At 44.5% G+C, this 110,483-nt stretch overlaps 9 protein-coding genes across 16 annotated transcripts; 5 read left to right on the plus strand and 4 right to left on the minus strand.

Moving 5' to 3' along the window:
- Positions 1–470: 470 nt before the first annotated feature.
- Positions 471–6,744, minus strand: nob1 (NIN1 (RPN12) binding protein 1 homolog). Of its 2 annotated transcripts, XM_087839053.1 has the most exons (10): positions 6,670–6,744; positions 6,035–6,167; positions 5,825–5,958; positions 5,614–5,685; positions 5,393–5,533; positions 4,093–4,233; positions 3,244–3,483; positions 3,024–3,121; positions 1,151–1,295; positions 471–1,051 (listed from the first exon to the last, which is right to left on the minus strand). In XM_087839053.1, the coding sequence occupies exons 1-10, from the start codon at positions 6,736–6,738 to the stop codon at positions 782–784; spliced, it is 1,443 nt and encodes a 480-aa protein (XP_087695179.1). In that variant the 5' UTR covers positions 6,739–6,744; the 3' UTR covers positions 471–781. The 2 variants fall into 2 exon arrangements, with proteins under 2 accessions (XP_087695179.1, XP_087695234.1); XM_087839108.1 differs by lacking the exon at positions 4,093–4,233.
- Positions 6,745–7,171: 427 nt separating this feature from the next.
- wdr59 (WD repeat domain 59) lies at positions 7,172–25,276 on the plus strand. Of its 2 annotated transcripts, XM_087839255.1 has the most exons (27): positions 7,172–7,246; positions 7,933–7,982; positions 10,312–10,447; positions 10,561–10,646; positions 10,724–10,804; positions 11,044–11,081; positions 13,625–13,713; positions 13,806–13,922; positions 14,262–14,339; positions 14,950–15,106; positions 15,202–15,281; positions 15,361–15,490; positions 15,676–15,797; positions 15,957–16,121; positions 16,280–16,375; positions 16,919–17,023; positions 17,201–17,322; positions 17,864–18,017; positions 19,577–19,630; positions 21,820–21,953; positions 22,389–22,470; positions 22,806–22,918; positions 23,084–23,234; positions 23,548–23,629; positions 23,722–23,842; positions 23,923–24,065; positions 24,419–25,276. In XM_087839255.1, exons 1-27 carry the CDS (start codon positions 7,193–7,195, stop codon positions 24,652–24,654), a joined length of 2,976 nt encoding a protein of 991 aa, XP_087695381.1. In that variant the 5' UTR covers positions 7,172–7,192; the 3' UTR covers positions 24,655–25,276. The 2 variants fall into 2 exon arrangements, with proteins under 2 accessions (XP_087695381.1, XP_087695331.1); XM_087839205.1 differs by lacking the exon at positions 19,577–19,630 and having other exon boundaries at positions 24,419–25,274.
- Positions 25,277–25,722: 446 nt separating this feature from the next.
- LOC102787898 (WD repeat-containing protein 88-like) lies at positions 25,723–33,755 on the minus strand. 5 transcript variants are annotated; one of them, XM_087839325.1, is made up of 11 exons: positions 33,281–33,755; positions 32,038–32,148; positions 30,941–31,029; positions 29,491–29,602; positions 29,235–29,373; positions 29,025–29,154; positions 28,657–28,844; positions 28,097–28,179; positions 27,936–28,004; positions 26,385–26,480; positions 25,723–26,281 (listed from the first exon to the last, which is right to left on the minus strand). In XM_087839325.1, the coding sequence occupies exons 1-11, from the start codon at positions 33,368–33,370 to the stop codon at positions 26,156–26,158; spliced, it is 1,233 nt and encodes a 410-aa protein (XP_087695451.1). In that variant the 5' UTR covers positions 33,371–33,755; the 3' UTR covers positions 25,723–26,155. The 5 variants fall into 5 exon arrangements, 4 of the variants coding, with proteins under 4 accessions (XP_087695451.1, XP_087695479.1, XP_087695560.1 ...); XM_087839353.1 differs by having other exon boundaries at positions 25,726–26,281; positions 29,539–29,602; XR_015718668.1 differs by lacking the exon at positions 25,723–26,281 and adding an exon at positions 26,576–26,994 and having other exon boundaries at positions 26,459–26,480.
- Positions 33,756–35,896: 2,141 nt separating this feature from the next.
- LOC148106244 (uncharacterized) lies at positions 35,897–43,062 on the plus strand. Its single transcript, XM_087839522.1, has 3 exons — positions 35,897–36,076; positions 36,677–38,443; positions 41,912–43,062. Exons 1-3 carry the CDS (start codon positions 35,983–35,985, stop codon positions 42,631–42,633), a joined length of 2,583 nt encoding a protein of 860 aa, XP_087695648.1. The 5' UTR covers positions 35,897–35,982; the 3' UTR covers positions 42,634–43,062.
- Positions 43,063–58,217: 15,155 nt separating this feature from the next.
- On the minus strand, positions 58,218–66,981 carry LOC148106245 (uncharacterized). Its single transcript, XM_087843178.1, has 14 exons — positions 66,825–66,981; positions 65,573–65,683; positions 64,461–64,549; positions 63,041–63,104; positions 62,737–62,875; positions 62,527–62,656; positions 62,159–62,346; positions 61,596–61,678; positions 61,435–61,503; positions 60,418–60,673; positions 60,241–60,318; positions 59,842–59,957; positions 59,644–59,759; positions 58,218–58,897 (listed from the first exon to the last, which is right to left on the minus strand). The coding sequence occupies exons 1-14, from the start codon at positions 66,912–66,914 to the stop codon at positions 58,864–58,866; spliced, it is 1,563 nt and encodes a 520-aa protein (XP_087699304.1). The 5' UTR covers positions 66,915–66,981; the 3' UTR covers positions 58,218–58,863.
- Positions 66,982–69,448: 2,467 nt separating this feature from the next.
- On the plus strand, positions 69,449–75,308 carry LOC148106246 (uncharacterized). Its single transcript, XM_087843774.1, has 3 exons — positions 69,449–69,630; positions 70,231–71,934; positions 74,458–75,308. The coding sequence occupies exons 1-3, from the start codon at positions 69,537–69,539 to the stop codon at positions 75,240–75,242; spliced, it is 2,583 nt and encodes an 860-aa protein (XP_087699900.1). The 5' UTR covers positions 69,449–69,536; the 3' UTR covers positions 75,243–75,308.
- Positions 75,309–80,445: 5,137 nt separating this feature from the next.
- On the plus strand, positions 80,446–82,983 carry LOC148106247 (CUB and zona pellucida-like domain-containing protein 1). Its single transcript, XM_087843180.1, has 5 exons — positions 80,446–80,459; positions 81,049–81,320; positions 81,598–81,697; positions 82,575–82,761; positions 82,847–82,983. Exons 2-5 carry the CDS (start codon positions 81,103–81,105, stop codon positions 82,981–82,983), a joined length of 642 nt encoding a protein of 213 aa, XP_087699306.1. The 5' UTR covers positions 80,446–80,459; positions 81,049–81,102.
- Positions 82,984–85,091: 2,108 nt separating this feature from the next.
- Positions 85,092–90,471, minus strand: LOC118453649 (protein tipD-like). 2 transcript variants are annotated; one of them, XM_087839529.1, is made up of 9 exons: positions 89,997–90,471; positions 88,754–88,864; positions 87,655–87,743; positions 86,887–86,950; positions 86,599–86,737; positions 86,389–86,518; positions 86,018–86,205; positions 85,460–85,542; positions 85,092–85,367 (listed from the first exon to the last, which is right to left on the minus strand). In XM_087839529.1, exons 1-9 carry the CDS (start codon positions 90,084–90,086, stop codon positions 85,170–85,172), a joined length of 1,092 nt encoding a protein of 363 aa, XP_087695655.1. In that variant the 5' UTR covers positions 90,087–90,471; the 3' UTR covers positions 85,092–85,169. The 2 variants fall into 2 exon arrangements, with proteins under 2 accessions (XP_087695655.1, XP_087695652.1); XM_087839526.1 differs by having other exon boundaries at positions 86,839–86,950.
- Positions 90,472–92,613: 2,142 nt separating this feature from the next.
- On the plus strand, positions 92,614–99,779 carry LOC148106248 (uncharacterized). The gene is made up of 3 exons (XM_087839532.1): positions 92,614–92,793; positions 93,394–95,160; positions 98,629–99,779. The coding sequence occupies exons 1-3, from the start codon at positions 92,700–92,702 to the stop codon at positions 99,348–99,350; spliced, it is 2,583 nt and encodes an 860-aa protein (XP_087695658.1). The 5' UTR covers positions 92,614–92,699; the 3' UTR covers positions 99,351–99,779.
- Positions 99,780–110,483: the final 10,704 nt, after the last annotated feature.

Raw genomic sequence — 110,483 nt, forward strand, 5'->3', positions numbered from 1 at the left:
CAGGACAGTTAGAAATGTTTCTCATGATGATGTTTTTATCGTAAAGATGTAAAATACTGAAGATCAGCCATAAACACTGAGCTGGAAACTCTAACGTAGACTTGCTGTGAAAGGTTTCACTGCTCTCTAAAATAAATAAATATTTTAATAAGAATATTACGTCTGGTAAAATTTGAAGGAAGAAGGATTTACACCTCAGTCGTTGTTTAAACCCTGAACCTGATGTGCACCTGCACGCTGCCGTTTGCTGTTACAGATGTTCAGCCACCTCTGCCATCCTTTATCTAACCGACTGGAGGAGAAACCTCTCCTGCAGTGAGTGTTTAGAGCTTTATTTTTTCCTTCTTCACTCACAGAAATCCTGATATGTAGCAGAATCTCTGTATCACGTCGCCGCCCTGCAGGCCGAGCGCGCTCCTGCCTCTGTGGTGGAGGTAATGAGCAGAAACAGACACTGATGTGAAATTTCACACACTTAATGTATTTATTATTCTGGCTCGTTCCATAAGGGATGCTGTGTAATCTGTAATAATCTGGAGCTGGTACTGTTAGAGTCACTCGTGTGTCGCCGAGCGTCATCGACTTCCTCTGGCTGTCACGCTCGTCTCTTCTGCTGTGAACATCATGTTTAGAGCTGTAGTTAATCCTTATGTCTTGGATGTCTGACTGTCCATGAACGCACCAGAAGACCTGGTGAGTTAATCTGTCGCGCAAGCTGATGGATGATTTGGGAAATGACGGTCCGGTCCTTTAATTTAAACACGATGCATGCTCGCCGTCTTTACTTCTTCTTGATGAACTTCCTGCGGGTGGCGTTGGGGTTGGCCCGCCTCCTGCCGCCGCCACACTGGCTGTCTCTGATCTGCAGGTTGGCGGCTCGGCTGTAGATGTCGTTCTCGCAGAACGGCGACGCTCCAGCCACGTAGTCCGGGTTGAAGACGTCGGTCTTCTGGCGAGCCTTCCGGGAGAGCCTCTGCTGGGGGAAGCGCTGGTCCTCCACCAGGTGGGGGTTGGTGGAGTGTTTCCCCCCCTGAGGCAGAGGCAGCGTGTGCTGAAACACAAGACGGCAGCGATCAGGTTTAGGACGTTTAGACAGAACTGAAGCGGTCTGAAAAAACGATTTTAGAAGTGATCAAACGCCGCGTCTCACCCGGAGCCCTCTGGGGTTCAACACTTTGGGGTTTTTGGAGAAATGCATCTGCATGCTGCCGTCCTCGTTCACCGTCACCGCCAGCTTCTTCAGGGTTCTGTTCCCGCAGTGAGGACAGAAAGCTCTGTTCATGTCGCTCGTCGTCCTGGAAACAAAACGTTTAACAGGTCAACGCTCCTGCACGGGCGACCCCCCACTTTATTCTCCTTACAGCCTCTAAGAACAGGACAGGTCACTAACATCCTGAAAACTAAAGAACACATCTGTCCGTCTGAGGAACATCTGTCCTCTCGCGTTAAGTTTGTTCCAACCCTGCGCTCCACGCTCCGTCGTTCTGATCCACTTTAACATCTGTGCTTTTTCTTAAAGCAGGCGTGGGCCAACTCCAGGCCTCGAGGGCCGGAGTCCTGCAGGTTTAGATGTGTCCTTGATCCAACACAGCTGATTTAAACTTCTAAATGACTCCTCAACATGTCTTATTGGCTGTATCCCAATTCAGGGTCTGCAGCCTTAAAGGCCGCATTTTAAGGCCGATTACGTCACAGCGACGCGACGAAGGCTGTCCCAATTCAAAGGCTGCTCGAAATGCGGCCCTCAAATGCGTCCTTCATTTCCCTGAATTTTAAGGACGTGGCGGTGTAGACTTCGTGGCCCAACATATCCCAGAATGCATAGCGCGGCGGTGGGTGTGGATAATTTTGCCAAAAAAAAAAACAAAAACCGGCGGATGAGGGGCGCCTGAAGAGTAAACTTTAAGTAAGTACTGAATATTATGTCACTTATTTATGTGCAAATGTTTAATAACGAAGAACATTAAAACATTCCTGTTGGCCACATGTCGGCAAAGTCATGTGACATTAGTGACGTTTGTACTAACTTGGTTTTAAAGCCTTTACTTTAAAATATACGCCGTTCAATAGCTGAGCTTAATCAGAGAATGATCAAAGCTCATGTAGAAACAAACAAATGAACAAAAGATTTTCTCCTTCATTTCTGTCAAACAAAGCTGTATGAAACGTTTCCAGCTGTTAGTATCATGGTTGCTAGGCAACCTGGGCAGCGCAACGGAGGCTAGACCGTCCCATTTCACAAGCCTCGCACTTCCGGCCTTAGCGGTCTTTAAGTACGCGGCCCTTGAGGATCGTTGAGGCTGCAGACCCTGAATTGGGACACAGCCGCAGTTCTCCAGAGGCCTGGTAATGAACTAATCATTAGATTCAGGTGTGTTGACCCAGGGTGAGATCTAAAACCTGCAGGACGCCGGCCCTCCCACCCCTGGTGTAGAGCCACTTTAATGGATTATATTCAGATTTTTAAATGTTTTATTTTGACCTTATTTACATCTGTATCTCTGGAGCACCTTTATTATATTGTTATATAATTTTTTAACCTTTTTTTCATATTTATTTTCTTGCCAATCTGTGTAAGCATCATTCTTATTGTTTTATTTTTATTTTAACTTACTCAAGCAGCAATTTAATACATTTATTTATTTATTTTATTCCTTTCATTGACTTTGTCCATTTTATTTATTTATGTATTAATTTATTTTTATTGTACTTTTTCTTTTAATAAAGTCAAATAATCAAATAAACTCAAGCAGTTCTGGGAATTTTTATTCAAGCAGCAATTTAATACATTTATTTATTTATTTTATTCCTTTCATTGACTTTGTCCATTTTATTTACGTATTAATTTATTTTTATTCTTTTAATAAAGCAGTCCTGACATGTTCACTTGTTCAGCACCTTTATTCTATTCTTGATATAAATTTAAATGTTTTAAACGTCGTATTTTGTATTTTTCACTGGAGCGTATTCGAGCTGCCTCCCGTTCAGCCTGAAGAGGTTTTGTTAAATTTGTCCGGACTCACTTGAAGCAGGCGTGACATCTCAGGATGTAGTTCCTCGCCTGTTTGATCAGCATCCCGTTCACAGAGAGAACGTGAAGTCCGATCTGAATGAGAACGTTCTGGGACACAGACAGCGAGAGCTTTTTGAAGTTCGGCGTAAAGCAGGAGGATATTGATTCACGCAGCGGTTTACAGAAACCGTCCACACAACTACAGCGAACGCACCGTCTGCATCCGTTACCTGCATGGCGAAGTCGGTGGTGAGACAGCCGACTTTGATGTCAGCTGGAGCCGTCCAATCAGCGGAGTCCATTTTCACCTCTTTGATGTTACCGGGAGTGATCCATCCTCCTCCGTCATCATTGTCTTCCTCGTCATCTTCATCATCAGGCTCGTTCTCTTTGTCCTCGTCGTCCGATTGGCCCGCCGACGCCCTTTGCTCCGCCCTCTTCTCTGTCTGTGGTGATTCGTTGCCCTCTTTCTGTAAACAAACATCATCATCATCATCATCACTGCAGTCTGACAGGTGACAGAAGTTATGACTCAATGAGATGTAAAATTCCTCCTTTGTCTCCTTGCTTCCTCTCACATGCATCCTTTCCTACGGGGAGAGACCCTGATGTTGAGGAGGAAACCCTGTTTATCCCGCGCCATCAACCTCAGGAACGTTTTCCACACGATTCACTATTTACACATTACAAGAATAAGACCTCAGATCACACTTGAACTACTTTTTCTCTTGAAATGTGCTGCAGGATGCAGGAGGTGGAGGTGGAGGTGGAGGTGGTGGGCATGCACATGTTCAGAGGCTGCAACACAAAACCACAGAAATAAAAGGGTAATGCACTGATGCACTAGAGTCTGACTGGCGTGTGAAACCATGCAAACACAAAGACGCCTGCAGCCCTCAAAGTCTCACGGAGGCTCCTTCAAATATGAACGAGGTCTCCTGCAAACTGCAGCCGGTGACACGAGCTGGTCACAGTCTGAACCGAGGCTCAGAGTAACACAAAGGATTATTCTGAACTGTGAATCATGCAAAGCTGCTCTACGACTCCCAGCATGAAAACATTCTTCCCTTTCAACTCACCAGTAAACCCAGCAGCTCATCGCTGAAGGTCAGGAGCGGATCCCTCCAGAACAGAAAGCTGCTGAACTGGTCTCCGTCCGAAGTCGTCCGTGTGTCCGCTTGTTTCTGCCCGCCGCTCGATTTTAAACCCTCCGCTGGACCCTGACGGAGCAGCAGCGATAACAGACACGCTGTGTTTACGTGCACAACCTGGAGACACAATCTCTTTTCCAACAACACGGCAACCAACTCCATTCATCCACCCATGCCTCCATCCATCCTTAGTGGCCGGGGAAAAACAGATGTTCTTCTCTCCAGACATGTTCTCGGGAATTTCCACCCAGCTGCGAGCTTTAACCTCTCCAGTGTGTCCCGTGAAACAGTTAACCTGCAGCGGTGCAGGAGGTTTTCTGGTCGGATCCCCAAAGCACCCCAGCTGGCTCCCTCCAGTGTGAAGGACTGACAACCACTGCACGGATGTTCCAAACCAGTTCCACGTTTTCACAGGAAAAAAACCCAGTAAAGACACAGCACCACAAAACCTCTGTGCTCGGAGGTGGAACCACGCCACTGGCTGTGGGAGGGGCCAGACATTCACACATGCAGCTCATAGAGTCCGTCCTCCACGATTTTATTCTGTGGATGTTACTTTAAACTCTGCTTTGCAATCTTTGGTCTTACAGCAGAATAATGGAGCTGGTTTCAGAGAGATCGTGTTTGTAACAAAGGCAGCTCGGCTCAGTTTCTGAAGATTCTCGCCTGTTTTCTATGATCGCTTTAAGACGCGTTCACAGAGGAAAGGTTCTGTGCAAACACAGACGTCTGAGTCAGCGGAGGGATTTAAAACGAGGAAGTCGTTACAGCGAGAGTCGGTGAGACTGTGAGGTCCAGGCGCTCCTCGTCCTCTCAGACCGTCACTTATCGTGTTTTTAACGTTTGTCGCATCAAAAATACAAAAGAAATGACCACGAGCTCCGAAACAACATCAGAACAAAGATCAAAATTGTGTATTTTAAAAACTAAGCACAGACGAAGGTCAGCAGAAGGGACATCGTCCGATTTCCCCAAATTTTAACTGACAGCGTAAAGAAAGATTTACAAGAAAGGAAATAACTTTTTTAAACACTTTGAAAGGAGTCTCTTATTTCTGTCTGTGACCTTCAGATTCTCCTAAATCTCTCACATTTGGTTTCCTGATTAAAATAATTTCACATTATGAGGAAAAGATGCAAAAATTAAACGACAGAAACTTCTTATTTTAAAGCTACCGTCTCAAAACAATCTACGATCGAACCAAAGAGAGCCGTGTTTCTTTCCTCACCAGTAAACCCAGCAGCTCGTCGTCGACGGCCGGCAGCGGCTCCCTCCAGAACTGGAAGCTGTTGAACTCGTCGCCGTCGGTCTCGTTCGGCGTCGTCTTTTCCGTCTCCGTCTGTTGGACGTTCGTGCTGTCCGCAGGTTTCTGAAGACGCAAACGCAAAGTGAGAAAACGTTCCTGACGGCACGCCGGCCCGACGGCTGACGCGAGCGTCCGACTCTCACCTTGGAAGGAAAGTGGAACCCGGCGACGTTCATCGGAGTCTCGGGGTGGCGCTGCGTACTCTGAATGTTCACCTGGATCAGAAAAGAACCAGAAGAGTCTGAGTGTGGAGTTAAACTTCTACATGTCTGCTGTACAGCGTCAAGAATAGAATAAAATAGAAGACATTAGGAATAAACAGCAAACAGGAGAGCGAGTCTGTGCTGCAGGCACCTTAACCTCCGGCTCCTCCCTCAGGTGCTGCGAGCCGACGTTCTCCAGCTCCAGCTGGTAGGTCAGAGCCAGGACTTTGATGTCGGTGGCTGAGAGACTCGGATAGTCCCCGGTCTTCTTGGAGAACTCTGTCACTGAAAACAGACACCAGGATGTTAAATCACCCCTTTAGGAGGTTTGGAGAGGGCTGGGATCCAGACGCCCGCTCACCGTGTCTGATGTGCTCTGGATGAGGTTCCTTAAAGTGGAGCTGGTACGGCAGGAAGGCCAGGCTCCTCCTGGTGGGCTTGTCTCGGATCTCTTCCACCACATCTTTCAGGGTGTAGATATTCCTGCCGATTTCCTACCAAATCAAACCAACAGAGTGAGATAACATCGGGAAGCTTCAGCCTCATCTTTATCGTGGCAGCAGCCAGAATTCATTTTTTTAAGCTGAAATCTTCATTAAAGTTTCAGTGAATATTTATTTTACTAAACAAGGTTTTTTCTCCTTTAACAGTCTGAGAACAGAGACCAGATCCGGACCAAAAACCTGCGTTTAAACCTGAACTACATCCGGTGATGCTTTGATCCAGATCTCCTTTCTCTGGACGACATTAAAGATCCGGGACCAAATTAACACATTTAACTCAGTTTTATGGTCCTGGATCATTTGTTGTCCCTGTGAAAGCAGAAGAAGATCCGCTTTCTCGGTTTGTTGTCGGGGACCGGTTGGCCTCCGGCTCCACGCTGAGTCCTCTCCCCCCGGCTCGCCTCGCTGACACCCCCCGGTCTCTGAAGCCCCTCTCCCGGGTCACCCACACCCTCACAACCCGGTCCACCTGTATCAAGAGGGACAGACTCACCTGGAGAGGAGCTTTCCTTAAAAACGCTCCTGCATCTGCGACAACATGCTCTACCAGGGTGGTCGCCATCTTGGTTTGAAGACCAGCAGCGGGAGCGACCAATCAGAAGAGAGGGGAAACACTCGTGACACGTAGAAGCCGAAAACACGTCATTGATGTGGGAAAGTTGAACTTAACCATCAAGTTGTTTTTAAAAAATTGAAACGTTTGTTTTCTTATTTAATTCGTGTATTATTTTTAATCGCTATATTAATGTAACTCATATTTTATATACAGTAATTATTTACTTTATGTCCTTTAACAGTCCAATCAGACTTCAAGATATTTAAAAAACAATAGTACATGTTTACTAAGAGACACAAACATCAAAGGTATAAAATTAGAAAGCAAATAAAGGAAAACATCGTAATAAAATGTTACATTTTTATGATTAACAGAACAGATCGCGTCTGTTCCCACTGTCCTGAACGTCACGTCACTTTAGCGTCACGTGGTGTTTGTTGACGGTAGGAGAGGGAGAAAGATGGCGGCCCGCTGGAGCAGTGAGAATGTTGTGGTGGAGTTTAGAGACGCCCAGGTGAGTTTTTCTTTTTAAGAGTTTTATTTATTTTTATATTTATATTTTTAATTTCGTGTTTGTACGAAGCGCCTGCGTGCGCAGGTCAGGGAGCGTTTAAAGTCTCGTAAAAGAGAAAACTGCTCAGTCCAAGTTGAATCATCCGGACTTCTTCTTAGTGTTTGTTGTAGATCGATCCAGTTGAATGTTTTTAATCGATTAATTGATGGAGTTGTGTATGTGGCACCAAAAATAAACTCGGCAAAAAAGAATAGAAATATATATTTATTTATAATCCAACAAACAAACAGTAACTCCAGATTAATGAACGTGGATCAATTAGAATGAAAATTAAGTTAATCACAGCCTGAGTGATTAATCAGCCAATCAGGAAGTTAATCAGTAATCCAGGTGATTGAATAGTTGTTCTGGTCACTTTTAAAAGCGCAGACTCCTCACAGTTTTGATCATTTTTGAATATCTGTGTATGTAATAGTAAAATAAACAGAAACAAGTTGATAATAAATGATCATATCGGGTAATTTAATATCACCGGAAAGCTTCAAAGCTTCGTTGTGTCAGCAGCAAAGGTTACTTCGTCTTTAATCTCACATTTAATTCAGGGAAAAGCACATCTGATCTGAATGCTCTAACGGCGTTAGCTAAAATAAAAAACTGTCACTGCTGCTTTTGTCTCGTGTTTTCAGGCCACCGCCATGTCCGTGGACTGCCTGGGCTCCCACGCTGTGCTGTCCGGGTAAGTCTGGGTCACCTGAACGCGCCACAGTCCTTTTTCTCAAACAACAAATAATGAAATGTGTTTAATGTCACATCAGAGGCTCGTAATTACTCATTAGTCAGTTAATTATTCAGTTTCAGAGCAGCTCTGTCCGCTGAGCTACAATAAATGTTTGAGAGAAGGAACATAAGTGTAGTAATGATACATTAATAATAAGTTAGTATCAGAATGACGGATACTTAAAATTATTAAAAAGTTAATAAAGTGAAAAAAGTGAAAATGATCTATATTTATATAAAAAAATCAACTTCATTATGATTTATGACATGAAAACATTTGAAATTTGCAGCTATGACATTTTTATGTCATTATTTAGAGTTTTAAGAAAGTCCAACTTTGGTTAAGAAAAGTCAAATATTAATTAAAAAAATATTAATAAGAAGTTAACACTGAGACAAAGTCAGCTGTAATAAAATGTTAAATGATCTAAGATTAAGAGATACAATAATACACATACATCATATGTGCAGGTACACGGGTACGGCACATGTGAGTGAAATTCTTGTGTGTGAGCTTCACGAGCAACAGAGGTGTGCAAAAAAAATACAATAACATAAGAACAAGCAAAATATAAGAATGGCTAAATCTCAGAGTAATATGAATAAATATGTGTACAATATAAGAGTGTATGCACATTACTGAATGTGTATACTAAATATGTATATCTATGTGTGTGTGTATATATATATATATACATATTTAAAAAATTAAATAGAATAAACAATAAAATAAAATATACAGAGGTTGGTAGTTGGATATTGTGCAAAACAAGTGGCATTTATATACAGTATGTAGTAGGGGTGGGGGAAAAATGGATACTGTGTAGTATGGTGATACTTTGTTTGCTAATAATGTATCGATACAGGGACAGCAGAAATCGATATTTTGTTACAAAAAAGGTTTTTGTGCTCTGACTTCAGAGCATGTTGATCCTTTTTCTGAGCAAGAATCCTGACATTCCTTCACTGTCCAAATGTGTTTAACTTGTTTTTGGCAGCAATAAATATGACAGTTTACTTATTTTAATTTAAGACATGTTTTATTTTAATTACGTTTAAAACTTTTTTATTTAATGTAAAATTATATTTTGTTTTAATTTACTTTCAAATTCTTCAGTTGCTGAAGGGGCTGCATAGTTTTCATAAACTGCATAGTTCAGAATAGCTATAATTGTACCAGATGGTTGATTCAGTTAAGTTGGACTAGACTGTAATACAAACCGTTCAGTTTGTCAACAATCAAACTGAAATGAGAGAAAGACTGAGTGTGAGACTTTGATATTAGAGAAAATGAATATTGATAAAGTTTACCTTTATGTACAGAATCTGAATATCGCAAAATATTTTAAAAAATTGCAATAATATCATATCGTGCGTTAAGTATTGTGATAATATCGTATCGTGGGATGTATGGTGATTCCCACCTCTAGTATGTAGTGCATAATGTTGAAGTTCCAGTAGTGAAGCTGAGGTGTCTATGAAGTGTTCAGCAGTCTGATGACCTGGTGGAAAAAGCTTCTCTCAGTCTGCTGGTTCAGGACCGGATGCTGCAGAACCTCCTTCCTGATGGAAGTAGTCTGAACAGTTTATGGCTGGGGGGACTGGGGTCCTTGATGATCCTCCCCGCTTTCCTCAGGCACCGCTTCCTGTAGATGTCCTGGAGGGAGGGAAGCTCACCTCCAATTATCCGTTCAGAGCACTGCACTACTCTCTGGAGAGCTTTGCGGTTGTAAGCGGTGCTGTTGCAATAGCAGGTGGTGATGCATCCAGTGAGGATGCTCTCAATGGCACAGCGATAGACGGTCCTGAGGATGCGGGGCTCATGCCAAATCTTTTCAGTCTCCTGAGAAAGAAGAGGCACTGCTGCGCCTTCTTCACTGTTTTGTTTGTGTGTACTGACCACGTAAGATCCTCAGCCAGATGTACACCAAGGAAGCGGAAGCTGCTCACTCTCTCCGCAGCAGCGCCGTTGATGGTGATGGGGGCGTGTACTTCTCTGCACCTCCGGAAGTCCACCATCAACTCCTTTGTCTTTGTGACGTTGAGGGTGAGATGGTTGTCTCGACACCAGAGAGTCAGGGCGCTGACCTCCTCCCTGTAGGCCGTCTCACTGTAGTGTCGTCCGCAAACTTCACAATGATGTTGGAGTTGTTAGTGGCTTCATTTGTGTTGTTCTCCAATGCTTCATTTCTCCTGCAGCATATTTTTTTTAAAAAAAACAAAAAAATCTTTATTGTGATTGAAGATTTTAAACGATTTTACCGTCTGTCGTCGTAATCGTGCCGCAGGCGTCGCTTCCTGTACCTGGTGAACCTGGAGTTGCCGTCTGAACCGTCGCGGAAAATCGGGCGACAGAGTAAGTGGGACGTGGGGACGGTCCAGTGGAACCCGCACAGATCAGACGCCCACGTCTTCGCCGCCTCTGTGAGTGAGACCTCCAGAATAATTCGTCATAAAATCATCGCAACAGAAATAACGTCGTGTAGGTAAAGAAAGTGGAGGCTTTGTGTGTTTCTGTGTGTGCGTGTTGTCCTCAGAGCAACCAGCGGGTGGATCTGTACTCGTGGAGGGACGGCTGCGGCGAAACGCACACCTCCCTGCAGGGGCACACCCGGGTCATCAGGTAACAGCAGATCAAATCAAACGCACCCATCAGCGGGTAAACGCGGTGCGGCCTCACTGATGTGTTCGTGTCCGCAGCGATCTGGACTGGTCCTGGTTTGAACCCGAGTTCCTGGTCACCAGCTCTGTGGACACCTACATCTACATCTGGGACACCAGGTCAGAGCAAAGGAAGAGCTTCCAGCATCATGTTTATTATTTATTATATATATAAAATTATCTTTATCCTGATTCGTGGCCTGGACTACGAAGCTGGTTTAACAAACCCAGGATATCTCTGTTATCTGGCTTCTCTCAGCCTGACATCATCAGTTAGACTAGGAGGTCACAGGAAGTGGTGATCGTCTGAAAAACCCCGACGATGCTTCTGAGTGATTTTTGATTCTTTGACCCCACAGAGACACTCGGAAACCCACGCTGGCGCTGTCCGCGGTCGGTGAGTATTTAAAGGGCCGGACTGTTTCCTCCGTCAGTGTCCACATGACCTCACACAGCTGACACGTTCAGTTTGAGTTTAACTGACCTCCTCACAGTGAGTCAGAGTTAGGCTGGTTTGTGTGCTATAAGGGGACGCGTCCACGAAAGCCTGATGTCCTGATGGAGTCGAGCTTAGGATTAAACTAGAGGGCAGAGCAGAGAGCGCGAACTTTACGATGTAAACACCAAACAAGCTTTTTGTTTGCTCATTAATTCATTCATGTATGTTTTTCTCTTTACCGTCCTCACTGCCTCGCCAACACTTTCAGTTTTGCAGCGTAACGTCTCAGCTTTCATGTCAACTTCTAAGGGGATCCTTGAAAAGTCTCCATTTAGATTTAGGCAAATGTGTGCAAGCTGGTGATGCACATTACTTCTTAATTTATATATCAGTTCCTAATAACTGCTAAAATTTAGAGCCAGCGGGTCCAGGAAGTCACAGCCAACAGTTTTACATGAAATGAAACCAGAAATGATTTCAAACAGTAACAACGTCTGAAGTATTTTAGAGGTTTTACATTGTAATGATCAGTGTTGGTCAAGGTACTTGAAAAAAGTAATTAGTAACTAATTACTGATTACTTCCCCCAAAAAGTAATCCCGTTACTTTACTGATTACTTATTTTCAAAAGTAATTAATTACTTAGTTACTTTTTAAAAACACGATTTACAACCTGAACAGGTGATAAAGTGATAGATCTTTCAGCCCAATTCTACTTTTTCTGCATAATCATCATACAAAATGTAATCAAATGGAAAAGTCTCTTTTTAAAATTTGTTTTATTAGTTTTAATCTTTTAACTTTATGCATCAAGCAAAAATTTAATTATCTGCAACATTCTCTGACTGGAAGAAATTTGTTTAATATTTAAACCTATTTTCTGCACATTCCAGCACATAATATAAAATATTTTGTGTGTTTACACTCAGTCTTTCAAATAGATGCAAGTAAAACACAGCAGAAAATAAATAAAGTCAAAGACTAGCGGTCCTGTTGCTCTATTTTCACCTGTAAAGCAGGAGTGGGGTAGGCGGAGGGTTACCCTGGTGCAGGTGTGCAGCGGTCAGTGGAAGAATCCGCGAGTTTCTCTGTGAGTTTCCCATTACGTCGTAGCTACTCGGTGCTTGCTCGGAAGTTTAGGGTTTTTTTCGCTGTAAAAAGAAGTTTTCTTCCCACGCACAACGGACACTAATGTTTTTGTCACTTTTTATGGAATCAAACTCAAAGTAAGGTCAGTACTTCCACGCTTTAAACGCTGCACGCTCATACTCTCTCTGCACTCGATATATGATCCATTGTTGATCTGCACACAGCTGTTGTCACGAACGTCACACTCGCTTACGTCACTGTCATGAGACATTCTCGCAAAAAAATCACGGTTTTAGTAACGCAGTAGCGCAGCGTTCCTACGGGAAAGTAACAGTAATCTAATTACCATTTTTGCAATAGTAATCCCTTACTTTACTCGTAACGCGTTACTGCCCATCTCTGGTAATGACCAGTGTTGGTCAAGGTACTTGAAAAAAGTAATTAGTAACTAATTACTGATGACTTCTCCAAAAAAGTAATCTTATTACTTTACTGATTACTTATTTTCAAAAGTAATTAGTTACTCAGTTACTTTTTAAAAACATGACACACAACCTGAATATGTAATAAAGTGATAGACCTTTCAGTTTCTATATATTCCAGCGCAGAAAATAAAATAATGTTTTGTGTTTACACTTCAAATAGATGCAAGTAAAACACAGCAGAAAGAAGTAAAATCAAACATTCAGGACTTTTAATTCAGTACAGGACAGGACAAATCTATTGTCACCTGTTTAGCAGGAGTGGGGCGGGTGGAGGTTTGCCCTGGTGCAGGTGTGCCGTAGCGGTCGTGTCAGTGGGAGGATCCGGAGGTTTCTCTGTGGATTTCACATTCCCGTGGCAGCGTGCTCGCTGCTCGCTCAGAAGTTTTGGGATTTTCTTCGCTGTAGAAAGTTTTCCTCCCACGCAGAGTGAACAGCAGACGCTGATGTTTTTGTCACTTTTTCTGGAATCAAACTCAAAGTAATGTGAGTACTTCCACGCTTTAAACGCTGCACAGTCGCACTCTCCCTGCACTCCATATTACCCATTGTTGATCTGCACACGTCTGTTACCACGAACGTCGCATGCTCGGACGTCATCGTCATGGGACGCTCGCAAACAAAGTCACGGTTTAGTAGTGCAGCGTGCTTACAAGAAAGTAACAGTAATCTAATTACTTTTTTGCAATCCGGCCTTTCATTGGTTATTACTGTCATGTGCTGATGCAGCTGTGAGCAGAGGCTGAGAGTTTAATCCAATCAGAAATCACATTTTTACTACGTTTGGTTTGTTTTGTTTCTCTTTCTTTTTTTGTCTTTTGGATAAACGACAGCAAACCTGAGACGTCCAGATGGCTGAGTGTCTTTGAATGCACCATAACTGCTCTTAAGTGTTAACTCTAATTATAAACGAGTTCTCCCTCCTGCCAGCTGGGGCGTCTCAGGTGAAGTGGAACAAGAAGAACCAGAATCTGCTGGCGTCCAGTCACGACGGTGACGTTCGGATCTGGGACAAAAGGGTGAGCGCTCCCGTCCCGACTCACTGGCTTCAGGCTGACGTGTGCACGCGAACGCACTCGGTTGTCTCACGGTGCGTGTTTCCTCTGAGCAGAAGCCGAACACGGCGGCAGAATACGTGGCCGCTCACCTGTCCAAGATCCACGGCCTCGACTGGCATCCGGACAGCGAGTTCATCTTCGCCACGTCCAGCCAGGACAACTCAGTGAGGGTGAGAGCAGAGAAAACCCAGAGGCCACAAATAAGCACGCGAAACACTCGAGAAACAGCAGATTCACATCCTGTCGCACGCTGGAAAAACAGAATTCAAAGCTGCGTCTGTTAGTGTGACCTCTACTCTACCTGAGCACTCAAAGCTCTCAGAGTCTTGTGTTACTGAACAAAACCAGCTGATTCGCCTAAAACCAAAACAGAGGGATGAAAAAACACCACAGAAAGACCCAAATCACCACAAAGAGACACAAAAGCACCGCAGACATGTTTAAATAATTCTTTAAATGCACATGAGCAGAAAAACATCTGAAATATAAACTTTTCGTCTTTTGTGCAGTTTTGGGATTACCGGCAGCCCAGGAAGTACCTGAACATCTTGTCGTGTCAGGTGCCGGTGTGGAAGGCCAGGTACACGGTGAGTGTCGCACTCAGACCTTAGTAACACAGATCAACAGCAGGGATGGGCCTCGTGTTTGTGCTTCTGTGGTGGGATAAAAAGGATGAAGCTTCAGAGTCTGACAGGTGAAGCAAACATGGAAGTGCCTTAACCCTGCATTCATGTTAATGGTCAGCAGGGGGCGCCACTCTGGTTCCAAAAATACTGCAGGCTGTGTAGAAGTGAGGGGAAAAACCCTCAGATCCTTTGATCTGTGTCCACTTTTATGATGACTTCATGGCCTCCATCAGGGCCTCCACCCTGCTGCAGGGTGCTGCTTGTGTTGAAATGCTTATATTTCCTGGTTCGCCTGGGTTTACAGTTTCTGCTGCCTTAGCATCAGATCACAACAAATTGGGGGGCACGGCGCCTTCGCCTGCTGAGGACACATCACTCAGATCCAAGCGAACCTTTAGCAGCCTGCTAACAAGCGCAGCGCCTCAGTAACTGCCCCGAGCGGGTTGTAACCGTGGTCAAATCTGGATTTGCTGGTTTGCTGTGCATCCTTCAGTCACATGCAGACTCGCTGGATTTGCGCTCGGTTATAAAACGGAGGAAAAAGCAGCTCAGTGTGTTTTTGCCTCGTCAGCCGTTCTCCAACGGTCTGGTCACGGTGATGGTTCCTCAGCTGAGGAGGGAGAACAGCCTTTTACTGTGGAGCACGCTTGACCTCAACAGCCCCGTCCACGCCTTCGTGGGACACGACGACGTGGTGCTGGAGTTCCAGTGGCGGCCGCAGAAAGAAGGTGAAACTCGCCGCAGAGATGTGGAAAAGCAGAGCGGAGGTTTGTGGCTGTTTTCTCTCCTCCTCAGTGACGCCGTGTCGGTGTTTCCCCTGCAGGCTCCAAGGACTACCAGCTGGTCACCTGGTCCAGAGATCAGACCCTGAGGATATGGAGGGTGGATCCTCAGCTGCAGAAGGTCAGCACGCGGCGTCACGGGGACGAGCTCACACAGAGACTTGATTGGCTGATATCTGTGCTGTTTTTTTGTTGTGTAGCTGTGTGTCAGTGACATGCAGGAGGACCTGATGGACGCGATGTCCCTCACCGCGGAGTCGGAGAAGCCTCTGTCGTCTCAGGAGTCGGAGGGCCAGCAGAGCGGGGGCCTCGCCTCGGAGAGCCTGCAGGGTGAGACGACGACTTCACACGTTTCACTGACGGCTAACACAGACGTCTCAATGTGAAACTATATGAAAGCACGCAAAACGAAGTGTTCCAGGAACGCGCGAGGCTGCAGCAGAGGATATTAGACAACTCTGACTGTAAGCAGATGTAACAGTCTGACCTCTGACCTTTCTGTATGCATCTCTCAGATCAGGACGGCTCTCTGTCGGCTGGAGGTCTTCAGGACTCGGCGGCAGGTTCGGGTCTCGCTCAGACGCTGCAGCAGGAGTTCTCTCTGGTCAACCTGCAGATTAGAAACGTCAACGTGGAGGTGAGCTGGCGCCCGATGATAGAAACGTTTCAAAGGAGGGCGAGCAGTCCTCCTGAGTTTGGATTTAACGTATAAATGTGGTGACCTTAAACACAGCGCTGAGCTCACTGATGGACGACCATTGAACTCAGACCGATTGGTGATGTTTGTTTTGTGTAGATGGACGCGTTGAACCACAGCTGCGTGGTGTCGGCTCATTTCGGGAGCCATCAGGTTCACCTGGTGGTGAAGTTTCCGGCTCAGTATCCAAACAACGCCGCGCCCACCTTCCAGTTTGTCTCCCCGACGACCATCCCCTCTTCCATGAAGACCAAGATCCAGAAGGTACCCGAACGCATCACGCTGTCAGTAAACCGGACCTGTGTATGCTGGAGGCTGCATGCAGCTCGCGCTCTGATTTCTTCTGTATTTTTTAAATCAAACTGACTGTTCTGAAGCTGTAGTTCAGTGAGGTCGGTGTTTGAGGCGTCACCTGTGCTCAGATCCTCAGAGACACGTCTCTGCAGAAGGTGAAGAGGAACCAGAACTGCCTGGAGCCGTGCGTCCGACAGCTCGTGTCCTGCTTGGAGTCTGATATGGTGAGAATAACGTCACGTGTCTGTGTCTAAAACTGCGCCCTGAAGTCCTCCACCAGCCACCTGTCTCGCTCTCGCAGGTGTAGGCTCTGTTTTGTGGGGAAACTTTGTTTGCTGTATTCTGGTGAGGGTGGTGTGGTGGTCCGGGGTCTTCCTGTGTGGAGTTTGCATGCTCTCCCTGCGTGTGCGTGGGTTCTCTCCGGTACTCCGGCTTCCTCCCACAGTCCAAAGACTTGCAGTTAGTGGGGTTGGTTCATTGGTGAATTGATTGTAGGCGTGACTGTGATGTGAATGGTTGTCTGTCTCTGTGTTAGCCCTGCGTCAGGCTGGCGACCTGTCCGGGTTGTACCCGCCTCTCGCCCTACGGTAGCTGGGATATGTTCCAGCTGCCCCCCGTGACCCTGAGAAGGATAAGAGATGTTCTGTTGAATTTCATGTGCAAATTATTTTTGTTTTTGTTTATTTTTTACATAAGTTTATGTTGGTATAGGAAAACAAAACAACAAAATTTCAGCCAATCACTGCTCTGTCTGTTTCCTGTGTCAGACACAGGAGGACAGTCCGGCCTCCGGCCCCTTCGTCCTGTCCAACCCCGTCACTCCGTCCCTGCAGGCGTTTCCTCGAGTCACCAACACCTACGGCTCCTACCAGGTAACACCTGCACCAGGTAACACCTGCACCAGGTAGGACCTCATCTGTGCAGGATAGTTTTCTTCTGTCCTCTCCATGTGACAGCTGAAGGGTTTGAACTCTTCTGATAAATCCTTGAGGGGGGCGTTTCTGCCTGACGCTCTCAAAGTGTCACAGGAGATTTCTGCTTCCTTCCAGGACGCCAACATCCCGTTCCCTCGGACATCCGGAGCTCGCTTTTGTGGCACCGGCTGTCTCGTTTACTTCACCCGACCGATAACCATGCACCGCTCTGCCCCGCCCACAGAGCCCACTCCCAGGTAAGATACCACACCTCTTTTTTTAACGATTATGTCAACGTTTCTTTAATTTTTAACAAACAAACATCAGATTTGTAGGAAACAAATGACGCAAAGTTATCTTGAAAATTCTTTGTGCAAAGTGGCGTCAGATCTCCTCCTGTGTCAGCGCCTGTTTTCATGGCGTTCAGGTTTTGTTCTCATGACGGAGACAAACTTTAAAGTGTCCCTGCAGCTCTAATCCTGAAGGCTTTGAGCAGTGACTTTTGATTTTTAGCCGACATGGATGTGCTCAGTTTGGTTTTTATCCAGGTATTTATGACATATTAAAGAAAAGTGCATTAAATTAACATAATCCAAACATTTTCCTTTTAAATTGATGTTTTTTGTTTCGTTGTATCAGTCTGATAATGAAACATCCACACACCGACAGCGGAGAGGTCTGCGGATGCTAGCTGTGGTTAGAAACTGTTGTGGTTCTGTTTGATGGAGCTCGGATAAAGTACACGAACCTGCGTGTGTGTGTGTGTGTGTGTGTGTGTGTGTGTGTGTGTGTGTTCAGGTCCCTGTCGGCTCTGTCGGCCTATCACAGCGGGGTCCTGACTCCGATGAAGATGCGTTCAGAGTCTCAGAGCACTCTGCGGCTTTACAGCGGCAGCCCGACTCGCTCGGATAAAGACACCGTCTCCATCTCCTCCTTCTACTACAAAGAACGGGTGAGACACTCTCTCACTCACACACACACACACACACACACACACACACACACACACCCTTTAGTTTAGCCTCCAGTTTTCCCGGGAGTCTCTCGGGATCTCAGTCATAAAACTGTGTTAAGATTCGGGATTCGTCCGCTCTGAAAACGGTCTCAGCACCGTTCGTTTCACAGCTGTCGCTGCTTTGATGTGTCTACACTGACCTCAGCATTCCTGTCTGCAGGCTGATTACAGAAAACAGAACATGTGTTGTTTGTTTTGAGACAGAGGATTCTTTGCATCACAGAAATATCGTACCAGTCCTCCAATGTTGAGCCTTCTGGGTCGAGCTGGGCTTTTGTTCTGGCTGCTACACTCAACAAATCAAACACCGATTTATTTTTAAGGTTGCAGATAATCCAGAAAGGAGTTCAGTTTTAGATGAGCCCAGAATAAAGAGTGAGCCAACATGCATGGGAACAAATATCACATGACCTTTCCCGTACACTGGCCGTTGTTGTTTGTAGGCGGTTGGAGCAGAGTTTAACTGTGCAGCAGCTTCTAGCGTTTGTGTCAGAGGACTTCTTAGACCTGTGGCTGCTTCAGCCTTTTATATGCACCAAACTGTTCATCGTATAAAAGATGGAAACCGGTTGTTTGGTGAATCCTGTTCTGGATGGCTCGAGCTGAGCGTTTGACGAAAGACGGGTGGATCTGAGTGACAACCTAAGAACACCGCACACTGATCGGGTAACAGCTCGTGATTGATCGCACCGTGCACACTGATTGGCTGACGGCTTGTGTAATCCTGTCTCCTGATGAATAATCTATGTTTTACTCAGTATTACAGATCATCATCAGAGCACAGAGGAGTCGAGGCTGTTTCCTGTTGTCTGTATGGCTTTGAAGTCTTTTTGCATCCAGAGTAGCGCCCCCTGTTGGTCATTAAAATAATTAAAATCCGAACTCCGTGTAAAATAAGCTGGTGGCTATCAGCTGAACAGTAAGCCGTAACATCTGCCTCGTGTTTCTTTGTGTAAAAATGGCTGAAAAGCTGCGTGAGCTAAAATAAACATACACATCCTTGGCGCTTGGGCCCAGCAGGGGGCCGCGGGGCTTGCAGTGAACTGGTGGAAGCTTAGCGGCAGCTGTTTATCCGCGCTGAATTAACCACTGGCAGTTAAAGCCTGTGTATTTGTTTTCTTCTTGGAAAAGGTCATGTGACGAATCAGGGCGTGACATCTGATAGGCTGATGTTGTCATTTCTAAAAGAATTCGTTTTGAAAACGATCTCTGCCTCAGTCACAGGCTGTTGTAAAGTGTTGCCAAACAAACTCATGTGTAAGTGAGGTGCGAAGAAACACTCCTGAGTCTGGACCCTGACAGGAAGTAGAACCCTCGCCGCTCGCCTCTGTCGAGCTGAACGCTGCTGCTGTTTCCTGTCCCGTCCTCTCTGATCAGTTTCTGTTTGTTTTGTTTTTTTATTCCTGTGTTCCTGTTTCTCTCCGGCCAATCACCCGCTCCCCTTCCCCCATGCCGCTGTGGGCCACTCCTCCTCCTTACTCTCCTCCAATCCGAAGCTCCCAATCTCTGCCTCCCGCCGCTGGTCTGTCCAAACCCTCCACGATTGGCCGGTACTGAGCTCCTCCATCCGGGCACCCATCCCCGTTTTCTGATCTCCGCCTCCGTCCGCTTCTCGCCTCGCTCTGGGCTTTTCCTCAGCGTTCGGGTTTAACTTTGGTTTTTTTGCATGTCACTGATTGGCTGCAGCCGCCTCGACTAACACATCCTGATTCTGCTTCCTTAACAATATTAAATTATGTGTTCTGGATTTAAGTGTGTCATGAGAAATCCTCAGGGCTGATTTACGCTCTGAAAAACTGAAATGAATTCGTGTCACAATCTGAAGAAGTTTGAACTCAAAGGTTTGAAAAAAGTGTTTTGTACATTTTAAAAGTGCTAAAAAAAACATGTCTGTCATAGTTAGTTAGTTTGCAGTAGAGTGCTGGTCGTCTGTCAGCGAGGGTTTGATAAAGGCGGTGCAGAGGTGGAGCGCGGGTGAAGGAAGAATCCGTGAAACTGTGGCGTGGAGGCAGATGTTTCTGGACACGGGCCTCAGCAGCGGCTCACAGAGGTAGAAGCTCTCTTTAGCTGATGTAAAGACGCTAACATCAGGATGGTGGCGTTTGAGCAGCTGGGGTTACTTTGCTGCACTCGGATTGGATGCTGCATGGCTTTGGTGCTCGAAAAGTTGTTTTATTTTTCAAAATAAAAGACAGACTTCCTCTTCCTTCTTGTACCGAGCAGAAACTCCAAAGGTTCACAGCAAAGGTTGGAAATGTGATTGAAGTTGCCCCCCCTCCCCCACCTTCTTCAGATCAAACAAAATTGAAAAAAGAAGAGGGGGAGGGGCAACTTCACTCAGGTAGCATGGGATGAACGCGCAGGTTAATTTGCAGCATTAGCATGACCGATAACTCTGAGCACATAACTGAACTTAAATCATGTAACGGTGCTACAATAACCCTGCTGCCCGACTTCCTGTCTGCTCATCAACGTGTGAAGCTTTGAATGTTCACTAACATTTAACACGTCCAGGTAAGTCTCAGCGCAGAGCTCTAACTTATTACTGAAAATAATTTGGCCGCATAATCGTGTGTCACTAAACTGGAAGCTAACCGCGTTCACACTGCGAGCTGCCGAGGACGACGATCAAACGGAGATCAATCAATCGGCACTAATCGCCCTCTTATCAATAACAGAGCGAACACATAAACACACACCGCCTGCATCTCCGCGGATCTTTGCGGGAAGGCTCGGAAAACTGCCGAGGTGAAGTTTATGACCCGTGAAGAATGTTGTTGGGTTAATCCGGCCTGTCTTTGACCTTCCAGGTGAGATTTTTAATGTTGAGTTTCACTTCCTGGTTTAAGAGAGGAGAAAAGGGCGCTGGTGTAGGTCACAGGTGACACAGGTGCTGAAAGGTGAGTGCAGCGGCCCGAGTTCGATTCTGGTTCGAGGTCACCAAAAGATCTCCCGACAGTCTGGTGTGTAAGAGTTCCCCTCTGAAGTCTCCTGTGGTCCAAAACAGTCAAAGGAGGACTCGATGACGCAGTATAACAACGTGAGGACACTTCAGTCAGGAAGAATATAGGACTGTGAATCCGTTTGACCTGCTTCGGTTCAAATCACAGTGACCACGATGAGACCGTCGCTCTCTCCTCACGATTTCTCTTTACTTTAGCTTTAGCATCCTCGTCACTGCTCGTAGCACGAGATGGTACCTGGTAGGTAACAGATAGCACAGGTTTGCTGCGTCTCCCAGCAAAGAGTGCGGAGGAGCTACCAGGAGATGGGTCGCCTGGTGGAGGAGAGCTGCACGGGGCTGTAGGACCAGTATCTGTCAGACCTCATGATGGTCCCGTGCACCCTGATTTCCTCCTGGTGCCTGACCTCTCGTAGCCAAAGATCCTCTGTGATGCTATCGACCGGCTCTCATGTTCCTCAGGCATAAATCCCACTGAGAACTTTGGTAGGCGTTGTGTATCGGTGCATCTGACACTGCCTAACAGAGCTACAGACAGGAGCTTATTGACGCCGTCATCCAGGTGTGGGAGGAGAGCTCCCTGGACAAAGTTACAGAAAGTACCTTTAAAAACAATCACTTCATCTCAAAAGCTCTGAAATGTCAAAGCTCGGAGTCTTTGGTCAGTCAGCGTCTCGCAGTGTGAACAACCATCCTCCGGCCCACTTTTAATCAGGTGGTGCTCTGTTGTGTCTTCTCGGCTCGCTATCTGTCTGTCTGTCTCTCTCTGTCTGTCAGAAATCCCGCCGCTTTAAGACGAAGCGAGAGGGGACGGACTACGGCAACCGTCCGATCAAACTGGCCGGAAAAGTCATCATCCAGGAGATCTCCTGCCTGCTGCCCGTCCACAAAACTCTGGGAGAGAACTACATGTGAGACACGAGGCTTAAAACAAACACTCACCCGCTCGAGTCACATCACAGCTGATTCACAGAAAACTCATTTAAACAGATTAACTGAGCGTAAACGCCAAAATAATCCTCTGGTTCCTCTGAAACAGGAGCATTTGATGCCTTACAGTTGCATATGATAGAAAACTATCTCTGACTTATTTCTGTTATTTTATTTATTGAAAAGGTCAGATTAACTAATCAACAATCAATCAAGAGAACAATAGAAATGAGCCTTTGCAGGAAGGTTTTAAACCAGCCTGTCAGCAGCCAAAGCATAGACTGTATATAAAAGATGGACTTACCCACCCTCACCAGAAACCTTCACAACATCGAGATGACGGCTGTTGTGATGTAAATCAATTCTTCACGTTCGTGTTTCGCGCTGATCGTTACAGGTTTATTTTCTCTCTTCAGCCTGAACATGAACGACATCCAGGAAACGTGTCAGAAGAACGCCGCAGTGGCGCTCGCTGTCGGACGCAGAGACGTGGCGAAGGTCGGTGCTTGCATCCTTTTTATTTTTAACTTGATTTTGAATGCTTTTGTTGATGCTACAGAAGTAGAAACTATACAAAACGTGGAGCCAGGAAGGTTTTAGAGACGAGGTAACAAAATCGCAAAATAGGGAAGCAAAGTGAGTTTAGTTAAATCTGAGTTTAGTTAAAACTGAGTTTAGTTAAAACTGAGTTTACTTAAATCTGAGTTTACTTAAATCTGAGTTTAGTTAAAACTGAGTTTAGTTTGAGGCTGAAGTGTTCCCCACATAAAGAGAGCAGAAAGTGCTGAAGTAGAGGTGCTGTCCGCCTCTTCTAAACCCGCCTCTCTGTGCAGGTTTGGGCTCTGGCGTCTGCAGCAACCAATCAGGACCTGAGCCCAGACTCTGACCCGGACATGGAGACTCCTTGGGCCAGACACCCATTCGGACGCCACCTGCTGGAGACTCTGTGAGTTACTGAGAGCAAAGCCGAGGCTCCTGATCGCCACGCCTGTGCCGCGTTGAGCTCTCGGTTTGGGTGACGGAGCAGCCGAGGGGGGAAATTCAGTTTTCACAGAATAAAAACGTTGAATTCAAAATAAATAAACTCACATGTCGATTCTCTGTGTTTCAGCCTGGATCACTACAGTCAGATAAGTGACGTTCAGACTCTGGCCATGCTGTGCAGCGTGTTCAAAGCTCAGGCTCCGCCTCCAGACTCTTACGCACTATTCGGGCACCATGCGTCGCGGGCCTGCGTGTTCCCCCCGCACCACGCTCGTTATGTGAGTCAGATTAAAGGCTGCTTATTGACAGAAATGGAAACAGCTGAGCTGCTGTTTAGAAAAGAGGGAGCTAAACTGAGGTTACTGTACATAAAAGATGGACAGAGGTACGGCGATGATTTGGGAAATCCTGTTTAGAGAATTTATTTTAGCTTTAGTTTTGGATGAGAGTTTATTTAAGCGCCCACTCAGCTTCCTGACCTTAGTTTGAGTGAACCTGTTCCACGCCAGCTGACTCCACAGGGTTTGTTTAGGTCATTACAGTAAAATCAGCTACAGGAAGTGATGTAATGTGTGTGTTTGGCTATCTCAGCCCAGCTACACGTCCAGCTCCGTCACCTCGGGCTCCTGCTCCAGCACCTCTGACTCCATCACCACGACCACCTGGAACCCAGGTGAGGCTCCTCAGCTCCTCGCACACGCTGCCTCTGGGAATGTTTGGCTTCATCTCCGCCAACACGGTCTCCTGTTTTTGTTTGACTTCCAGGTCGAGACTCTGAGCACGCCAACCCGTGGGGCGAATCCTCTCCCGACGACTACCGCTACGTCAACCAGGGCTACACAGACCCGCGAGAACGCGAGCGAGAGCAGCACGTGATGAACAAGAGGTGACGTAGCTCCGCCTCCAGCTGCGCCTAAACATATCTGCCCAGCTGTCAGTCTGATGTCACTTCCTCTCCCCGTGCAGGCTTCTGGACCCGGCCAACACACTGCAGTTTGACGACTTTAAGAAGTGCTACGGTGAAATCTTGCACCGCTGGGGTCTGCGAGACAAGAGAGCCGAGGTGCTCAAGTTCGCCTCCTGCCCGCCCGAACCTCACAAAGGCATCGGTGCGTCTTCTGGGGAAGAATCGCTGATGTGTTCGTCTAGTCGCACGTGTTGTTTCATTGTTCTAACTTACACTGTCACACGAAGAGTAAACCCAGGGTTTATCTAGCTACACACACGAAAGAGGCGGGGTTTGCAGCATCCGACCAATCAGAAACGTGTTCAGGTTTCTTTCTATAAATGAAAACTGTAATATTAGAAGAATGTGAAGAGAGTAAACAAAGAATAGAGGCACAGCTAAGTGTTTAAAGCTCTGACTTGATTAGAAGTCTTTCAGTTTGGGAAGACAAACCTCACACAGGTGAAGACGCTCTGTGTCCGCAGCTGACGCTCTTCTTCTGTCGTCTCTCTGCAGAGTTTGGCGTGTACTGCTGTCACTGCCGCAGCCAGGCTCGTGGGACGCAGTGCGCTGTCTGCAAGCGCCTCACCTTCCAGTGCGCCATCTGTCACGTCGCCGTCCGCGGCTCCTCCAACTTCTGCCTGAGCTGCGGCCACGGAGGACACACCAGTCACATGATGGACTGGTTTCGGCGGCAGGACGAGTGTCCGGCCGGCTGCGGCTGCCACTGTCTGCTACAGAGCACCTTCTGACGCGGCGCGGACGCTCCGCGTGATGGGATCGCCATGTTTAAAACCTCCTCTGTGATCACATGATGGGAGATCGGCAGCTGCTCTGCTGGAGGCGACGTCAGTCCGTCCAACACTTCGCTCCAGAGCGAGATCTCAGCATCGAATCTACCGGAGATGGCAAAGATGATTTATTAGCACAAGTGAAAAAACACGGATGTTTTTCTGTCTGTCAAAGCTGGAAAAGTTTGTACGTGGAAAAAAGTGCAAAGAAAACAGACTCACAACTCGACTAAAATCGCATTTTTGTGGCGAATCAAGTCACTGATGTGACCTCACCTTTGCTGCTTTGAAACACAGCGGAGGAGTCGCACTCAGAAACGAATGATGCGGCGAAGACTCGCAGCAGCTCTCTGCCTCACCTCAGACGTCGTCGCGGATTTCTGTAGAAAATTAAAGACTGAATAGTTTCAAATGTTATAAAGTATGTTTGTGCATGAAATCTGAATCAGTTGTGCTTTTCTCCAGCATCCAGTTTAAAACAGACGTCGCAATACAGAGGTCACTGTTCACATAACAGCCTGTAGTGTGTGTGAGTGTGTGGCAAGGTGTTTCTGCACAGTGTACCAGGGGCACGGAGAAAGGTTGTCGTACCATAGGCACGAGGAGTGTGTGTGTGTGTGTGTGTGTAACTAAAGCTCGATGACATCATCAACCACTACGCTTAACCTTTATCTAAAAAAGATACAAGTTACTGAAATTCAAAGAAGCATTTCAGGCGTCACTTCAGGTGAGTTCAACACACCCAGATGTTCGGTGGCTAATCTACGCATCACATCGCTTCCACTTCCACTTTCCCATGTTGTCAAGCTGATTGTGACATCACTGGTCTGGTCCAATCATCTTTCAGGCCAATCAACCTTTACACGTACTTTAAATCTCAGAGCACATCTGCCATTTCACTTGCAGATGCCTTTGTGCAACCCACCTCCTCCATTCAAGCATCTTCATCTCCACCACCAGCCTCCCCGCACTAATCCCGATCCCCGCCGGGATTCAACGCCATCAGGGCCTAACCGACAAATATCTCAAAATGAATTCTGTACTTCAATAAATTATATTCGCTTCCTTCTAATGATCTATTTATTGATATGCTGTGTAACCACCTACGTGGGTCAGCTGGACACATCCTGGAGAGCTTACACAGGTGGGCAACTTCGAATTACCACACGAGCCACAGACACAGCAGAACATATGAAGTCCATCCAGAAACTTGGCAGCGTGGGTGGAGGTGATGTAAAGCTTATATGAGCCACCAAACACCTGGAAGCAGACAGATGTGCGACTCCAGACTCTCCTCAAAGAACTTGCACATAAGCGTCATCACATTTATTTATACAGCAGCATTATCAGAACCAGGATTACAGAGTTTCATACTCGAAATCATTTTAATATCAGATTCGATTTTCAGTTTAAAAACTAGACCTTGCAAAACTTAGTACAACATTTCCTCCTGCACAGGAAGTCATGTAAGCGGTGGCGGCTGCGGTCGGTATCTGGGTGGCGATTTAAGGCGACAGAAGACGCACTGCGTGAACAGCTCTGAGGTCAGCAGTCTGGACACTGGGAATGGCTTTCCACACTCTTCACACTGCAAACACACACAGTGTCATCGTCACAGACCACCTGCAGCTGTGGGGAGTCTAAAACATTTAAATCAGTTCGAGAAAAAAGGATCCATGAACGACTCAGACCTTCAGGATGTGAATTCCCGCTCCCTCCGCGTTCCTCTTCATGACCTCTGGGATATCTTCCATGTTCTCTATGTCCCACAGCCGAACAGTCCCGTCCTGCAGAGACAGACGCAGTGAAATTGTTGTCGTCGTCTAGCAGAGTTTCAAATTCAACCTTCAATATTTAAAAATGATATGTGCCCCAAAAACACCTTCATCTGAAGCCAAAAAAGCTGAACAGGAAATGAAGCAACAAACTGAGTGGAGAGCGTCCTCTGATCCTGACAGAGGGTTGAATTGCACTGAACTTCACAGCCATGAGCTGCAGTCACGAGGGTTCAAATGTGAAAGGGAGATCTTTCCATCAGTCCCACATGGTGATGTGTTTTCTTCTTTGTGACAGATAGGAAGGAACTTTGACTCCACCCGTCCTGGGCCCATGATGCTGCTTACACCTGACCAGCTCAGAATACAAAACAAACACACCCTTTGTCTTCTTGCTCTGACGTCTTTCTGTGAAATGTGCCGGCATCAGAAAGTCTTCTGCATGATCTGTGTTGTTCTCAGATGACGCGCTTTGGTCCGTCTCTGCTAAATATCCGCGTGGACGTCAAACTCTGCTCTGATTGGGCTGCAAAAATACATGAAACCTTCAGCACGTTCCAGCTGTTCATCACTATTAGTCAGACCTGTGTGGCGTTATGTTGATTTGCTGCCTTTTCTTAGTACTGATGTTGAGACCATCAGCCTTGGCATCCTGGCTACGTCTGTTTGTCCTGTACCTGGTTACAGGATGTCTTAGGTGACTAAACACTGTTTGCTTTCCAAATTTCCATAAAATGATTTTTAACATTTCTCTGGTGAATTATCAGAAAACAGATTAAACATCCAGGGTACCGATGATATTGTAAGATCCAGACCCTACAATAAAACAGAGAAACCCCCCTGTGAACAAGCACTTTGGTACGGAGCCCCGCAGGGGACATGGGAGAAAAAAAATTAAGACGGACATTTGCGAGATCTCGCAAAACAAACTCGGGATCTCGCAAAAGTTTTAGCCGCATTCTTCCCGTTAGCTTGAAGCTAACGGGAGGTCGAGACCTACTACAGCCGGGAGTAACACCGCTTTCCCGGCACATCGTGCCTCGACCTCCCGGTCGGCTTCGAGCCGACGTCCGAAGAATGCGGCTAAAACTTTTGCGAGATCTCACAAAAGTTTTGCGAGATCCCGAGTTTGTTTTGCGAGATCTCGCAAAAGTTTTGCCAGATCCCGAGTTTGTTTTGCAAGATCTCGAGTTTGTTTTGCGAGATCCCGAGTTTGTTTTACGAGATCTCGCAAAAGTCCGTCTTAATTATTTTTTCTCCCTTGTCCCCTGCGGGGCGCCGTACTTTGGTGACAGTGGGAAGGAAAACCTAAATTTCCACAGGAAGAAACCTCCAGCAGACCCAGGCTCAGAGATGGTGAGGGTGAGAGGAGAAAGACAGGACAAAAAAAGAAAGAAAGAAAAGCTCAAGGAGCAAAAACTTCCTAAAAACTTCTGGCCGGGACTGTGAGTGAAAATACTTGTGAACCTTGGAGGAAGAAGCCACCAACTTCCTGTCAGCACTCACTGACACATCTGTCACCCAATCACTGTGGCCCTGATGGGGGGAAAAGCAAAATCAGGAGTTAAGTGTCTAAAAGAACACGACCAGAAACATCAGGATGTCTTCACACAGCCGAGTTTAATCACCTTCAGCACGAGAGTCTGAGAGAGAGACGACAAATCCCAGAGAGCAACAGTCCCGTCGTAGGAGGCGGACACCAGGAGGTTCGCTGAGGAAACACAACAGGAAGTGATTTCATTAGGCAAACATTGTGAGGAAGAACTGAGCATGTTCCAGTACCTGCAGAAAAACACATCAGTGAGCAGTGCTTGCTTTCTAAACAGTAAACAGCACGACGGACTCTAAGGTGCTGACATTTCTTACAAATCTTAAGCCGTGCAACCACCAGAGGTCTAAACCACCTGACCTCTGATCCTTTAGATCTGCTTCTTAACGAGGGCAGAAAACATACTTACAGCACACGACACGATGAGCTTTGTTCATTTTCATTCGTAAAAATTAGCTAAATCCTAATGCATAATAATTAAATAGTTAAAAATACACATTAAAAGAACTCTTTTGTCCATACGTGGATTTAGCAAGTGTTCATCGATCAAACGCCGCCTCTTGCTCGTAGTTCAGCACAAATGTTACTGGAGAATCTGAGGATGTCAGCTGAGGACACCTGCTTGCTCAGAGGTCTCACCGTCAGCAGCGGCGAGGCAGCAGGCACTCACGCTGCCTTCGTGGCCTCCCTGCAGCGGCGTCCCGCCGTGAGATCGGAACCCCCCCGCCTGCAGGTCCCACAGCTTCAGCGTCTTGTCCCACGACGCCGTGCACAGGAAGTGCCCGTTGCTGGTGAAGCAGCAGGCTGAGACGACGTTTCCATGGTTACTGATTGCGAGAATGTAAACAAGAACAAGTGCACAGGGGGGCTCTGAGGGTCTGAAAATTGTCATCAAACTTTTGTGAATCTGATAAATATCTGAGACTTCAGAGTGTCTCACGCTGAAGACAAAAGCCACACAGCGTGAGAGGAGCTCAGAGCGTTTACAGGTCTCTGAAATGCTTCACCTGTCGATGGACACGGTGGTTTTCTGCGCCCGCAGGTCCCACAGTTTGATGCTGCGGTCTGCAGAGACGGTGGCCACTCGCTGGCTCTGAGGGTCGAACCGACATCGAGTGACGCAGGAGCGGTGAAGATCTGATCGGCAAAGCAAACACACGCTCGCTGACGCTCACAGGAGTATTATTGCCGACCGGGCAACACGCGACCTGTCCTACCGCTGACGTGGTGCAGCATCTGTCCGCTGGCGGCGTCGCAGATGGAAACGCCATTCTGAGGATTTACAGCGCAAACGACCAGCCGGCCGTCAGACGAGGAGCTGCAGGAGGTCAGCAGGCCGAGCTGCCTCGATTTCCACTGCGACAAAGATCATAAAAATGAGTCAAACTCAGAAAAGCAAAAAGACCAAATTTATTCCATGTGTGTGAAAGAGCAGAAACGTGTGTGCGCAGAGAAATGTGTGCAGCGAATCACAGGAAGGTTGCTGGTTTGAAACTCCAGGAGCGTGACAGCAGACGTTACCAGAGTGAGTCCGGTCTCGAGGTCCCAGGCCACCATCTTCTTATCCCAGGACACTGTGACCATCCTGACACACAGAGCAAACGTTTCATTCACAGGTGCACTCGGGTTACTGCATGGACGTTTCTGCATTGTTGTTTTTTGTGAACTTTATGTTTTTTTCATCAGTGTGAGAGATTACATGAAGCCTTACGGGTCCATTGACGATGAATAAGTCATCGATTAATTCACAAAGATGTTTTTTCCTCAAAGAAATGAAGAAAAACTTCATCTATCATCAGATAAAGGTGCAAAAATTGCTACTTTTTGTATTACAAATCTCAGAAAGTCAACTTTTACAAGTCTACTTGATTTTACAGTCTTGGTAACAGCGAATCTTCACCAGCTGGTGGAGCTTACAGTTCCAGTGACAGTGACGGGGAGCTCACGGGAACTCATTTTTCCAAATATTCAGACATTGCAGTAATCGAGAGCCTGCTTCCCTATTTCACATGTTCTGGGCATGTCCAAAACTGGGTAGCTTTTGGAAAAGCATATTTGAAACCATGTCCAACATATTTGGTGTTCCAATTGCACCCTGCCCGTTTATAGCTATTTTTGGGGTGACGCCTTGTGATGCCAGTCTTTCCAAATCACACTCTGATCTTCTGGCCTTTTGCACTCTTTTGGCCCGTAGAATGATATTATTGAAATGGAAAGAGCCACTTCCACCTGTATATGGGCGATGGGTTAAGGATGTCATGTACTATACTCAGCTGCAAAACATCCGCTACACTGTAAAAGGTTCGGTTCAGAGGTTTTATGAAACATGGCAACCTTTTCCTACTTACTTTGGAAGATTAAGTCCCGATACTATCGCTTAATGCGCGTGTGAGTGGGGTTTTTTCCCTTGCTATTGTTCATTTATTTTATTATTTACTTTGTATCTGTAATTTTCTTTTCTTTTATCTCTTCTTTCCTCTCTGGCTGGGTTTTAGTTACACTGTTCTGGATGGGTGGGTGGGGGGTGGGGGCACGACTGTTTGTTAATATTGCTGTAATTGTTGTTGGAAGCAATTCTTTGATCAATAAAAAGACCTTGATATAAAAAAAAAAAAAGACATTGCAGTAATCGACTACAAGGCCAGCTGCACAAATAACTGAAAAAATGTTTTAATGTTGACCTGTACACCGCCAAATTCTAACGCTACTTAATGTAAATGTTGGCAGAAGTTCATCTCACCCTTTCTTCTTTCTGCCTCACTTGAAAAGACCCGACAGCTCAGCTTTGACCAAGACAAAAGGAATACAGGTGGAAAGATTTTGGCTTCCAGGTCATAATGTTTGCAAAATTCAAAAGAGAAATCCTCTGCTCTCAGCTGCAGGATCATAACCTAGCTGAACTTAAAGCTAACGTGGAACCCACCTGTTGCTGTTTGGGATCAGAGCACACTCAGTGATGGCTTTACTGTGAACTCCATCAAACGTCCTCAGAGGCTGACAGCTCCCCACATCCTACACAGGTCAGAGGTCAACCAGGAAGAGTGAATATGGAACAACCTTCTGATGATTTATTCCTAAACTTTCTGTGGAATGAATTCATCAGAAAACTGATCTACAGAGAGGCTGTTCAGTCAAACACAGATTCTGAGATTCTACAGACTGATGTGGACGCACAAAAACACAGAGGTTCTCAGGGTTTGCAGAAGAGCATCTCTCAGCACACAACCTTGAAGAAGATGGGTTAAAGCAGCAGAAGACCACACGGGGAGCCACGCCTGCCCGCTAAGAACAAGAAGCTGAAGCTACAGTTTACACATGCTCACCAAAATAAGACAATAAAAAAACGGGAACTGTCTGATCTTCTGTATTTCTTGTTGGGACATTGAGATGGTGGGACTGATCCACCCTGCCTTGTGTCCTGATTTCAGGCTGCTGGTAGTTTAAGAGTGTAGAGTTATGTTCACTTTGGTGTCAACTTAGCATAATTTAAACTCCACAGCATACCCGAGTGTTGTTGCTGACTATTTCCATGCCTATTTGACCACAGTGTACCATCTTCTGATGGCTCCTTCCAGCCACAAAGCTCAAATCGTCTCACACTGGTTTCTTGAACATGACGATGAGTTAACTGTACTCCAATGGCCTCCACACAACTTTGGGGATGTGGTGGAACAGGAGATTCAAAGTGCCAAGTATCTCCTGGTCGCAGCAGATGGCCCCGCCCCTCCCTGAGCCTGGTTCTGTCGGAGGTTTCTTCCTGTTAAAAGGAAGTTTTTCTTTCCCACTGTCACCAAAGTGCTTGCTCATAGGGGGTCATATGATTGTTGGCTTTTTCTCTGTATCTATTACTGTAGGATCTATCTTACAATATAAAGCGCCTTGAGGCAACTGTTGTTGTGATTTGGTGCTGTGTAAATAAAACTGAATTGAACTGACATTAGAAACTCGAGTGTAGACCAACCCTAAAATCAAAACAGGCACATCAACTCATAAAAAATGCCGACCATGACAGCAGCTTACCCAGAGGACAGCGGTGCAGTCTGAGGAGCAGCTCAGGATGCAGCGATTGTCGCAGCAGACTCGAGCTGTGGTCACAGCATCGCTGTGAGCTTGCAACACCTTCACTGGGATCTGCAGACACAGGTTATACAGCAAACTAGCAGAGGACCATTGAGGAGAAAGATAGAAGACTGACATCTACTGTACAAAGAACATCCATGCAGCGGTTGCCCAGTATAATTATGGACCAGCTTCGGACAGCAATATATTTTGGGCTACTGGAGCTCAAATTCTAAGCTTTGGTTTTAAATGAATGCTTGTTTTGCAATAGCTGAAAGAACAGGAGAAAGTGGGATCTTACCGCACATAGAACCCAGACAGAGAAATAGCAGTAAAATTTGGTGCTGCAGATAAAAATATAGAGTTGATGATGTGCATTTCCCTACTTTAAAATGAGGGCGGAACGGCTCAAAGCCAGTTTGCATGTTTGGCCCTCCCCTCTGACTCACTCAATGACCCGTGGCTGCCTATCACCTAAAAGCCATTTAGGTTGGGGTTGCTGGGTCTTACTGTCCCGTGAAGGTCTTTCTTATGTCCCCAGATGATTTTTAAGGGAAACTTTCCCAACCAGCTTCGAGGCATCAATGTCAAACATGAAATAAAGGCAGGCTAGTGCAAGATAAGCCATTTTACCTGGTTTTGCAATACACATGCAACTCTGCCCATCAGAATCACTTTTACAAATAGTTTTCAGACTCATCTTACAACATTAATCTGCGCATAACAGTCCACAGTGACAGCACAGAGTTTTAAAAATTATTTACAGATCCTTTATTATGACGCTCACGCTGGTGAATCCTAATTTTGAAACGTTCATTTGGTTGATCCAGTGGCGCCTTGAGGCTGTTCACTAATCTGCCCATGTTTCTATTAGCTCTCCTTATGTTTTGTAAATGAAATCTTAAGCTCGATAAAAACGTCAATACATCAAAGATAAAAGTAGCGACCTCGGTATTGCACTGTACTTAGATTCTAGGAATTCTAATAGTGCTTTACTATTACCTGAACTTTATAATAACTGTTACAGAATTACTGGAAGTTACAAAATAAATATGCCTGCTCCATCTCAGTCAGACTGTCGGGATCAGACGCTCTAAAATAACTTTGCTCTCGTGAAGTGCTTCAGACCAAGAGAAGACAAACCTCACATGCAAGTGAACGCATCACGCTAACGTTAGCCACCGAGCTAACCGTTTCGGTTTACCTGAGACTCCGAGCTCCACGCTTCTCTCTCCTCTTCTCCGCCTTCTGTAGGCTCCTCCGCTGACAAAGGGTCGATGTTCCTTGACGCCATTTTTCGGTACAAATAAAACTTGTCGTTTAGCCAAAAGCCACATTAGCTAATGACAGTTACCGTGGCAACAGCCTCACAAGCGAAATTTGGTGCATTCGGGGGCGGTGGGAGATAAGATAATTAGTTGATAATTAGATTTTTGATGGAAACGGAAACAAGCAAAATACGCACTTACTTTGACAGTTAATGATAATTATACTACTGTTTAACATTGCGTGTTTCAGTTTGAGTTAATCTAATTATGGTTCTGTGAAATAACACTCAGTGATTTTCAGAGTTCAGTCAGACTGATCTCAGAGTTATGTCCATGATCACCTCTGTATGAAAGCTTTAGTCATATTTAAGGGCAATATCACCAAAATACAGTAAAAGATCTCCTTGAATGTTTCAGATAAAATGGAAGAAAATATATGCAGTAAATATTCTTTTATTGGAGAGAAAACTGTGCAGTATAATTTACTTGAGATGTTGAAGATATGAGAGCATTAAACAGGCTGATGTTTGGGTAAGAGGCTCTGACAGGAGAGAGATGATACAGAAACATGACATCCTTATAAAATACTGACACACTTTATGAACGGTCAACTTTTCACAGCTCTTTGAACTTCATATTTAAATGAGCTGCATACTTTTCCCACTGAAACCAGCACAATCCCTCTGTGATGAAAACAATATTTGAACTAAATATACTGTGGATAAATCAAAGCATTATCAAAGTTGTCCGTGGTTCCCTTATTTTTCCTTCTTTCCCTGTCAGATCCTGTCCTGCAGGATAAACATGACTGAGTGGTTCCCTGTATGCAGCTGTTACAGTTTGTGTTGGAGATACTTCTGCAAATACAGGAAGCAAATATCTAAAAACTGTTTTTTACCAGTCCGTCAACTACAGAGAGCTGTCTGTTGTCCCCCTGTTCTCCTCTATATCTCTCAGCTGATGCTGGCTCCTTTTTCTCCTCCTCTTCCTCACACACTGTCCTGGTGTCTCATCAGGGGTGGAGAGCCTCTGTCACGTCTCCTCTCACCTTCTCAATTCTGACTCTGGACACTTGCAGAAGGAAATCAACCATGGCAGTTAGCAACTAAAGCAGCACAACTAAAACAGGACACAGGATCCCGCAGAACATTGGTCTTTATAACAAAGGTGACAACTCAGGTTGTTTGATATAAGCCTGACAAAAACAGCAGAGAAACAGGAGGAGGACTTCTCCATCTACTGTCTGTCTCATTATTAGTGGTTGAGAGCTCTTTTAAGGACAAACTTCAGCACAGCATGGTTGAGTCTGTGTCCTCACCACAGTTCGCGGGCCACATATTTGGTGAACCGTCTCATACATGCCAACCCTCCCGATTTTTCCGGGAGAATCCCGAATTTCAGTGCCCCTCCTGAGAATCTCCCAGAGCCACCATTCTCACGAATTTCTCCCGATTTTCAACCCGGACAACAAAATTGAAAAAACATATAGCAGAATTCATAGCGCGGCCCAGCCAATTCCAGTTTCCAAAAATGGCGGCAGCTTTTAGTTTTAATATTACTCTTATTTCTCTTTCTGGGTCACAAAATAAACTTTTAAAATATTTTCAGGTGAGAATGTAGCTGTGTAAACTTCAAATATCTGAGCCGACCAACACATCGTTTTCAAACCCCCGTGGTCTTTCGGTTAAACATGATATATAAGTCACTTTGATGATGATTTAAAGATATTCTATTCGATTAAATGTAACTTTATTAATCCCTCGGGAGGGGTCCTCTGGGGTTTTCACAAAGCTGAATAAACGTCAAACAGAAAACTGATTAAACAGAAGTGTGAGACGGTGGAGAGTTTAGCGCCCGTTTATATTTTAGATAGCAAGGAGCAGACGGCAGAGTTTCAGAGAGCTCGTGACGTACTACACGGCTTTCTTTAGACCGCCAGCAGCCGTCTGCTCGGTGTATCCTAAAACGTTAAAGTACGTGTGGCTTCACACCGACAAACAGACCCAGCCTCGGCAGAAACCTAAACTAACTAACTGACCAAAGAGCCGCGTTAAGTGGCGATATCACTAACGTCACGTAACTTAGCCGAAGGTTAGCTAAATTTGACTTTTTAAGACTTTTTCATTATGCTAACATTTGTGATATGACTGCACTTAATTCTACAATTCTTTCATTATGCTAACATTTGTTCCGGTGTATATCTGAAGTGAGATAAAAACCCAGAACTAACTTTTAAGAGTTTATTTCTTCTCCGCTTCGACCGTCGGCCATCCCCCCCCCAAACATCCTCCAACCTATGATTCGCAATGAATCCTGGGATTATGGTGGGTGGCTAACGAACGATACACCTGAGGCGTCATTCAAATCTGTGAGCGCGCGCAAGGGACGCCGCGTCTCCGCGTGCGCTCCTTGTGGAACGTCGCGTCTCCGCGTGCGTTCCGTGTGACGTCACTGACGCGCTTGCTTTGATCTGTCAGTAACGTCACAGACAACCAAACCTATAAATAAGGGCTCTCAGACAGAAAAATCAGAACTCGATGCTCATCTGTTTGCAAAACGTTCAGCAGTCGGCGCTCCGTAATACAAGAAAATTCTCACACTTCACTCAAACGAAGAAAATCAAATTTGTGACACAACAATGGAAACATTCAACGAAAATGAAAATTCAATCGTGGTCACACCAGACCAGATTATGCCGCCAATCAACAAGTGCTTTGAAAGGCTCTCTGAAGGTCAGTGGAGCATAATAGAAAATGGAAAATGTGACTCCAGCGTCCATGCCGTGCTCGCTGGTATGATTTCTGAAATCATTCAGATTGCCTCTGCCAGCATCCTGGAAATTGCCCTTCCTGTTATTAAGGAACCCATGATAAGGGAAGAGCTTATGTATGAGGGGAAAATAAGGGTGTCCCTTGGAGACTCGATCTCAGCTGCCATCGCAAGCGCTCTTAATGTCCCAAGACAGCAAGATAAGAGCGCTGACAAGCTGACACTGATGGTTGAGGAAGAGATCTCAGAAAAGGTCAGCTTAACCATTGCACTGATTGAAGAAAGCCCTGATTTCCTGCAAGACCCTGCCGTTTATTTTAGCGACAAACTTAGTAATAGTAAAAAACTAGACCGCATGGTTTGTTGCGCTGCCTCATGCCTGAAAAGTTATACGGCACGTAAGGTGTCGTTTCAGTGTGGGACAAGCAGCTCTGATTCCAGTACAGAAAATCTAATTTGGGACACAACAATGGGAACACGCAACAAAAACAAAAATTCAATGGTGGTCACACCAGACCAGATTATGCCGCCAATCAACAGGTGCTTTAAAAGGCTCTCTGAAGTTCAGTGGAGCATAATAGAAAATGGAAAATGCAACTCTAGGGTCTATGCGGTGCTCGCTGATATGATTTCTGAAATCATTCAGATTGCCTCTGCCAGCATCCTGGAAATAGCCCTTCCTGTTATTCAGGAACCCATGATAAGGGAAGAGTTTATGGATGAGGGGAAAATAAGGGTGTCCCTCGGAGACTCAATCTCAGCTGCCATCGCCGGCGCTCTTAATGTCTCAAAACAGCAAGATAAGAGCGCTGACAAGCTGACACTGATGGTTGAGGAAGAGATCATTGAAAAGGTCAGCTCAACCATTGCACTGATTGAAAAAAGCCCCGATTTCCCACTAGACCCCGCCGTTTATGTTAGCGGCAAATCTAGTAGTATTAAGAAACTACACCGCATGGTTTGTTGCGCTGCCTCATGCCTGAAAACGTATGCAGCATGTAAGCTGCGCTGCCAGTGTGGGACAAATGGGTCTGATCCCAGTACAGAAAGTACTGGTTCAAAAATATCAGTTCAATCAGCAATCGCAGAGATTTCTGTTATTCTGTCCACAAGGAGCTCAGATGGAGAGATGACAGAAAAAGATAAAGATGAGCTCCCAGAAGAATCAGCTGTAACAGAACAAAGCAAAATAAAACCAACTACAGAAACACAAAGTATCCAGGCTCCAACCCCAGTAGAAATGGTTGCAGCTGACATCGTAGGTGAGATACTTGCTAACATGGATTCAAGCAGTGAAGAGCTCTGTGAGAAATGTAACTTACCCAAACCTGCCTTTAATGCAGGCTTAATTATCCACAAGGTGAGACACTTCTTCTCCAAATGTGTGCCATCCACCTCACACGCCAGGCTCAAAGCACGCAAACACAACTTTTCCATGTTTGCAAAAAAACAATTTGAAAAAATGAAAACAGAGCTGAAAAAAAGAATAAAGTCAAACAGGCAACATTTTGTTTGTCTACAAAACATTTGCAACCACCTCAAGAATGAAACAGTGCCCTCCAATAAAAGTATAGTTTCCATTCTCCCAGGGTCAGTACCTGAAACGGCTAGTCCCCAGAGTACAGAGGCTCATCGCTCCCCTTCTCGACATACGCCAAGCCTGGGAACCGCAATTAAACGTTCTTCTTCATTCGACTTTAACGTCATTAGATCAGACGTTAATCAGTTATTTGACAAATTAACAAAGAAAGAAGAACTCTTCCTCATCGATAAGACCTTGGGGGACTTTAAAAACAGTGGGCATATCAGAAATTTTATGGTGGACTTAATGGCAAAAGTGTTTGATCTACTTATGATGGATCGAGTGTATCAAATCCCCATACCTCTAATGGGTAGATCCCTCTCAGACACGGTCATCTCCAGGACTCCACAATCAGTAGAGCGTCCCATTTCTGCTGAAGTCCTCTATGTCCTCATAGATGACACAGTAGAAAGGTTTTTGCAGAAGCTTTTACTGTGGGTGGAGAATGAAGAGAAAGATCAAATGATTCAAATGGACAAGATTTCTGGGGTCCTGGAAGACATCCAAAACTTTATTAAAAGAACACAGACCCCAACACAGGAAAAAAGCCCTGATTCAGATGGCAGAGGAAAAGAATCTGGTGCTTCACCTCCAACACCAAAATCTGGGAGCATTTCTCCAGATACATTATCTGTGGAATCTGAAAAGTCACCTCGAACACCAAAACCTGGAAGCATTTCTCCAGATAAATTATCCGTGGAATCTGACAAGTCACCCCGAACACCAAAATCTGGGAGCATTTCTCCAGGTAGATGCTCTGTGGCATCTGACAAGTCACCTCGAACACCAAAACCTGGAAGCATTTCTCCAGATAAATTATCCGTGGAATCTGACAAGTCACCTCGAACACCAAAACCTGGAAGCATTTCTCCAGATAAATTATCCGTGGAATCTGACAAGTCACCTCGAGCGCCACAACCTGGGAGCATTTCTCCAGGTAGATGCTCTGTGGCATCTGACAAGTCACCACAAATGCCAAAAACTGGGAGCATTTCTCCAGATAAATGCTCTGTGGCATCTGACAAGTCACCTCGAACACCAAAACCTGGGAGCATTTCTCCAGATAAATTATCCATGGAATCTGACAAGTCACCTCGAACACCAAAACCTGGGAGCATTTCTCCAGATAAATGCTCTGTGGAATCTGACAAGTCACCTCGAGCGCCACAACCTGGGAGCATTTCTTCAGATAAATGCTCCTTGGCATCCGACAAGTCACCTAGAACACCAAAAACTGGGAGCATTTCTCCAGATAAATTATCCATGGAATCTGACAAGTCACCTCGAACACCAAAAACTGGGAGCATTTCTCCAGATGAATGCTCTGTGGCATTTGACAAGTCACCTCGAGCGCCAAAAACTGGGAGCATTTCTCCAGATAAATGCTCTGTGGCATCTGACAAGTCACTTCGAACGACAAAAATTGGTAGCATCTCTCCAGATAAATGCTTTGTGGCATCTGAAAATCCACCTCCAACACCAAAAACTGGGAGCATTTCTCCAGATAAATTATCCGTGGCATCTGACAAGTCACCTCGAACACCAAAACCTGGGAGCGTTTCTCCAGATAAATGCTCTGTGGCATCTGACAAGTCACTTCGAACGCCAAAAACTGGGAGCATCTCTCCAGATAAATGCTCTGTGGCATCTGACAAGTCACTTCGAACGACAAAAACTGGGAGCATCTCTCCAGATAAATGCTCTGTGGCATCTGACAAGTCACCTCGAACACCAAAAACTGGGAGCATTTCTCCAGATAAATGCTTTGGGGCATCTCAAAATCCACCTCCAACACCAAAAACTGGGAGCATTTCTCCAGATGAATGCTCAGTGGCATCTGACAAGTCACCTAGAGCACCAAAAACTGGGAGCATTTCTCCAGATAAATGCTTTGTGGCATCTGACAAGTCACCTCGAACACCAAAATCTGGGAGCATTTCTCCAGATAAATTATCCGTGGAATCTGAAAAGTCACCTCGAACACCAAAAACTGGGAGCATTTCTCCAGATAAATGCTCTGTGGCATCTGACAAGTCGCTTCGAACGAAAAAAACTGGGAGCATCTCTCCAGATAAATGCTCTGTGGCATCTGACAAGTCACCTCGAACGCCAAAAACTGGGAGCATTTCTCCAGATAAATGCTTTGGGGCATCTGAAAATCCACCTCCAACACCAAAAACTGGGAGCATTTCTCCAGGTAGATGCTCCGTGGCATCTGACAAGTCACCTCGAACACCAAAATCTGGGAGCATTTCTCCAGATAAATTATCCGTGGAATCTGACAAGTCACCTCGAGCGCCACAACCTGGGAGCATTTCTCCAGATAAATGCTCCTTGGCATCCGATATGTCACCTAGAACACCAAAACCTGGGAGCATTTCTCCAGATAAATTATCCATGGAATCTGACAAGTCACCTCGAACACCAAAAACTGGGAGAATTTCTCCAGATGAATGCTCTGTGGCATTTGACAAGTCACCTCGAGCGCCAAAAACTGGGAGCATTTCTCCAGATAAATGCTTTGTGGCATCTGACAAGTCACCACAAATGCCAAAAACTAGGAGCATTTCTCCAGATAAATGCTCTGTGGCATCTGACAAGTCACTTCGAATGCCAAAAACTGGTAGCATCTCTCCAGATAAATGCTCTGTGGCATCTGATAAGTCACCTCGAGCGCCAAAAACTGGGAACATTTCTCCAGATAAATGCTTTGTGGCATCTGAAAATCCACCTCCAACACCAAAAACTGGGAGCATTTCTCAAGATAAATTATCCGTGGAATCTGACAAGTCACCTCGAACACCAAAACCTGGGAGCATTTCTCCAGATAAATGCTCTGTGGCATCTGACAAGTCACTTCGAACGACAAAAACTGGGAGCATCTCTCCAGATAAATGCTCTGTGGCATCTGACAAGTCACCTCGAACGCCAAAAACTGGGAGCATTTCTCCAGATAAATGCTTTGGGGCATCTGAAAATCCACCTCCAACACCAAAAACTGGGAGCATTTCTCCAGGTAGATGCTCCGTGGCATCTGACAAGTCACCACAAATGCCAAAAACTGGGAGCATTTCTCAAGATAAATTATCCGTGGAATCTGACAAGTCACCTCGAACACCAAAACCTGGGAGCATTTCTCCAGATAAATGCTCTGTGGCATCTGACAAGTCACTTCGAACGACAAAAACTGGGAGCATCTCTCCAGATAAATGCTCTGTGGCATCTGACAAGTCACCTCGAACACCAAAAACTGGGAGCATTTCTCCAGATAAATTATCCGTGGAATCTGACAAGTCACCTCGAACAACAAAAACTGGGAGCATTTCTCCAGATAAATGCTCCTTGGCATCCGACAAGTCACCTCGAACACCAAAATCTGGGAGCATTTCTCCAGATAAATTATCCGTGGAATCTGAAAAGTCACCTCGAACACCAAAAACTGGGAGCATTTCTCCAGATAAATTATCGGTGGCATCTGACAAGTCACCTCGAGCGCCACAACCTGGGAGCATTTCTCCAGATAAATGCTCTTTGGCATCTGACAAGTCACTTCGAACGCCAAAAACTGGGAGCATCTATCCAGACAAATGCTCTGTGGCATCTGACAAGTCACCTCGAGCGCCAAAAACTGGGAGTATTTCTCCAGATAAATGCTTTGTGGCATCTGAAAATCCACCTCTAACACCAAAACCTGGGAGCATTTCTTCAGATAAATGTTCTTTGGCATCTGACAAGTCACCACAAATGCCAAAAACTGGGAGCATTTCTCCAGATAAATGCTCTGTGGTATCTGAAAAACCACCTCAAACGCCAAATATTGGGAGCATTTCTCCAGATAAATGCTCCTTGGCATCTGACAAGTCACCTAGAACGCCAAAAACTGGGAGCATTTCTCCAGATAAATGCTCCTTGGCATCCGACAAGTCACCTAGAACACCAAAACCTGGGCGTATTTCTCCAGATAAATGCTTTGTGGCATCTGAAAATCCACCTCCAACACCAAAAACTGGGAGCATTTCTCCAGATGAATGCTTCTTGGCATCCGGCGACAAGTCATCTAGAACACCAAAAACTAGGAGCATTTCTCCAGATAAATTATCCGTGGAATCTGACAAGTCACCTCGAACACCAAAACCTGGGAGCATTTCTCCAGATGAATGCTCTGTGGCATCTGACAAGTCACTTCGAACGCCAAAAACTGGGAGCATCTCTCCAGATAAATGCTCTGTGGCATCTGACAAGTCACCTCGAGCGCCAAAAACTGGGAGCATTTCTCCAGATAAATGTTCTGTGGCATCTGACAAGTCACCACAAATGCCAAAAACTGGGAGCATTTCTCCAGATAAATGCTCCTTGGCATCCAACAAGTCACCTAGAACACCAAAACCTGGGAGAATCTCTCCAGAAAAATCATCTGGAGCCTTGAGCCTGAAACACTCTCTCAAAGATTCCTCCAAAATATCAGAGATGGGTTCTGTGTCAGTTTCATCTTCTGATGTTCAGAAAATTTCCAGTGACCTTGCGTTGCTCCTTATCATGAGAATCATCCATAAATCTAAACCTGAGACCAAAAAGTCTGCTGTTCGGATCCCATCTACTACAAAAGAAATAGACACGGTCATCAATCGTCTGAGCAATCTAATGCAGCCTGAACTCAGCAGCACAGCGTCTGCCACAAGTCTGACAAATGACAAGAAAAAGTTCATCAAGAAAATAGCCAAATGCCTCATCAAGGAGTTTGGCTCCCCAGACAATGTCTTTAAGGCTTCAATGGCAAATGATTCATCTTTTGATGAGGCTCTGATTAAACATCTAAAAATCAGCCTCGGAGTCATCCCGAGTCCCCCAAAGACGTCCAAAATATCCAGGTTTTTTTCTGCGTTGGGAAAAGCATTGCTAAAACCCTTCAGGTGGTTCACTAAAGCCAGAGATCATTAAAATGACCATTTTGGCTTTTCCCACTGCCCTGCTTCTTTTAAAATCTTGAAGCAGACTTTTAGCACCAAATCTTTTTTTTAAAAACATCACCATAAAATTTTGGGATCAGCCCTCAAATCCAAATTTTAGAACTGTAGTTCACGCCATCTCGTCTCCTTTTGATTTCCATCCCCCCAACCGGTCGCAGCGGATGGCCGCCCCTTCTGAGCCCGGTTCCGTTGGAAGTTTCTTCCTGTTAAAGGGAGTTTTTCTTCCCCACAGTCGCCTCGTGCTTGCTCAGAGGGGGATCATTTGATTGTTGGGGTTCTCTGTAGTACAGTAGGGCTTTGACCTTACAGTACAAACAGGGAGGAGACGTTGTGATTTGGCTTGATTTTTAAAATATCTAATTCGGCATGAAATAAAAAAAAAATCCAAATTATAAATACATTCCAAGTTTGTTTGTGTTTTTCTTCTGTTGTCAAATATGTAGGTGTTACACGTGTGATTTTAGTCATTTTGCATCAGTTTGTAGCCGACGTGTCTGTTTGTGATCATGCTGCATCTGTTTTTGTCTGATTTGTGTCTTAGTTTGGTCAATTTACATCACTTTTGTGGCCCAATTTAGTTGTTTTGCATGTATTTGTGGCAAAATGTGTGGACCCTGTTTGACGTTGCTATGTTTTGTCTTAATGCTTCACTTTGGTTGTTTATGTATGTGCTCATTCTGATTCTAGATGTAGACCTGGCATCTGAAAATTAGCACCTAGTCCACTTCGAACATTTTTTTAGTCCATGGGTTAACACTTTTTTTTTTATTTCGCTGACCTTGTAGAGCAGTGGTTCCCAAACTTTTTTTGCTAGGCCCCCCTTTGTTTTACAAGAAAACTGTTCGCTAAAAAATATTATTAGCCAAAGCTTTCACTGGAAGTCAGTTACTGGTGTCAGGCCAGCTCCCACTTCTTCTTTTGTGTTACTTCTGCATATAAGTATACACAAAGAGACATTGAGACCTGAATTACAAATAAAAGCCACCTTCAAGATTAACAAACACTGTTTAAAGATCTCCGTATAAACTTCTGTGTGAAACAAGGCCTCAGTAGCATGCAGACCACACTGATCTAGGTCTTCTTGGTAGAAGAAGGTGTTTCCTTTTTCCAGATGTTTAAATGCAGCCTCCCCAGATTCAGAAGAAATTTCCTTTCAGCCATCTCACTTGTTTCATGTCCCCCCACATGTTTGTTCCCCTTCTTCATCTGAACCAACAAGAAGTGTGAGTACATGTCAGTCAGGGTCTTGGGCAGCTCTCCTCTCTGCTCTTTAGTCAACATGTGCTCCAGAACTGTGATCCAGCAGAAGACTGGGATGCTACACATGATGTGGAGGCTCCTGGATGTCTTCATGTGGGAGATGATTCTGGACAGCTCTTCATCACTGAATCTCCTCCTGAAGTACTCCTCCTTCTGGGCATCAGTGAAGCCTCGTACTTCTGTTACCCTGTCAACACATGTAGGAGGGATCTGATTGGCTGCTGCAGGTCGGGAAGTTATCCAGACGAGAGCCGAGGGAAGCAGATTCCCCTCGATGAGGTTTGTCAGCAGCTGGCTGACTGATGACCTTTCTGTGACATCAGACACAAGCTCCCTGTTGGTGAAATCCAATGAAAGTCTGCTTTCATCCAGGCTGTCAAAAATGAACAAAAGTTTACAGACAGCCAGCTTCTCTGCTGTGACCTTCTGTAATGTTGGATGGAAAACATGGAGCAGCTCCAGAAGACTGTACTGCTCATCTCTGATCAGCGACGCTGTTGGTCAGAACCACTCTGATGGGTCTCTCTTGGTCAGGTAAGGCTTTAAAGATGTTATGACACCTGACTGTAATGTCATCAAGAGCCTCCATCTTGGAAGCTGTCTCCAGCTGCATCACCTCATGCTGGTTATGAACATCTTCATTCTGTCCCTCTGTGATGTAGAGCTCAGTGTAGATCCTGTTCGGGAGGGTTCCACCTCCTGTATTATCAGTTTCTTCAGTCACACTTTCAAACCTCCTCCTCAGACTGGTCTTATATTCTTCTAAAACTTCTTCCAGACTTGCATCTGCTGATTGACAACAAGAAACCAAAAAGAATGAAATGTCTTTAGTGTGTGAAACTGCATGAAAAACAGATTTTTATCTTTTGACGGCAGGGATGGGAATGGTGTTAAGCATTGTAAATTGTAAATAAGCTTCAGAAAATAGTAAATCATGTAACATGATATTTTCGGCATTAAGCTATAACCAGTAGTGATGGGATTTCCGGCTCTTTTTAGAGAACCGGCTCTTTCGGTTCGGCTCACTAAAAAGAGCCGGCTCTTTCGGCTCCGAACCGGCTCTTCAGGTTGTTTTATTGCTTTAATTAATTTATTATTAACAATAATATAAAATTATGCACAAAAGGAATTACTAATGTACAAAAAAAAGAGGTTTTATTTATATATGTTTATATATAAATATATGTGGTGGCCCCCAGAGACAAAACACGTACAAACTCCAAAACACATTTCTAGCATGAACTGAACTTCCAAAACAGAGCTACCTAGATTACTTAAATTACACAATTGAAAGCATATGTGTATTGTTTATGTATTTATACACAAGCATTCATATATAGTCAAATAATTTAAAAAAAATTCATTTACACATTATTACCACACACTTCTGTGCTTCTGAGTTTTTACGTGTTTTGGAGTTTGTACGTGTTTTTACGCGTTTTGGAGTTTTTACGTGTTTTAACGTGTTTTGGAGTTTGTACGTGCGTCAGAGTTCGTACGTGATTTGAAGTTTGTACGTGCTTTGTCTGTAGGGGCCACCGTAAATATTCTTTTATTTATTCACTCCACATAAAATGTAATAAATAAATCATATAATACAAAAATTAACTATTCACATTTCAACTTTTAACTATTTAAATTTTCAGCTTTTTCCTTTTACAAATTTAAAGTGAAACAACACAAAACACTGCAAACCACAATACAATAAAATATAAATTATAATATGAAAACAAAAAGAAGATGCACATTCTCTGTCATATGGACCTGCATGAATAAACTTTGTATAAAACCCCTGTGATTTGTGTATATAGACTGTTCCACAGACCCCCTCTAATCACTGCTAAGATGGTACATTCCTCCCATCCCTTGTTTTGTGTTTGCGCTGGTTCGCTGTGATAGCGCTGGTGGAGCTGGGCTGTTGTACTGAACATGTGTCGTGCGTGTGCGTGAATGATAAGTAAGTGCCATATTTGTTTGTTCTATGGTTGTAACTTATCATATACTTGTCTATGTACATTGTGTGATGCTTTTATAGAGTTTTCCAGCAGTTTGTGTAGCCACCAGTCACTGTATGTTCACGTTGATTCGACCAAAATGGCGCTACCCTTGTGAACTGAGCTGCCCAAAGTAAAGATGGAGTCTATCCCTGTGCAGCAGCCCATTTGTGTCCACCAGGGGGTGGGGTTTAGTCATTTTCGAATTAGATTTCTGTTCAACCCTTTCTGTATTATTTAGATCAGTTTGGTTGACTTTAATTGTTTGCTAATTGTAATTTCTGTTATTTTACAGAACCACACACATACACTTACATATACTCACACAAATTCACTCCTGGAGATGTTTTGGATTAAAGGGACCTAAACTATCATTGCTGTGGACCCTCTCTTTCATCATATAAGTCACCCGTGCCTTCTGACCGAGGATAGGAAAATCCTGCTGTAATTCGCCAGTTTATTAAGCACACACATGTCCAGTTCAAGTGGTCCTTCGAGCCGGAGTAATTACAGCTTTTCCTAACATGGCGACATCCCGATATGATGAAGAACAACAAGGTGCCCGGCACAGGAGACCACATAGGGTCCCAAGATATCTGGATGACTTCATCTGGACCTATCCCCCCCAGCCGACTAACCCAGTTCCACCGAATACTAACGCAACTACCCCAATACACCAAACAGCTGGCATCGACAGCTCACCAGAGATGGAGAGAATAAGGAGGATGGAGCAGTGTGTTATTCAGGTACAGGAGCAGATGAGGGAGATACAAAGCACTATACAAGTGTCTTTGAACCTTGGCCAAAGAACCCCCCAAGTACAGTTACAAACCCAGGTCCGGAGCCATAGTATGCCTTTACTAACTGTGGATAATAATCCTACACAAGATCCTCCTATGGGCGGACTAGGAAACATCCCTCCCATATCTCCAGTAATACCTGGCCCTCAGTTTCATACTGTACAGCAGACCTCCCCTTCCACAGCTCATCATGTTGATAACCCTCAACTATTACAGTCAACAGCTCCTACTCTCCCTGTTAACCAACCTATTCCTCAGCCCCCTCTATACGTCCACTCTTCTATGCCATCAGCTGCTCAGCCAACACCAGTGGTACCCCGGTCTGCATTTACAGCAACTGACCAGCCACATCCTCCCTGGTATCAACAAAGAGACCTGAATTGGCCATCATCAACCCCACAGAGGTCTGTGCCACACAGTGCTGCTCAGTTTAGTACCCCAGGCACTATGCAGTACCCTGTCACGCTGCCACCCGGCATGCCCTTTCCAGGTTATCCGCCTTGGACTTCAGGCCCACCTCTCAGTCAGCCATACGTTACACCAGTGCTGCCACCTGCTGTTAGCTCACAGTATACCTATCAGCATCCTGCCCCAGCTGCACCGCCACCTGTCAGTTCACAGCATGATGAAATTCAGAGCAGCCCACAACACTCCTCATCTCTGCTTTCCTCTCAGAGACCGAACTTGATGGAGATGGCTATTTCCTCTTCATATGGTATTCCTAAACCCAATCTGATCCGTTTCACCACAGGAAAAGAGAGTGATTTTCTGCTACTGAAGAAAGGTCTGGATGGAGTTTTGGGACCACACCCACATCTATCTGAGGATTACAAATTCCAAGTACTGCTGGATCATCTAAAGTTTCCTCCTGCATTTCAGCTTGCAAAGAGATATGTGCATGACCCTATGCCCTTCACTAAAGCAATGCAGGCTCTACAGCAGCGCTATGGACAACCACGCCAATTAGTCCAAGGTGAAATTAACAACATTTTGAGAGCTCCTACAGTGAAAGCTGGAGATGCACAGGGGTTTGAAGACTTTGCTCTATCAGTTAGTAGTCTGGTGGGACTACTAAACTCCATTGAAGGACCTGCTAAGAGCGAACTACAGTGTGGCTCCCATGTGGACAGGCTTTTGAGTAAACTCCCCTTCTCCTATCAAGACAGTTTTGCTGAATATTGTCTTGCAAAGGGCATCTTGCAGAGTGACTCAGCTAACACCTATACTCTCCCTGACTTTGCACAGTGGTTGGAGAGGAAGTCACAGGCCATACAGATATCACGAAGGGCTACAGAAAGCTACATATCTGATAAACCCCGCTCAGATCGTAGAGACAAGTCATCACGACCATTAAAGACATCCTCATCAGTCTACTATGGCACAGACAAGCCTACAACACTGACGGCAAATATCACTTCAGCCCCTACTGACAGTAAAGAACCTATGAAAGGGAAGAAAAGAGAGAAATTCAAACCCTACTGCCCCTTCTGTAGCAGTACAGAACATTACTTGAGTTCCTGTTCTGACTTCAGCAAGCTGAGTACCACACAGATTATTACGTGGATTAATGACAATAAGAGATGCTGGAGATGTGGTCGGAGTCACCAGCCTGACAGTTGCAATCTGAAGAAATGTTGTGCCACCTGTGGAGAACAACACCTGCAGATCCTTCATGAAGCTGCCTCCAGCTCAAACAAGAGTATCCTGACATTGAGTACAGCCTCCAGCATGGTGTATTTGGACCAAGTCACTCATTCAGGTAGAGTCATGCTTAAAGTGGTCCCAGTTACCCTCCACAATAATGGGCGATCTCTGTCCACCTACGCCATTCTTGACGATGGATCAGAGCGAACTATTGTTCTATCTGCAGCAGTTCATTACCTGCAACTAAATGTCACAGAGGAGTCCCTCAAACTACGAACCATCAGGCAGGAGGTGTCACAGTTACAAGGCGCATCTGTTTCTTTCGAACTAAGCGCACCCAGCTCTCCCCAAATCAAACATCACATCAGACGTGTTTTTACTGCTAAAGAACTTAATCTGGCAAAACAATCCTGTCCAGTGGACATACTCCGTCAGAGATATCCACATCTGGCTGACGTTCCTATCCAAGCATTTAAGGATGTGCAGCCTATGCTTCTTATAGGCTCAGATAATGTCCAGCTCATCACCCCTCTGTCACCTGTCAAAGTTGGTCCACTAGGCAGCCCTGTTGCTGTCAACACTAACCTCGGTTGGGCCATCCAGGGACCGGCTACCTTTCTACATCTACCTACTGAAGCTTCATGTCTGCACACATCCCTGTTACCAACTCCCTCTCAAGCGCTAAGACAGAACGTTGAGAAGCTGTGGCAGTTAGATGTGCTCCCCTTTCGATCAGAGAAAGAGGTAACTCGCTCTAAACAAGACAAAGAGGCACTGGAGTTACTGCAGAAAACCACAGAACGTGTACAGGTAGATGGGATAGCTCGTTATGCTACTCCTCTGCTCCGCCGCAGAGACTCCCCTAAACTACGAGCTGGTCATGAAGCAGTGATGGCTCTCCTTCGGTCCACAGAGAAGCGCCTGGTTAAAGATCCTGATCTAGCGGCTGTGTACAATGCCGAAATACACAAACTGGAGCAAGCAGGTTATGTAAGAAAACTCACTCCTGAAGAGGCAAACCGCACAGATGAATCCTGGTTCATTCCCCATCATATTGTGCATCATAACAATAAGCCCCGGATAGTTTTCAACTGTTCCTTCCAATACAGGCAAGACTGCCTTAACGACCAGCTGCTACCAGGTCCAACTCTCGGTCCATCCTTAATAGGTGTCCTGTTGAGATTTAGGGAGCACCCTGTTGCTGTGAGTGGGGATATACGAGGTATGTTCCATCAGGTGCGGCTTCTTCCACATGACCGGGCTCTGCTGAGATTCGTGTGGAGAGATATGGAAAGAGATCGGAGCCCGGACATTTATGAGTGGTGTGTCCTGCCCTTTGGAACCACATGCAGCCCCTGTTGTGCCACATATGCCCTTCAGCGCCACGTGCAGGATCATAAAGATGGAAATGAACAAGTACTAGACTCAGTGCTGCGCTCATTTTATGTCGATAACTGTTTGCAATCTCTGCCCTTTGCTTTGCAGGCACGACCACTTGTCGATAACATCAGAGAGTTGCTATCTACTGGTGGTTTCGAAATCCGACAGTGGGCTAGTAACTACTCAGAGGCCATTGCTCATCTCCCCACTGAAGCGAAGTCCCCTACCTGCGAGCTGTGGTTGACTGAACATCAACCAGATCCTCAAGAACCAACCTTAGGCTTGGCATGGCACTGCTCCACAGACCAGATCGCCTACAGATGTCGGCCTACAGTGGTTCCTCAGGAGTCAACCATGAGAAACATCTACAGCATCCTCGCCTCTCAATACGACCCACTGGGTTTCATCATCCCCTTCACGACCCGGGCCAAGGTTATTGTTCAACGTCTGTGGCAGAACGACAGGAACTGGGATGATCCCATCGAGGGCGAGTTACTCCAGCGGTGGCAAGAGTGGGTGAGTGAGCTACAGTATCTACCAGAAATCTGTCTGCCTAGATGCTACACAGCCCCAGCAACCCAAGAGGGAACTTTCCAGCTGCATGTTTTCTGTGATGCTTCAGAGAGTGCTTACGGAGCAGTGGCATATTTGAGATTTAAATCAGCAGAACATGAGGTCCACACTGCCTTTATCATGGCCAGATCACGTGTGGCCCCCCGCAAGAAACTGTCGATTCCCCGTTTGGAGTTGTGTGCTGTACTGGCTGGGGCACAACTGTCCAGACTCCTCCTCAGTGAGCTTACTCTGCCCATTAGTGAGACTACTTTATGGACCGATTCTACCACTGTGCTGAATTGGATTCAGTCTGAATCCTGCCAATATAAAGTGTTTGTAGGTACTCGTATTGCTGAAATACAGGAGCTGACTGAGGCCGCCAGCTGGAGGTATGTCCCCTCGGCTTTGAACCCAGCAGATGACATCACCCGGGGAAAACCACTACGTGAGCTGTCAAAACCTAGCCAGTGGATGGATGGGCCCCCCTTCCTGAAACAAGCATCCGAGCAGTGGCCAGCACGACCTACTGTGAGTACAGACACTGAAGATAATACTGAGTTAAAGAAATCAGCTTTCTGTGCCTATGTTACTACAGATTTGGCACAGTCTGATCCTGCATACAACACCTGGGCTGATTTGGTGCAGGCTACCTACCTGTCTTCTCACGGGGCGGCTGCCCCTCCTATGTCAGCAGCACAACGACTAGAGACAGAAGTTCAAATTCTCAAACAGGCACAACAAGATAGCTTCCCTGTTGAAGTACACACACTTACATCTGGGAAAGAGGTGCAGAAAGACAGCAGACTGATTAACCTTTCTCCAGAATATGACAGTCAGCTTGGCCTCATACGAGTAGGTGGACGTCTCCGGCGGGCAGAGCAGATGGATACTGACACTCTGCATCCTATCGTGTTGTCACCAGACCACCCTACTACTCAGCTCATCATCAAAGACTATGATACACGTCTCCTGCATCCTGGTCCAGAATGTGTCTTTGCCGAATTGAGACGCAGGTATTGGATTTTAAGAGGCAGACAGGCCATAAGGAAGCATCAGTATCGCTGTTTGGAGTGTAAGAAGTGGAGAGCCAATCCTGTTCCACCTAAGATGTCTGATCTTCCTGCTACCCGCTTGCGATTAAATCAGCCGCCATTCTGGTCCACAGGAATTGACTGTTTTGGCCCTTTCACTATAAAGATAGGCAGGAGACAAGAGAAACGGTGGGGCATTATATTCAAATGCCTTACGACCCGCTGCATTCACCTCGACCTTCTCACTGGTATGGACACTGACTCCTTTCTCATGGCTCTGCGCAGATTTATTGCTCGAAGAGGAAAACCCTTTGAAATACTGAGTGATCAGGGCACCAATTTCAGAGGAGGAGACAGAGAGCTGCAGGAGGCATTCAAAGCGATGGAGCCACGACTGCAGGAGAAGCTCAGTGAACAGAGCATCACTTTCCACTTCAACCCTCCGCATGCTCCACATTTTGGGGGAGCCTGGGAACGGGAGATCCGTTCAGTCAAATCTGCACTTCAAGTTGCTCTCAAAGGTCAAGCGGTGCCAGAGGATTTGTTGCTTACTGTTCTTAGTGAAGTAGAGGGTATACTTAATTCTAAGCCACTGGGATATGTTTCCTCGGATATTGCAGATGTTGATCCGATCACGCCAAATATGTTGCTCATGGGGCGGCGTGATGCTTCCCTTCCCCAGGCAGTTTATGGCACCAGAGAAAAACGTGGAAGGCGAAAATGGCGTCACAGCCAAGTCATGGCGGATCAGTTCTGGACTCAGTTCATTCAGCGCTACCTGCCTGGACTGCAGCCGCGCCAGAAGTGGAACCAGACTACTCCACCTTTGAAAGTGGGACAGACGGTCATGGTGGTGGACTATCAGCTCCCACGGGCTTCCTGGCCCGTAGGACAGGTAACACAGGTGTTTCCCAGCCCGGATGGACAGGTGCGAGTAGCTGAAGTCGCTATTGGGGAACATAAATACCAACGGCCTGTGTCAAAACTTATCACTTTACCTGAACTGTCAGCTGAATGTCCTTAGTTATAGTCACATGGGTTTTTAATGTTTACTAATGTGCTATACACATTAGGGGGCGGCTGTATAAAACCCCTGTGATTTGTGTATATAGACTGTTCCACAGACCCCCTCTAATCACTGCTAAGATGGTACATTCCTCCCATCCCTTGTTTTGTGTTTGCGCTGGTTCGCTGTGATAGCGCTGGTGGAGCTGGGCTGTTGTACTGAACATGTGTCGTGCGTGTGCGTGAATGATAAGTAAGTGCCATATTTGTTTGTTCTATGGTTGTAACTTATCATATACTTGTCTATGTACATTGTGTGATGCTTTTATAGAGTTTTCCAGCAGTTTGTGTAGCCACCAGTCACTGTATGTTCACGTTGATTCGACCAAAATGGCGCTACCCTTGTGAACTGAGCTGCCCAAAGTAAAGATGGAGTCTATCCCTGTGCAGCAGCCCATTTGTGTCCACCAGGGGGTGGGGTTTAGTCATTTTCGAATTAGATTTCTGTTCAACCCTTTCTGTATTATTTAGATCAGTTTGGTTGACTTTAATTGTTTGCTAATTGTAATTTCTGTTATTTTACAGAACCACACACATACACTTACATATACTCACACAAATTCACTCCTGGAGATGTTTTGGATTAAAGGGACCTAAACTATCATTGCTGTGGACCCTCTCTTTCATCATATAAGTCACCCGTGCCTTCTGACCGAGGATAGGAAAATCCTGCTGTAATTCGCCAGTTTATTAAGCACACACATGTCCAGTTCAAACTTTCTGAATCCTTTATCATCTGCAACTGAAAATAGTTGCAGATGATAGTACCTTTCTAATGTGACGTGGTTGTCCCTGGCACTTTCTCTCTCTCTCCCTCCCGCTCTGTTCCTGTGCTACTGAGTGTAACTACCGCCCCTCCCCCCTCTTCCCAGCGTAAAGCACAAGGCTCGCGTGCTGAGTGAAGTGGAAAAAAGTGCGAGAGAGAGGCTGAGAGAAAGAAAAAAAAAACCCCACGGCTCGCGATAAGGAGCCGGCTCCCGTCGTTCACGTCAAAGAACCGGCTCAAAGAGCCATTTCGTTCGCGACCGACCCATCACTAACCAGTGTGTGACTTATTTAAAACATTTTGATTCATAATCAGAACCTTTTTTGTCACAGCAGAGACAAGAAGCAACTGTTAAAAATGTTCCTAATGTGACATTTTAAGAGGAGGGAAAATTCCCCTCATACTGGCTTCACATCACTGGCTCCCTGTTAAATCCAGAGCTGAATTCAAAAGGCTTCTCACATAAAAAGGGCCATAATAAAACAGCCCCATCTTATCTGAGAGGCCTCACAGTATCATATCAGATAGATGGAGCACTTTGCTCTCAAAGTGTTCTCCATGTGATCCTTTACTCTCTCTGTGTTACTGCTCTTTGTCTGCTGTGTTACACCCTGCGATTACTGTTGCTGTTGTTTGGCCATTTACATGATTCTGTTCTTGTTGTACAGTAGCTGCTTAATAAAGTGTGTAAATTAACTCTGCTCTTCTTTAGATGATTTTTTTGAGTGTTTTTTTTTTTTAATTTCATCTAAAAACTACAAATGACCAGCTAAAATTTTGGCCCAGCAGCACACGCAGCCATACAAACTATTCATTTTGAGCTGCTGCTATGAAATTAGAGCCAAATGGAAAAGCCTGCTGCAGCGTTTTTTACACTCTGATTTTCTGTTTGTATTTGGATTCAGCCAGTATCCAGTATTTTTATCATTTATTTCCAACAAACAATTGAATCCTTTAGTTTCCAACACATCACCCAGTTTGCATCAGTATTGATCTCCAGTATGATTTTCTCCACGCGAGAGCCATTATGTTTTCAGTGTGTTCCTCTGATTTTTTTGAGTAGTATATATTGAGGATTGCCTGATATTGTGTGCAGGTGGGGAACATGACAGCTAAACTTTAGCAAACCAGGTGAAAAATAATTAAGACAATCACAAAGCAGGAAGTAAAACTAACGTGAGACATGAAAGGAAACAACATTCAAAGTAAAACAGGAAAAAAACCTATACCATAAAAAACTAATGAAATCTTTTTCATTTCCTACAAAACAAGAAGTCAAGTTTTCAAAAATGTGTTCATCAGCACACCGATACCGACTCTTACTTTGGACAGAGATGCCACAACTGGTAGCGACTGAATCCTCTGAGACATCTTGACCCAAAGCACAGCAGGACAACTGCTCCTCTTCCTCCACACCAACATCACTGTTCTCTCTGAGGACACAAAGGGAAAATTATTATTACCAGTACAACTGTCAAAGTGACCAAAGTGACTCACACGCAGGTGAATTGTTCAGTGCATTCATCTGTAGTGAATAGTGAAGCACAGTTCAAAAAGACAACAGGACGAGTTGATGCCTTAGTTAAAGGTACAGCTGCACAAACTAAGTTCAAACCTGATCCTTTTCTATGCAGAGCTCTTCTCTAAGGTCAAATGTGTTTTTCTCAAGGTTTCCCACCCAATGACTGCTTTCAGTTTGTCACGTTAGGTGCAGTGTGGAAGATTATTCCATGATCAATGGTCTTTCATCAATGATTATTGATCAATGGTCATGACAATTTGCATATTAATGATCAAGGAACTGACGTCACAGCCAGTGGGCTGGTTTCAGTCATTGTGCAAATGTACTGTTTATAAGACTGGAAACCTGCAGTCAGCTGTGTGTGACCACCCAACAATTTATCGTTGATGGAGCTGAGTCATCTTGTGCCAGAACAAGGAAGGGAAAATGCAGCTTTTTTCCTTCTGCTGTCTTTCTCGAACTGAGCAAAACTATGATGTGGGAGAAGTGGAACTGCTAGCTGGCCTTGGAAGGATGGTGTTATTAACGGGAGGGAGCACAACACCTGCTCATTGTTCATCGTTTGACTGACCACAAGCATCTTGCATATCTCACAGCAGCCACTCAAGACAAGCCAGGTGGGCCCTCTTCTTTGCTTGGTTCAACTGTGTTATGATCTATAGACCCGGCAACCCAAAACGTGAAACCCAACACTTTGTCCCGTCAATTCTCAACTTCTGATGCCACGGCAGAGGAGACCATTATTTTCCCGCCCTCCTGCATTGTTTGTTTGCTGTACTAAGAGATTGAGTCATTTTCTGCAATGCATAGCGGGACACATGTCCCAGATGTTGAACTTCACATCATATCATGCTTTGTAGATACTTGTAAATCTCTATAATATTAAAGCTTGGCATTCTACACTAAAAAGCTATGAAACCCTGAAAAAGAACCAGCTGTTTTTCTGTATTCTTTAAATTAAAATATTGACCATTATTAGCTGCAAAGGCCTTCGATAATGGATTTGCACAGGGCAGATGTATTCAGGTGAAAATGTATGACTATATTATGCTAAGCTTTTGAGGATCTTAATGTCTTTTTCCTTTTTGGCAGTTTTGTTCGCTGACTGTGGCAGATCAATACTGAACTATAGATTAAAAGTCTTCATGTAACAGGAAAGTTTTTCAGCTGCATTATTCACTTGGAAACTCAATCTCTGATTTTCAAAATCCATTTGTTCCATTCCAATCATATTACCTTTATTATGATAAAGGCTTCGGCATGTTCACCTACCAGTTTGAGTTCTACCCAAACAACCACTTCCAGAGAATGATTGATCCAAATTCATACCCTCTGCAGTATAACGTAGGAGAGAAGGTTTACATGGAGATAGATGCCTCCTCTACAGTCAACAACACAAAGTTTTTTGTGGAGTCCTGCAGAGCTTCGCCATATGACAACCCCAACTACCACCCGACCTACTCCATCGTCGAAAATGGGTAGGCATGAGGACAGGTGGTGCATCAGTGAAGGTTCTCCTGTTTATCTGTTTGTACTTGAAGCAGTTACCTGAGTGCCTTTTAGAATAAAAACTTCTCTCATCTTTAAGAATTTCAGGTGTTATACAGAAGTGGAAGTCCGTAGAATAAGGCTCTTTAAAGGTTTTTAAGGCATCAGGCTATTACTTGAATATTTGTGAATGGCGCTGTATGATGGTTAAACAAGGATTTATGATGAAATTGTAAGTTGTAGTCTCTTTCTTTGCATTGTCCTGTGATCAGGTGCCCAGTGCACTCCACTGTTATGACCCATGCACCAGACAACAAGAGACAGTTTCGGTTCTGCGTCGAGGCCTTCAAGTTCATTGGTTTGCACGATCAGGTAAAGAATGAGTTTAGACCAGACCTCTAAATACGTTTTACATTGTTGTGCTTGAGCGGCACCATCGACTGGAACCAAATTCCTTGTATGTGTTTGCGCATATACTTGGCCAAAAAAGGGGGTTCTGATTCTGATGAATTCTACACCCAAAACTCAAGCCATATCTTTTTAATCTGATTAACTTTATTGCATACTCGCACATCTCGTGCACACATTGCTTGAAATTTGCTAAAAGTTACCTAATTTTTAAAAAAGTGTATTATGCAAAGAAAACATTGAAAATGTGTCCATCATGGGGGGTGTTTTTGCAGGAAAAATGCCTGCTTTTATTTAAATGCTATAGTTTGTCATTTGTTGTTTGCTCATGTGGTCAAAGGGCAGATGATGTTTGCTATCAGTCACTAGAATCTTCCTTCAGTATGTTTCAGTGAAACTTTCATGATGATTACCTGATGGGTTTCAGCCAAAATTGTTCTTAAGATCAAGATTGTATTTGTTGTTTTACAGATAATACCAGCAACAGACTGAGAGGGCAGCTATTATGCTTATAATTTAATGCTTAAAATTGTCATTTCATTGGCTGGGAATACATCCTCACATTAGGTTTGACAGCATTTCCAGTTTTGGCTGAAGCATGAACTGAGGCTGCAGTTTGGGGAAGACCTCAGAGGAGGCTGGCTCCCGGGCCGGGCAGATCTCCATCAACAGCTTGTAGCGCTGCGGGAAGCTAAATAAATAATCTCCATTTAAATCTGTGATGTCCACTTAATGTAAATTCAGTTTTTCCATCAGAATGTTTTACGTGCAGCACTTGGATACTGAGAGATTTGAGGTTGAGTGACACGCACAGCCAATCACTTGCATTCAGGTATACATCAGCTGTTCAGTATGTGAAGCAGGAAACTCCAACACCAGGTGCTCACAGGGATGCATCAACTCCACGTCAAACGCTCACCACCACTCCCACTGCTGAAAGAGAGGGGCTGTCATGCAGACTGCACAGCACTTTTCCAGGGTCCCCTGTGCTTGAAGAGGTCAGCAGACATCAGCAGGAGTGCAGGTATGGAAACAGAGTCGGCTGCTTTGTTTTAGTCACTGTAACTTTGGATAACGCTGAATTAAAACGGATCTTCTCTTGTTTCCAGGGAACGCCATGAACCTGAACCTGGTCTTCATCGCTGGATGTCTTCTTGCTGCCGTCGCTATGATCTGTGGCGTGCTTACGTTCAGCGCCGAAACATCAATGGTCAGATACCGAGCTTTGTCCTCAACTGAAAGTTAAAACCCTTCGTGTGCTCCAGAGGATGAGATGAAATTGTTTAGATCAGCCTGCAGTCTGAGTCTGAGTGTTCATGTATCTCCTCATGTGTGAATTAACTGATGAAAAGCAATTATTTTCTATCAGTTATTATTAGAATATTACACAGCTTTGGGTGCATAAGTTTGTTTTTTAAATCTATAGATTTACAGAATAATTTGAAATGAATAAATCCTGATTATTGATCCTGATCAAAGATTTATAGAATAATGAAACTTTTATTACTGTTTTTGTCCATGTTTACTTTCAGCTGTCGACTGTGTAGCTCAAAGTCTCAACTGACATTTACACAACATATACTTCATTCCACAGTTTCACAAACTGTGAAACAAGCTAACAAAAAGCTTGTTTGTGCTGCTTCTTCCTGCAGGTCTCTCTTGGAAATGAGGATATTTTTCCTTCTGATTAAATAAAGATGAAAAAAAAAAACTGCTTCTGTCTGAGATTCCAGTAATTGTGACACATACTTCCATTTGTAACACATTTCTTACCAATCTGTAATCTTGGATTAATGTTTGTAATATTATATCAATGTCAAGCTTAAACGACGTCACACACAGAAGTCTCTGAAATCATCAGAATATGTAGCAAAAGTTCTAAAAGATCACATTTCTCTTTGTGTCAATATCAATAAACTTCTTACAATGTAACTGGTAACGATGTTACCACAGCAACCCAAATCAGCTGTTCCTTTCCTTCTCCATAGTAATCGTGGTTACACGTCTTTTCTGTCCAATGTGGCCTTTTTGGTCTCGAGTGTAACCTCAGGTTGCATCGTTTGTTTCCATTCATCGATTGCAGTGACAGTGACATGTTTACTTACTTTAAGAGAGAGTTCTTCACTTAAACACAAAACGTCAGTTTTTGTGTGATTGAAGGTTTCCCAGCAGGTCAGTAAATACAGAACACTTGGTTATAAAGATTTTATGTTATTACCTAAAACTACACAGCAGGTGAAACAATCAGCTGACTGACGGTCCTCACAGAGGACAGACCTCCAACTGATTCACCACATCTGATGGGAGCGGATGCTCTTCAGTCTGGAAGAGAAAACACAAACACACACAGACAGTGAAGAAGACGGATCAAGGTGCTTTGCATACGACACTAAATTCAGTTTTTAAAAATAAAAGCATCTGTTTACTAAACGTAAACACAACACTCCCCAGACACCAGATTATTACCCCTCTAATACAGCGGTCCCCAACCCCCGGGTCTCGGACCGGTACCGGTCCGTGAGTCGTTTGGTACCGGGCCGCGAGAGTTGAGGCTCAGGTGTGAAATGTTTGGTTTTCAGGGTTTTTATTTCAGCGTTATTTTGTTATCGTTTTTATCGTTTACTCGGTTTTCCTGGGTCTTTTCACGAGTGTTAGGAATAAATTTTCTTTTTTTCGGTACCGGTACTAGTTTTATTTTGTTGTATTTATCCGCGACACCTTAAAGGCCGGTCTGTGAAAATATTGTCGGGCATAAACTGGTCCGTGGCGCAAAAAAGGTTGGAGACCGCTGCTCTAAGAGATCTGATAAATAAAAATGATCAGATCAGAAACAGAAGAGCAGATAAAAACAAACTATGTTCTTAATTGAACGCAGTGAGTTTCTGGATTATGGATTTAAAACGTTTTGGTGGAAACAAAAAAAGAGAGAAAAAAACTCTAAATATTGTTAATAATTGTTTTGCACACACAGCTTCTGACTAACATCAGCACTTTATAACAAACTAATTTCCAAGTGTCTCCTATTCCATCAGGGTCATCTTTCGATGCTCTGACAGGTGACCTCTGACCTTTTTAGCAGCTCGTCTGTCGACACCGGTCCGTCTTCACCTTCCTGCTCGCCGGCTCCTCCTCCTCGCTCTTCTTCGGCTGCTTCTTTGTGCTTGTGCTTCTTGTGTTTCTTCTTCTGTAAAGAAAAAAGAAGTCACAGCTTCAGCGTGAGGAAGGAGTCATTTTATCTGATCTGATCCTTACTCTTCGTTTTCTACCTTCTTTTCCTTCTTGTGTTTGTAATGCTTCTTTTTCTTGTGTTTCTTCTCTTTGCTCTTCTTGCCCGTTTTAACCTCCTTGATTGGAGGGCGCATGGAGGCGGCGCCTCCTCTGACTAAACACAGGAACAACAGGCAGGTTATTAATCCTCCAGCAACGCTTTTACGAAGCAGGATGCACTTAATGAAGTAGAAGCAGAAGAGGAGCAGTGAAAGCGTCGATGAACAGATGCTCTAGTTCTACATGTGGATCGATTCACATGAATGTAACCCAGCTGAGCTGATCACAGAGAGATTGCTGCATCTATAAAAACAATGTCCACGCAAGGGAAACCACGTGACTGGGTCACGGTGAATAAACTTGAGTTGTCTGTTGTTGATCTGGTGGGTGACACTCACTCAGAGCAGCCGAGGGAGGCGGCAGCTTCGGCCCAAACTCCTCCTCTTCCTGTTCGGAGGCCTGAGTGGAAACTGCTGCTTTTGAAGGAGCCGAGAGGAAAAGAGTTGACAGAGTTACGCTCGACAGGGACGTGAGATTAGAAGAAAGGTTACGGTGATTCAGCAAACTCAGAGTACCTGCTCGGTAACTGGAGGAGGTGGTGGCTGAGGAGGAGGTGGTGGCTGAGGAGGAGGTGGTGGCTGAGGAGGAGGTGGTGGTGGCTGAGGAGGAGGTGGTGGTGGCTGAGGAGGAGGAGGGGATGCTGAAGAGGTTCAGTGACTCCGAGTCCACTTTTCCTTCATCCTCCTTTGTCACCTTTTCTTCCTCCTCATCGCTGCTCCCCCCCTCTGATGAAGAGGAGGACTTCTCATCGGAGGAGCTGGCAAAGATGGCCTTAAACAGACATGCAGGTCTTCCAGGAGACTAAACGCTGTTTGCTTTCCAAATTTCCATAAAATGATTTTTAACATTTCTCTGGTGAATTATCAGAAAACAGATTAAACATCCAGGGTACCAATGATATTGTAAGATCCAGACCTACATTAAAACAGAGAAACCCCCTGTGAACAAGCACTTTGGTACGGAGCCCCGCAGGGGACATGGGAGAAAAAAAATTAAGACGGAAATTTGCGAGATCTCGCAAAACAAACTCGGGATCGCGCAAAAGTTTTAGCCGCATTCTTCCCGTTAGCTCGAAGCTAACGGGAGGTCGAGACCTACTACAGCCGGGAGGAACACCGCTTTCCCGGCACATCGTGGCTCGACCTCCTGGTCGGCTTCGAGCCAGCGTCCGAAGAATGTGGCTAAAACTTTTGCGAGATCTCACAAAAGTTTTGCGAGATCTCGCAAAAGTTTTGCGAGATCTCGCAAAAGTTTTGCGAGATCCCGAGTTTGTTATGCGAGATCTCGCAAAAGTCCGTCTTAATTATTTTTTCTCCCATGTCCCCTGCGGGGCTCCGTACTTTGGTGACAGTGGGAAGGAAAACCTAAATTTTCGCAGGAAGAAACCTCCAGCAGACCCAGGCTCAGAGATGGTGAGCACGGTGAGGGTGAGAGGAGAAAGACAGGACAAAAAAAGAAAGAAAGAAAAGCTCGAGGAGCAAAAACTTCCTAAAAACTTCTGGCCGGGACTGTGAGTGAAAATACTTGTGAACCTTGGAGGAAGCAGCCACCAACTTCCTGTCAGCACTCACTGACACATCTGTCACCCAATCACTGTGGCCCTGATGGGGGGAAAAGCAAAATCAGGAGTTAAGTGTCTAAAAGAACACGACCAGAAACATCAGGATGTCTTCACACAGCCGAGTTTAATCACCTTCAGCACGAGAGTCTGAGAGAGAGACGACAAATCCCAGAGAGCAACAGTCCCGTCGTAGGAGGCGGACACCAGGAGGTTCGCTGAGGAAACACAACAGGAAGTGATTTTAGGCAAACATTATGAGGAAGAACTGAGCATGTTCCAGTACCTGCAGAAAAACACATCAGCTCAGTGAGCAGTGCTTGCTTTCTAAACAGTAAACAGCACGACGGACTCTAAGGTGCTGACATTTCTTACAAATCTTAAGCCGTGCAACCACCAGAGGTCTAAACCACCTGACCTCTGATCCTTTAGATCTGCTTCTTAACGAGGGCAGAAAACATACTTACAGCACACGACACGATGAGCTTTGTTCATTTTCATTCGTAAAAATTAGCTAAATCCTAATGCATAAATAATTAAATAGTTAAAAATACACATTAAAAGAACTCTTTTGTCCATACGTGGATTTAGCAAGTGTTCATCGATCAAACGCCGCCTCTTGCTCGTAGTTCAGCACAAATGTTACTGGAGAATCTGAGGACGTCAGCTGAGGACACCTGCTTGCTCAGAGGTCTCACCGTCAGCAGCGGCGAGGCAGCAGGCACTCACGCTGCCTTCGTGGCCTCCCTGCAGCGGCGTCCCGCCGTGAGATCGGAACCCCCCCGCCTGCAGGTCCCACAGCTTCAGCGTCTTGTCCCACGACGCCGTGCACAGGAAGTGCCCGTTGCTGGTGAAGCAGCAGGCTGAGACGACGTTTCCATGGTTACTGATTGCGAGAATGTAAACAAGAACAAGTGCACAGGGGGGCTCTGAGGGTCTGAAAATTGTCATCAAACTTTTGTGAATCTGATAAATATCTGAGACTTCAGAGTGTCTCACGCTGAAGACAAAAGCCACACAGCGTGAGAGGAGCTCAGAGCGTTTACAGGTCTCTGAAATGCTTCACCTGTCGATGGACACGGTGGTTTTCTGCGCCCGCAGGTCCCACAGTTTGATGCTGCGGTCTGCAGAGACGGTAGCCACTCGCTGGCTCTGAGGGTCGAACCGACATCGAGTGACGCAGGAGCGGTGAAGATCTGATCGGCAAAGCAAACACACGCTCGCTGACGCTCACAGGAGTATTATTGCCGACCGGGCAACACGCGACCTGTCCTACCGCTGACGTGGTGCAGCATCTGTCCGCTGGCGGCGTCGCAGATGGAAACGCCATTCTGAGGATTTACAGCGCAAACGACCAGCCGGCCGTCAGACGAGGAGCTGCAGGAGGTCAGCAGGCCGAGCTGCCTCGATTTCCACTGCGACAAAGATCATAAAAATGAGTCAAACTCAGAAAAGCAAAAAGACCAAATTTATTCCATGTGTGTGAAAGAGCAGAAACGTGTGTGCGCAGAGAAATGTGTGCAGCGAATCACAGGAAGGTTGCTGGTTTGAAACTCCAGGAGCGTGACAGCAGACGTTACCAGAGTGAGTCCGGTCTCGAGGTCCCAGGCCACCATCTTCTTATCCCAGGACACTGTGACCATCCTGACACACAGAGCAAACGTTTCATTCACAGGTGCACTCGGGTTACTGCATGGACGTTTCTGCATTGTTGTTTTTTGTGAACTTTATGTTTTTTTCATCAGTGTGAGAGATTACATGAAGCCTTACGGGTCCATTGACGATGAATAAGTCATCGATTAATTCACAAAGATGTTTTTTCCTCAAAGAAATGAAGAAAAACTTCATCTATCATCAGATAAAGGTGCAAAAATTGCTACTTTTTGTTTTACAAATCTCAGAAAGTCAACTTTTACAAGTCTACTTGACTTTACAGTCTTGGTAACAGCGAATCTTCACCAGCTGGTGGAGCTTACAGTTCCAGTGACAGTGACGGGGAGCTCACGGGAACTCATTTTTCCAAATATTCAGACATTGCAGTAATCGAGAGCCTGCTTCCCTATTTCACATGTTCTGGGCATGTCCAAAACTGGGCAGCTTTTGGAAAAGCATATTTGAAACCATGTCCAACATATTTGGTGTTCCAATTGCACCCTGCCCGTTTATAGCTATTTTTGGGGTGACGCCTTGTGATGCCAGTCTTTCCAAATCACACTCTGATCTTCTGGCCTTTTGCACTCTTTTGGCCCGTAGAATGATATTATTGAAATGGAAAGAGCCACTTCCACCTGTATATGGGCGATGGGTTAAGGATGTCATGTACTATACTCAGCTGCAAAACATCCGCTACACTGTAAAAGGTTCGGTTCAGAGGTTTTATGAAACATGGCAACCTTTTCCTACTTACTTTGGAAGATTAAGTCCCGATACTATCGCTTAATGCGCGTGTGAGTGGGGTTTTTTTTTTGTTGTTGTTTTTTTCCCTTGCTATTGTTCATTTATTTTATTATTTACTTTGTATCTGTAATTTTCTTTTCTTTTATCTCTTCTTTCCTCTCTGGCTGGGTTTTAGTTACACTGTTCTGGATGGGTGGGTGGGGGGTGGGGGCACGACTGTTTGTTAATATTGCTGTAATTGTTGTTGGAAGCAATTCTTTGATCAATAAAAAGACCTTGATATAAAAAAAAAAAAAGACATTGCAGTAATCGACTACAAGGCCAGCTGCACAAATAACTGAAAAAATGTTTTAATGTTGACCTGTACACCGCCAAATTCTAACGCTACTTAATGTAAATGTTGGCAGAAGTTCATCTCACCCTTTCTTCTTTCTGCTTCACTTGAAAAGACCCGACAGCTCAGCTTTGACCAAGACAAAAGGAATACAGGTGGAAAGATTTTGGCTTCCAGGTCATAATGTTTGCAAAATTCAAAAGAGAAATCCTCTGCTCTCAGCTGCAGGATCATAACCTAGCTGAATTTAAAGCTAACGTGGAACCCACCTGTTGCTGTTTGGGATCAGAGCACACTCAGTGATGGCTTTACTGTGAACTCCATCAAACGTCCTCAGAGGCTGACAGCTCCCCACATCCTACACAGGTCAGAGGTCAACCAGGAAGAGTGAATATGGAACAACCTTCTGATGATTTATTCCTAAACTTTCTGTGGAATGAATTCATCGGAAAACTGATCTACAGAGAGGCTGTTCAGTCAAACACAGATTCTGAGATTCTACAGACTGATGTGGACACACAAAAAAACACAGAGGTTCTCTCAGGGTTTGCAGAAGAGCATCTCTCAGCACACAACCTTGAAGAAGATGGGTTAAAACAGCAGAAGACCACACGGGGAGCCACGCCTCTCCTCTAAGAACAAGAAGCTGAAGCTACAGTTTACACATGCTCACCAAAATAAGACAATAAAAAAACTGGAACTGTCTGATCTTCTGTATTTCTTGTTGGGACTTTGAGACGGTGGGACTGATCCATCCTGCCTTGTGTCCTGATTTCAGGCTGCTGGTAGTTTAAGAGTGTAGAGTTATGTTCACTTTGGTGTCAACTTAGCATCATTTAAACATCATTTAAACTCCACAGCATACCCGAGTGTTGTTGCTGACTATTTCCATGCCTATTTGACCACAGTGTACCATCTTCTGATGGCTCCTTCCAGCCACAAAGCTCAAATCGTCTCACACTGGTTTCTTGAACATGACGATGAGTTAACTGTAGTCCAATGGCCTCCACAGAACTTTGGGGATGTGGTGCAACAGGAGATTCAAAGTGCCAAGTATCTCCTGGTCGCAGCAGATGGCCCCGCCCCTCCCTGAGCCTGGTTCTGTCAGAGGTTTCTTCCTGTTAAAAGGAAGTTTTTCTTTCCCACTGTCACCAAAGTGCTTGCTCATAGGGGGTCATATGATTGTTGGCTTTTTCTCTGCATCTATTACTGTAGGATCTACCTTACAATATAAAGCGCTTTGAGGCAACTGTTGTTGTGATTTGGCGCTGTGTAAATAAAACTGAATTGAACTGACATTAGAAACTCGAGTGTAGACCAACCCTAAAATCAAAACAGGCACATAAACTTATAAAAACTGCCGACCATGACAGCAGCTTACCCAGAGGACAGCGGTGCAGTCTGAGGAGCAGCTCAGGATGCAGCGATTGTCGCAGCAGACTCGAGCTGTGGTCACAGCATCGCTGTGAGCTTGCAACACCTTCACTGGGATCTGCAGACACAGGTTATACAGCAAACTAGCAGAGGACCATTGAGGAAAAAGATAGAAGACTGACATCTACTGTACAAAGAACATCCATGCAGTGGTTGCCCAGTATAATTATGGACCAGCTTCGGACAGCAATATATTTTGGGCTACTGGAGCTCAAATTCTAAGCTTTGGTTTTAAATGAATGCTTGTTTTGCAATAGCTGAATGAACAGGAGAAAGTGGGATCTTACCGCACATAGAACCCAGACAGAGAAATAGCAGTAAGATTTGGTGCTGCAGATAAAAATATAGAGTTGATGATGTGCATTTCCCTACTTTAAAATGAGGGCGGAACGGCTCAAAGCCAGTTTGCATGTTTGGCCCTCCCCTCTGACTCACTCAATGACCCGTGGCTGCCCTATCACCTAAAAGCCATTTAGGTTGGGGTTTCTGTGTCTTACTGTCCCGTGAAGGTCTTTCTTATGTCCCCAGATGATTTTTAAGGGAAACTTTCCCAACCAGCTTAGAGGCATCAATGTCAAACATGAAATAAAGGCAGGCTAGTGCAAGATAAGCCATTTTACCTGGTTTTGCAATACACATGCAACTCTGCCAATCAGAGTCACTTTTACAAATAGTTTTCAGACTCATCTTACAACATTAATCTGCACATAACAGTAACAGCACAGATTTTTAAACATTATTTACAGACCCTTTATTATGACGCTCACGCTGGTGAATCCTAATTTTGAAACGTTCATTTGGTTGATCCAGTGGCGCCTTGAGGTTGTTCACTAATCTGCCCATGTTTCTATTAGCTCTCCTTATGTTTTGTAAATGAAATCTTAAGCTCGATAAAAACGTCAATACATCAAAGATAAAAGTAGCGACCTCGGTATTGCACTGTACTTAGATTCTAGGAATTCTAATAGTGCTTTACTATTACCTGAACTTTATAATAACTGTTACAGAATTACTGGAAGTTACAGAATAAATATGCCTGCTCCATCTCAGTCAGACTGTCGGGATCAGACGCTCTAAAATAACTTTGCTCTCGTGAAGTGCTTCAGACCAAGAGAAGACAAACCTCACATGCAAGTGAACGCATCACGCTAACGTTAGCCACCGAGCTAACGTTAGCTCCGAAACACGTTTCGGTTTACCTGAGACTCCGAGCTCCACGCTTCTCTCTCCTCTTCTCCGCCTTCCGAAGGCTCCTCCGCTGACAAAGGGTCGATGTTCCTTGACGCCATTTTTCGGTACAAATAAAACTTGTCGTTTAGCCAAACGCCACATTAGCTAATGACAGTTACCGTGGCAACAGCCTCACAAGCGAAATTTGGTGCATTCGGGGGCGGTGGGAGATAAGATAATTAGTTGATAATTAGATTTTTGATGGAAACGGAAACAAGCAAAATACGCACTTACTTTGACAGTTAATGATAATTATACTACTGTTTAACACTGCGTGTTTCAGTTTGAGTTAATCTAATTATGGTTCTGTGAAATAACACTCAATGATTTTCAGAGTTCAGTCAGACTGATCTCAGTTATGTCCATGATCACCTCTGTATGAAAGCTTTAGTCATATTTAAGGGCAATATCACCAAAATACAGTAAAAGATCTCCTCCTTGAATGTTTCAGATAAAATGGACGAAAATATATGCAGTAAATATTCTTTTATTGGAGAGAAAACTGTGCAGTATAATTTACTTGAGATGTTGAAGATATGAGAGCATTAAACAGGCTGATGTTTGGGTAAGAGGCTCTGACAGGAGAGAGATGATACAGAAACATGACATCCTTATAAAATACTGACACACTTTATGAACGGTCAACTTTTCACAGCTCTTTGAACTTCATATTTAAATGAGCTGCATACTTTTCCCACTGAAACCAGCACAATCCCTCTGTGATGAAAACAATATTTGAACTAAATATACTGTGGATAAATCAAAGCATTATCAAAGTTGTCCGTGGTTCCCTTATTTTTCCTTCTTTCCCTGTCAGATCCTGTCCTGCAGGATAAACATGACTGAGTGGTTCCCTGTATGCAGCTGTTACAGTTTGTGTTGGAGATACTTCTGCAAATACAGGAAGCAAATATCTAAAAACTGTTTTTTACCAGTCCGTCAACTACAGAGAGCTGTCTGTTGTCCCCCTGTTCTCCTCTATATCTCTCAGCTGATGCTGGCTCCTTTTTCTCCTCCTCTTCCTCACACACTGTCCTGGTGTCTCATCAGGGGTGGAGAGCCTCTGTCACGTCTCCTCTCACCTTCTCAATTCTGACTCTGGACACTTGCAGAAGGAAATCAACCATGGCAGTTAGCAACTAAAGCAGCACAACTAAAACAGGACACAGGATCCCGCAGAACATTGGTCTTTATAACAAAGGTGACAACTCAGGTTGTTTGATATAAGCCTGACAAAAACAGCAGAGAAACAGGAGGAGGACTTCTCCATCTACTGTCTGTCTCATTATTAGTGGTTTATACAGGATGAGAGCTCTTTTAAGGACAAACTTCAGCACAGCATGGTTGAGTCTGTGTCCTCACCACAGTTCGCGGGCCACATATTTGGTGAACCGTCTCATACATGCCAACCCTCCCGATTTTTCCGGGAGAATCCCGAATTTCAGTGCCCCTCCTGAGAATCTCCCAGAGCCACCATTCTCACGAATTTCTCCCGATTTTCAACCCGGACAACAAAATTAAAAAAACATATCGCAGAATTCATAGCGCGGCCCAGCCAATTCCAGTTTCCAAAAATGGCGGCAGCTTCTAGTTTTAATATTACTCTTATTTCTCTTTCTGGGTCACAAAATAAACTTTTAAAATATTTTCAGGTGAGAATGTAGCTGTGTAAACTTCAAATATCTGAGCCGACCAACACATCGTTTTCAAACCCCCGTGGTCTTTCGGTTAAACATGATATATAAGTCACTTTGATGATGATTTAAAGTTATTCGATTCGATTAAATTTAACTTTATTAATCCCTCGGGAGGGGTCCTCTGGGGTTTTCACAAAGCTGAATAAACGTCAAACAGAAAACTGATTAAACAGAAGTGTGAGACGGTGGAGAGTTTAGCGCCCGTTTATATTTTAGATAGCAAGGAGCAGACGGTAGTTTCAGAGAGCTCGTGACGTACTACACGGCTTTCTTTAGACCGCCAGCAGCCGTCTGCTCGGTGTATCCTAAAACGTTAAAGTACGTGTGGCTTCACACCGACAAACAGACCCAGCTTCGGCAGAAACCTAAACTAACTAACTGACCAAAGAGCCGCGTTAAGTGGCGATATCACTAACGTCACGTAACTTAGCCGAAGGTTAGCTAAATTTGACTTTTTAAGACTTTTTCATTATGCTAACATTTGTGATATGACTGCACTTAATTCTACAATTCTTTCATTATGCTAACATTTGTTCCGGTGTATATCTGAAGTGAGATAAAAACCCAGAACTAACTTTTAAGAGTTTATTTCTTCTCCGCTTCGACCGTCGGCCATCCACCCCCCCCAACATCCTCCAACCTATGATTCGCAATGAATCCTGGGATTATGGTGGGTGGCTAACGAACGATACACCTGAGGCGTCATTCAAATCTGTGAGCGCGCGCAAGGGACGCCGCGTCTCCGCGTGCGCTCCTTGTGGAACGTCGCGTCTCCGCGTGCGTTCCGTGTGACGTCACTGACGCGCTTGCTTTGATCTGTCAGTAACGTCACAGACAACCAAACCCATAAATAAGGGCTCTCAGACAGAAAAATCAGAACTCGATGTTCATCTGTTTGCAAAACGTTCAGCAGTCGGCGCTCCGTAATACAAGAAAATTCTCACACTTCACTCAAACGAAGAAAATCAAATTTGTGACACAACAATGGAAACATTCAACGAAAATGAAAATTCAATGGTGGTCACACCAGACCAGATTATGCCGCCAATCAACAAGTGCTTTGAAAGGCTCTCTGAAGGTCAGTGGAGCATAATAGAAAATGGAAAATGCGACTCCAGCGTCCATGCCGTGCTCGCTGGTATGATTTCTGAAATCATTCAGATTGCCTCTACCAGCATCCTGGAAATTGCCCTTCCTGTTATTCAGGAACCCATGATAAGGGAAGAGCTTATGGATGAGGGGAAAATAAGGGTGTCCCTTGGAGACTCGATCTCAGCTGCCATCGCAAGCGCTCTTAATGTCCCAAGACAGCAAGATAAGAGCGCTGACAAGCTGACACTGATGGTTGAGGAAGAGATCACCGAAAAGGTCAGCTTAACCATTGCACTGATTGAAGAAAGCCCTGATTTCCTGCAAGACCCTGCCGTTTATTTTAGCGACAAACTTAGTAATAGTAAAAAACTAGACCGCATGGTTTGTTGCGCTGCCTCATGCCTGAAAAGTTATACGGCACGTAAGGTGTCGTTTCAGTGTGGGACAAGCAGCTCTGATTCCAGTACAGAAAATCTAATTTGGGACACAACAATGGGAACACGCAACAAAAACAAAAATTCAATGGTGGTCACACCAGACCAGATTATGCCGCCAATCAACAGGTGCTTTAAAAGGCTCTCTGAAGTTCAGTGGAGCATAATAGAAAATGGAAAATGCAACTCTAGGGTCCATGCGGTGCTCGCTGATATGATTTCTGAAATCATTCAGATTGCCTCTGCCAGCATCCTGGAAATAGCCCTTCCTGTTATTCAGGAACCCATGATAAGGGAAGAGTTTATGGATGAGGGGAAAATAAGGGTGTCCCTCGGAGACTCAATCTCAGCTGCCATCGCCGGCGCTCTTAATGTCTCAAAACAGCAAGATAAGAGCGCTGACAAGCTGACGCTGATGGTTGAGGAAGAGATCATCGAAAAGGTCAGCTCAACCATTGCACTGATTGAAAAAAGCCCCGATTTCCCACTAGACCCCGCCGTTTATGTTAGCGGCAAATTTAGTAGTATTAAGAAACTACACCGCATGGTTTGTTGCGCTGCCTCATGCCTGAAAACGTATGCAGCATGTAAGCTGTGCTGCCAGTGTGGGACAAATGGGTCTGATCCCAGTACAGAAAGTACTGGTTCAAAAATATCAGTTCAATCAGCAATCGCAGAGATTTCTGTTATTCTGTCCACAAGGAGCTCAGATGGAGAGATGACAGAAAAAGATAAAGATGAGCTCCCAGAAGAATCAGCTGTAACAGAACAAAGCAAAATAAAACCAACTACAGAAACACAAAGTATCCAGGCTCCAACCCCAGTAGAAATGGTTGCAGCTGACATCGTAGGTGAGATACTTGCTAACATGGATTCAAGCAGTGAAGAGCTCTGTGAGAAATGTAACTTACCCAAACCTGCCTTTAATGCAGGCTTAATTATCCACAAGGTGAGACACTTCTTCTCCAAATGTGTGCCATCCACCTCACACGCCAGGCTCAAAGCACGCAAACACAACTTTTCCATGTTTGCAAAAAAACAATTTGAAAAAATGAAAACAGAGCTGAAAAAAAGAATAAAGTCAAACAGGCAACATTTTGTTTGTCTACAAAACATTTGCAACCACCTCAAGAATGAAACAGTGCCCTCCAATAAAAGTATAGTTTCCATTCTCCCAGGGTCAGTACCTGAAACGGCTGGTCCCCAGAGTACAGAGGCTCATCGCTCCCCTTCTCGACATACGCCAAGCCTGGGAACCGCAATTAAACGTTCTTCTTCATTCGACTTTAACGTCATTAGATCAGACGTTAATCAGTTATATGACAAATTAACAAAGAAAGAAGGACTCTTCCTCATCGATAAGACCTTGGGGGACTTTAAAAACAGTGGGCATATCAGAAATTTTACGGTGGACTTAATGGCAAAAGTGTTTGATCTACTTATGATGGATCGAGTGTATCAAATCCCCATACCTCTAATGGGTAGATCCCTCTCAGACACGGTCATCTCCAGGACTCCACAATCAGTAGAGCGTCCCATTTCTGCTGAAGTCCTCTATGTCCTCATAGATGACACAGTAGAAAGGTTTTTGCAGAAGCTTTTACTGTGGGTGGAGAATGAAGAGAAAGATCAAATGATTCAAATGGACAAGATTTCTGGGGTCCTGGAAGACATCCAAAACTTTATTAAAAGAACACTGACCCCAACACAGGAAAAAAGCCCTGATTCAGATGGCAGAGGAAAAGAATCTGGTGCATCACCTCCAACACCAAAATCTGGGAGCATTTCTCCAGATACATTATCCATGGAATCTGACAAGTCACCTCGAACACCAAAACCTGGAAGCATTTCTCCAGGTAGATGCTCTGTGGCATCTGACAAGTCACCTCGAACACCAAAACCTGGAAGCATTTCTCCAGATAAATTATCCGTGGAATCTGACAAGTCACCTCGAACACCAAAACCTGGAAGCATTTCTCCAGATAAATTATCCGTGGAATCTGACAAGTCACCTCGAGCGCCACAACCTGGGAGCATTTCTCCAGGTAGATGCTCTGTGGCATCTGACAAGTCACCACAAATGCCAAAAACTGGGAGCATTTCTCCAGATAAATGCTCTGTGGCATCTGACAAGTCACTTCGAACGACAAAAACTGGGAGCATTTCTCCAGATAAATGCTCTGTGGCATCTGACAAGTCACCTCGAACACCAAAACCTGGGAGCATTTCTCCAGATAAATTATCCATGGAATCTGACAAGTCACCTCGAACACCAAAAACTGGGAGCATTTCTCCAGATGAATGCTCTGTGGCATTTGACAAGTCACCTCGAGCGCCAAAAACTGGGAGCATTTCTCCAGATAAATGCTTTGTGGCATCTGACAAGTCACCACAAATGCCAAAAACTAGGAGCATTTCTCCAGATAAATGCTCTGTGGCATCTGACAAGTCACTTCGAACGCCAAAAACTGGTAGCATCTCTCCAGATAAATGCTCTGTGGCATCTGATAAGTCACCTCGAGCGCCAAAAACTGGGAACATTTCTCCAGATAAATGCTTTGTGGCATCTGAAAATCCACCTCCAACACCAAAAACTGGGAGCATTTCTCCAGATAAATGCTCTGTTGCATCTGACAAGTCACTTCGAACGACAAAAACTGGGAGCATCTCTCCAGATAAATGCTCTGTGGCATCTGACAAGTCACCTCGAGCGCCAAAAACTGGGAGCATTTCTCCAGATAAATGCTTTGGGGCATCTGAAAATCCACCTCCAACACCAAAAACTGGGAGCATTTCTCCAGGTAGATGCTCCGTGTCATCTGACAAGTCACCTCGAGCACCAAAAACTGGGAGCATTTCTCCAGGTAGATGCTCCGTGGCATCTGACAAGTCACCTCGAACACCAAAATCTGGGAGCATTTCTCCAGATAAATTATCCGTGGAATCTGACAAGTCACCTCGAGCGCCACAACCTGGGAGCATTTCTCCAGATAAATGCTCCTTGGCATCCGATAAGTCACCTAGAACACCAAAACCTGGGAGCATTTCTCCAGATAAATTATCCATGGAATCTGACAAGTCACTTCGAACGACAAAAACTGGGAGCATCTCTCCAGATAAATGCTCTGTGGCATCTGACAAGTCACCTCGAACGCCAAAAACTGGGAGCATTTCTCCAGATAAATGCTTTGGGGCATCTGAAAATCCACCTCCAACACCAAAAACTGGGAGCATTTCTCCAGGTAGATGCTCCGTGGCATCTGACAAGTCACCACAAATGCCAAAAACTGGGAGCATTTCTCCAGATAAATGCTCTGTGGCATCTGACAAGTCACTTCGAACGACAAAAACTGGGAGCATCTCTCCAGATAAATGCTCTGTGGCATCTGACAAGTCACCTCGAACACCAAAAACTGGGAGCATTTCTCCAGATAAATTATCCGTGGAATCTGACAAGTCACCTCGAACACCAAAAACTGGGAGCATTTCTCCAGATAAATGCTCTGTGGCATCTGACAAGTCACTTCGAACGACAAAAACTGGGAGCATTTCTCCAGATAAATGCTCCTTGGCATCCGACAAGTCACCTCGAACACCAAAATCTGGGAGCATTTCTCCAGATAAATTATCCGTGGAATCTGAAAAGTCACCTCGAACACCAAAAACTGGGAGCATTTCTCCAGATAAATTATCGGTGGCATCTGACAAGTCACCTCGAGCGCCACAACCTGGGAGCATTTCTCCAGATAAATGCTCTTTGGCATCTTACAAGTCACTTCGAACGCCAAAAACTGGGAGCATCTATCCAGATAAATGCTCTGTGGCATCTGACAAGTCACCTCGAGCGCCAAAAACTGGGAGTATTTCTCCAGATAAATGCTTTGTGGCATCTGAAAATCCACCTCTAACACCAAAACCTGGGAGCATTTCTTCAGATAAATGTTCTTTGGCATCTGACAAGTCACCACAAATGCCAAAAACTGGGAGCATTTCTCCAGATAAATGCTCTGTGGTATCTGAAAAACCACCTCAAACGCCAAATATTGGGAGCATTTCTCCAGATAAATGCTCCTTGGCATCTGACAAGTCACCTAGAACGCTAAAAACTGGGAGCATTTCTCCAGATAAATGCTCCTTGGCATCCGACAAGTCACCTAGAACACCAAAACCTGGGCGTATTTCTCCAGATAAATGCTTTGTGGCATCTGAAAATCCACCTCCAACACCAAAAACTGGGAGCATTTCTCCAGATGAATGCTTCTTGGCATCCGGCGACAAGTCATCTAGAACACCAAAAACTAGGAGCATTTCTCCAGATAAATTATCCGTGGAATCTGACAAGTCACCTCGAACACCAAAACCTGGGAGCATTTCTCCAGATGAATGCTCTGTGGCATCTGACAAGTCACTTCGAACGCCAAAAACTGGGAGCATCTCTCCAGATAAATGCTCTGTGGCATCTGACAAGTCACCTCGAGCGCCAAAAACTGGGAGCATTTCTCCAGATAAATGTTCTGTGGCATCTGACAAGTCACCACAAATGCCAAAAACTGGGAGCATTTCTCCAGATAAATGCTCCTTGGCATCCAACAAGTCACCTAGAACACCAAAACCTGGGAGAATCTCTCCAGAAAAATCATCTGGAGCCTTGAGCCTGAAACACTCTCTCAAAGATTCCTCCAAAATATCAGAGATGGGTTCTGTGTCAGTTTCATCTTCTGATGTTCAGAAAATTTCCAGTGACCTTGCATTGCTCCTTATCATGAGAATCATCCATAAATCTAAACCTGAGACCAAAAAGTCTGCTGTTCGGATCCCATCTACTACAAAAGAAATAGACACGGTCATCAATCGTCTGAGCAATCTAATGCAGCCTGAACTCAGCAGCACAGCGTCTGCCACAAGTCTGACAAATGACAAGAAAAAGTTCATCAAGAAAATAGCCAAATGCCTCATCAAGGAGTTTGGCTCCCCAGACAATGTCTTTAAGGCTTCAATGGCAAATGATTCATCTTTTGATGAGGCTCTGATTAAACATCTAAAAATCAGCCTCGGAGTCATCCCGAGTCCCCCAAAGACGTCCAAAATATCCAGGTTTTTTTCTGCGTTGGGAAAAGCATTGCTAAAACCCTTCAGGTGGTTCACTAAAGCCAGAGATCATTAAAATGACCATTTTGGCTTTTCCCACTGCCCTGCTTCTTTTAAAATCTTGAAGCAGACTTTTAGCACCAAATCCTTTTTTAAAAAACATCACCATAAAATTTTGGGATCAGACCTCAAATCCAAATTTTAGAACTGTAGTTCACGCAATCTCGTCTCCTTTTGATTTCCATCCCCCCAACCGGTCGCAGCGGATGGCCGCCCCTTCTGAGCCCGGTTCCGTTGGAAGTTTCTTCCTGTTAAAGGGAGTTTTTCTTCCCCACAGTCGCCTCGTGCTTGCTCAGAGGGGGATCATTTGATTGTTGGGGTTCTCTGTAGTACAGTAGGGCTTTGACCTTACAGTACAAACAGGGAGGAGACTTTGTGATTTGGCTTGATTTTTAAAATATCTAATTCGGCATGAAATTAAAAAAAAATCCAAATTATAAATACATTCCAAGTTTGTTTGTGTTTTCCTTCTGTTGTCAAATATGTAGGTGTTACACGTGTGATTTTAGTCATTTTGCATCAGTTTGTAGCCGACGTGTCTGTTTGTGATCATGCTGCATCTGTTTTTGTCTGATTTGTGTCTTAGTTTGGTCAGTTTACATCACTTTTGTGGCCCAATTTAGTTGTTTTGCATGTATTTGTGGCAAAATGTGTGGACCCTGTTTGACGTTGCTATGTTTTGTCTTAATGCTTCACTTTGGTTGTTTATGTATGTGCTCATTTTGATTCTAGATGTAGACCTGGCATCTGAAAATTAGCACCTAGGCTACTTCGAACATTTTTTTTAGTCCATGGGTTAACACATTTTTTTTATTTTGCTGACCTTGTAGAGCAGTGGTTCCCAAACTTCTTTTGCTAGGCCCCCCTTTGTTTTACAAGAAAAATGTTCGCTAAAAAATATTATTAGCCAAAGCTTTCACTGGAAGTCAGTTACTGGTGTCAGGCCAGCTCCCACTTCTTCTTTTGTGTTACTTCTGCATATAAGTATACACAAAGAGACATTGAGACCTGAATTACAAATAAAAGCCACCTTCAAGATTATCAAACACTGTTTAAAGATCTCCGTATAAACTTCTGTGTGAAACAAGGCCTCAGTAGCATCCAGACCACACTGATCTAGGTCTTCTTGGTAGAAGAAGGTGTTTCCTTTTTCCAGATGTTTAAATGCAGCCTCCCCAGATTCAGAAGAAATTTCCTTTCAGCCATCTCACTTGTTTCATGTCCCCCCACATGTTTGTTCCCCTTCTTCGTCTGAACCAACAAGAAGTGTGAGTACATGTCAGTCAGGGTCTTGGGCAGCTCTCCTCTCTGCTCTTTAGTCAACATGTGCTCCAGAACTGTGATCCAGCAGAAGACTGGGATGCTACACATGATGTGGAGGCTCCTGCATGTCTTCATGTGGGAGATGATTCTGGACAGCTCTTCATCACTGAATCTTCTCCTGAAGTACTCCTCCTTCTGGGCATCAGTGAAGCCTCGTACTTCTGTTACCCTGTGAACACGTCTAGGAGGGATCTGATTGGCTGCTGCAGGTCGGGAAGTTATCCAGACGAGAGCCGAGGGAAGCAGATTCCCCTCGATGAGGTTTGTCAGCAGCTGGCTGACTGATGACCTTTCTGTGACATCAGACACAAGCTTCCTGTTGGTGAAATCCAATGAAAGTCTGCTTTCATCCAGGCTGTCAAAAATGAACAAAAGTTTACAGACAGCGAGCTTCTCTGCTGTGACCTTCTGTAATGTTGGATGGAAAACATGGAGCAGCTCCAGAAAACTGTACTGCTCATCTCTGATCAGCAACGCTGTTGGTCAGAACCACTCTGATGGGTCTCTGTTGGTCAGGTAAGGCTTTAAAGATGTCGTGACACCTGACTGTAATGTCATCAAGAGCCTCCATCTTGGAAGCTGTCTCCAGCTGCATCACCTCATGTTGGTTATGAACATCTTCATTCTGTCCCTCTGTGATGTAGAGCTCAGTGTAGATCCTGTTCGGGAGGGTTCCACCTCCTGTATTATCAGTTTCTTCAGTCACACTTTCAAACCTCCTCCTCAGACTGGTCTTATATTCTTCTAAAACTTCTTCCAGACTCGCATCTGCTGATTGACAACAAGAAACCAAAAAGAATGAAATGTCTTTAGTGTGTGAAACTGCATGAAAAACAGATTTTTATCTTTTGACGGCAGGGATGGGAATGGTGTTAAGCATTGTAAATTGTAAATAAGCTTCAGAAAATAGTAAATCATGTAACATGATATTTTCGGCATTAAACTATAACCAGTAGTGATGGGATTTCCGGCTCTTTTTAGAGAACCGGCTCTTTCGGTTTGGCTCACTAAAAAGAGCCGGCTCTTTCGGCTCCGAACCGGCTCTTCAGGTTGTTTTGTTGCTTTAATTATTTAATCATTAACAATAATATAAAATTATGCACAAAAGGAATTACTAATGTACAAAAAAAAAGTGGTTTTATTTATATATGTTTATATATAAATATATGTGGTGGCCCCCAGAGACAAAACACGTACAAACTCCAAAACACATTTCTAGCTTTAACTGAACTTCAAAACAGAGCTACCTAGATCACTTAAATTACACAATTGAAAGCATGAAAGCATATGTGTATTGTTTATGTATTTATACACAAGCATTCATATATAGTCAAATAATTTAAAAAAAATTTCATTTACACGTTATTACCACACACTTCTGTGCTTCTGAGTTTTTACGTGTTTGTACATGTTTTGGAGTTTGTACGTGCGTCAGAGTTCGTACGTGATTTGAAGTTTGTATGTGCTTTGTCTGTAGGGGCCACCGTAAATATACTTTTATTTATTCACTCCACATAAAATGTAATAAATAAATCATATAATACAAAAATCAACTATTCACATTTCAACTTTTAACTATTTAAATTTTCAGCTTTTTCCTTTTACAAATTTAAAGTGAAACAACACAAAACACTGCAAACCACAATACAATAAAATATAAATTATAATATGAAAACAAAAAGAAGATGCATATTCTCTGTCATATGGACCTGCATGAATAAACTTTCTGAATCCTTTATCATCTGCAACTGAAAATAGTTGCAGATGATAGTACCTTTCTAATGTGACGTGGTTGTCCCTGGCTCTTTCTCTCTCTCTCCCTCCCGCTCTGTTCCTGTGCTACTGAGTGTAACTACCGCCCCTCCCCCCTCTTCCCAGCAAAGCACAAGGCTCGCGTGCTGAGTGAAGTGGAAAAAAGTGCAGGAGAGGGTGAGAGAAAGAAAAAAAACCCCCACGGCTCGCGATAAGGAGCCGGCTCCCGTCGTTCACGTCAAAGAACCGGCTCTAAGAGCCATTTCGTTCGCGACCGACCCATCACTAACCAGTGTGTGACTTATTTAAAACATTTTGATTCATAATCAGAACCTTTTTTTGTCACAGCAGAGACAAGAAGCAATTGTTAAAAATGTTCCTAATGTGACATTTTAAGAGGAGGGAAAATTCCCCTCATACTGGCTTCACATCATTGGCTCCCTGTTAAATCCAGAGCTGAATTCAAAATGCTTCTCACATAAAAAGGGCCATAATAAAACAGCCCCATCTTATCTGAGAGGCCTCACAGTATCATATCAGATAGATGGAGCACTTTGCTCTCAAAGTGTTCTCCATGTGATCCTTTACTCTGTCTGTGTTACTGCGTCTCTTTGTCTGCTGTGCTACACCCTGCGATTACTGTTGCTGTTGTTTGGCCATTTACATGATTCTGTTCTTGTTGTACAGTAGCTGCTTAATAAAGTGTGTAAATGAACTCTGCTCTTCTTTAGATGATCTTTTGTTGAGTGTTTTTTTTTTTTTATTATTTCATCTAAAAATCTACAAATGACCAGCTAAAATTTTGGCCCAGCAGCACACGCAGCCATACAAACTATTTCAATTTGAGCTGCTGCTATGAAATTAGAGCCAAATGGAAAAGCCTGCTGCAGCTTTTTTCACTCTGATTTTCTGTTTGTATTTGGATTCAGCCAGTATCCAGTATTTTGATCATTTATTTCCAACAAACAATTGAATCCTTTAGTTTCCAACACATCACCCAGTTTGCATCAGTATTGATCTCCAGCATGATTTTCTCCACGCGAGAGCCATTATGTTTTCAGTGTGTTCCTCTGATTTTTTTGAGTAGTATATATTGAGGATTGCCTGATATTGTGTGCAGGTGGGGAACATGACAGCTGAACTTTAGCAAACCAGGTGAAAAATAATTAAGACAATCACAAAGCAGGAAGTAAAACTAACGTGAGACATGAAAGGAAACAACATTCAAAGTAAAACAGGAAAATACCATAAAAAATCTAATGAAATCTTTTTCATGCACCTACAAAACAAGAAGTCAAGTTTTCAAAAATGTGTTCATCAGCACACCGATACCGACTCTTACTTTGGACAGAGATGCCACAACTGGTAGCGACTGAATCCTCTGAGACATCTTGACCCAAAGCACAGCAGGACAACTGCTCCTCTTCCTCCACACCAACATCACTGTTCTCTCTGAGGACACAAAGGGAAAATTATTATTACCAGTACAACTGTCAAAGTGACCAAAGTGACTCACACGCAGGTGAATTGTTCAGTGCATTCATCTGTAGTGAATAGTGAAGCACAGTTCAAAAAGACAACAGGACGAGTTGATGCCTCAGTTAAAGGTACAGCTGCACAAACTAAGTTCAAACCTGATCCTTTTCTATGCAGAGCTCTTCTCTAAGGTCAAACGTGTTTTTCTCAAGGTTTCCCACCCAATGACTGCTTTCAGTTTGTCACGTTAGGTGCAGTGTGGAAGATTATTCCATGATCAATGGTCTTTGATCAATGATTGTTGATCAATGGTCATGACAAATTGCATATTAATGATCAAGGAACTGACGTCACAGCCAGTGGGCTGGTTTCAGTCATTGTGCAAATGTACTGTTTATAAGACTGGAAACCTGCAGTCAGCTGTGTGTGACCACCCAACAATTTAGTGTTGATGGAGCTGAGTCATCTTGTTCCAGAACAAGGAAGGGAAAATGCAGCTTTTTTCCTTCTGCTGTCTTTCTCGAACTGAGCAAAACTATGATGTGGGAGAAGTGGAACTGCTAGCTGGCCTTGGAAGGATGGTGCTACTAGCGGGAGGGAGCACAACACCTGCTCATTGTTCATCGTTTGACTGACCACAAGCATCTTGCATATCTCACAGCAGCCACTCAAGACAAGCCAGGTGGGCCCTCTTCTTTGCTTGGTTCAACTGTGTTATGATCTATAGACCCGGCAACCCAAAACGTGAAACCCAACACTTTGTCCCGTCAATTCTCAACTTCTGATGCCACGGCAGAGGAGACCATTATTTTCCCGCCCTCCTGCATTGTTTGTTTGCTGTACTAAGAGATTGAGTCATTTTCTGCAATGCATAGCGGGACACATGTCCCAGATGTTGAACTTCACATCATATCATGCTTTGTAGATACTTGTAAATCTCTATAATATTAAAGCTTGGCATTCTACACTAAAAAGCTATGAAACCCTGAAAAAGAACCAGCTGTTTTTCTGTATTCTTTAAATTAAAATATTGACCATTATTAGCTGCAAAGGCCTTCGATAACGGATTTGCACAGGGCAGATGTATTCAGGTGAAAATGTATGACTATATTATGCTAAGTTTTTGAGGATCTTAATGTCTTTTTCCTTTTTGGCAGTTTTGTTCGCTGACTGTGGCAGATCAATACTGAACTATAGATTAAAAGTCTTCATGTAACAGGAAAGTTTTTCAGCTGCATTATTCACTTGGAAACTCAATCTCTGATTTTCAGAATCCATTTGTTCCATTCCAATCATATTACCTTTATTATGATAAAGGCTTCGACATGTTCACCTACCAGTTTGAGTTCTACCCAAACAACCACTTCCAGAGAATGATTGATCCAAATTCATACCCTCTGCAGTATAATGTAGGAGAGAAGGTTTACATGGAGATAGATGCCTCCTCTACAGTCAACAACACAGAGATTTTTGTGGAGTCCTGCAGAGCTTCACCATATGACAACCCCAACTACCACCCGACCTACTCCATCGTCGAAAATGGGTAGGCATGAGGACAGGTGGTGTATCAGTGAAGGTTCTCCTGTTTATCTGTTTGTACTTGAAGCAGTTACCTGAGTTTAGAATAAAAATTTCTCTCATCTTTAAGAATTTCAGGTGTTATACAGAAGTGGAAGTCCGTAGAATAAGGCTCTTTAAAGGTTTTTAAGGCATCAGGCTATCACTTGAATATTTGTGAATGGCGCTGTATGATGGTTAAACAAGGATTTATGATTAACTTGTAAGTTGTAGTCTTTTTCTTTGCATTGTGCTGTGATCAGGTGCCCAGTGCACTCCACTGTTATGACCCATGCACCAGACAACAAGAGACAATTTAGGTTCTGCATCGAAGCCTTCAAGTTCATTGGTTTGCACGATCAGGTAAAGAATGAGTTTAGACCAGACCTCTAAATACGTTTTACATTGTGGTGCTTGAGCGGCACCATCGACTGGAACCAAATTCCTTGTATGTGTTTGCGCATATACTTGGCCAAAAAAAGGGGTTCTGATTCTGATGAATTCTACACCCAAAACTCAAGCTATATCTTTTTAATCTGATTAACTTTATTGCATACTCACACATCTCGTGCACACATTGCTTGAAATTTGCTAAAAGTTACCTAATTTTTAAAAAAGTGTACTATGCGAAGAAACATTGAAAATGTGTCCATCTTGGGGGGTGGTTTTGCAGGAAAAAGGCCTGCTTTTATTTATATGCTATAGTTTGTCATTTGTTGTTTGCTCATGTGACCAAAGGGCAGATGATGTTTGCTATCAGTCACTAGAATCTTCCTTCAGTATGTGTCAGTGAAACTTTCGTGATGATTACCTGATGGGTTTCGGCCAAAATTGTTCTTAAGATCAAGATTGTATTTGTTGTTTTACAGATAATACCAGCAACAGACTGAGAGGGCAGCTATTATGCTTATAATTTAATGCTTAAAATTGTTATTTCATTGGCTGGGAATACATCCTCACATTAGGTTTGACAGCATAGTTTTGGCTTAAGCATGAACTGAGGCTGCAGTTTGGGGAAGGCCTCAGAGGAGGCTGGCTCCCGGGCCGGGCAGATCTCCATGATCTCCATCAACAGCTTGTAGCGCTGCGGGAAGCTAAATAAATAATCTCCATTTAAATCTGTGATGTCCACTTAATGTAAATTCAGTTTTTCCATCAGAATGTTTTACGTGCAGCACTTGGATACTGAGAGATTTGAGGTTGAGCGACACGCACAGCCAAAAGTTTCACTTGCATTCAGGTATACATCAGCTGTTCAGTATGTGAAGCAGGAAACCCCAACACCAGGTGCTCACAGGGATGCATCAACTCCACGTCAAACGCTCACCTCCCACTGCTGAAAGAGAGGGGCTGTCATGCAGACTGCACAGCACTTTTCCAGGGTCCCCTGTGCTTGAAGAGGTCAGCAGACATCAGCAGGAGTGCAGGTATGGAAACAGAGTCGGCTGCTTTGTTTTAGTCACTGTAACCTTTGATAACGCTGAATTAAAACTGATCTTCTCTTGTTTCCAGGGAACGCCATGAACCCGAACCTGGTCTTCATCGCTGGATGTCTTCTTGCTGCCGTTGCTATGATCTGTGGCGTGCTCATGTTCAGCGCCAAAACATCAATGGTCAGATACCGAGCTTTGTCCTCAACTGAAAGTTAAAACCCTTCGTGTGCTCCAGTGGATGAGATTAAATTGTTTAGATCAGCCTGCAGTCTGAGTGTTCATGTATCTCCTCATGTGTGAATTAACTCATGAAAAGCAATTATTTTCTATCAGTTATTATTAGAATATTACACAGCTTTGGGTGCATAAGTTTGTTTTTTAAATCTATAGATTTACAGAATAATTTGAAATGAATAAATCCTGATTATTGATCCTGATCAAAGATTTATAGAATAATGAAACTTTTATTACTGTTTTTGTCCATGTTTACTTTCAGCTGTCGACTGTGTAGCTCAAAGTCACAAGTGACATTTACACAACATATACTTCATTCCACAGTTTCACAAACTGTGAAACAAGCTAACAAAAAGCTTGTTTGTGCTGCTTCTTCCTCCGGGTCTCTCTTGGAAATGAGGATATTTTTCCTTCTGATTAAATAAAGATGAAAAAAAAAACTGCTTCTGTCTGAGATGTGGTGAAACGTGGAATCCAGTAATTGTGACACATACTTTCATTTCATCTGTATCATCTGTAATCTTGGATTAATGTTTGTAATATTATATCAATGTCAAGCTTAAACGACGTCACACACAGAAGTCTCTGAAATCATCAGAATATGTAGCAAAAGTTCTAAAAGATCACATTTCTCTTTGTGTTAATATCAATAAACGTCTTACAATGTAACTGGTAACGATGTTACCACAGCAACCCAAATCAGCTGTTCCTTTCCTTCTCCATAGTAATCGTGGTTACACGTCTTTTCTGTCCAATGTGGCCTTTTTGGTCTCGAGTGTAACCTAAGGTTGCATCGTTTGTTTCCATTCATCGATTGCAGTGACAGTGACATGTTTACCTCCTTTAAGAGAGACTTCTTCACTTAAACACAAAACGTCAGTTTTTTGTGTGATTGAAGGTTTCCCAGCAGGTCAGTAAATACAGAACACTTGGTTATAAAGATTTTATGTTATTACCTAAAACTACACAGCAGGTAATCTGTCAGGTGAAACAATCAGCTGACTGACGGTCCTCACAGAGGACAGACTTCCAACTGATTCACCACGTCTGATGGGAGCGGATGCTCTTCAGTCTGGAAGAGAAGACACAAAAACACAGACAGTGAAGAAGACGGTTCAAGGTGCTTTGCATACGACACTAAATTCAGTTTTTAAAAATAAAAGCATCTGTTTACTAAACGTAAACACAACACTCCCCAGACACTGATTTATTACTCCTCTAACCCAGCGGTCCCCAACCCCCGGGTCTCAGACCGGTACCGGTCCGTGAGTCGTTTGGTACCGGGCCGCGAGAGTTGAGGCTCAGGTGTGAAATGTATAGTTTTCAGGGTTTTTATCGGTTTTCAGCGTTATTTTGTTATCGTTTTTATCGTTTACTCGGTTTTCCTGGGTCTTTTCATGAGTGTTATGAATAAATCTTCTTTTTTTCTGTACTGGTACTAGTTTTATTTTGTTGTATTTATCCGCGACACCTTAAAGTCCGTGAAAATATTGTCGGGCATTAACCGGTCGGTGGCGCAAAAAAGGTTGGAGACCGCTGCTCTAAGAGATCTGATAAATAAAAATGATATCAGAAACAGAAGAACAGATAAAAACAAACTATGTTCTTAAGTGAACGCAGTGAGTTTCTGGATTATGGATTTAAAAAGTTTTGGTGGAAACAAAAAAAGAGAAAAAAACTCTAAATATTGTTAATAATTGTTTTGCACACACAGCTTCTGACTAACATCAGCACTTTATAACAAACTAATTTCCAAGTGTCTCCTATTCCATCAGGGTCATCTTTCGATGCTCTGACAGGTGACCTCTGACCTTTTTAGCAGCTCGTCTGTCGACACCGGTCCGTCTTCACCTTCCTGCTCGCCGGCTCCTCCTCCTCGCTCTTCTTCGGCTGCTTCTTTGTGCTTGTGCTTCTTGTGTTTCTTCTTCTGTAAAGAAAAAAGAAGTCACAGCTTCGCAAAAGCTGTGACTTTTGCGAAGTCACAGCTTTTGACTGTGACTCGGGATCTCGCAAAAGTTTTGCGAGATCCCGAGTTTGTTATGCGAGATCTCGTAAAAGTCCGTCTTAATTATTTTTTCTCCCATGTCCCCTGCGGGGCTCCGTACTTTGGTGACAGTGGGAAGGAAAACCTAAATTTTCACAGGAAGAAACCTCCAGCAGACCCAGGCTCAGAGATGGTGAGCACGGTGAGGGTGAGAGGAGAAAGACAGGACAAAAAAAGAAAGAAAGAAAAGCTCGAGGAGCAAAAACTTCCTAAAAACTTCTGGCCGGGACTGTGAGTGAAAATACTTGTGAACCTTGGAGGAAGAAGCCACCAACTTCCTGTCAGCACTCACTGACACATCTGTCACCCAATCACTGTGGCCCTGATGGGGGAAAAAGCAAAATCAGGAGTTAAGTGTCTAAAAGAACACGACCAGAAACATCAGGATGTCTTCACACAGCCGAGTTTAATCACCTTCAGCACGAGAGTCTGAGAGAGAGACGACAAATCCCAGAGAGCAACAGTCCCGTCGTAGGAGGCGGACACCAGGAGGTTCGCTGAGGAAACAAAACAGGAAGTGATTTTAGGCAAACATTATGAGGAAGAACTGAGCACGTTCCAGTACCTGCAGAAAAACACATCAGTGAGCAGTGCTTGCTTTCTAAACAGTAAACAGCACGACGGACTCTAAGGTGCTGACATTTCTTACAAATCTTAAGCCGTGCAACCACCAGAGGTCTAAACCACCTGACCTCTGATCCTTTAGATCTGCTTCTTAACGAGGGCAGAAAACATACTTACAGCACACGACACGATGAGCTTTGTTCATTTTCATTCGTAAAAATTAGCTAAATCCTAATGCATAAATAATTAAATAGTTAAAAATACACATTAAAAGAACTCTTTTGTCGATACGTGGATCTAGCAAGTGTTCATCGATCAAACTCCGCCTCTTGCTCGTAGTTCAGCACAAATGTTACTGGAGAATCTGAGGACGTCAGCTGAGGACACCTGCTTGCTCAGAGGTCTCACCGTCAGCAGCGGCGAGGCAGCAGGCACTCACGCTGCCTTCGTGGCCTCCCTGCAGCGGCGTCCCGCCGTGAGATCGGAACCCCCCCGCCTGCAGGTCCCACAGCTTCAGCGTCTTGTCCCACGACGCCGTGCACAGGAAGTGCCCGTTGCTGGTGAAGCAGCAGGCTGAGACGACGTTTCCATGGTTACTGATTGCGAGAATGTAAACAAGAACAAGTGCACAGGGGGGCTCCTCTGAGGGTCTGAAAATTGTCATCAAACTTTTGTGAATCTGATAAATATCTGAGACTTCAGAGTGTCTCACGCTGAAGACAAAAGCCACACAGCGTGAGAGGAGCTCAGAGCGTTTACAGGTCACTGAAATGCTTCACCTGTCGATGGACACCGTGGTTTTCTGCGCCCGCAGGTCCCACAGTTTGATGCTGCGGTCTGCAGAGACGGTGGCCACTCGCTGGCTCTGAGGGTCGAACCGACATCGAGTGACGCAGGAGCGGTGAAGATCTGATCGGCAAAGCAAACACACGCTCGCTGACGCTCACAGGAGTATTATTGCCGACCGGGCAACACGCGACCTGTCCTACCGCTGACGTGGTGCAGCATCTGTCCGCTGGCGGCGTCGCAGATGGAAACGCCATTCTGAGGATTTACAGCGCAAACGACCAGCCGGCCGTCAGACGAGGAGCTGCAGGAGGTCAGCAGGCCGAGCTGCCTCGATTTCCACTGCGACAAAGATCGTAAAAATGAGTCAAACTCAGAAAAGCAAAAAAAACAAATTTATTCCATGTGTGAGAAAGAGCAGAAACTTGTGTGCAGCGAATCACAGGAAGGTTGCTGGTTTGAAACTCCAGGAGCGTGACAGCAGACGTTACCAGAGTGAGTCCGGTCTCGAGGTCCCAGGCCACCACCTTCTTATCCCAGGACACTGTGACCATCCTGACACACAGAGCAAACGTTTCATTCACAGGTGCACTCGGGTTACTACATGGAAGTTTCTGCATTGTTGTTTTTTGTGAACTTTATGTTTTTTTCATCAGTGTGAGAGATTACATGAAGCCTTACGGGTCCATGGACGATGAATAAGTCATCGGTTAATTCACAAAGATGTTTTTTCCTCAAAGAAATGAAGAAAAACTTCATCTATCATCAGATAAAGGTGCAAAAATTGCTACTTTTTGTATTACAAATCTCAGAAAGTCAACTTTTACAAGTCTACTTGACTTTACAGTCTTGGTAACAGCGAATCTTCACCAGCTGGTGGAGCTTACAGTTCCAGTGACAGTGACGGGGAGCTCACGGGAACTCATTTTTCCAAATATTCAGACATTGCAGTAATCGACTACAAGGCCAGCTGCACAAATAACTGAAAAAATGTTTTAATGTTGACCTGTACACCGCCAACTTCTAACGCTACTTCTGTAAATGTTGGCAGAAGTTCATCTCACTCTTTCTTTTACACCAAATCACTTCTGCCTCACTTGAAAAGACCCGACAGCTCAGCTTTGACCAAGACAAAAGGAATACGGGTGGAAAGATTTTGGCTTCCAGGGCATAATGTTTGCAAAATTCAAAAGAGAAATCCTCTGCTCTCAGCTGCAGGATCATAACCTAGCTGAATTTAAAGCTAACGTGGAACCCACCTGTTGCTGTTTGGGATCAGAGCACACTCAGTGATGGCTTTACTGTGAACTCCATCAAACGTCCTCAGAGGCTGACAGCTCCCCACATCCTACACAGGTCAGAGGTCAACCAGGAAGAGTGAATATGGAACAACCTTCTGATGATTTATTCCGAAACTTTCTGTGGAATGAATTCATCAGAAAACTGATCTACAGAGAGGCTGTTCAGTCAAACACAGATTCTGAGATTCTACAGACTGATGTGGACGCACAAAAACACAGAGGTTCTCTCAGGGTTTGCAGAAGAGCATCTCTCAGCACACAACCTTGAAGAAGATGGGTTAAAGCAGCAGAAGACCATACGGGGAGCCACGCCTGTCCTCTAAGAACAAGAAGCTGAAGCTACAGTTTACACATGCTCACCAAAATAAGACAATAAAAAAACTGGAACTGTCTGATCTTCTGTATTTCTTGTTGGGACTTTGAGACGGTGGGACTGATCCATCCTGCCTTGTGTCCTGATTTCAGGCTGCTGGTAGTTTAAGAGTGTAGAGTTATGTTCACTTTGGTGTCAACTTAGCATAATTTAAACTCCACAGCATACCCGAGTGTTGTTGCTGACTATTTCCATGCCTATTTGACCACAGTGTACCATCTTCTGATGGCTCCTTCCAGCCACAAAGCTCAAATCGTCTCACACTGGTTTCTTGAACATGACGATGAGTTAACTGTAGTCCAATGGCCTCCACAGAACTTTGGGGATGTGGTGCAACAGGAGATTCAAAGTGCCAAGTATCTCCTGGTCGCAGCAGATGGCCCCGCCCCTCCCTGAGCCTGGTTCTGTCAGAGGTTTCTTCCTGTTAAAAGGAAGTTTTTCTTTCCCACTGTCACCAAAGTGCTTGCTCATAGGGGGTCATATGATTGTTGGCTTTTTCTCTGTATCTATTACTGTAGGATCTATCTTACAATATAAAGCGCCTTGAGGCAACTGTTGTTGTGATTTGGTGCTGTGTAAATAAAACTGAATTGAACTGACATTAGAAACTCGAGTGTAGACCAACCCTAAAATCAAAACAGGCACATCAACTCATAAAAAATGCCGACCATGACAGCAGCTTACCCAGAGGACAGCGGTGCAGTCTGAGGAGCAGCTCAGGATGCAGCGATTGTCGCAGCAGACTCGAGCTGTGGTCACAGCATCGCTGTGAGCTTGCAACACCTTCACTGGGATCTGCAGACACAGGTTATACAGCAAACTAGCAGAGGACCATTGAGGAGAAAGATAGAAGACTGACATCTACTGTACAAAGAACATCCATGCAGCGGTTGCCCAGTATAATTATGGACCAGCTTCGGACAGCAATATATTTTGGGCTACTGGAGCTCAAATTCTAAGCTTTGGTTTTAAATGAATGCTTGTTTTGCAATAGCTGAAAGAACAGGAGAAAGTGGGATCTTACCGCACATAGAACCCAGACAGAGAAATAGCAGTAAAATTTGGTGCTGCAGATAAAAATATAGAGTTGATGATGTGCATTTCCCTACTTTAAAATGAGGGCGGAACGGCTCAAAGCCAGTTTGCATGTTTGGCCCTCCCCTCTGACTCACTCAATGACCCGTGGCTGCCTATCACCTAAAAGCCATTTAGGTTGGGGTTGCTGGGTCTTACTGTCCCGTGAAGGTCTTTCTTATGTCCCCAGATGATTTTTAAGGGAAACTTTCCCAACCAGCTTCGAGGCATCAATGTCAAACATGAAATAAAGGCAGGCTAGTGCAAGATAAGCCATTTTACCTGGTTTTGCAATACACATGCAACTCTGCCCATCAGAATCACTTTTACAAATAGTTTTCAGACTCATCTTACAACATTAATCTGCGCATAACAGTCCACAGTGACAGCACAGAGTTTTAAAAATTATTTACAGATCCTTTATTATGACGCTCACGCTGGTGAATCCTAATTTTGAAACGTTCATTTGGTTGATCCAGTGGCGCCTTGAGGCTGTTCACTAATCTGCCCATGTTTCTATTAGCTCTCCTTATGTTTTGTAAATGAAATCTTAAGCTCGATAAAAACGTCAATACATCAAAGATAAAAGTAGCGACCTCGGTATTGCACTGTACTTAGATTCTAGGAATTCTAATAGTGCTTTACTATTACCTGAACTTTATAATAACTGTTACAGAATTACTGGAAGTTACAAAATAAATATGCCTGCTCCATCTCAGTCAGACTGTCGGGATCAGACGCTCTAAAATAACTTTGCTCTCGTGAAGTGCTTCAGACCAAGAGAAGACAAACCTCACATGCAAGTGAACGCATCACGCTAACGTTAGCCACCGAGCTAACCGTTTCGGTTTACCTGAGACTCCGAGCTCCACGCTTCTCTCTCCTCTTCTCCGCCTTCTGTAGGCTCCTCCGCTGACAAAGGGTCGATGTTCCTTGACGCCATTTTTCGGTACAAATAAAACTTGTCGTTTAGCCAAAAGCCACATTAGCTAATGACAGTTACCGTGGCAACAGCCTCACAAGCGAAATTTGGTGCATTCGGGGGCGGTGGGAGATAAGATAATTAGTTGATAATTAGATTTTTGATGGAAACGGAAACAAGCAAAATACGCACTTACTTTGACAGTTAATGATAATTATACTACTGTTTAACATTGCGTGTTTCAGTTTGAGTTAATCTAATTATGGTTCTGTGAAATAACACTCAGTGATTTTCAGAGTTCAGTCAGACTGATCTCAGAGTTATGTCCATGATCACCTCTGTATGAAAGCTTTAGTCATATTTAAGGGCAATATCACCAAAATACAGTAAAAGATCTCCTTGAATGTTTCAGATAAAATGGAAGAAAATATATGCAGTAAATATTCTTTTATTGGAGAGAAAACTGTGCAGTATAATTTACTTGAGATGTTGAAGATATGAGAGCATTAAACAGGCTGATGTTTGGGTAAGAGGCTCTGACAGGAGAGAGATGATACAGAAACATGACATCCTTATAAAATACTGACACACTTTATGAACGGTCAACTTTTCACAGCTCTTTGAACTTCATATTTAAATGAGCTGCATACTTTTCCCACTGAAACCAGCACAATCCCTCTGTGATGAAAACAATATTTGAACTAAATATACTGTGGATAAATCAAAGCATTATCAAAGTTGTCCGTGGTTCCCTTATTTTTCCTTCTTTCCCTGTCAGATCCTGTCCTGCAGGATAAACATGACTGAGTGGTTCCCTGTATGCAGCTGTTACAGTTTGTGTTGGAGATACTTCTGCAAATACAGGAAGCAAATATCTAAAAACTGTTTTTTACCAGTCCGTCAACTACAGAGAGCTGTCTGTTGTCCCCCTGTTCTCCTCTATATCTCTCAGCTGATGCTGGCTCCTTTTTCTCCTCCTCTTCCTCACACACTGTCCTGGTGTCTCATCAGGGGTGGAGAGCCTCTGTCACGTCTCCTCTCACCTTCTCAATTCTGACTCTGGACACTTGCAGAAGGAAATCAACCATGGCAGTTAGCAACTAAAGCAGCACAACTAAAACAGGACACAGGATCCCGCAGAACATTGGTCTTTATAACAAAGGTGACAACTCAGGTTGTTTGATATAAGCCTGACAAAAACAGCAGAGAAACAGGAGGAGGACTTCTCCATCTACTGTCTGTCTCATTATTAGTGGTTGAGAGCTCTTTTAAGGACAAACTTCAGCACAGCATGGTTGAGTCTGTGTCCTCACCACAGTTCGCGGGCCACATATTTGGTGAACCGTCTCATACATGCCAACCCTCCCGATTTTTCCGGGAGAATCCCGAATTTCAGTGCCCCTCCTGAGAATCTCCCAGAGCCACCATTCTCACGAATTTCTCCCGATTTTCAACCCGGACAACAAAATTGAAAAAACATATAGCAGAATTCATAGCGCGGCCCAGCCAATTCCAGTTTCCAAAAATGGCGGCAGCTTTTAGTTTTAATATTACTCTTATTTCTCTTTCTGGGTCACAAAATAAACTTTTAAAATATTTTCAGGTGAGAATGTAGCTGTGTAAACTTCAAATATCTGAGCCGACCAACACATCGTTTTCAAACCCCCGTGGTCTTTCGGTTAAACATGATATATAAGTCACTTTGATGATGATTTAAAGATATTCTATTCGATTAAATGTAACTTTATTAATCCCTCGGGAGGGGTCCTCTGGGGTTTTCACAAAGCTGAATAAACGTCAAACAGAAAACTGATTAAACAGAAGTGTGAGACGGTGGAGAGTTTAGCGCCCGTTTATATTTTAGATAGCAAGGAGCAGACGGCAGAGTTTCAGAGAGCTCGTGACGTACTACACGGCTTTCTTTAGACCGCCAGCAGCCGTCTGCTCGGTGTATCCTAAAACGTTAAAGTACGTGTGGCTTCACACCGACAAACAGACCCAGCCTCGGCAGAAACCTAAACTAACTAACTGACCAAAGAGCCGCGTTAAGTGGCGATATCACTAACGTCACGTAACTTAGCCGAAGGTTAGCTAAATTTGACTTTTTAAGACTTTTTCATTATGCTAACATTTGTGATATGACTGCACTTAATTCTACAATTCTTTCATTATGCTAACATTTGTTCCGGTGTATATCTGAAGTGAGATAAAAACCTAGAACTAACTTTTAAGAGTTTATTTCTTCTCCGCTTCGACCGTCGGCCATTCCCCCCCCCAAACATCCTCCAACCTATGATTCGCAATGAATCCTGGGATTATGGTGGGTGGCTAACGAACGATACACCTGAGGCGTCATTCAAATCTGTGAGCGCGCGCAAGGGACGCCGCGTCTCCGCGTGCGCTCCTTGTGGAACGTCGCGTCTCCGCGTGCGTTCCGTGTGACGTCACTGACGCGCTTGCTTTGATCTGTCAGTAACGTCACAGACAACCAAACCTATAAATAAGGGCTCTCAGACAGAAAAATCAGAACTCGATGCTCATCTGTTTGCAAAACGTTCAGCAGTCGGCGCTCCGTAATACAAGAAAATTCTCACACTTCACTCAAACGAAGAAAATCAAATTTGTGACACAACAATGGAAACATTCAACGAAAATGAAAATTCAATCGTGGTCACACCAGACCAGATTATGCCGCCAATCAACAAGTGCTTTGAAAGGCTCTCTGAAGGTCAGTGGAGCATAATAGAAAATGGAAAATGTGACTCCAGCGTCCATGCCGTGCTCGCTGGTATGATTTCTGAAATCATTCAGATTGCCTCTGCCAGCATCCTGGAAATTGCCCTTCCTGTTATTAAGGAACCCATGATAAGGGAAGAGCTTATGTATGAGGGGAAAATAAGGGTGTCCCTTGGAGACTCGATCTCAGCTGCCATCGCAAGCGCTCTTAATGTCCCAAGACAGCAAGATAAGAGCGCTGACAAGCTGACACTGATGGTTGAGGAAGAGATCTCAGAAAAGGTCAGCTTAACCATTGCACTGATTGAAGAAAGCCCTGATTTCCTGCAAGACCCTGCCGTTTATTTTAGCGACAAACTTAGTAATAGTAAAAAACTAGACCGCATGGTTTGTTGCGCTGCCTCATGCCTGAAAAGTTATACGGCACGTAAGGTGTCGTTTCAGTGTGGGACAAGCAGCTCTGATTCCAGTACAGAAAATCTAATTTGGGACACAACAATGGGAACACGCAACAAAAACAAAAATTCAATGGTGGTCACACCAGACCAGATTATGCCGCCAATCAACAGGTGCTTTAAAAGGCTCTCTGAAGTTCAGTGGAGCATAATAGAAAATGGAAAATGCAACTCTAGGGTCTATGCGGTGCTCGCTGATATGATTTCTGAAATCATTCAGATTGCCTCTGCCAGCATCCTGGAAATAGCCCTTCCTGTTATTCAGGAACCCATGATAAGGGAAGAGTTTATGGATGAGGGGAAAATAAGGGTGTCCCTCGGAGACTCAATCTCAGCTGCCATCGCCGGCGCTCTTAATGTCTCAAAACAGCAAGATAAGAGCGCTGACAAGCTGACACTGATGGTTGAGGAAGAGATCATTGAAAAGGTCAGCTCAACCATTGCACTGATTGAAAAAAGCCCCGATTTCCCACTAGACCCCGCCGTTTATGTTAGCGGCAAATCTAGTAGTATTAAGAAACTACACCGCATGGTTTGTTGCGCTGCCTCATGCCTGAAAACGTATGCAGCATGTAAGCTGCGCTGCCAGTGTGGGACAAATGGGTCTGATCCCAGTACAGAAAGTACTGGTTCAAAAATATCAGTTCAATCAGCAATCGCAGAGATTTCTGTTATTCTGTCCACAAGGAGCTCAGATGGAGAGATGACAGAAAAAGATAAAGATGAGCTCCCAGAAGAATCAGCTGTAACAGAACAAAGCAAAATAAAACCAACTACAGAAACACAAAGTATCCAGGCTCCAACCCCAGTAGAAATGGTTGCAGCTGACATCGTAGGTGAGATACTTGCTAACATGGATTCAAGCAGTGAAGAGCTCTGTGAGAAATGTAACTTACCCAAACCTGCCTTTAATGCAGGCTTAATTATCCACAAGGTGAGACACTTCTTCTCCAAATGTGTGCCATCCACCTCACACGCCAGGCTCAAAGCACGCAAACACAACTTTTCCATGTTTGCAAAAAAACAATTTGAAAAAATGAAAACAGAGCTGAAAAAAAGAATAAAGTCAAACAGGCAACATTTTGTTTGTCTACAAAACATTTGCAACCACCTCAAGAATGAAACAGTGCCCTCCAATAAAAGTATAGTTTCCATTCTCCCAGGGTCAGTACCTGAAACGGCTAGTCCCCAGAGTACAGAGGCTCATCGCTCCCCTTCTCGACATACGCCAAGCCTGGGAACCGCAATTAAACGTTCTTCTTCATTCGACTTTAACGTCATTAGATCAGACGTTAATCAGTTATTTGACAAATTAACAAAGAAAGAAGAACTCTTCCTCATCGATAAGACCTTGGGGGACTTTAAAAACAGTGGGCATATCAGAAATTTTATGGTGGACTTAATGGCAAAAGTGTTTGATCTACTTATGATGGATCGAGTGTATCAAATCCCCATACCTCTAATGGGTAGATCCCTCTCAGACACGGTCATCTCCAGGACTCCACAATCAGTAGAGCGTCCCATTTCTGCTGAAGTCCTCTATGTCCTCATAGATGACACAGTAGAAAGGTTTTTGCAGAAGCTTTTACTGTGGGTGGAGAATGAAGAGAAAGATCAAATGATTCAAATGGACAAGATTTCTGGGGTCCTGGAAGACATCCAAAACTTTATTAAAAGAACACAGACCCCAACACAGGAAAAAAGCCCTGATTCAGATGGCAGAGGAAAAGAATCTGGTGCTTCACCTCCAACACCAAAATCTGGGAGCATTTCTCCAGATACATTATCTGTGGAATCTGAAAAGTCACCTCGAACACCAAAACCTGGAAGCATTTCTCCAGATAAATTATCCGTGGAATCTGACAAGTCACCCCGAACACCAAAATCTGGGAGCATTTCTCCAGGTAGATGCTCTGTGGCATCTGACAAGTCACCTCGAACACCAAAACCTGGAAGCATTTCTCCAGATAAATTATCCGTGGAATCTGACAAGTCACCTCGAACACCAAAACCTGGAAGCATTTCTCCAGATAAATTATCCGTGGAATCTGACAAGTCACCTCGAGCGCCACAACCTGGGAGCATTTCTCCAGGTAGATGCTCTGTGGCATCTGACAAGTCACCACAAATGCCAAAAACTGGGAGCATTTCTCCAGATAAATGCTCTGTGGCATCTGACAAGTCACCTCGAACACCAAAACCTGGGAGCATTTCTCCAGATAAATTATCCATGGAATCTGACAAGTCACCTCGAACACCAAAACCTGGGAGCATTTCTCCAGATAAATGCTCTGTGGAATCTGACAAGTCACCTCGAGCGCCACAACCTGGGAGCATTTCTTCAGATAAATGCTCCTTGGCATCCGACAAGTCACCTAGAACACCAAAAACTGGGAGCATTTCTCCAGATAAATTATCCATGGAATCTGACAAGTCACCTCGAACACCAAAAACTGGGAGCATTTCTCCAGATGAATGCTCTGTGGCATTTGACAAGTCACCTCGAGCGCCAAAAACTGGGAGCATTTCTCCAGATAAATGCTCTGTGGCATCTGACAAGTCACTTCGAACGACAAAAATTGGTAGCATCTCTCCAGATAAATGCTTTGTGGCATCTGAAAATCCACCTCCAACACCAAAAACTGGGAGCATTTCTCCAGATAAATTATCCGTGGCATCTGACAAGTCACCTCGAACACCAAAACCTGGGAGCGTTTCTCCAGATAAATGCTCTGTGGCATCTGACAAGTCACTTCGAACGCCAAAAACTGGGAGCATCTCTCCAGATAAATGCTCTGTGGCATCTGACAAGTCACTTCGAACGACAAAAACTGGGAGCATCTCTCCAGATAAATGCTCTGTGGCATCTGACAAGTCACCTCGAACACCAAAAACTGGGAGCATTTCTCCAGATAAATGCTTTGGGGCATCTCAAAATCCACCTCCAACACCAAAAACTGGGAGCATTTCTCCAGATGAATGCTCAGTGGCATCTGACAAGTCACCTAGAGCACCAAAAACTGGGAGCATTTCTCCAGATAAATGCTTTGTGGCATCTGACAAGTCACCTCGAACACCAAAATCTGGGAGCATTTCTCCAGATAAATTATCCGTGGAATCTGAAAAGTCACCTCGAACACCAAAAACTGGGAGCATTTCTCCAGATAAATGCTCTGTGGCATCTGACAAGTCGCTTCGAACGAAAAAAACTGGGAGCATCTCTCCAGATAAATGCTCTGTGGCATCTGACAAGTCACCTCGAACGCCAAAAACTGGGAGCATTTCTCCAGATAAATGCTTTGGGGCATCTGAAAATCCACCTCCAACACCAAAAACTGGGAGCATTTCTCCAGGTAGATGCTCCGTGGCATCTGACAAGTCACCTCGAACACCAAAATCTGGGAGCATTTCTCCAGATAAATTATCCGTGGAATCTGACAAGTCACCTCGAGCGCCACAACCTGGGAGCATTTCTCCAGATAAATGCTCCTTGGCATCCGATATGTCACCTAGAACACCAAAACCTGGGAGCATTTCTCCAGATAAATTATCCATGGAATCTGACAAGTCACCTCGAACACCAAAAACTGGGAGAATTTCTCCAGATGAATGCTCTGTGGCATTTGACAAGTCACCTCGAGCGCCAAAAACTGGGAGCATTTCTCCAGATAAATGCTTTGTGGCATCTGACAAGTCACCACAAATGCCAAAAACTAGGAGCATTTCTCCAGATAAATGCTCTGTGGCATCTGACAAGTCACTTCGAATGCCAAAAACTGGTAGCATCTCTCCAGATAAATGCTCTGTGGCATCTGATAAGTCACCTCGAGCGCCAAAAACTGGGAACATTTCTCCAGATAAATGCTTTGTGGCATCTGAAAATCCACCTCCAACACCAAAAACTGGGAGCATTTCTCAAGATAAATTATCCGTGGAATCTGACAAGTCACCTCGAACACCAAAACCTGGGAGCATTTCTCCAGATAAATGCTCTGTGGCATCTGACAAGTCACTTCGAACGACAAAAACTGGGAGCATCTCTCCAGATAAATGCTCTGTGGCATCTGACAAGTCACCTCGAACGCCAAAAACTGGGAGCATTTCTCCAGATAAATGCTTTGGGGCATCTGAAAATCCACCTCCAACACCAAAAACTGGGAGCATTTCTCCAGGTAGATGCTCCGTGGCATCTGACAAGTCACCACAAATGCCAAAAACTGGGAGCATTTCTCAAGATAAATTATCCGTGGAATCTGACAAGTCACCTCGAACACCAAAACCTGGGAGCATTTCTCCAGATAAATGCTCTGTGGCATCTGACAAGTCACTTCGAACGACAAAAACTGGGAGCATCTCTCCAGATAAATGCTCTGTGGCATCTGACAAGTCACCTCGAACACCAAAAACTGGGAGCATTTCTCCAGATAAATTATCCGTGGAATCTGACAAGTCACCTCGAACAACAAAAACTGGGAGCATTTCTCCAGATAAATGCTCCTTGGCATCCGACAAGTCACCTCGAACACCAAAATCTGGGAGCATTTCTCCAGATAAATTATCCGTGGAATCTGAAAAGTCACCTCGAACACCAAAAACTGGGAGCATTTCTCCAGATAAATTATCGGTGGCATCTGACAAGTCACCTCGAGCGCCACAACCTGGGAGCATTTCTCCAGATAAATGCTCTTTGGCATCTGACAAGTCACTTCGAACGCCAAAAACTGGGAGCATCTATCCAGACAAATGCTCTGTGGCATCTGACAAGTCACCTCGAGCGCCAAAAACTGGGAGTATTTCTCCAGATAAATGCTTTGTGGCATCTGAAAATCCACCTCTAACACCAAAACCTGGGAGCATTTCTTCAGATAAATGTTCTTTGGCATCTGACAAGTCACCACAAATGCCAAAAACTGGGAGCATTTCTCCAGATAAATGCTCTGTGGTATCTGAAAAACCACCTCAAACGCCAAATATTGGGAGCATTTCTCCAGATAAATGCTCCTTGGCATCTGACAAGTCACCTAGAACGCCAAAAACTGGGAGCATTTCTCCAGATAAATGCTCCTTGGCATCCGACAAGTCACCTAGAACACCAAAACCTGGGCGTATTTCTCCAGATAAATGCTTTGTGGCATCTGAAAATCCACCTCCAACACCAAAAACTGGGAGCATTTCTCCAGATGAATGCTTCTTGGCATCCGGCGACAAGTCATCTAGAACACCAAAAACTAGGAGCATTTCTCCAGATAAATTATCCGTGGAATCTGACAAGTCACCTCGAACACCAAAACCTGGGAGCATTTCTCCAGATGAATGCTCTGTGGCATCTGACAAGTCACTTCGAACGCCAAAAACTGGGAGCATCTCTCCAGATAAATGCTCTGTGGCATCTGACAAGTCACCTCGAGCGCCAAAAACTGGGAGCATTTCTCCAGATAAATGTTCTGTGGCATCTGACAAGTCACCACAAATGCCAAAAACTGGGAGCATTTCTCCAGATAAATGCTCCTTGGCATCCAACAAGTCACCTAGAACACCAAAACCTGGGAGAATCTCTCCAGAAAAATCATCTGGAGCCTTGAGCCTGAAACACTCTCTCAAAGATTCCTCCAAAATATCAGAGATGGGTTCTGTGTCAGTTTCATCTTCTGATGTTCAGAAAATTTCCAGTGACCTTGCGTTGCTCCTTATCATGAGAATCATCCATAAATCTAAACCTGAGACCAAAAAGTCTGCTGTTCGGATCCCATCTACTACAAAAGAAATAGACACGGTCATCAATCGTCTGAGCAATCTAATGCAGCCTGAACTCAGCAGCACAGCGTCTGCCACAAGTCTGACAAATGACAAGAAAAAGTTCATCAAGAAAATAGCCAAATGCCTCATCAAGGAGTTTGGCTCCCCAGACAATGTCTTTAAGGCTTCAATGGCAAATGATTCATCTTTTGATGAGGCTCTGATTAAACATCTAAAAATCAGCCTCGGAGTCATCCCGAGTCCCCCAAAGACGTCCAAAATATCCAGGTTTTTTTCTGCGTTGGGAAAAGCATTGCTAAAACCCTTCAGGTGGTTCACTAAAGCCAGAGATCATTAAAATGACCATTTTGGCTTTTCCCACTGCCCTGCTTCTTTTAAAATCTTGAAGCAGACTTTTAGCACCAAATCTTTTTTTTAAAAACATCACCATAAAATTTTGGGATCAGCCCTCAAATCCAAATTTTAGAACTGTAGTTCACGCCATCTCGTCTCCTTTTGATTTCCATCCCCCCAACCGGTCGCAGCGGATGGCCGCCCCTTCTGAGCCCGGTTCCGTTGGAAGTTTCTTCCTGTTAAAGGGAGTTTTTCTTCCCCACAGTCGCCTCGTGCTTGCTCAGAGGGGGATCATTTGATTGTTGGGGTTCTCTGTAGTACAGTAGGGCTTTGACCTTACAGTACAAACAGGGAGGAGACGTTGTGATTTGGCTTGATTTTTAAAATATCTAATTCGGCATGAAATAAAAAAAAAATCCAAATTATAAATACATTCCAAGTTTGTTTGTGTTTTTCTTCTGTTGTCAAATATGTAGGTGTTACACGTGTGATTTTAGTCATTTTGCATCAGTTTGTAGCCGACGTGTCTGTTTGTGATCATGCTGCATCTGTTTTTGTCTGATTTGTGTCTTAGTTTGGTCAATTTACATCACTTTTGTGGCCCAATTTAGTTGTTTTGCATGTATTTGTGGCAAAATGTGTGGACCCTGTTTGACGTTGCTATGTTTTGTCTTAATGCTTCACTTTGGTTGTTTATGTATGTGCTCATTCTGATTCTAGATGTAGACCTGGCATCTGAAAATTAGCACCTAGTCCACTTCGAACATTTTTTTAGTCCATGGGTTAACACTTTTTTTTTTATTTCGCTGACCTTGTAGAGCAGTGGTTCCCAAACTTTTTTTGCTAGGCCCCCCTTTGTTTTACAAGAAAACTGTTCGCTAAAAAATATTATTAGCCAAAGCTTTCACTGGAAGTCAGTTACTGGTGTCAGGCCAGCTCCCACTTCTTCTTTTGTGTTACTTCTGCATATAAGTATACACAAAGAGACATTGAGACCTGAATTACAAATAAAAGCCACCTTCAAGATTAACAAACACTGTTTAAAGATCTCCGTATAAACTTCTGTGTGAAACAAGGCCTCAGTAGCATGCAGACCACACTGATCTAGGTCTTCTTGGTAGAAGAAGGTGTTTCCTTTTTCCAGATGTTTAAATGCAGCCTCCCCAGATTCAGAAGAAATTTCCTTTCAGCCATCTCACTTGTTTCATGTCCCCCCACATGTTTGTTCCCCTTCTTCATCTGAACCAACAAGAAGTGTGAGTACATGTCAGTCAGGGTCTTGGGCAGCTCTCCTCTCTGCTCTTTAGTCAACATGTGCTCCAGAACTGTGATCCAGCAGAAGACTGGGATGCTACACATGATGTGGAGGCTCCTGGATGTCTTCATGTGGGAGATGATTCTGGACAGCTCTTCATCACTGAATCTCCTCCTGAAGTACTCCTCCTTCTGGGCATCAGTGAAGCCTCGTACTTCTGTTACCCTGTCAACACATGTAGGAGGGATCTGATTGGCTGCTGCAGGTCGGGAAGTTATCCAGACGAGAGCCGAGGGAAGCAGATTCCCCTCGATGAGGTTTGTCAGCAGCTGGCTGACTGATGACCTTTCTGTGACATCAGACACAAGCTCCCTGTTGGTGAAATCCAATGAAAGTCTGCTTTCATCCAGGCTGTCAAAAATGAACAAAAGTTTACAGACAGCCAGCTTCTCTGCTGTGACCTTCTGTAATGTTGGATGGAAAACATGGAGCAGCTCCAGAAGACTGTACTGCTCATCTCTGATCAGCGACGCTGTTGGTCAGAACCACTCTGATGGGTCTCTCTTGGTCAGGTAAGGCTTTAAAGATGTTATGACACCTGACTGTAATGTCATCAAGAGCCTCCATCTTGGAAGCTGTCTCCAGCTGCATCACCTCATGCTGGTTATGAACATCTTCATTCTGTCCCTCTGTGATGTAGAGCTCAGTGTAGATCCTGTTCGGGAGGGTTCCACCTCCTGTATTATCAGTTTCTTCAGTCACACTTTCAAACCTCCTCCTCAGACTGGTCTTATATTCTTCTAAAACTTCTTCCAGACTTGCATCTGCTGATTGACAACAAGAAACCAAAAAGAATGAAATGTCTTTAGTGTGTGAAACTGCATGAAAAACAGATTTTTATCTTTTGACGGCAGGGATGGGAATGGTGTTAAGCATTGTAAATTGTAAATAAGCTTCAGAAAATAGTAAATCATGTAACATGATATTTTCGGCATTAAGCTATAACCAGTAGTGATGGGATTTCCGGCTCTTTTTAGAGAACCGGCTCTTTCGGTTCGGCTCACTAAAAAGAGCCGGCTCTTTCGGCTCCGAACCGGCTCTTCAGGTTGTTTTATTGCTTTAATTAATTTATTATTAACAATAATATAAAATTATGCACAAAAGGAATTACTAATGTACAAAAAAAAGAGGTTTTATTTATATATGTTTATATATAAATATATGTGGTGGCCCCCAGAGACAAAACACGTACAAACTCCAAAACACATTTCTAGCATGAACTGAACTTCCAAAACAGAGCTACCTAGATTACTTAAATTACACAATTGAAAGCATATGTGTATTGTTTATGTATTTATACACAAGCATTCATATATAGTCAAATAATTTAAAAAAAATTCATTTACACATTATTACCACACACTTCTGTGCTTCTGAGTTTTTACGTGTTTTGGAGTTTGTACGTGTTTTTACGCGTTTTGGAGTTTTTACGTGTTTTAACGTGTTTTGGAGTTTGTACGTGCGTCAGAGTTCGTACGTGATTTGAAGTTTGTACGTGCTTTGTCTGTAGGGGCCACCGTAAATATTCTTTTATTTATTCACTCCACATAAAATGTAATAAATAAATCATATAATACAAAAATTAACTATTCACATTTCAACTTTTAACTATTTAAATTTTCAGCTTTTTCCTTTTACAAATTTAAAGTGAAACAACACAAAACACTGCAAACCACAATACAATAAAATATAAATTATAATATGAAAACAAAAAGAAGATGCACATTCTCTGTCATATGGACCTGCATGAATAAACTTTGTATAAAACCCCTGTGATTTGTGTATATAGACTGTTCCACAGACCCCCTCTAATCACTGCTAAGATGGTACATTCCTCCCATCCCTTGTTTTGTGTTTGCGCTGGTTCGCTGTGATAGCGCTGGTGGAGCTGGGCTGTTGTACTGAACATGTGTCGTGCGTGTGCGTGAATGATAAGTAAGTGCCATATTTGTTTGTTCTATGGTTGTAACTTATCATATACTTGTCTATGTACATTGTGTGATGCTTTTATAGAGTTTTCCAGCAGTTTGTGTAGCCACCAGTCACTGTATGTTCACGTTGATTCGACCAAAATGGCGCTACCCTTGTGAACTGAGCTGCCCAAAGTAAAGATGGAGTCTATCCCTGTGCAGCAGCCCATTTGTGTCCACCAGGGGGTGGGGTTTAGTCATTTTCGAATTAGATTTCTGTTCAACCCTTTCTGTATTATTTAGATCAGTTTGGTTGACTTTAATTGTTTGCTAATTGTAATTTCTGTTATTTTACAGAACCACACACATACACTTACATATACTCACACAAATTCACTCCTGGAGATGTTTTGGATTAAAGGGACCTAAACTATCATTGCTGTGGACCCTCTCTTTCATCATATAAGTCACCCGTGCCTTCTGACCGAGGATAGGAAAATCCTGCTGTAATTCGCCAGTTTATTAAGCACACACATGTCCAGTTCAAGTGGTCCTTCGAGCCGGAGTAATTACAGCTTTTCCTAACATGGCGACATCCCGATATGATGAAGAACAACAAGGTGCCCGGCACAGGAGACCACATAGGGTCCCAAGATATCTGGATGACTTCATCTGGACCTATCCCCCCCAGCCGACTAACCCAGTTCCACCGAATACTAACGCAACTACCCCAATACACCAAACAGCTGGCATCGACAGCTCACCAGAGATGGAGAGAATAAGGAGGATGGAGCAGTGTGTTATTCAGGTACAGGAGCAGATGAGGGAGATACAAAGCACTATACAAGTGTCTTTGAACCTTGGCCAAAGAACCCCCCAAGTACAGTTACAAACCCAGGTCCGGAGCCATAGTATGCCTTTACTAACTGTGGATAATAATCCTACACAAGATCCTCCTATGGGCGGACTAGGAAACATCCCTCCCATATCTCCAGTAATACCTGGCCCTCAGTTTCATACTGTACAGCAGACCTCCCCTTCCACAGCTCATCATGTTGATAACCCTCAACTATTACAGTCAACAGCTCCTACTCTCCCTGTTAACCAACCTATTCCTCAGCCCCCTCTATACGTCCACTCTTCTATGCCATCAGCTGCTCAGCCAACACCAGTGGTACCCCGGTCTGCATTTACAGCAACTGACCAGCCACATCCTCCCTGGTATCAACAAAGAGACCTGAATTGGCCATCATCAACCCCACAGAGGTCTGTGCCACACAGTGCTGCTCAGTTTAGTACCCCAGGCACTATGCAGTACCCTGTCACGCTGCCACCCGGCATGCCCTTTCCAGGTTATCCGCCTTGGACTTCAGGCCCACCTCTCAGTCAGCCATACGTTACACCAGTGCTGCCACCTGCTGTTAGCTCACAGTATACCTATCAGCATCCTGCCCCAGCTGCACCGCCACCTGTCAGTTCACAGCATGATGAAATTCAGAGCAGCCCACAACACTCCTCATCTCTGCTTTCCTCTCAGAGACCGAACTTGATGGAGATGGCTATTTCCTCTTCATATGGTATTCCTAAACCCAATCTGATCCGTTTCACCACAGGAAAAGAGAGTGATTTTCTGCTACTGAAGAAAGGTCTGGATGGAGTTTTGGGACCACACCCACATCTATCTGAGGATTACAAATTCCAAGTACTGCTGGATCATCTAAAGTTTCCTCCTGCATTTCAGCTTGCAAAGAGATATGTGCATGACCCTATGCCCTTCACTAAAGCAATGCAGGCTCTACAGCAGCGCTATGGACAACCACGCCAATTAGTCCAAGGTGAAATTAACAACATTTTGAGAGCTCCTACAGTGAAAGCTGGAGATGCACAGGGGTTTGAAGACTTTGCTCTATCAGTTAGTAGTCTGGTGGGACTACTAAACTCCATTGAAGGACCTGCTAAGAGCGAACTACAGTGTGGCTCCCATGTGGACAGGCTTTTGAGTAAACTCCCCTTCTCCTATCAAGACAGTTTTGCTGAATATTGTCTTGCAAAGGGCATCTTGCAGAGTGACTCAGCTAACACCTATACTCTCCCTGACTTTGCACAGTGGTTGGAGAGGAAGTCACAGGCCATACAGATATCACGAAGGGCTACAGAAAGCTACATATCTGATAAACCCCGCTCAGATCGTAGAGACAAGTCATCACGACCATTAAAGACATCCTCATCAGTCTACTATGGCACAGACAAGCCTACAACACTGACGGCAAATACCACTTCAGCCCCTACTGACAGTAAAGAACCTATGAAAGGGAAGAAAAGAGAGAAATTCAAACCCTACTGCCCCTTCTGTAGCAGTACAGAACATTACTTGAGTTCCTGTTCTGACTTCAGCAAGCTGAGTACCACACAGATTATTACGTGGATTAATGACAATAAGAGATGCTGGAGATGTGGTCGGAGTCACCAGCCTGACAGTTGCAATCTGAAGAAATGTTGTGCCACCTGTGGAGAACAACACCTGCAGATCCTTCATGAAGCTGCCTCCAGCTCAAACAAGAGTATCCTGACATTGAGTACAGCCTCCAGCATGGTGTATTTGGACCAAGTCACTCATTCAGGTAGAGTCATGCTTAAAGTGGTCCCAGTTACCCTCCACAATAATGGGCGATCTCTGTCCACCTACGCCATTCTTGACGATGGATCAGAGCGAACTATTGTTCTATCTGCAGCAGTTCATTACCTGCAACTAAATGTCACAGAGGAGTCCCTCAAACTACGAACCATCAGGCAGGAGGTGTCACAGTTACAAGGCGCATCTGTTTCTTTCGAACTAAGCGCACCCAGCTCTCCCCAAATCAAACATCACATCAGACGTGTTTTTACTGCTAAAGAACTTAATCTGGCAAAACAATCCTGTCCAGTGGACATACTCCGTCAGAGATATCCACATCTGGCTGACGTTCCTATCCAAGCATTTAAGGATGTGCAGCCTATGCTTCTTATAGGCTCAGATAATGTCCAGCTCATCACCCCTCTGTCACCTGTCAAAGTTGGTCCACTAGGCAGCCCTGTTGCTGTCAACACTAACCTCGGTTGGGCCATCCAGGGACCGGCTACCTTTCTACATCTACCTACTGAAGCTTCATGTCTGCACACATCCCTGTTACCAACTCCCTCTCAAGCGCTAAGACAGAACGTTGAGAAGCTGTGGCAGTTAGATGTGCTCCCCTTTCGATCAGAGAAAGAGGTAACTCGCTCTAAACAAGACAAAGAGGCACTGGAGTTACTGCAGAAAACCACAGAACGTGTACAGGTAGATGGGATAGCTCGTTATGCTACTCCTCTGCTCCGCCGCAGAGACTCCCCTAAACTACGAGCTGGTCATGAAGCAGTGATGGCTCTCCTTCGGTCCACAGAGAAGCGCCTGGTTAAAGATCCTGATCTAGCGGCTGTGTACAATGCCGAAATACACAAACTGGAGCAAGCAGGTTATGTAAGAAAACTCACTCCTGAAGAGGCAAACCGCACAGATGAATCCTGGTTCATTCCCCATCATATTGTGCATCATAACAATAAGCCCCGGATAGTTTTCAACTGTTCCTTCCAATACAGGCAAGACTGCCTTAACGACCAGCTGCTACCAGGTCCAACTCTCGGTCCATCCTTAATAGGTGTCCTGTTGAGATTTAGGGAGCACCCTGTTGCTGTGAGTGGGGATATACGAGGTATGTTCCATCAGGTGCGGCTTCTTCCACATGACCGGGCTCTGCTGAGATTCGTGTGGAGAGATATGGAAAGAGATCGGAGCCCGGACATTTATGAGTGGTGTGTCCTGCCCTTTGGAACCACATGCAGCCCCTGTTGTGCCACATATGCCCTTCAGCGCCACGTGCAGGATCATAAAGATGGAAATGAACAAGTACTAGACTCAGTGCTGCGCTCATTTTATGTCGATAACTGTTTGCAATCTCTGCCCTTTGCTTTGCAGGCACGACCACTTGTCGATAACATCAGAGAGTTGCTATCTACTGGTGGTTTCGAAATCCGACAGTGGGCTAGTAACTACTCAGAGGCCATTGCTCATCTCCCCACTGAAGCGAAGTCCCCTACCTGCGAGCTGTGGTTGACTGAACATCAACCAGATCCTCAAGAACCAACCTTAGGCTTGGCATGGCACTGCTCCACAGACCAGATCGCCTACAGATGTCGGCCTACAGTGGTTCCTCAGGAGTCAACCATGAGAAACATCTACAGCATCCTCGCCTCTCAATACGACCCACTGGGTTTCATCATCCCCTTCACGACCCGGGCCAAGGTTATTGTTCAACGTCTGTGGCAGAACGACAGGAACTGGGATGATCCCATCGAGGGCGAGTTACTCCAGCGGTGGCAAGAGTGGGTGAGTGAGCTACAGTATCTACCAGAAATCTGTCTGCCTAGATGCTACACAGCCCCAGCAACCCAAGAGGGAACTTTCCAGCTGCATGTTTTCTGTGATGCTTCAGAGAGTGCTTACGGAGCAGTGGCATATTTGAGATTTAAATCAGCAGAACATGAGGTCCACACTGCCTTTATCATGGCCAGATCACGTGTGGCCCCCCGCAAGAAACTGTCGATTCCCCGTTTGGAGTTGTGTGCTGTACTGGCTGGGGCACAACTGTCCATTGGATTCAGTCTGAATCCTGCCAATATAAAGTGTTTGTAGGTACTCGTATTGCTGAAATACAGGAGCTGACTGAGGCCGCCAGCTGGAGGTATGTCCCCTCGGCTTTGAACCCAGCAGATGACATCACCCGGGGAAAACCACTACGTGAGCTGTCAAAACCTAGCCAGTGGATGGATGGGCCCCCCTTCCTGAAACAAGCATCCGAGCAGTGGCCAGCACGACCTACTGTGAGTACAGACACTGAAGATAATACTGAGTTAAAGAAATCAGCTTTCTGTGCCTATGTTACTACAGATTTGGCACAGTCTGATCCTGCATACAACACCTGGGCTGATTTGGTGCAGGCTACCTACCTGTCTTCTCACGGGGCGGCTGCCCCTCCTATGTCAGCAGCACAACGACTAGAGACAGAAGTTCAAATTCTCAAACAGGCACAACAAGATAGCTTCCCTGTTGAAGTACACACACTTACATCTGGGAAAGAGGTGCAGAAAGACAGCAGACTGATTAACCTTTCTCCAGAATATGACAGTCAGCTTGGCCTCATACGAGTAGGTGGACGTCTCCGGCGGGCAGAGCAGATGGATACTGACACTCTGCATCCTATCGTGTTGTCACCAGACCACCCTACTACTCAGCTCATCATCAAAGACTATGATACACGTCTCCTGCATCCTGGTCCAGAATGTGTCTTTGCCGAATTGAGACGCAGGTATTGGATTTTAAGAGGCAGACAGGCCATAAGGAAGCATCAGTATCGCTGTTTGGAGTGTAAGAAGTGGAGAGCCAATCCTGTTCCACCTAAGATGTCTGATCTTCCTGCTACCCGCTTGCGATTAAATCAGCCGCCATTCTGGTCCACAGGAATTGACTGTTTTGGCCCTTTCACTATAAAGATAGGCAGGAGACAAGAGAAACGGTGGGGCATTATATTCAAATGCCTTACGACCCGCTGCATTCACCTCGACCTTCTCACTGGTATGGACACTGACTCCTTTCTCATGGCTCTGCGCAGATTTATTGCTCGAAGAGGAAAACCCTTTGAAATACTGAGTGATCAGGGCACCAATTTCAGAGGAGGAGACAGAGAGCTGCAGGAGGCATTCAAAGCGATGGAGCCACGACTGCAGGAGAAGCTCAGTGAACAGAGCATCACTTTCCACTTCAACCCTCCGCATGCTCCACATTTTGGGGGAGCCTGGGAACGGGAGATCCGTTCAGTCAAATCTGCACTTCAAGTTGCTCTCAAAGGTCAAGCGGTGCCAGAGGATTTGTTGCTTACTGTTCTTAGTGAAGTAGAGGGTATACTTAATTCTAAGCCACTGGGATATGTTTCCTCGGATATTGCAGATGTTGATCCGATCACGCCAAATATGTTGCTCATGGGGCGGCGTGATGCTTCCCTTCCCCAGGCAGTTTATGGCACCAGAGAAAAACGTGGAAGGCGAAAATGGCGTCACAGCCAAGTCATGGCGGATCAGTTCTGGACTCAGTTCATTCAGCGCTACCTGCCTGGACTGCAGCCGCGCCAGAAGTGGAACCAGACTACTCCACCTTTGAAAGTGGGACAGACGGTCATGGTGGTGGACTATCAGCTCCCACGGGCTTCCTGGCCCGTAGGACAGGTAACACAGGTGTTTCCCAGCCCGGATGGACAGGTGCGAGTAGCTGAAGTCGCTATTGGGGAACATAAATACCAACGGCCTGTGTCAAAACTTATCACTTTACCTGAACTGTCAGCTGAATGTCCTTAGTTATAGTCACATGGGTTTTTAATGTTTACTAATGTGCTATACACATTAGGGGGCGGCTGTATAAAACCCCTGTGATTTGTGTATATAGACTGTTCCACAGACCCCCTCTAATCACTGCTAAGATGGTACATTCCTCCCATCCCTTGTTTTGTGTTTGCGCTGGTTCGCTGTGATAGCGCTGGTGGAGCTGGGCTGTTGTACTGAACATGTGTCGTGCGTGTGCGTGAATGATAAGTAAGTGCCATATTTGTTTGTTCTATGGTTGTAACTTATCATATACTTGTCTATGTACATTGTGTGATGCTTTTATAGAGTTTTCCAGCAGTTTGTGTAGCCACCAGTCACTGTATGTTCACGTTGATTCGACCAAAATGGCGCTACCCTTGTGAACTGAGCTGCCCAAAGTAAAGATGGAGTCTATCCCTGTGCAGCAGCCCATTTGTGTCCACCAGGGGGTGGGGTTTAGTCATTTTCGAATTAGATTTCTGTTCAACCCTTTCTGTATTATTTAGATCAGTTTGGTTGACTTTAATTGTTTGCTAATTGTAATTTCTGTTATTTTACAGAACCACACACATACACTTACATATACTCACACAAATTCACTCCTGGAGATGTTTTGGATTAAAGGGACCTAAACTATCATTGCTGTGGACCCTCTCTTTCATCATATAAGTCACCCGTGCCTTCTGACCGAGGATAGGAAAATCCTGCTGTAATTCGCCAGTTTATTAAGCACACACATGTCCAGTTCAAACTTTCTGAATCCTTTATCATCTGCAACTGAAAATAGTTGCAGATGATAGTACCTTTCTAATGTGACGTGGTTGTCCCTGGCACTTTCTCTCTCTCTCCCTCCCGCTCTGTTCCTGTGCTACTGAGTGTAACTACCGCCCCTCCCCCCTCTTCCCAGCGTAAAGCACAAGGCTCGCGTGCTGAGTGAAGTGGAAAAAAGTGCGAGAGAGAGGCTGAGAGAAAGAAAAAAAAAACCCCACGGCTCGCGATAAGGAGCCGGCTCCGGTCGTTCACGTCAAAGAACCGGCTCAAAGAGCCATTTCGTTCGCGACCGACCCATCACTAACCAGTGTGTGACTTATTTAAAACATTTTGATTCATAATCAGAACCTTTTTTGTCACAGCAGAGACAAGAAGCAACTGTTAAAAATGTTCCTAATGTGACATTTTAAGAGGAGGGAAAATTCCCCTCATACTGGCTTCACATCACTGGCTCCCTGTTAAATCCAGAGCTGAATTCAAAAGGCTTCTCACATAAAAAGGGCCATAATAAAACAGCCCCATCTTATCTGAGAGGCCTCACAGTATCATATCAGATAGATGGAGCACTTTGCTCTCAAAGTGTTCTCCATGTGATCCTTTACTCTCTCTGTGTTACTGCTCTTTGTCTGCTGTGTTACACCCTGCGATTACTGTTGCTGTTGTTTGGCCATTTACATGATTCTGTTCTTGTTGTACAGTAGCTGCTTAATAA

The sequence above is a fragment of the Neolamprologus brichardi genome, chromosome 1, assembly GCF_056152115.1.
Source record: "Neolamprologus brichardi isolate AB-2024 chromosome 1, ASM5615211v1, whole genome shotgun sequence".
Taxonomy (NCBI): Eukaryota; Metazoa; Chordata; class Actinopteri; order Cichliformes; family Cichlidae; genus Neolamprologus; species Neolamprologus brichardi.

Coding starts and splice junctions, on each gene's coding strand:
- nob1 (XM_087839053.1), bottom strand. CDS start 6,738: ATGGCGACCACCCTGGTAGAGCATGTTGTCGCAGATGCAGGAGCGTTT. Junction 5,534..5,613: donor GGTTCCACTTTCCTTCCAAG/GTGAGAGTCGGA, acceptor TTGCGTCTTCAG/AAACCTGCGGACAGCACGAA. Junction 3,484..4,092: donor ATGAGCTGCTGGGTTTACTG/GTGAGTTGAAAG, acceptor GTTTGTTTACAG/AAAGAGGGCAACGAATCACC.
- wdr59 (XM_087839255.1), top strand. CDS start 7,193: ATGGCGGCCCGCTGGAGCAGTGAGAATGTTGTGGTGGAGTTTAGAGAC. Junction 10,448..10,560: donor CCCACGTCTTCGCCGCCTCT/GTGAGTGAGACC, acceptor TGTTGTCCTCAG/AGCAACCAGCGGGTGGATCT. Junction 23,843..23,922: donor CAGCACGTGATGAACAAGAG/GTGACGTAGCTC, acceptor CTCCCCGTGCAG/GCTTCTGGACCCGGCCAACA.
- LOC102787898 (XM_087839325.1), bottom strand. CDS start 33,370: ATGGCGTCAAGGAACATCGACCCTTTGTCAGCGGAGGAGCCTACAGAA. Junction 29,374..29,490: donor TTCAAACCAGCAACCTTCCT/GTGATTCGCTGC, acceptor TCTTTGTCGCAG/TGGAAATCGAGGCAGCTCGG. Junction 26,282..26,384: donor CGGGAATTCACATCCTGAAG/GTCTGAGTCGTT, acceptor GTGTGTTTGCAG/TGTGAAGAGTGTGGAAAGCC.
- LOC148106244 (XM_087839522.1), top strand. CDS start 35,983: ATGGAAACATTCAACGAAAATGAAAATTCAATCGTGGTCACACCAGAC. Junction 36,077..36,676: donor CTTTGAAAGGCTCTCTGAAG/GTCAGTGGAGCA, acceptor GGCTCTCTGAAG/TTCAGTGGAGCATAATAGAA. Junction 38,444..41,911: donor ATCTGGGAGCATTTCTCCAG/GTAGATGCTCTG, acceptor GCATCTCTCCAG/ATAAATGCTCTGTGGCATCT.
- LOC148106245 (XM_087843178.1), bottom strand. CDS start 66,914: ATGGCGTCAAGGAACATCGACCCTTTGTCAGCGGAGGAGCCTTCGGAA. Junction 62,876..63,040: donor TCGAGACCGGACTCACTCTG/GTAACGTCTGCT, acceptor TCTTTGTCGCAG/TGGAAATCGAGGCAGCTCGG. Junction 60,674..61,434: donor TGGTGGCTGCTTCCTCCAAG/GTTCACAAGTAT, acceptor TGTCTGTTTAAG/GCCATCTTTGCCAGCTCCTC.
- LOC148106246 (XM_087843774.1), top strand. CDS start 69,537: ATGGAAACATTCAACGAAAATGAAAATTCAATGGTGGTCACACCAGAC. Junction 69,631..70,230: donor CTTTGAAAGGCTCTCTGAAG/GTCAGTGGAGCA, acceptor GGCTCTCTGAAG/TTCAGTGGAGCATAATAGAA. Junction 71,935..74,457: donor ACCTGGAAGCATTTCTCCAG/GTAGATGCTCTG, acceptor GCATTTCTCCAG/ATGAATGCTCTGTGGCATCT.
- LOC148106247 (XM_087843180.1), top strand. CDS start 81,103: ATGTTCACCTACCAGTTTGAGTTCTACCCAAACAACCACTTCCAGAGA. Junction 81,321..81,597: donor TACTCCATCGTCGAAAATGG/GTAGGCATGAGG, acceptor TGCTGTGATCAG/GTGCCCAGTGCACTCCACTG. Junction 82,762..82,846: donor AGACATCAGCAGGAGTGCAG/GTATGGAAACAG, acceptor TCTTGTTTCCAG/GGAACGCCATGAACCCGAAC.
- LOC118453649 (XM_087839526.1), bottom strand. CDS start 90,086: ATGGCGTCAAGGAACATCGACCCTTTGTCAGCGGAGGAGCCTACAGAA. Junction 86,738..86,838: donor TTCAAACCAGCAACCTTCCT/GTGATTCGCTGC, acceptor TCTTTGTCGCAG/TGGAAATCGAGGCAGCTCGG. Junction 86,519..86,598: donor GATGCTGCACCACGTCAGCG/GTAGGACAGGTC, acceptor TTTGCCGATCAG/ATCTTCACCGCTCCTGCGTC.
- LOC148106248 (XM_087839532.1), top strand. CDS start 92,700: ATGGAAACATTCAACGAAAATGAAAATTCAATCGTGGTCACACCAGAC. Junction 92,794..93,393: donor CTTTGAAAGGCTCTCTGAAG/GTCAGTGGAGCA, acceptor GGCTCTCTGAAG/TTCAGTGGAGCATAATAGAA. Junction 95,161..98,628: donor ATCTGGGAGCATTTCTCCAG/GTAGATGCTCTG, acceptor GCATCTCTCCAG/ATAAATGCTCTGTGGCATCT.